The sequence below is a fragment of the Mustela putorius genome, unplaced genomic scaffold, assembly GCF_011764305.1.
Source record: "Mustela putorius furo isolate JIRA1106 unplaced genomic scaffold, ASM1176430v1.1 tig00000145_pilon_pilon_pilon, whole genome shotgun sequence".
In the NCBI taxonomy this organism is placed as follows: domain Eukaryota; kingdom Metazoa; phylum Chordata; class Mammalia; order Carnivora; family Mustelidae; genus Mustela; species Mustela putorius.
In genome coordinates, this window is record NW_025421294.1 from 44,442,661 (window position 1) to 44,586,839 (window position 144,179).

The window sequence follows — 144,179 nt, forward strand, 5'->3', positions numbered from 1 at the left end:
AGGTCATGACTGAACTGAACATATAGTCAATATAATACCTATATAATACCTGCCTTGAAGCCATTAATTTCTTACCTTGACTTATATTTTTTATACCATGAATATTTCTTAGCTCTGTTGCCCACATTTAATACCCCCACATCACCCCCATGCCAAAAAAAGAATACAGTTGACATTTGAACAACATAGGTTTGAATTATGCAGGCCCACTTGTACAGATACTTTTCAGTAAATACAGTACAGTGCTTTAAGTGTATTTTCTTTCTTTCATGATTTTCTTATAACATTGTATTTACTCTACCTTACTTTATTGTAAGGATATAGTATACAATACATATATCATACAAAATATGTATTAACAAACTGTTTATGTTATCAAGTCTTCTGGTCAACAATAGGCTATTAGTAATTACATTTTGGAGGTGTCAAAAGTTATATGCAAAATTTTCAATGGGCACCCAACATAGAGGGCGTCCACTACCCTTAACCATCACATTGTTCAGGAGTCAACTGTAAAAAGACTTTGTCTCATTTTGAATTCAGGAGGCTGTCTGGCAGATACAGTTTAAATGTCCAAGCAATATATGACATTCCATACACTCCTACTGACTTAAGAGATGGCAGTGAGTAGGGGGACTATTTTTAACTTAGAATTACTGGTAATGCATCTGAATATATTTCATACTATTTATACAATGTATTGTTGCCTTTACTACTGGAAAATTTTGAGTGCCAGACATGTGCTATTGACTTTCCACTCTTTTTTTTTTTTTTTTTTTTTTTTTTTTTTTTTTTTTTTTTTTTTTTTAAAGATTTTATTTATTTATTTGACAGAGAGAAACCACAAGTAGTCGGAGAGGCAGGCAGAGAGAGAGAGGGAAGCAGGCTCCCTGCTGAGCAGAGAGCCCGATACGGGACTCGATCCCAGGACCCTGAGATCATGACCTGAGCCGAAGGCAGCGGCTTAACCCACTGAGCCACCCAGGCGCCCTGACTTTCCACTCTTAATTTAACATTTTTATATCTGATTTTTGAATCACCAGCAGAATGTATGATACTGTTGAATATGCTTACAATCTTAATCTTTCTACATTTAAAAAAATCTTTTGGCAAGGGCTTTCCTTAAAATTTTAATACTTAACTATATATTGTTTATTTAATTTTTATCTGAATTTGAATAGCTATGAATTTATCTTTTTGTAGCAACAATTAATTAAAATCTGAGGTAAAGGGCATCTAATGAAAATTCTGGGCTTATGACTTTCCTTAATGATAATAAAAAAGACATGTTTTATAAAATTGAAATTAAGTTTATCACCAAAGATTTGAAATACAGTTATATACAAGATATAATATGTCTGTACTAATTGTTTCTCTCCTTCCTTCACAAGATAAGACAGGGTGTTTTATATACTAAAATATTATATTATAAATATAATATTTAATTTATCTTAAAAGTCAAATATTAATTATCACTGAAGAGTTCTTATCAGAACTTTTAAGAAGTACACCATTTCCTTCAGTTAAAAAGGAACAGGGATGGCAACAAGGAACATTTTTTTTTCCCCATGAAATGATCTTGTAAGTGTGACAAATAATTCATTTGAAATAAGATAGGAATCATTTTTAGCTCCGAAAAGAAAAGTTACATTTTAAATTGATTACAGCAGTCAAAATCTAATGGTTAAAAGCGAGTGGGGTAATAATATTATAGCAGGTTTATATTCAATGAAATTTTAATTTTCTACTCAAACAATATCACCATCATCCTAAAATTTTCTACAGTATTTTTTCAACTACCTAATTTTAGAAAACCTGAATATCATTCTCTTTTTTGTTTAAACCATTTCAAACACACACAGGCAGAGTCATACTTAAAATGTTTTCCCACTGCCAAGGTTTTTCTCAGAAATATCAAAAACTTCTCTGTACCTAAAAACAGTTGGTCCTAGAAGAAAGGTGGGGAAGTGTACAAAATAGACAATTTTAAGGACAACTGTGATACATATTCTCAGTGATTTATTACCTAAAAATTTTCTATATAATTTCATTTTTATCGGACTTACACTTTACCTCTCAGGTTTTGGTTATGCACAATAGGAAGCCCAGGCTCTGTTTATCCTTAATTCCAATGTATATTAGAACTTTGGAGAAAAGTGTAAGTTGGACAAATGGTAAAGCTTTGATGAAATTAAGTCATTCCCTGACAAATGGACTTTTTTTCTCTCTCTCCATGTGTCTATGCACATTTCTCAGTCATTAAGTGCAAGAGTTCTCCAAACAAATTTATATCCTGTCTTACTAGTTATTTGATCTTGTGACAATCACTTGATATTTTTCCTCATTTTCCTCACCTGAATGTGGGAAGCAAGATCAATGCTGAGTCTACCTCACATAATTAATTTAAGGATTAGATCATAGAATTTAATGTTACTTAAAGTTGGAGTTTTTCCCTTTAAAAGGAAACATATGTAATATTTATTTTACATTATACTTATTATATTGAATAATTAAGATCATTTCCAGAGTGAGGTTAAAGTCTGTATGTGTATGTACTCCTTACATAGCCAAAACGTTCACAAACTAAATACAAACAAAACAATAATACCAATGGTATTCACATTAACAAAACTAACTTCTTATTATAGATGCTGTTTTGCTGAAACTCAGTCACCACTTATATAAATCTACCAATGATTGTCAAACCATCATCCTTATAAGTTCAGTTCACTGATGTACCTGGGTATACCATAAAAGACTGTTTACTCTCTGCTTTTTTCCATACAATTTTCCATATTGTATACATGTATTTGACTGCCCATGAGCAATACTGTGTAACTGTTTTAAGTCCAGTTATGCTATTTTAACCAATATCCTGAAACAAGTACAGTGCCTCTATGATCATAAACAGAAGCAAATACAGATGACCAATTAATGAATTAAAAGAATTATTGTTAAAAAGACAGTAAAATCACATGAATCACATAATAATTACACATAAAATAGAAAGGGAAGAAAACTATAATGATATAGTAGCTCTCACAAACTGGAGACAGATATTTCCATGAGCCATAAATATAAGGTAATGAGTAGAATTACAACCTCTGATCTTTTGGGATTAAACTTCAAAATCAGGCAGTGACAAGAGGTCAATTTTTCTGTGGCCATGGTAATTAAAAGTGCTCCCATAAAATGGATAGAGCTAAACCTAATACTTACTATTAAAGAAGACTAAAAAGAAAAAAAGAAAAAAAGAATCTGTTCCCCAGAGCCATGAATTACATGAATTTGTGAAATTATGAAAGCAGGAGGTTACACTTTCGTAAATAAGAAATGAACCAAGTTCCCTACTTGTTTGATGGTCATTTTATGTTCCTTGCTTATGAGTGAGAGCACCAAACTGTTACTCTAAGGCCAGGACCTACATAAGCACTCAAGGGCAAAATAGAGGTAACCAACACACTGATTAATAAGAAAGGGAAAACATACTGAAAGAAAGAAAGAGAAAGAGAGAAAGAAAGAAAGAAAGAAAAAGAGAAAGAGAGGGAGGGAAGGGAAGGGAAAGAAGAAGGAAGTAAGAACATGAGAGAGAAAGAGAGTGAGAGAAAGTCCTACTCAAAACCAAAATTCCAAAACAGATGAATAAACACAATACTAAGAAAAACAGTTCTCAGAATCATCAATCAGAGCCTAAAACTATCCAAAATGAAATGTTTATATGAATAAAACTATAAAGCACATAATAGCTAACCATCCTCAAAGAGACAAATGACAATTGTATCAGTTATTAAACAACAAAATAAGCAGAGATAAAAGAAAGCAAGGGGATAGGAAAAGGACCCATAAGGAATCTTAATAAAGAACAATGTATCACTAAAAATACCCAAACACCTCAGTAAACTCTAAACGGTTGATACAGTTGAGGAAAGACTTACTGAATTTGGAAATGATATTGAAGGGGCACCTGGGTGGCTCAGTCAGCTAAGCAACTGACTCATGGGCTTGGCTAATGTCATAATCTCATAGATCATGATCTCATGGGTTGTAAGATTGAGCCCCATGTGGAGCTCCACACTCAGTGGGGATCTGCTTGAAGATTCTGTCCCAGTTCCCCTCCCCCAACTCATACACACTCTCTCTCAAATAAAAAAAGTCTTAAAAAATAAAAAAGAAAATGAATCAAGAATTTACTTAGAATACCATCCCAAAACACAAGTAGTTAATATTAATTAAAAGATTTTAAGAAATACAAAGCAAACAAAGGAGGCTCCAGCCTATATCTAATCTAATAGTGTTTCAGAAAAAGAAAATAAAGGAAATGGACTGGAAGTTACATTTGAAAAAAGTAAATGGCAATAATATTTCGGAATAAAGGAATGGCATATAGATTCTGATTCAGAAGGCACTACAAGTACTGAACAATATAAATTAAAAAAAAAATGTGTACCTAAACATGATAGAGAATTTGCACACATCAGTGATAAACTGAAAATCTTAAAAGCCAGAAATAAATGGCATTAACTGGGAAGGACGAAAACAAAACAAAACAAACAAGCAAAAATATCCTCTCAATAGAAATAGATTAAATAAATGCCTTTATAATCTTAAAATGAAATAATTATCAATCCAAAATATTATTTTTGGGGTGCCTGGGTGGCTCAGACGTTAAGCATCCACCTTCGGCTCAGGTCATGATCCCAGGGTCCTGGGATCGAGCTCTGCATCAGCCTCTGTGCTTTGCCGGGGAGCCTGCTTCTCCTTCTCCCACTCCTTCTACTGTGTTCCCTCTCTTGCTCTGTCTCTCCTGTCAAATTAATAAATAAAATCTTTTTTAAAAATATTATTTCTAGCTAAACTATTCATACAAAGATGAGGAGTTCACCACATAAATTCTCAGTAAATGAATAATTAAAGAACAGATTTTAACTAAAAGAAAAGTGAGAACAGAGGAAAGGCATTGGGTAAAAAGTACATTGGTGAACGGAAAATTTTAGAATATGTATATGCATTCAATAACTAAAAATCTTTATATGATACTGTGTGTGTGTTTGTGTGTGGTGCTTAAGGAAAAAAGTAAGCAATAAGTTGTTAGAAATAGTTAATTAATAGTTAACACATACTGAAGTCCTTATGAAGAAGAGATAGAAATATTGCATGATCATAAAGTTTGTTAGATGAATATATATCAATATATTAAGCATAAACTTTAACATTTTAAATTAAGCATGGAAATATATAATCTGTACTTTTTAAACCTACAGAGAGAAGAAAATAATATATGTATGGGAGAATAGAGAAATCTTCAATTCAACAAAAGGCAGAAAAGGAAGGGGGGGGAAGATCAAGAAACTAAGAGCGTAACTGGAAAACACAAGGTAAGACTAAAGAAACACACTCAAAATACCTATAAGAAAATAAATGTAAGCAGATTAAACTCACTAATTAAAAGATAAAATGCTACTGGATAAGTTTCAAAATGGAATAATATATTACTTATAAAAAGTACTCCTAAAATAGCACAAAAAGTTTGAAAATAACAGTTTTAAAACATTTACGTTAGGATGTTCATAAAAGAGAATAGTATGCAGTAATTAAGATGAATATAGTAGAGCTTCTCCTAGCCATTTGATCAGGGGTGTTTCTTCAGATGATTCCAACTGCATAAGAGAACCTGGGTTGGAGTCTTAGACTTGACTTACTACGTGTGATGCTGGGGAAACTATTAATTTTTTTGTGCTTCAGTTTTCTTACTTGCAAATTCGGAATAAACACAGTGCTTACCATGTGGGTTAAATAATTTATTATTTATAAAAGACAGAATTGTTTCTGACATACAGCATCATGTAAGTATTTATTAAATAAATACCTTTCAATTTAATGAAAAATTGCCAAATATAACACAAAATTATATATAAGTATAGATGGATATATAATAATTGGAAAATCAAATATTCTCAAGATTGGTGTTTATGAAGATCTCCTTTTAAAAACTGTCATGGCAAGGTTTACACACAGTGTCTGGACCACATTAAGTGCTGGTGAATGTCACCTCAAAAGATGACAGTGGCCAAAAAATTGTTTATCATTCCAATATATTCTGATTCAGTTTCTTTTCTTTAGTGTGGTTTACTCCTAATTTACATATCTGAGATTTATGTACTCTCAGATATGTATCTCATGTAATCTTAAATATGTCTTCAAAACTGAAGTGGAACAGAATTTTCCACCCTAAAATGTGCCTCTTTGGCATAAGGATTATTTTAGGCTGATTGTATTTAAGAAAGCTCTGCAGAAGAAGCTCTGCAAATGAGTACAAATCATCTTTTTGTAAGAGACATGTATTTTTAAAGGCAAAATCTCCATTTATGGGGCTATCTCCCTCTCTGTACCAGGAAGAGGATGACTAAAAATCTCTACAAATTTTTATTAATGAAGAAGGTAAGGACTTAAATTCGCATAGCAACCATACTCTAAATTTACTGTGCTATGCCTGATAACGTTTCATAAATGGCTCTCCACCCCTCAACTTCTTATGTCTCTCCCTGCAAATGGTATTTAAGGTGATGGCTTGGGCTATTAACTGAAGTTACTCAGTTTTCTTGGGCATCTCCCATTTATACAGGAAATATACATGTTATTCTTCTGTTTGTTTTTCTCTTGTTAAACTGTCTTTTTTTACAGAGAGGGGTGTGGTGTCTCAGCCAAGAATCTAGAAGGGTAGAGGGAAAATGAGTTTTCCTCCCCTACAAAACCATGTGCTCTTACTCCTTTTATAATTCATGAACTTACAAGCTTCTATTCTTCCAACACAAGTGGAAATTCCAATGACAAAGAACTTGTGCCAGAAGAGCCCTTTCTATTATCTAACAGAGGTAATCATTAAATAATATTTTCTTTGTTGAAGTAGAACTAATATTTCTGTTACTTCCATCCACCAAGATTAGTTATGTCTTCTGGTGGTGCATACAACATTTCTAATTGTCCTTCCATGGTTTAAAAAAAAAAAAAATACTGTAGCCTATCTAGTGGTTGTCTTCTTACTGAAGATAACTGTTCTGTCATATATAGGATATTTTCCCCTATCCCTACTGGTAGCTTCTCCTCTGGGTACATTATTTAGCTAGATATTTACATGTGATAATCCAAAATAGAGCACTTTATTTTGTAGTTGTCTGCATAGATACAATGGATTAGACAATCTCTTTCCTTACTTGAACATTATAACTCAATAGATACATATGTTCCAGACACTCTATGAGGTATAGAAGGTGCAATGCTGATCACAAAAATAGATATGGCTCTGTCTCCATAGATCTTAAAGTCTAATGGGGGAAATCAAAGAAAGGAGGCAAAACTTCAATGCAGTGTGATCAGGACAGAATTACTAAATACTAAATATGGAGTGCAGCAGGAATCCATAATGACAACAAACTTGATCATGGGGTCTCTAGGGTGAAATCTGAAGTATCAAACCAAGAACGAATTTCTACCACTGAAATAAGAAAGCACATTGCCTTTGAGAAATGAAGCAAAACTTACTATGACTGGATTTCAGAGAGCAAGCTAGATGAATGGTGAAAAATAAAGCTGGGGAAGTAATAAAACCCAAATTATGCAATTCCTATTAAAACCATTTTCTGAGTATAATAGCTCTATTAATGTGAACTACCATTAATTTCTTGGTGGCCAGGTTACACTCTTGACACTGTTGATTCTAGGTTTAGCTCCAATAAAAGGACTCCGTGGTTTTCACTGGTACTTTTATACATGTTTATTTGAAATTTAATGGAAAATTCTTTCAATTCCAATATATTGGATTTTTTCCCATCATCTCCCTCATTCAAAATCTCTCTGGAAGCTGATATGTCTCTATACATGTTATTCTCACCATCCTCTAATTTAAATTTCCCATTTGGTCCACAAAAATATAGCTGAGTTTGTTAATTCCTTTGAGAAACTGAATTTGAGAAACAGCATGTCTGTCTAATAATCAAACTTGGTTCAGAGATATTTAAGAAGATACTTTATGTAGTCTAAATATAACACAGCTTTCAGCTCCTTATAAACATTAGCCTTTGAGGTTCAATGTTTTGGAAATCTAAAGGTAACTTTCTGAAAACAAACAATTTAATTCTATTCCTCTACTCCAGTGTGCTCATCCAAAAATTTATTCAGCCATTATGGGAAAGCACTCTCATCAATACCCTTCAGCATGCATGTTGAGTTACATACCCTCTATACTCAGATACATTTTTAAAATTTCTCTAATTAGTTTTAGTTTTTTGCACTGAAAGATGGCTCATGTTCTGTACCCTATGATGAAGGGTCATCTAGATGAAGACTATGAGAGCAAACGAATAAGTTATTGAATTTCAAAGGAAAATTTCTCTTTCTCCCAGAAGGAGGGCCCATTATTTTAGAGTTATTTCTATGTGTGCTTTATGGCATACCACATTTTTCCCTTCATTGCCTTATATTTACTGTTATTTTTATTCTTAGTAGAAACTCTTTATCATGCAATTTTTGAGATTATTATAGTCCTATGAAATTTTATAATTTATACTCCCAGGAAAGAATATTTTCATATCTAAACCTTACAACAAACTTATAATTTACTGAGGAAAGTAAGTATATTCACATTTTTACTTGAAAGTAAACCATATGTATGAAAACTACATATATGAAAAGGAAGGTAAAACTTGGCAAAAGCATCATACATGGACCCTTTTTAAAGTTTCTTTAATGTATCTGAGTATAATTCAATTTCTAATGGAATAATTCCTAAGAATGTACTGATCATATAACACAGGATACAGTAAAATAATTCAAAACATCATTAGCTCAATGTTAGTGAAATAAAAAAATAAATAAAGTCAACGGAATGAGTTAATTATGGAAAAAATATCTCATGAAAGATCCTTTCATATTTTAATGTAAAAACAAAGGAAAGAAGTTAATTGAATGTCAGGAAAGTGACAAGTTTCTGTCTTAACCTTGAAACTTGTGGGAACGTGGAATGCCAGATTTGTGCCATATGTTACAGCTCCTGACAGTGTTATGTGTCTTTACCACAACACCATCTGTGCTGCTATACCTGAATAGGGACAGTGGCTAGAAATGGAGAAAAATAATGAACTCTTGCAACATGTTTTTTTTTTTTCCCTTGAGCTCACACAGCTGGTGATAGATGCTTACCTCAATCTGAAAAGCACTACTTAAGTCTTGAATGACAACACATCGGAATATTTTTGACCTCTTCTTATTGACTACTTATTTCCTACAAGTGTGAAAATTATTTCCACTTTAAAAAATTAGAAAATAAATTGACATCTAAAATACTGATATCATATCTTCAGAGTTTTTTCACTTTATTTTTGTAATAACCCTTACAGGTGTAAAAAACAGAAATAATGTTTATATAATGATAGAAAAATTAAAAGTAGGTAGTAAAAAGTTGATACCTTTGGCTCTGGATTTATCATAAAATCACCTACATATATAATTTAAATACTCTATTGTTTATTACTATTGAATGTGGATTTAATCCTTGATTTTTTGATGATCATTTTTTTTTTCTCAATAAGATGGATCACATCATCTACCAGCCCAGAGTTGCTGTAAGGTTAGAGTTAATGTATATTAAGGGCTTAACACATTGTCAAGTTCAAAGTAGGCAATTACCAATTATCGCAGTCATCCAAAAATGTCCTGTCATATTTTTCAGTCTTCCAAGAGTAATATCCTATTATTCCTTCTTTAACTTCACTACATATACTATATAGCATATGTGGCCAATGACCTAAGAGATGAGCGAATATTTCCAAATGTTCTCTCTAAAGAACACATATTCACATTTATGGAAGAAAGCTGACTCTATTTTATGAATTGTCCAATATGTCACTTGTTGGTTATATTCTATAATGTACCAAGTATCCCCAGAGAAAATAAGGAAACTTGGGTTCTCAGTCCTAACATTCTTAGACATTAAACAAAGATAAAAGTAAATACTTCCTACAAGAGGACAGGAGCAATCCATCTCCAGAAAGTATGTAGGAAAGAATAAGGGAAGCTAGGTGAGTAGGCAGATAAAGTGAGTAGGATGGAAGAAAGGAATGGGAAGAGAAAGAAAGAAGGGAGTGTATTTATAATATAAACAGGTCATAAATATACACGCCAAGGGATAACATGAACTTGCTTATCATATCATCTTAAAACATACTGAAAAGCATAGAGCTTTGTCACCCTCTAGTTGAATAACAAAAAACTTTGACACCTGATAAAATAATTTTAGGCATTAACAGACAAGTAGGGATAGAATTTTTTCCCCAGTTGATGAAAACCTATGGCCAATGACACTGGAAACATAAGACTTTATCCATTCACCAATGCCTACTTATCAGGATTAGCAGGAAGGTCACTATGTTCTATTAAAGCTGAGTGTGGGCCCATTCTTCCTACATTAAGCCTCTATTCCTCTTTTTAATTCCATGAGCACAAAATTAGGGTACTCTGATAATCACTTTTCTTTTAAATAATCTCCCTTTCCAATTCCTTTAGCCTTAAAGGCATGCATTTTATGTTTTCAGTCAGGTAACACTTCTATCTAGTAATCTGTGATATTTTTATGCCACAATCATAATTTTGTTTCTTGAAACACAACTCTATGTCATGTTTAACTTATTTTTTATGTGAGGTAATAATTATCTGACATACATAGTATCAAGGCACATATTATAATAGAATCTGAAGATTCTGCAATAATCTGATTAACACAAGTGATATTATAAATGCCCCCAAAATGTTCATTTTGCCCAAAGTCAACAGAGAAATTTAAAACTGAAATTAGAACTCCTGTTAAGTGTGTATCACTCCATGTATATGATGATGAAAGAAATAACAGCTATTGGTACTTTATCAACCAACTATTTGCTTAGCGATGTAGCAACAATTGTACACTTGTCATTTCTACTCTGGATAACAATTATAAAATTTGTGGAGATTAATACACCAATTTTATAGATGAGGAAATAGATTCAATTTTAGAGAATTTCCTGATAGTAAGTGGCAGAGCTATCGCTCTAAACAAGGTTTGTATGGCAAGAAATCTTCTTTATAGAAACCTTTAGGCATAGATATCAAGCAAGGTCATGACTGATACACTAATAAACTAATAACAAAAACCTAATACCAACATACCAAGAAAGATATTATGTTAATTTCCCTTAAAATAAGAAAAATCATAATAGAAGGCAGAAAGTCAATAATACTCTTTTCAATTTAAAACAAGAAGTCAATAACAATCTTCTGAATTTTTAAATGAAAGATTTTTGGCATGATTATATAAAAGCCTCTTTAGAAGCATTAAGATTCATCCAATTAAATTCATAATAGGATGCTATCCTCATAAAGTTATTCTAGGTGATACACACATAGATCAGACGCAATAAAAAGCATTTCAGAGCCCCTTTAAGAGCCAAGAATTCATCTGTTAATAATGGTTTTGATTGAAGCTATTACATTTACATGTGTACACATACATTTAAAGATTAAATGTGAATTTTTATATTAGATACTTATTATGTATTAGCAAATGAAAACACTTACATTCAGTGGTTTTTGTAGGCAAGTCTTTTCTGAACTAAGCAGATTTCTGCTTAGTTAAATCCTTCTCTCCCCTTGACTATGAATCCCACTGACTCTTGATAGAAAACAGTATTAGACTGAATCGGTATATGTTCTTGATGTAATTTCTATCCCTGTAAAAAGCAGTTATTGCACATCTGAAATTGCTACTTTTCCTCTCTAATATTACTGTCATTTTATGGTGTGCTGTATAATTAAGTTTACTGAAACACAGAGGTTATTTGGTGGAGTTTCCTTTTCCTACCTATGGCTTATTTTTACTCCATATGATAAATTAACAGGCTGAAAAATATAATTTTAAATCCCACCTATTTTTAGTGAGTCTTTCCCCCTCTGGAGCTTTATTATTCTTTAATAGTAAATGTTAAAGAATATGGTACCTACATGTTACTTTAACCCAGATATTACAATGTAGCTATTCTCTGTTTCTAGTTTTTAAACCTAAAAAAAAAAAAGGCAATTTAAACAAATATTTTAGAAAATTCCACCAGGATAAGAAAATGATCAGAAAAATAATATTGAAATCCTAGGTATAAATTATAATCATCATAGACTGCTACAATACTATGATTATAGAGAACCTGTGATAATACTGCAGGGACTGCAAGGAATTAAAGAAAGCTATTCAGAGAAAGCTAGAATAAAAGAGAATGTACTTGATATAACCTTGCAGTTTAGGACCGAATGATACCATAATGTCACGTTTTGTCTTTTAGCTTTCTTAGATACTTCAATCTTATCAGGTTTTTTATTTATGTGTTTTTTGTTGTTTTTATCATTCTTGTCTGACTAAGAATTTGATTTTGGATGAGATCTGTAGGCATCTTAAATTCCTTCCCATGTATATATCTTCTTTCTCTCCACAAATTTTAAAAAAAAATTCACACTAACACTTGAAGAACTGGAGGTAGAAGTATCTGAAAGATATTCCTTAGTTAGATTTTGTGCAGTTATGGTGATGATAATTCTATTTAGATGCCTGATGCTTCTACTGCTTTATCATAGCCTCCGAAGGAGCCCAATGAGACAAACCACCAAATTCCAGTGGAACTTAGAATGACCTCTTGGCTATAGATGAAAAATCTGTAAGTGAGTGATTTGGCCAAGACTAAAGTGATGTTCAGGATTATGGTAGAATCTTGAAACTAACTTTCTTGATTTTCTGTGCAAGAATAAGATTCCATTGCTCTTTCTAATGGTAATCAATTACAGGTAACATCAGGAATACCTAGTGAATTCATTGAATGATAATGTCTGTTACAGCTGAGGGAACAAGAAACGAGATCAAGCCTGACATTTTTGTATCTCCAACCAAATTGTTTTCCCCTGTGTTTCACAAAATGGTCTTTCATACTTCTAATTTGAAGGGAGAATATGTATATCCCTTAGGAACTGGAGTGTGGTCCAAAAATTCGAAGCTTATTAATGTCTCTTAAAAAAAAAAAGTAAAATTTGGATTTGACTCCAAAAATAACATTGATACTTTATTTGAAAAAAGTTTTGCCTTCTGACTTAAATTAATTGACTGAACTAGGTGAATTACATATGTGCCATTAGGGGAATTAGTAAGAGCTTTTGAAGAGCTGTACAAGTCCATGAGTGTGAATAACTTGTTTGGAACTATTGCCATTATAAAACCATAAATGCTGTTTTTTAAAAAAGTAATTGAGAAAGACATGTAAATTTACACCAATAAATTTAACAATCTAGATTAAATGAATGAAATGAAGTTAACAGATTTTTAAGAATGTATCAGTCACCTAAACTAACTTAGAAAATATGGGTCCGCACCATAAAAGGCATGAAGGCAAGATATAGTAGAGGTGAGAATTTTAATATTTCTGTTATTAAACTGGAATATAAAATAACAGAAAAATCCCTGTATTTGTTTTAGAGAAAAAATTCAGAGGAAATGCATATGAGCATATAACACTCATGTAAAGATGTAAATTCATATACAAGTATCAGTTAGGTTTGTATCACAGAATATTAAATTAATAAGACATAAATATAAATTAGAGATTATTCTAGGAATTAAGGGATGAATCAGTAGCTGGAACTTTATTAATAGAATTTGCTCCATTAAGAGAATAAAAGGGGGAAAATAACCTTACAATGATTTCATTTGATGCATAAAAAACACAAACACATTAATATTTAAGAGCTATTCTTGATTGTTTTGAAATTGAATAAGTTTAAAATAGAAGGGATATTTTTTAATTCGTGTTAAATATCATCTATTGGAAATCTACAGCAATACACAGAATGATTCACTCCTAAGGGAATTTCTATTAAAATCTCATTACAAGGACATTTGTTCCCAATCAAATTTACTTCATATAGCTTTTCTAATGTATTAAATTGAGAATTGAAATTATAAGTACTAGAAAGAAAAAATGTTATTAATTGCTAACAACATTATTATCCACCCAAATTTAAGAGAAAGAAAAAATGAGATTTTTTAAAAATGAGTAAATAGCAGAGTATCTACAAGGTACAAATAAATGAAGGGAAGGTTATATGTATGATGTTTATTATATTATTCACTGCAAGTTCAAAAAAATGGAAAAAATGCTCTATAAGGAAATAATGAAATTATTTTGTTATACCATGCCATGGAATATTATGGAAACTTTAAAAGAATACAATAAATCTGCATATACAACATGAAACTTTGCCCAAATGTATGTGTATGTTTGTGTCTATAATGTGTGTGGGTGAGTAGGTATGTATATAAATACACATGTGTAGGTATGTGTCGATATTGCCTTATATATGCCTTCACTTGCTTTTAGAAAATGGGTTCTTCAGGTTGCAACACCATGATGATTTACTACTTTCCACTATATGTTACCCCCAAAATACCACCCCAAATTTAACTTCAAAGTTACCTAGCCTCTCTGAACATTACCCTTTCTCTGGAAAAGCCCCACATTGAGATCCAGACCAGTGGAATCTACTGCTTAGGCACAAAGAATAAGCATTTTTTCTATTGCCTACCAGAGGTCTAGGTACTGCTATTACTATTTATCCCCTTCTGCTGAATAATCCACTTTTACCTCTTGAGAAGCACAATGCACAATGCAGTACAAAGCTCAGTTGAAATCTGTTTTCCCTTCCAAGTTTTCTATTTTTAATATTTAAGCTCCTTCATGATATATAACATTCAATGATGTTTGTTAATTCCTCTGATAATTTATTCATGATCTTTCTATAGTCTCCTCCCTCAATTTTATTCTCCTTGCCCTTTTTTTCATTTGTTCTAACACTGGTCTTTGCTTAAGGCACATTTCAAGTGAAATCTCTCTGCAGATTTCTGAATCCTCCTCAATTCAGGATAAATGCCACTCTGTCCTCTGTCCAGTCCTGGTAATTTGTTTATATTGGTGGTGAAGCACTTAAAATATTGGATTACATTGTATTAAATGTGCATCTACTTCTCCCTCAAATTGAAAACTTAATTTTATTCCTGATTTTGCTCTGCCCTTAGTAAGTGCCTGAAGCATAGTAGGAGCTAACCTATGATTTTGTAATGTGTCGATACTTGAGCATATAGTTCATGATATATTCCAATATTGACAATAAGGGAGCAAAATTATCACCTGCTTAAGATTTATCATTTACTACTAAATGTAGGTCAAATTGTCACATTTACCAATAAATTATCACATAACTGGCAACACTATAGTGAACTTTAACAGCATCACATTCCACATGGTACTAATATGAAAGCTCACTCTTCACTAAAATAAATCTCAATTATCTAGACTTTTACCTACACATTCTTCAGTGCTCCCCTAACCATTTTATATTATAGCAGCAAAATTGTCACTAATGCACTTAGCTAAAACAGGATCCTAGAAAATAACCCTAACGTGCTATCTTAAAAGGATCATTCACCATTTGCATTCAAACCAGCGTCTCCTTCTGCGTTCCTTTTCTTACTGATTTTTCCCCTTAAAACCATAATTATTTTTGCTATCATCCTCATTCTCTCTCCCTCTCTCTCTCACCCTCCATCCAGTCTGGTATCACCTATCTTTCTCTTTCAAACTTTCTTGCCTATATATCCAGTCTGGGAGAAACCATGTCAAGTTGATCTTGCTTCCATTAAGTTTTTATCTGCATAACTTTCTTTTTATCACCACTGACACACCCCTTTACTTAATCTTCCAGCTATTCTTGATTTTTCTAATCATTGCTGATTTTTATGCCCTCAGTACTTATTTTTACTTTTCATAATGTATGTATAATTTATTATTGTTTGTTAGTTTACTTACTGTATTGTAAACTCCTGGGGGGCAAAGTATAAATTTCAATTCATAGTCTATATTTCCCATAGTAACTAGTGTATTTCTCTGTATGTACTCCATTAAGGTTTGTTTGTTTTTTAAGTGAGCTCTAGGCCTGACTTGGGGCTTGAACTCAGGGCCCAGAGATCAAGAGTCAGAGGCTCCACCAACTGTCCATTAAGGTTTCTGAAGGGAATTTTTGTAGGTCTTCAAAAAACTCCAAACTCAATGTTACAGAAGTAGCTGCTTGGCCTTGCTTCATGTTTCAAGATGGATTTGTCTATTAAGAGATACTTATGACCACCTATTGCATCCTAAGCATTACTGCTAGAACTGAAGATATAGCAATGGACAAGACAAATGCAGTTTCCAAACATAGGTAACTTACAGGATGAAAAAAAAAAAAAAACCATGAAAAATAGACAAATAATTAAATGTCTGTAAAGTGTCTGAAATATTCTTTTAAAGCATTTAAGAAATTAAGTCTAGTACCAGATAGTTACGGTCTTATCCATTCAAATGTATCAATTAGCAACAAAATTGAATCAAAAAAGCAGACTGTACATTTCACTTGTCAATTACAATGACCTTGTACAACATCCTTGTAATATCTCCAAATGACTTTGGTAAATGAGGATGATCATTTTCATAATTGGCTAATTCTATAATATTGGTGGTAGTTAATGTGCTGTTTTAACTCATTCATGCAAATTTAAATTTCAAGTGTTAGTACTTTGATTCACAGATGTTCTTTTGTTAGTCCCTGAATTATTCAAAGGAATACAATAGTACTTGTACCTAATGAAACTACTGTATTCATAAAAATGAGAAAGGAATAGTTATTTTTTTCTTTCTTATTTTTAAAAATGTACCTTTATCAATGCAATAGTTGTCTTGTTAGGAAAGCAAATACCATCCTAGGTTTTTTATTTTATTTTCCTTCTCTCCAAAAAATGATGATCACAGCTGGTAGATAAGAAAATTATTTTATATATCCAATTTAGGTGAAAACAGAAAATTCTATATCCCATGACCTGAAGAGACATTTATACATGTAACTAAAACTCAAATTACTTGCACTTACTCTACTATATGCAGGCAGGCTGTTCCTAAATATTTTTTCCCACAGATCTTAATATAATTATTACATAACATTCATCAAGGATTTGTTATTTCCTAAATAATGTGCTGAATACTTTCAATGAATCACCTCATGCAATCTTTATAATAGTCTTTGGTGTTTAGAAATTATAATCTCTATTTTATAATGCAGTTAGAACAACTAATATTTAGTTAGAAGCAAATTCTACCTAAAGTGTTTTATCATTTAGCCCTCTATTAAGAGGGAATATATTTACTTCTTTAACTGATTCCTTTAGAGATTATTGCCAAAAGTGTTTGGAAATATATAATAGATGGCCTTCTTTGCTGATTTGTTTTGTGAACTCTGAAGTATATATATCTTTCTGGTTAGGATATTTTTTTCCAGTTTGTTTGCCATAAGGTACAGTAGCTGCAGACAAAAAGCACCTGTTGGAAATACACTGAATTGAAACTGGTATAAGGAGTAATTCAGAAAAACAAAAACAAAAACAAAAAAACAAGATAAGGTTAGAGATGAAAGTGTGAATATATGTTTCCCAGGGATTCTAAAATGCCAAATAGTATGGTGGCCCCAATGGATTTCAAACTAAAACATAAAATTAAGTAATATAAGTACCCAATATGGGATGTATAATCATTTTGGTCTGCTACAAGGCTAAAACAAGAGTTCTAGAAAATAAAATACTACTATTTGAATTTTTTTAAATTAAATTTGCAAGAATGCAATGAGGAATTTGGCCAAGACTCTTAGTCAATTACTTTGAAATATTGTTTCTAAGATACAAAATAAAATGCTAACATCAAGGCTGTTTTGTTTTGTTTTGTTATGTTTCATTTCAACTGAAGGACATGTTCCTTCTTGTATAAGGTTAGATTAGGAATCTTTTACATCTTCTCCAAAGTTCCTATTGTTATAATTAATTTTAAACTTATCCCTGAAAGCTTTATTACATAATTTTAGACAAATCAAAAACAAAGTAATAAATTCATAAAGCAGTATTTCAATTCACAGTACATTTAGTTGTGTGACTATTTAAACCAGTTTCTCATCTTGTGGTTTTACTTTATGTATGTAGCTATTGGTGGGAAGAGCTCCCTCTATTAATTATGTCACTTCTTGATGATTAAAGATAGTTGAATGGACACTGGTATCATAATTAGACCTGGAAGAAAAATGTTATTTTTCCTCTTTGTTAGTGAATTGTTCAATGGACTACTGAGACTTGTTGAACATTTACCATATCCCTTAAGGGCTGCAAAAAGATAATGATATTATTCATGTGTATTATTGACTTTTGCTTTCAATATATCCTATGACTTTTAAGAAGAAAACGTATAGCACCCTAGAAAACTATATTCATCTAACAAAACTAGAAAAATAAAAATTCTGATGATTTGAAATACATAAAATATCATTTTGGAATGTTCTTATGCCATAAAAAAGAAAATTATGGAATGTTTGTGCCTTGGTTTTGCTTCACTGAAACAACAAAAAATAAGGTAGAATAAGCTAACAGGACTGGCTTGTTTTATTTCTAGAAAAATTTTTTTAATTGAAGTATAATGAACATGGAGTGTTATATTAGATCCAGGTGTACAATATAATAACTCAACAATTATATACATTACTTAGTGCTCATCACAAGTCTAGTATCTCCTTTATCTATTTCACCCATTCCCCCAGTGACCTCCCCTCTGACAACCACTAGGCTTGTTCTCTCTATTTCCGAATCTATTTTTTTGTTTTTATACCATACACAAAAATAAACTCAAAATGGGTTAAAGACCTAAATGTGAGACCTGAAACCATTAAACTCCTAGAAAAACACATAGGGAGTAATTTATTTGATATGAGTCATAGAAACATTTTTCTAGCTATGTCTCCTTAGGCAAGGGGAATTAAAAAAAAAAAATTGAACTATTGAGACCAAAATAAAAAGTTTTTGCACAGTGAAGAAAACCATCAACAAAATGACAAGGCAACCTATTGCATGGGAAAAGCTATTTGCAAATGATGCATCCAATAAGGGATTAGTATCCAAAATATATAAAGAACTTATGCAACTCTGCACCAAAAAACAAAAAAACAACAAATAATCCAATTTAAAAATGGGCAGGGGACCTGATAACATCTTTTCCAAAGAAGACATGTAAATGACCACAGACACATGAATAAATGCTCAACATCACTAATCATCAGGGAAATGCAAATAGAAACCACAGTGAGATGTCACTATATACCTGTCTGAATGGCTATTATTAAAAAAAAAAAAAAAAAGGCAAGAAATAAAAAGTGTCAGTGAGGATGTGGAAAAAAAGAAACTCTCATGCACTGTTGATGGGAATGAAAACTGATGTAGCCACTGTGGAAAACAGTACAGAGGTTCCTCAAAAAATTAAAAATGGAATTACTAACATATGTCTCAGCAATTCCACTACTATTTACCCAAAGAAAATATGTGTGCAGCATTATTTATAATGGCCAAGATATGAAAACAACCTGAGGATATATCCATAGATGAATGGGTAAAGAAGATGTATTGTGTATTCACAATGTAATATTACACACACAAAAAAAATAAGATTTTGCCATTTAGAACAACATGCATGGACCTAGAGGGTATAATGGTAACTGAAATAAAAACAAAGAAAAACAAATACCATTTGATTTCATTTTTATGTGTAATTTGAGAAACAATACAAATGAATGATAAGGAAAAAAGAAATAAAAAATAATTATAGTAGAATTTTTAAAATGTATATTGTCTTGCTACATTTTCTACTGTATAGTAACTAAGATATAAATTTGCCATACAAATTAAAAGCAAATGACTCAGAAAGAATTTAACTGATACCCTTATGATTTTGGATTAACCTCTAAATTAGACTCAACATTCTGAAAAGATGGCTTCAGAAAAATCTCCTTGCAATGGTCAGCCATTCACACATTTCATTTTTGAGCACACGTGACCTTGTTAGTCACTCAAAATATGGATAAAAATAATGGAAATTTAAAGATGGGGATTGTGAGCTGGGATTTGAATGATCAGTCAGAGTTTACCAGGTAAAGAATACACTGCAGATGGAAGTCATTTCTTGTATGAAATTAGAGAAGAGGAAAAGGGAAGGAACCTTTAAAAAAAACAGTACTTGTGTTGGATTGGCTTAGTTCGTGAAATGTAATTTAGTAGAGATGAATTAGAAAAGGTAAAGTTGTCCACCTCTTACCAGAGTTTCAAAAAAGAGGCATGGATGTTTATCTTATTATTCTCTTTCACATGAGAAATAAATTTTAAAACTACCTGTTTTATGTGGTACAAATATTTAAAGTATTCTTAGCTTTTAAAAATAACTTTATTTTCTAATATCTTTTGGTGTTTTTTTTTTTAAATAGTGTTGGAACATTAGAGGAACTGGAAACTTTAAAATGCTAAAATGATGACCATTGCAAATGAACTCAGCAAAGGAACTCATAAATCTGTTTTTGGGTTGTTGCCATTGTATGAATGGTCTATTTTTGTGTTTTTATTAATACTGTTGACTAGCTACAACAGGTGACATTTTTATCCCCTTAGGCTCTCCATTAGCCAAATGAAGGGCCATCTGGAAAGGGATTATGTTCTTTGAAAAATGTGACAGGGCTGATGGCTTTTTAACTGCTAGTCATCTATGATTGCTAGTAAACACTGGAAATTAGTGTTGATCTCTCAGAATTAAGAAGTTAGTCAAGTACTTAGAGAAAAAGCAGGGGAGACATCTTTTAACCAGATGTGCACATCAATTAATATTTTTTAAAAATCATATATCAATAGTAGTGTGAAAAAATAATGCAATTATTCGTGGTGATTTTAATCAGATGGAAGATAGAATTTTGTGGCAATAAAATACATGGGATATACCTTGAAAAGTTCAAACTCTGACAAATGATACCAAGGGGGTAAAAAGGCATATTCATTATGATACAGTTTGTTGGCGATTTTCCTAAAGGCTGTTCTCTAACATTGATACTCAGATGAACAAAAGAAGATGCTTTTGATGGCAGGCTTCCAAAAGCACTTCATTGAGAGTATTTTCATAATCATAATTTAAAGGGTATCTAAAGGCACCATGTTAGATGATCTTAGTGGCCACTCTAATCAGTACCTTCATTTTGCAGATGAACAGATAGGCTAAGAAACTTGCCTGAGTTTATAATTACTTGGCAGCGGTGATGGCAATTTCTCCTGAAGAAGAGCCCAAAGGACCTGGTATTTCTATTGCAATGGTTCTCCCATTGATTCCTGAATTGGAGGCTATAGATATTAGTGTGTGGTTTTGTTCGTTTGTTTGTTTTGGAGTTACCCAATATTATCAGTCTATGTAACTTAAAAAGATTAAGTAATAATAATTTTAAAAATTGAGTAATAAAACTCGGGCATAAATGTATCACTTTTCTATAATTTCAATTATAAATGCATTCATTTAAACAGGTTATTTTATAACTACTTTTCCATAATGTATTTTTATATCCAATAAGAGTAGAATTACTATCATGTTGGAGTATAAGAATTGTTTTTCCTTGGAAAGAATATTTATACTTAAAATCTATGAATTATCTAATGGACCTTTTTTTGAAAAATCTGTCCTACAATTTCACTGTGCCAATAAATTTGCATCTATTTACTTCTGTGTATTACAATCATATATACATTAGTTTTATTCCTCATTCTTAAAAATAACAACAAAAAAACTAAATGAAAAAGAAAAACAGGGAACATTCTATTCAGAATGTGGTCATAATAAAGATAAGGATGAGGAGCACGACCAGTATTGCCCATCTAGCACTGGGAGCATTTGAAAATGTACACACATTTTTAATCCCAGAACCTTCTTTGTGACTCAGAATGGTCTCTTTTAAAGGATTCCCTTAGGGAAGAAGGGGGGAAAGGACAAAAATCCTTACAATATCCTCCAGAGCTCTGGATGGTCTCCCTTTCTTAAACCTCACTTCCACAATGTTCTTCCTTCTTTATTATACTGTTAGTTCTTCCTCAGGCCTCCATGACATTATATCTTTATATACCAAATCCCTCTGCACAGAATGTTCTTCCCTTCTTTATTTATCTACTTCTTTCCTTCCAACTGCAGCACATCTTTGTCCTCATACAAATCTTTTCTAACTTCCCTAAGTACTTTAAACTGTCCTTAATATAAGCTGTCATGGCAGCTCTTTTTCTTTAAATCCAGTATAATTAGCATACAGTGTCATATTAATTTCTGGTATACAATATAGTGTTTTGAGAATTCCATATATCACTTAGTAGTCATCACAATGAGTGTACTCCCTAATTCCCATCTCTTATTTCACCCATACCTCTAACCACCACCCCTCTGTTAACCATCAGTTTGTGCTCTGTGGTTAAGCGTCTGTTTCTTGGTTTGTCTCTCTCTTTCTCTCTTTTATTCTTTGTTCATTTGTTTTGTTTCTTAAATTACACATATGAATGAAATCATATGGCATTTTTCTTTTTCTGGTTTACTTTGCTTGGCATTATACTATCCAGGTCCATGTATGTTGGTGCAAATCTCAAGAATTCATTCTGTTTTATAGTTCAATAATATTTCATTGTGTGTGTGCACATGCATGTGTGTGTGTGTGTGTGTGTGTGTGTGCGCGCGCGCGCCTATTCATCCATTCACCTCTCGATGGTCACTGCTTTCGTAATTTGGCTATTGTAAATAATGCTGCAGTAGACATAGGAGTGCATGTATGCCTTTGAACTAGTTTTTTGTATTTTTTGTAAATACCCACTTATGCAATCACTGGATTGTGGGATAGTTCCATATTTAACTTTTTCCGGAACCCCATACTGTTTCCCACAGTGACAGCAACAGTTTGCCTAGTGCAAGAGGGTTTCTTTTTCTCTGCATCCTCACCAACACTTGTTTATTGTGTCTTTTATTTTAGCCATTCTGACAGGTATGAGGTGATAGCTCAGCATAGTTTTGATTTGCATTTCCCTTATGATAAGTGATATTGAGCATCTTTTTGTGTATGTGCTGGCCCTCTGGATGTCTTCTTTGGAGAAAGGTCTGTTCATACCTTCTGCTCATTTCTTAATTGGATTTTTTTTTTTTTTTGGTGTTGAGTTTCTTAAATTCTTTATGTATTTTGAAAACCAACCCTTTAGGGTATATATCATTTGCAAATACCTTCTCCTTTTTCATAGGTTGCCTTTTAGTTTTATTGATTATTCCCTTCATTGTACAGAAGCTATTTATTTTGATGCAGTCCCAATAGTTTATTTTTATTTTTGTTTCCCTTGCCTCAGGAGTCTTATATAGAAAGATGTTTTTACAGCTGATGTCAGAGACCTTACTGCCAATGCTCTCTTCTAAGATTTTTATGGTTCCAGATATCACAGTTATATCTTTAATCCATTTGGGGTTTATTTTAGTGTATGGTGAAATAAAGTGATCTGGTTTCATTCTTCTGCACGTAGCTGTCCAGTTTTTCCAATACCATTTGTTGAGGAGATGGTCTTTTTTCCCATTCTTTCCTGCTTTGTTGAAGATTAATTGGCCGTAAAGTGTTCACTTCAGCAGCACATATACTAAAATTGGAACAACCATATAATTGTAAATTTATTTCTGGGTTTTTTTTTTCTGTTCTATTGATCTATTTATCTATTTTTATGCCAGTACCATACTGTTTTGATCATTACAGCTTTGTAATACAACTTGCGTCTGGAATCTTTTATTCAATTTTGTACTGGAACTTGTAGCCACAGCAATCGGACAACAAAAACAAAAGCCATCTAATTTTATAAATATGGGGTAAAATCTTCACTATTTGCAGATGACAGATATTATATGTAGAATACTGGAAAAATTCCACCCCCAAAACTGCATATAGAATATTGGATATTGTATACTGGATATTATATATAGAATAATAAAAAAATTCCACCAAAAAATGCTAGAACAGATAAATGAGTTCAGAAAGTTGCAAGATACAAAATCAATGTGCAGAAATCTGTTCCATTCATTAATAATGAAGCAGCAGAAAGAGAAATTAAGAAATCAATTCCATTTACATTTGCACCAAAAATAATAAGATATCTAGGAATAAATCTAATCAAAGAGGTAAAAAACTCTGTACTCTGAAAACAGCAAAAGACTGATCAAAGAAATTGAAGATGACACAAAGAAATGGGAAGACATTCCATGATCATGGATTGGAAGGACAAAAATTATTAAAATGTCTATACTACCCAAAGCAATCTTAGACTTAATGGAATCCCTACCAAAATACCAACAGCATTCTTCACAGAACTAGAACACAAAAAATTGTATGGAACCACAAAAGACCTCAGATAGCCCAAGCAATCTTGAAAAAGAAAAGCAAAGCTGGAGGTATCAAAATTCTATACCTCTCCTCTTCATAGTACTTAGGATAGTCACAATTTTATATTTATGTGTATATTGACTTGATTATGGTTTTTGATCTCTGGAACAGAATGTAAGCTACCTTAGGTCAGGGAGTGTCGATTTCTGTCAATAAATATCAGTCCAGAAGGGCACCTGAGTGGCTCAGTGGGTTAAGTCTCTGCCTTCAGCTCAAGTCATGATCTCAGGGTCCTGGGATTGAGCCCCACATCTGACTCTCTGCTCAGCAGGGAGCCTGCTTCTTCCTTTCTCTCTGCCTGCTGCTCTGCCTACTTGTGATCTTTCTCTTTGTCAAATAAATAAATAAAAAGAAAGAAAGAACAAAAGAAAGAAAGAAAGAAATATCAGTCCAAAGCCAGTTGATTAGATGTCCAAATTTCATGTAACTATTACTCTATTCTTATTTTACAAATAAGAAAACTGGACTTAAAATGTGTGTGTTGTATAAGGTCACAAAAAGTCCATGGACCTTAAGCTTTGATTTTAAATCTGTTTTTTTGCAAGGATCTGTTGTTTGTTTGTTTGTTTGTTTTTCCAAGCTTATCTTTTAGAAATACCCAGTCCCTTAGCCTATCCTCCTATTTGGAATAAAGTTCTCATTATACTAAATTGATTTTACATTTTCTATGCTTCTCTCTCACAAGTGTAAAAATAATTAGAAGACTTATCATTTAACATTTTTTAATTAAAATATTTTCTCATACTCCTAGAACATAATGGTAAAGATTATTTTGATCATTTTTTCATGGTCTTTCTTTGTGTGATCATTGCAAAATATTATTCAAACAGTACAGAAGTTAATGTCTAGCATTTGGATATAGGTTTATAGGTTTTTGAATAATTTATTTAAAATTTAGCTTTAAACACTCACTTCAGTGATTGTCAGTTTAAAAAGTAATTACCTGTAATTTTGCCATGTGTTGCAGAATGAAAAACATTTTTCCTACTATCCTAACTTTTGTTTTATGTCTACCTCTGGATGGATAGATGAGACAAGACTGAACACATTATACCAGTGTGCTCTGAAATCAGTCTTATTGATGATGAAGCTTTTTAAGGAGTTCAAAAAAAATGAAAGTAATGGGCTTTGTCATGCCACCAGAAACAAAGTGGTTTTAGTTCTTAAAGAACTGCTTAGAACAACATGGCAAGCAGCACAATCAAATTATTTTGTCTGCTTGTCTAACATGAAGGCAACATTATCAACTGACATCCTGCAGCTCTGAGATAAGACTCTGGAGAAAGGCCTGGGAAAACTGTGTTTATCTTACAGAAGACAATGATTAGGTAATTTGGACATTTCATATTTAATAAAAACTATTTAAATCAGAAACCATCAGACCTACACTGATGGGACTTACATTTGTATTGTACCCTCTGCTTGTCTCCAAAAAGTGATTGAATCCTTTTCATTTTTAAGAAGTACTCTTTAAAATGAAGGAAGCGTGTTAAATGCTTGGAATTACTTTTAAATTAAACCATACAGCTGACATGAATAAAAGGGGACCTCCTAAAGTGCCCTGTAATGATAGGGAGAGCAACCAGCTAGCACAACACTTAACTTGTTTTTCCATAGTAGGCTTGATCTGCGCTGCAATGAAAATATTGAAAATGATGTCTGGTCCTCACTGATATCACAAATCATAACTTGCATAAAGCTATAGGAGTAATCAAAGACCCATTTCTGTGGTCATTCATATGTGCATGTGCTCATACAGGAAATGCTCACTGTTTTATAATCAGGCCCCAAAACGTTTTTCATTCATCTCCCATTTTATTAAAGCTGTGGAAAGGAGGAAACGATGGGATCAAATGTTAAAAAAAAATGAGTTTAGAAAGCAAGGCAGTCTCACTTTTTAAACTCAAAATTTACTTGCTATATACACTCAATTTTCAAGTGAACTGTATTTCATAAAGTAATCACAGAAATGGCGTTTTTTTAATAGCAAAGAGCTTTTTGAATCTTCAAATCAAAATGTAAAATGCACAACTTTGAACTCCTATGCTGAATAAATCATAATAATTAAGATCTCATTCTTTAAGAAATCACATTATATAGGTGAATAGGAATGAATAAAACTGTTTTTTACTTTTTCTAATAAGATAGATTCACTTCATCTCTGATTTATTTATACACCGGGATGGAGGGTTTATGTGTGTTTTCAGAGATGGAGGTGTATATATCTGAACTCCAAGACACACATAAGGATAAAACAGTTTATGTGGGTAGCGGGGACATTTGTGAAACACCATTAGAATTTTATACAAAAGAGTCCTGCAAGTTTATTAAGGATTTTAGCTTCATTTTAGTAGTGTTCCATAAGAATTTTTTGGCACAACATTCTAACTGAATGTATGAGAACAACTATTGCTGGACTTCAAACAGGAAAACCAAAACAACATACATGTACAATTCAGTTTCAGCCTTTAACATAATTATGTGTTGGTCCAGGTTTTGTCTGTTGAGGAGGTGTAATATTGTTTAAATCACTTTCTATTATTTTTTCCATCATTGTTTCTTCCCTGTTCTATCAAAAGAAATACTCAAAGTAGGAGGGATGAGCAGAATTATAAAGTCATTGTAAACTAGAACCCTTTTTATAATTAAAAAAGCCACACCAAACAAGCACTTTACCCCATATCAATAGATTGGATGGATGGATGGATGGATGGATAGATAGATAGACAGATAGATAGAGAGGTCAGCTAGGAAAGTAGAAAAGAGAAGTGGTAAGTGAATGAGAAGAGAGAGTTGTGAATTCCCAGTACATTCTCCATTAAGATTTTACAAGTACTTTCTTCTTTAAGGTTTTTAATTCTTACAAATATATATTTAACAATCAATCTTAAATATTTTTATATTTTTTAAATCAATTTCATTGCAATTTTCACCTGCTAATGAGAAATTAACTGTAGTGCTGAATTCGATTGCCCACACACACTGCAATTTGGGGATTTTCCCTAAAGTAGGATTATTTATAGTACAACATTGCAAAACACTACTTAACAATAAAAAAAAAGGGCTTCCAAATGATGAATTCAAGTTAGAACCTAATGAATGAAAATGCATAGTAAAAGGACTGGTGGAACACATGGAATGATTTAATCAGATAATTAAGTCCCTATAAAATGTTTATCATAATTACATAATAGAACAAAAATGAGTGAAACCTTATTAATTATTTATATAATAATAAAAATACAGGTTATAGATAGAGGAGAGCTAATAATGTATGAGTGCCATTATTCTTATCTTTCACTTTAAGGAATCATAAACCTTGTCTATATTGAAAACTTTAGTTAAACATTACTTCTCTTAATATTTCTATAATATTTTTAATCTGAGAATGACCTTTTAAGAATATATCTAATATGAGGGGAAAAAAATACATTTTTCTGCCCCTTAACAGTTTCTTCAACTCCCCCTCAAATTCTTTATCTTGTTTTTGATTTCAGTATCATCCTATATTACTACAATTATTGTTTCCTAGCTATCTCTCCTTTAGTTCTGTATATTCCAAGAGAGATGCTGTAAACAGTGTTCCTGTACCTTAACAACCATTCTCTGTGATTGGATACCATGGGCATTTACTCTCTTCTTGTATTTTTTTTTTTAATTTTGCTGTTTGTATTGCTTTAGTATTTAATCCAAAATATTTACAAGGGAAGAAATTTTTATTTTAAAACAGATTTATCATTTATTTTGAAAAGCTAAAATGACTGATATTTGCATAGATGAAAGGAATGCTCACACATGCAATAGTGGTTAAGTAAATTGTGCTATATCCATATGAAAAATAATATGATTTTGCTTTTTAAAAAGTAGGCAGATCTGTATGCACTAATATGGAATGTGTCCCAAGAGATATGTAAGTGAGAAAAATTAAGGTACAAGACAGTATGTAAAGTTTGATCCATTTTTTTGAAAAAACTTTTAAAATTATAAGTGATTAGAAAGATATACTTAATTTTGGTGCTAAAATACACCTAACTTCCCAATGCAATTCTATCACCTAACAAACCAAAAAATCATTTTCCAAACTACAAACTGAATGTACATTTTAATTATCTTTTTCTTTTCCTTGCTTCAAAGCAGTAATTATCTCTCTGGCAATATAACCCCCCAATACTATAATGGCTTAGATTTTTCATTATTTCTGTTGACCCAGAATCTCTTCTCCCTAGAATCACTAATTTCTTTACTTTTTCCTTTAACAAGCTCTCATAAACATCGATGTTTTATTTATAATGGGCTCATTCTTTCTACTTTCCTTAACCTTTGAAAGAAATTCAGAATCATTTTATACTATAGTAAAATACTGAAAATACTATCTTTGTTTCCTTTTATTTCGGATTTCAAAGGTGGGTCCCCCAAGGAGAAGAGGCTTGCAAATAATAATTTCAGCTTCTATATCTAAAACAAAAGATTTACAGAAATGTTTTCATATAGTTAATTTCTTACGACTATGTCTCTGATTCACATCTTTCTTGGGCATATGTTAATTGGAAGTCAGTATGCATAAAAAAAGGAAGGTTAAGGTAAAATATATCCTCTAGGAAACTTGTTTCATGTATGTAACTCAACATTCCTTGTCCCTTCCCATAGTTAAAAACTACAGGGCACATAGTTACTTGAACTTTCTAAATATGTTCAAAATATAATTGTTTCCAATACTAGTCAAGCTTCTATTGCTGTTAAAAAAGAAAGAGAGAAACTACTGCAGCTTAGATAGAACTCTGACAGTCTGCTAGTTAAAATTGAAACTCACAGAGCATGACCTGTCATCTCTCTCTCTCTGTCATGAATCTTTGCTATTACTAATTTTCTGCAAGCGATATAGTGACCTTAGGGCTGATTAATTAGCTGTTGGTTTATGTATTTTACAGCATTAATTGTGAAAGCCCTCACTGTTACTTCATGGTTTGATTAACCTTGTTACTGTGTAGAATTAGAAATGGAGAAGCCTCGTTAGATTGTCTCTCTGACATTTTGAAAGGATTTTAACTCGTTAACTGGAACACAGCACTTCTATACTGTTTTTAGAAGCTCAGTATACCCTTCATATCAGCAAATACCAGCCTATCTTTTGATGATCACTTTTTCTGATGGTTGTTGCTCCCCTCCCCACTCCCAGGCAATTTCCCTTTGCTTTTTTACCATAAATTGTCCTCCATACTGGCTGTGAATTTTTTAAATCTACTACAGTATGGTTTAAACTGTGAATTGAATTGCCATACTAATTCAAGCTTTAAAAGAGACTAAAGCATGGTCTATATTACCTATTGTTGGAGGAGGTCCTACTTACTTTGAGAATAAAACAGTCCAAAGAGAATAAGCCTGAACATTTCAATGGCTAAATAATTTCCTACCTGTTAAATGTCTTTGGAAACTTCATTAACTGTCTCATGTCACTAAAATGTCTATTTACTTATAAATGTCTCTCTCATTAGGGTGCTAGTGCTTATAAAAGAAAATTTAACTTCCAAAGTATTTTAAAATAATTAAGATGTAACTAGATTACAAAAAGAAAATGATTCAAGAACAGGTTGCTTCAATTTTCTTCTTAACTTCTTCTGGGGTTTGTAAGGCTCATTTATTATTCTTAACTATGATACAGAAAAGAATTTTTTTTTAAGAAAAGTCAAATACTTAATTAAACATAAAAGAGTGGTCTTCTCTATCCAAATTAAAAAAAAAAAAAAAGTATTCCATAAGATCATATACCAAGACACTTGGTGATCAATGGTATACTAGCTCATAAGATCTCACAAATAGAATATATTTGCTTAAAGGTCTAATTAAAAGAATGTAAAAATGTTCTCAGGTCAAAATTAACATTTAAGAATTTAATGAGATTTTTCACTCAATAAATACGTGTTGATTGATCAAGGCTTTTTTTTTTCTTTCTAGACTTAAAAAGAAAGTCAAGATTGATCTCGTCGTTTGTTTTGCAGCCCTCACATTGCTTCCCTTTACTTTGATTTCTATCCCTAACCTGACTCGCAATACATGAAAGTAACATGAGACCTCTGTGTAGTTGAATGGAGATGCTGTGCCCATATTTTATGAGAGAAGTAAGATGCCAGGATAGTGAATTGATTAGGGTATGGCTGGTGCCAATTCCATCTCTGTACCTAAAATCTGGTTATCATGTAATGTAACATTAGCAAGTGCTCATGAATTGTTGTTTCCATTGATATATAGAATGTATATACATGTATGCATGTGGGGTACATGCATGTGTATATATGTGTGTGTTCTCAGTAAGCAAGGCAATTCTTGATGGTCCTAGGTAAGGGCTACTTTGTACCCTGAAGCTCTTTCTTATGCTCTTTCCCTTAACATAAGCCTAACATTTTGTGATATCCTTTCTCCATTGCTTTTTCGATTTTCTTTCTGATCTTGATAGTGAAGAGAAGCTTCTTTTATCTTGTCACCCCTTCACAATAGGATCGCTCTCTTCCCCACTAGTAACCATCTTCAAAAAGACCCCAGAGCACCTTAACTTCTAATCTCTCCCTGCTCATGTCCCAGTCAGGGGTTGGCTTTATGTCTAATTTGTAAAGGTAAGGAAATGACAATGCAGTTTCTCTGCATTAGGCTAATCACTTTAGCCAAAATGGCTGCTTTAGTTTAAACAGAATACTCTATTTTTCTAAAACTTGCATAGTTTGCAACCAGAAATTATTAATGCACTGTGCTTTTACTTTTACCTCTTCACCAAACATTTTTTAACCCCAACAACATGCCAGTTAACACTTTAACATTTTGCCAATTTTGAGGGTCTATGCTGAATTGTATTTGTCACCAGTTCATGATAAGGGGCTTATCATATCAAAAAAGATTTTTATAATTTACAGGCTCGTGTATCCGATTCAGTCCATCTTGAAGACTCATTCATGTGAACTTTCCTCCTACCTTCCTAAGGATTTATCATCCTGTTTTTTTGAATCATTTTGCCAGACTAGATGCTAAAAAGAAAGCCTGACAGTATACAAATTTTATGCACCTTCAATTATTCAGCTGTCTGTCATCTTATATGGAGTCTGGACAACACAGATCAGATGAAATACAAAAAGTATGAGCAAGTAAATCTACTCCCAGGATAGATAGAATAAAAAGGGGTCTTAGGAGCATACTACTTGATAACAGGAGAGCTATCCTAACTTATAATCTTGGGACATAGTGTTTTCAAATGGAGTAGTTGTACTGAGACCTTAGTAACAACTTCTAATTACATATGCACACCTTCTATATCCTCTGCAACAGTGGGTTTTGAAGCCTGAATATATTTCTAGAAATCTTGCAAGTAATTAAATAACACTTAAAATTTATCTGAATCTACAATAAAACCTATGGAATAGCAGGGCCTTGGTGCTGCCATTATTTGGGGGTAGGAAGAGTTCTTTTCCTCTTCTCAAAGTACTTACTTCATGGCCCTCATACCTTTCTCATTCCTCTTTTATAAATTAAATGGCATCTGCAAGGTACAGCTGCCATAATTTATCAAGGCTCTACCTAATCCATTTCTTGTTTTCACTTTATACTTATTCCCTAAGACTTTCATACACACCCATGTCTTTATTTCCTACACACATCTCCCCAGAGCTTTAAATTCATATATTCTAATTACTTCAAGTCCTTTTTAAAGACTTGTATCCCAAGTCTTGGGATAATTGTATCCCAAGTTCAATATTTCTAAAACTGGACCCAACTGAACCCATACACTCCCAAAGAACTTTAATAAATACTGGATTTTTCCCCCCTGAAATTCTCTTTCTTTCCATGTTTTCTAGTTAACTCTTGCACATTCTTTAACCTCATCAGTTTCTGTATCTTTCCAAGACCAAATTCTCTTAAACTTTCATAGAACTCTGAAACTCCTCTTCAGATGCTCTATAAAAGTTATAATTTAAATCAATATCCACACCACAACAAATGTAACATTGGTCTCTACCACTTGAGTGTCACTGCCGAGAGGACTGAAACTATGTCTATAATTGTTCATCACTGTCTCGCCAGTGGCCAACATAGTGCAGGACCAGAAGGAGATACCAAAAAATATTCATTGAATAAATGATGGTAGAAGAATGAATAGACAGAATTATTGTTGAAGTTCAACTAAAAGAAGAGCAACATCTTAATGTGAATATCATTTTAACTAAAAGGTATAATCAGTGTGAAAATCAGGTGTTCTATCAAAAACAGGCTGATTTGGCTCATCATACCACCAGACAGCTCACAAAGTCTAAGGAAGAATTTAAATTAGCCACTTCCTCCTTAGGATGTGGAATAACTTGGAAATTAACAATTCTATCTGAATAGTGGCTTAGCTCTCCTAAGAGACTAAACTTGATAATATTATTTTGTTTTCAAGTTTCCAGTGATGATTTCTGATCTACAAATGTAAAGATGCTAATACAAAACATAATTTGTCTGATGAATTTGGAGATACAAATAAAATAGCTTTAGCTACAAAACAGTAATAATCCAATAATGACGAATGTCATATTTTAATCAAGCAACACACACTTTTGGGGGTTTCTGCCTTTGAAAAAAAGACTAGATGTTATAAGTGCAATCAATTTACATTATGTCTTCAGCATCATTCTCACAGAGACTAGAGCCAATAGATCTGAACTTGTGGAAAACATCTTGAATATATAATAAACTTAGTCTGAAAATAACTGAAATGGTAGTCCACAGCTCAATGATACTATAGTCCTCATTAATCTTGTCCATTATATTGCTCTAGCAAGATTTACAAGAATATGTATCTAAAGAGGTCACATATCCCAGTATTTCTGGAAAATTCTACTTTCAGATATTCAACTACTTATTATTTCACAACACCTGACTTTTCTTTAAGAGAATATGCTCACCCCATTTTTGTACCATACAGAAAAATAAAACCAAAATAGAGAGAAGACCAAATGTGAGACCTGGAACCATAAAAATGCTAGAAAAGAGCACAAGCAGTAATGTCTCTGATTTCAGCTATAACAGTGATTCCACCTGTGTCTCCTGAGAAAAGTGAAACAAAAGCAAAAATAAACTATTGGGACTACATCAAAACAAAAGGCTTCTGAACAGTGAAGGAAACAATCAACAAAACTAAAAAGCAACCTATGCAATAGGAGGAGGTATTTGCAAATGGCATAGTCAGTAAAGGGTTAGTCTCCAAAATATGTAAAGAACTTATAAAACTCAATGCCCAGAAAACAATCCAATTACAGAATGGGCAGAAGACATGAACAGACCTTTCTCCAAAGAACACATCCAGAGGGTCAACAGCCATATGAAAAGTTGCATAACATCACTTATCATAAGGGAAATCCAAATCAAAACTATAATGAGATATCACCTCACACCTGTCAGAATGGCTAAAATAAAAGACACAAGAAACAAGTGTTAGCGAGGATGTGGAGAAAAAGAACCCTCTTGTATTGTTGGTGGGAATTCAAACTTGTACAAACGGTATGGAGGTTTCTCAAAAAGTTAAAACAGTATGGAAGTTCCTCAAAAAGTTAAAAATAGAAGGACCATGTGATCTAGAATTTCCACTACTCTGTATTTACTTAAAGAATATAGAAACACTGAAAAAGATGTTTACACCTGTGTGCTTACTGAAGCATTATTAAAATAGCCAATGTATAGAAGCAGCTTAAGTGCACATCAATAAATGAATGGATAAAGAAGTAGTAGCATGCTTGCACACATGCATCTGTGCACACACACACACACACACACACACACACTGGAATATTATTCAGCCACAAAAATGAATGAAATCTCACCATTTGCAACAATATGCATCAACTTAGACAGTATAATGCTAAATGAAGTAAGTCGGTCAGAGAAATACAAATACCATATGATTTCACTTGTATGTGAAATTTAAGAAACAAGAAATGAACAAAGGAAAAAAGAGAAAAACCAAAATCAGATTCTTAACTATAAAGAACAAGGTGATGGTTACCAGTGCAGAGGTGAGTGGGAGGATGGGTGAAATAGGTGAAGGGAATTAAGAGTACACTTAACACAATGAGCAAGGAATACTGAACAGAATTGTTGAATTACTATACCCGAAACTAATATAACACTGTATGTTAACTACACTAGAATTAACATTTTTTAAAAAGAGGATATGGTCATCTTACATGAAATAATGGTAAAGAAATAATATAAAAAACTAATGCATGGAAAGTAGGCTTTATAACTTAGGTATTTAGCAGAAGTAATAAAGATTAATTCATCCATTAATTAGAACATGATTCAGTTTTAGGATACCTTTCAAATACCAGTATTTCACTTATGTATTACAATGTTAGGCATTCTGTGGAAAAATATTATATTTCTGGTGTCAGAAGCTTGCGGCTATTGGACGCATATGAATCTAATGGAGAGGCAACACAAACAGAACAAGAATAAAATAAAAAAACAGAAAATATTTGAATGTGCCTTTATTCCAATTTATTGACTATAGAAATTATGTTCTCTCTCCAAATTAAATGTTTTAATATTTTCATAAGGACTTCCCTGTCATTTCTTGTGATTCCATGTAACTACTTTTGTTGCAAAATTCTTGACAACGTTTGATCCATTTATAGCCTTTTTGGACAAAGGTGAAGGTAAGAAAATGTGGGGAAGATAGGTTACCCTTCTCTTTGAAATAAAATCAGTATCTAAGAGATTTTATGGACCCTTAGACATCTGGTGATGGCATGCTTGGTAGTGATGATACCTCTAAGATGCCAAAGAATAAGGATCATGAACAAGATCTATAACATGGGGTTTCTTCTTGTCCTTTCATCATGGTTTGTTGCCATAACCAAAAGTTACTAAGGAGAAATATGTTAACATTTGTTGGGTAGCTTCTGTGTGCCTCCATCTATATCTCAGTCCCATGGAGCTAGGACAATTGGAATTGTATTTTAACTAAATCTCTATTACAACATGCCACATCTCACCTTTTCTATCTTACTTTTAAGGTCATTATATGAAAATGACTAAAGCCTTCATATAACAAGAAATTATCTTTCTGAATTATTCATAAAAACAACAGAACAGGGAACTTTATGAAGTTAAAAGAAAAGGTCTCCTGAACTTCATTGTAACAATTATACAGACTAGAGTAGTGTAACAGTGAAAACTGAAATGGCTATGTAGGGATGCCTGGGTGGCTTAGTCAGTTAAGTCTCTGCCTTTGGCCCAGGTCATGATCCCAGGGTCCTGGGATCCATGTTGGCCTCCTTGCTGGGGCAAGGAAGAGGCCTGCTTCTCCTCTGCCTGCTTGTCCCTCTGCCTGTCCTTCCCCTGCTCATGCACGCTCTCTCTTTCTCTGACAAATAAATAAGTAAATAGAATCTTTAAAAAAAGATTTTCTGTTTGTTTGTTTTTGTTTCAGTGTTGCAAGAGTCATTGTTTATGCACCTTACCCAGTGCTCCATGTAATATGCGCCCTCCTTAATAACCACCACCAGGCTTATCCAACCCCACTCTCCTCTTCTCCAAAGCCCTCAGTCTGTTTCTCAGAGGAGAAATAGCTATCTAGATAACAGTAGATTTGACTATTAGCAGTACCCTTGATTTTAGCAATAAAATGACTTATCATCTGTTTAAACCAAAAATATGAAAGAAAATGTCACCTGCTTAAACTAAGAAGTATTGTGACCCAGTATAAAACATGGGACTCTAAAACACATTATCGATGCCAGAGTTAGAAAGAACTTGGGAATAATTAGATGGATGCTTTGAATCTTGCTTCCACCCTCACTGCATGTAAGATATTAGGTAACCTTACTTATGTTTTTCTTAAAACCATCTGTAAAATAAAGGCAATAATAATGCCTAGTTGTGTTACTATGAAAATTAAATAAGGTTTTTTTTGTTTGTTTGTTTTTAAGATTTTATTTAGTTGACAGAGAGAGACACAGCAAGAGAGGGAACACAGGCAGGGGGAGAGGGAGAGGGAGAAGCAGGCTTCCTGCTGAGCTGGGAGCCTGATGTGGGGCTCCATCCCAGGACTCCAGAATCATGACCTGAGCGGAAGGCAGATGCTTAATGACTGAGCCACCCAGGCACCCCTAAATGAGATAATCTGACACACTGCCTAGCTCAATAGCTAGCATATATAAAAACTCAAGAACTAGTTTTACTATTAACCTTAATATTACAGAGGATTCTGAGACAATAATGGATCCGGAATCTCCATTTAAAAGCACACAGAGCTACTAATGGTCAATCCAAAACCCATGGCCAACATTTACAATATATTAGGGTACAAACTACAGGCATAGGAAAAAATATAAGAAAACCTGTATGTCAAGGACTGCTGAGAGAGTGGAGGAAAACAATGAGACTTCAGTTTGACCTGGAATGGGAGAAACCAGAATAGACTGCAGATTTTCAATGGAACTCACCCTAGGGTAATTCGAGAACAAAGAGCACAAGAGGTCCTTAATAAATTCTGTAGCTTCATTACCTAAGGGCTTCCATCCTTCCAGAAGAATAGTAACAGCAAACATCTGAGAACCATCAAAATGCAAGAGAAGAGGGATAATAGAAATGCAGAAAAGAGAAGACTTCGATTAAAAAAAAAAAGACATCTTAGACTTATCTAAAAGAAGGCTTTAGATAAAAAGAAGAGGAAAGAGTCGAAAGAATCTCAGAAAGGAAGTTGCCCTACTTTTGAACCCTTCACAGAACAACACAAAAACAACTGATGTATGAAAACTATATTGATTCATACATTCTAAAATTTCCGGAAAACTAATTTTAATTTAATAGGAAATTTATAGCAAAGTTAGCAAGATCACATTGAATATGAAGCTAATATAGGAAAAAAGACAATGTTGAATAGAAGAACACCTATACCAAAAATGAGATAACCAGAAAAAATGCCCATAAAACAAATTACAACTCAAACCTATTCCAAAATACACTAATGGCTTAAAGAAAACATTATAAAACATGAAATAGCCAAATAAATCATCTTTAGAAAAACTCAGGCATGTTGAGACAGAATTCAGGAAGAATTCAAGATAAAAGATTATTTCAGAAATGAAGACAAAAACAGGCGGCTGGAACAACAAAATCAAAAAGCAAATTAAGTAAAAGTTGAAAAGGAGGGAAGGTATAAAAGTGAAATGAAATTAATAAAGAGATACAAATTTGGGAGAAAATGGCAAATACTGAAAACAGACAAAATGAAGTTCCAACATATAGGATAAAAGGAATCCTTGAGGAATAAAACTAAATCCACCAAATAGAATGAATGCTATAAACTGTAATTTGAGGGGGAAAAATTACTGAAATTTAAAAAAAAATGAAACTGCATATTGAAAAACATGCCATCTGCCTGTTAATTTGAATGCATGGCAATAAACGCTAAGACACATTCTAATAAAATTAGTAAACTTTAAACTTATAAAAAAGCTTAAGAGTATCAGGCAAAAAAGAGCAAATGAAAAGAGATTACAAGACTTTTGACAGTGACTTTTTCTATGATACATGAAAATGATGCAACATTTTGAAGATACTCAAAGAATGTGAATAAAGGATTTTATATCAAAACTCAACTTCTCAGAAATTTACTACAGAATGAGTTCCAGATAAGCAGCATGACCAGAAATTCTTCTATGTAAAGACTGGTTGTGACCATTAAATATATATAATTACTTTGGAGACAAAACTAAATGAGAGTTTAACTTTAGCAAGTACAATATATAGTGGCTATATGCTCTAACAATGTGGATATGAGAAAAGAATGTGCATAAAAATATAACATTTCCTTCATCTTATTGGTGGTTATATTAGTATAGTAAAATCAATATTATAATTCCAATGGTTGGTTTCTTCAACAGATAAATGAAATGGGAGAAAAAGAGGATGGAAGTGAAAACTAAATTTTTTTAAATTTTCATTTTTAAAAAAATAGGCAAGACTATATATTAGTGTCTAGAGATGTACACTTTGATGATAAATAATACAAATACTATACAAACTATAATTTTTTTAACTTCTGACTATGTCCAAAGAAATATATTACAATTAAAAAGCAAGTATCTTAAACATATAAGAAAATACCATCTAGATATAAGCTTTTTTTTCCTTTTCCTCTTTAAAACTTCAAGTAACATTGGAAAATAACTATGTTTTCTTGCAACTGCTTGCCCTAGAACTGCTATGTACCTTTTTCTTTACTGTAGGAAGGAGTTAGCATGAACCACAGGCTTTCACTGTTACAGTGATCTTCAAGTGGGACCTAAGGATTAAAAATTAAATAAATTCCATTTTAACAGCTTAATGAGATGTTGCCTTGATGGGTTATTCCTTGAGTCACCAAGATCACAGTATTTTATTTGTATTAACTTATTTGGATTGATACCCTACAATTCTTTGGATGAATTCCACCTGTACATTTCATTTTCTATTATGTGGGGCTGACCTTCCAACTTAATTCTCAGAGTTGGGAGTTTTTCCATTTTTCGATATGTTGTTCCTTCTATCTTTTTTAATAAACAGAGAAATGTATGTAATTGCCAAAACATGTAATTGCCAATGTTTACCTTTTTAATTATCTGAAACATTCCTGAATTTTCTGTGGGGCAAGCAATGCCTTTACTTGGTCACTAATCCCATTTCTCAGCTCATTATTTGCTTTAACTCTGACTTAACTTCCTTGAAAACTTTCTTTTTCTCCTCACAGAAAATAGCCATGTTTAGTCTCATAATTCAGATGTTTTCAAACACTAAGATCCTTTTTAATACTCATTATATTTCTCAATTTTTGCTTCTAAAATGTTACATTATTTATTGAAAATGGTTTTAGAATAAATTTCTAAAATTGGTCTGAAGCCACAGTGCATGTATTTATATATATGTTATATAAATATAAATATATACATACACATATATATATGTGTGTGTGTGTGTGTGTGTGTAGATAGATAGATATATAGATATGCTATATTGAGCACAGGAAAGCCACGAGTCTTTAAGTTATTGGTATACTTCGTCATCAAAGACAAAAATGAATGTTGTGGGGCGCCTGGGTAGCTCAGTGGGTTAAGCCGCTGTCTTCGGCTCGAGTCATGATCTCAGGATCCTGGGATGGAGTCCCGCATCGGGCTCTCTGCTCAGCGGGGAGCCTGCTTCCCCCTCTCTCTCTGTCTGCCTCTCTGCCTACTGTGATCTCTGTCAAATAAATAAAAAATCTTAAAAAAAAAAAAAGAAATGAATGTTATGCTGCTCCACTCTGCCTCTCTAGCAAATAGATGTCCTTTCTTTGCAGAAGACATTGTAGTCAAGCCCTGGAGAAAGGAAGGAAATTTCTGTTTCTCCTTGTATTTCCCGTTTTTGTTTATAAAGTGGAATTTTGTTTATAAAGTTAAAAAGTTCAAAACTTCAAGGTTTAAACAGTGTGACCTCTCTCCCCACCCTAAGCCCTGACCATTGCCTTAAATTACTCTGACCTTCAATATGATTTAAGACATCTGCTCTGAAAGGGCAGCTGTGCTCTACCATGTAAGACTGATCCTCCAGGAATTTACAGTGAAAACTCATGCATCACAATTATTGTGTAACTTACATAAATTTATTATTCATCAAAACAAATCACACTTATACCTCTCAGCTGACCCTCATTATGTGGGGCATTCCGCATTTTAGAAAGCCATCTATCTTACCCTTACCCGAGTTGCCATCTGGTCAGTTTATTGATGGAGACTTATTTTTATAGGAAATCCAATCGATGCATAAAAGAAGCCAGTTGTTTTACATGCCTTCAATTAAAACTAAAATTAGATAACACTCAGATGTGAGATTTAAAAACTGCTTTAACTCTCTGTAGATAGACAATGAAAAGCCAAATCTCAGCTGTAGGGAATATTTACATTGTCTCCATATGCATAACAAGAATATAGTAAAATAATAGGATGAGTTTGGCTTTTGTTAACTTAAATTGTTCCCTTTCCCTATTAGAATTCAAGACCAAGTGTCATGTCACTTTGGAGAATGGAGGAAATTAATGTAATATTAACATAGCCCAGTATCATGTTACTACCCACACAGGAGCCAATGTCAGTCTCTACCAATGAGATCTGGTCACTAAGCATAATAATATAATACATGTTGGCTAAATGAATAAGAGAGAGTCAATGGAACACAGCAATTTTTTTTAGAAAAAAGATTATACAGGTTTTTTGAGACTAAAGTTAACATGTTTGCGTATACTGTTATGTTTGATAAAATAATTTTATTTTTAGATGCTTGACTGTTACAAATGAAAAACAAAAGGCACAGTAGGTGAATAATAGTGCATAGTAATTAGTGAGTTCCTTGGCTTTGGAATTCAACAGAACCTGATAGAATATTAGCTATTATCATGTAAATCTAAATCTAAATCTGTTAGCTATTAACCTTAATCTTCCTAAGTCTCAATTGCTTCATCTATATTATGTACCTAATGTTTATCTGGTAAATTTCTGGCTAAATTTAGTTAGATGATATGACACTGAAATGATATTATATGTAAACAATATTACATTGAATATCATTGAAATGACTGAAATGATATTACATGTAAAGCTACTTAGTTTGTTGCTTGGAACATAGTAAACATGGAAAGGAAGATTTTTAGTTGAAAAACCTGCTCACAGAACATTTGCTCATTGTTCAATAAAAGATTTTGGTGAGGAATCAGAAAAAGTAGGGACTTCAAGTTAAGAAAAAAAAAAAAAAAGAGGGGGCGCCTGGGTGGCTCAGTGGGTGAAGCTGCTGCCTTCGGCTTGGGTCATGATCTCAGGGTCCTGGGATCGAGTCCCGCATCGGGCTCTCTGCTCAGCAGGGAGCCTGCTTCCTCCTCTCTCTCTGCCTGCCTCTCTATCTACTTGTGATTTCTCTCTGTCAAATAAATAAATAAAATCTTAAAAAAAAAAAAAAAAGAGGATTCATTCCTTTGTCCTAAAAGTTTTTTTCAACTGTAGTAAGTGCTTCATAATGGAAATAATCTCATATTCCAGGTAGCATATGCCATATTCTTCTGAAATATGTTCATAGTGATCACATTTTCCTTTATTGTTAAGTTTCAATGATTACTTGAAGTGGAAGCTTCCAGTATGTGAACAGTGTGAAATACATATTTACATGTGACTATATGCACTTACTATATGCACGAAGGTAAATGTGTTGTATTACACAAAGATCAAGTGTGACATATTTTTCTTAGGAACATATTTACATTGCATAATAGACCTGGTATCTCTGCCCTCACATTTTGCTGCCTAAAACCTGTAATTCTGTCATTGGGCATTTTCTTTCTTTCTTTTAAACGAACTTCACAAGCTTTCAGTGCATTGTTTTTCTTCCTTGTATTTGTTCTACTTGCATTCAAATATTTTAATTTCAACACACGAATTCACTCTGAGATATTTTTTCTTAAAAGCATTGATAAAAGAGTCTACTCTTGACTTTTCCATTTGATTAATAGAAAATAATCATCTTTCTCTCTCATGTGGTTTGGTTAATTAACTGATATAGGCAGCACAAATAATTTCTACAGTAGTGTACTTATTGTTTTAAGAATTATGTGAAAATTAGTCTCTTACTACATGATTAGATTTTCAGATCTGGTAATGAACAAAAATAGTCTTTCTGTGCCATCTTTTAATGTGTTTTTAATCACCAGCTAAATAACAAAGAATTGTCTTTTAAAATAATTAAGACTACATATCGAGTCTCCATAGGATGTCAACAATAAAGGGGTTAATGAAGCATCCAATCATCATGGAAACAATCAAAAAATGTCTTGCTTTAAACAACCCAAAGCAATTTCTGCAATCTAAATGCATCTGTGCTGGAATAATTTCCATAGCATCAGAACATTTTTCATCCTGCAGAGATTACAAGACGAAAAAGAGGAAAGCTTACAAATGATGGCAACCTCCTATGTAAGGGGAGCCAAATATTTAAATGAAAAATCTGTCAAAAAAGCCAAGCTATTACAGTTTCACAAACCATGCTAACATCATGGCATGACCTCAGTCATGGCACCATTTAGAACCATGAAAGAATGCTACAATGAGAGATTTCCATTTACATATTATACATAGCTTCTCAGCATATGAATAAATTTTCCGTTATGTGTTAAAGCAACATATGCTTTTTTTCACTCTTTATACTCCAACATCAATTCAAGACTCAAATCAATACCAATTCATTGCATCTTTGTGAACACCTCACTCATAGCGATGATCAGAAATAGCATATATCTTACATCAAATAAAATTAATGTGTATTTAAATGGCTTAATGATAGAAACAGCAAGAATAAAAATCATGATAACATACAGACTTTTTTTGTAGGTTTTCTTTAACATGTTCCATTCATCCACAAGATACAGTATAAAAGTATAGTACTTGGAAGCCGAGTTCAAGCACTTACCAGCTGCTTATTGAACATATTATTTTTTTTTTTTTTTTTTTTTTTTTTTTTTTTTAAAGATTTTATTTATTTATTTGACAGAGAGAAATCACAAGCAGGCAGAGAGGCAGGCAGAGAGAGAGAGAAGGAAGCAGGCTCCCGGCTGAGCAGAGAGCCCGATGCGGGGCTCGATCCCAGGACCCTGGGATCATGACCTGAGCCGAAGGCAGCGGCTTAACCCACTGAGCCACCCAGGCGCCCCTGAACATATTATTTACCCAACTGTCAATAGCATCAGAGAGATCAGGGATTGCAACAAACTTATTTGCTTTTTTATCCCTAATTTATTTGCTAGCAAATTACATTAGCATAATTATGTTCAATGTGTACTTGTTACCTTTATGAATATATAAAGAATCTGTGATTTTCAGTTTTCCTATCGTTAAACAGGAGCAATGATGCATATGTTATTGTGTGAATTAATGCAAGTGTTTGTGTTGCAAAGGTAAGAATAATAGACATATAATAGATGTTCATTAAATGGAAACTGTTATCATGTACCAAAAAGGCTTAAATGACTATATTACATGGTTTCTTAAGGGTATGTGTTCTGTACTATGGACAAGAAATGATATACTTGCCATGAATATTATCTTGAAGTGTAAATTTACATCTGTATATTGCAACCATTTAAATAAAGATATAAGGTATCTAAATATAAACTTACAAACTTATTCTTTTGGCTTTTCTGGTGGTGTATACTGGAGACACTTAAACTCTTTAATAATTTCTTAAAAGGCTATTTTACTCTCTCCACTTTATAGAAAATGTACCTTAGCTCTGGTCTCATTTATTTTCTTGCTATTTGAATAAGGATTGGTATAATTTCCACTATTATCAGGAGAAAAGTACAGAACAATTAAATATGGAGATTGAAGCTGTTTCTATTTAATGTGACTATAATCAACACAGGAAACCAATTCACAGACCCAAATGATTGTTTTTTTCCTTATGAGTAAGTGAATTGTTTTGGCTAAGTATACTGTATAAATGTTCTACTTCATAGACTTGGTGCCAGTCAGTTTGCATTTATACTGGGAATGGAATCCAGATTTCTCACAAAAGCCATTTCCATAGAGCCAAGAATGAAATGAAGAGGGGCTGTTTCCTTGTAAATAGTTAGAGAAACAGAGTAATTGTTATAAAACTATTGTTAACAATGTAGGAAATGTACAGTACACACAGTTTAGATACATGATATCATTTCAAAATTAGTCCAAATTATGTACTTTTTAACTGATAGTACTCTTAAGCTTTGGTAATACTCAGAACTCACGGGGAGTGTTGGCATTTGGTAAAATGTACCAAATTGATTCATTTCAAAGACTCTGTGAAAACCAAAGAATTATTACACAAATATATGACTTTCATAAACTTATGACAAAAAAATCTGGGTTCAGATTTGAATTTGGGGGAACATATTTTATGTTCCTGGCTTTTATATGAACATTTTCCCATATTCTAATGTTTCTAAAATCAAGATACACACTTCTAGTACATCACCTCTTCCCTCAAACCAGTTATCAATTAAACAATTTCATAAGAGAAGAAATAAGGTAGATTGTGATTTTACAGGTATAAATTATGTACTAGTTATCAAATTTATATGCAATATAAATATATGTATTTCACATATTATATTAATGTATGATATATACTATAAAAATATAATTGCCTATACATAGAATATAATAATATACATTAATATATGGGCTGTATATTGTATGTAACTTGTAAATTGGGTGAAAAATCATTTTTTCAGGCGACTTGAAGGTCTATATACTTTGATGTGATAATAATTTGATTAAAGAAACAGGTGATAATGAACTCTGGGGTTTAGACTTTCTATCACTACTTACATTCATATTCTCAGAGTTGGTATTCAACTTGTTAACAGCAATAAATTCCCATCAATAATGTCTGAAGAGTTTAATTATTTACCTTTCAGGTCATTCTCTTTATATGCTCTATTTTAATATGTGATTTTTTTAAATTAAATTATTTTTAAGCCCACTACAAATATAAAATGGAATCGTTAATAATAAAACAAGCTATGAAATAAATGCTTAAAATACAGCTTCAACAATTCACATTTCATAAGGCTTAAGAAGAATTAAAGTAATTGTTATGAATAGAATTTAGGATTAAAATATTACTTCCTTACATCCCATTACCTTCATTTAAACCACTCTAATCATTCCCCAATACATCCTGAAGAATACGTTGCATTATATTTTCAACATATTTAAATGCTTAAATATATCTGACATTTTTTAGTCTTTCCATGGCTTAGACTTCAGTTAAACCAACACAAAAATAATTCACTTGATATATCTATAGTTTGCTAAGTTATAAGGTCTGAATATAATTCACTGCAGAGTTAACTGTGGGTGTTCAGTATTAACTGAGTAATACCTAATGTTACAGGTATTCCACCCAAGACTCTTTTAACAATTTCTCTTTTAATGAATTACTGAAGAATCCCAATAAATAATTATAATGTTTATAGGCTCTAATCAGTAATTAGAGCATACATAAGACTTAATGGTGGTTATTATATGGAATTGTGAATATGCTATAATTACCAGAGATTTGTGAACAATTTTAGAAAATTCTTAGTTTGTGCATGTTCTATAATATAGAATAAGTATTTTATGTATAATATAGTCCATATCCATATATATACGCATTTATATTTCTGATTTACAAACAAAAAGGTCTAAAAAAGAAATATTGCCTAAATGTTTTCATTAAATAGTTAACAAATAGAAAGCATTTATTTAATTTTAAGTAATGAAATCATTGTTTCATTATAGCCATGTTTAAATCTTTATAAAACCAGTGTACATACACCTTCCACTCAAAATTCAATAATGAAATTTTGAATTATTGACTAGATTGTTGCCAGCTATAGGATGAATTCATCCTCAGTACAAAAAAGTAAAGTATCACTGAGGAAGCTTTTAAAATCTAAAATTATCATAAAATATTTAATACTAATGAAGATATATTACACCATATGGAAAAGCACAATAGTTAGAAATATAAGTTCTGATAATCATCTGCCATTGGACTTCAGACAATTTATCTACTCTTCAGTTTCTTTATCTGTAGAATCATGTTAATAACTGACTGTATTTCAGAAGACAGTTCTGAAAACTTGTTAGAATACTGCTAAGTACTTTGTAAGTGCTTAATAAATGCTAGCCATTGTTCTTATTTTTATAATCTATCCATCATTGCTAAATTGTAACACTCCTATTACTAACATTTCTTGTCTCTGCCCAATGAAGATGATGATGATGATGGTGATGGTGATGATAATGATGATGGATGGTAATATCACATATTCTAGTATTCTGATTTGTTTTTGTAAGAACCAATAGATAAAATTTATTTGTATTTAGTATCAGAAATATTAATTGAACAATTTACATTTAATTACATTTCTATTTTTTCTGTTCATTATCTGGTTGCCTAACACACACACACACAAATGATTAAAAACAAATAGCAGGGGGTGCCTGGGCACCTCAGTGGGTTAAAGCTTCTACCTTTGACCCAGGTCATGATCCCAGAGTCCTGGGATTGAACCCTGCATTGGGCTCTCTGCTCAGTGAGAGCCTGCTTCCTCCTCTCTCTCTGGCTGTCTCTGTGCCTGCTTGTGATCTCCGTCTGTCAAATAAATAAATAAAATATTTTTTAAAAATGCAAAGATATTACTGGGGTACCTGGGTGGCTCAGTAGGTTAAGCTTCTGCCTTCAACTCAGTTCATGATCTCAGGGTCCTGGGATTGAGCCCCACATTGGACTCTCTGCTCAGCAGGGAGCCTGCTTCCTCCTCCTCTCTCTCTCTCTCTGCCTGCCTCTCTGCCTACTTGAGATCTCTTTCTCTCTGTCAAATAAATAAATAAAATCTTTAAAAAAATAATAGCAGAAAGAAACAAAGATTTGCGGAAGTCCTGCATCATGAAGTAAATGAATAGAGAAATTGAGTTATTTCTAGAACAGTAGTCCAAGATTACAATGTAGTAAGAGTCTGCACTTATCTCCTCCCACAAACATGCCAAATCTATAGCTACATATGGAACAATTCACTCTGATAAAAACCCTGAAAATAAGTTGAACAGCTCCTTCCAACAAACAATAAAAGAGCCACCTGCAGACAGGTAGAACAGACAGAGACATGGTCTCACCAAAACTACATCCTCAGTGTGAAAATGTGCAATTAAGAGGGACCTCACAATTCTGAGGCTTCCCCCTTAGGAGTAAGGAGTTCATGCCCCACATAGTTACTCCAAATCCTGGGACTGGCAATGGGGAAATGAGGCCCCAAATTGTCCAGCTTGAAAACCAATGGGGCTTACATCCATGAAACCCAAAAAACTGCAGACAATGGAGATACTTTTCTTAAACAGCTCCTAGTTGTTTAAGACCCACTCACCTCAGGGGCCAGCACAAAAACAGCAGTTTGAAAGGTACCCAGGCCACAATATATGAAGAAAATTCATTTGCAAATCTTAAAACTTGTGCCCGAGGAACAGGTCCTGGGACCTGGGCACAGGACCTGGGACTCTTTCCCAGGACTAAGGCATGGGCAGGCAACATTTTGGTACTCTCTCTCTACTTTGATAGTGCCAGTGGGTGCCCCCCAGCCCTGCACTATCCCTCAGCTCCACAAAAGCTGGTGGGTATGCCATGGCTCTGCCCTCTCCCATAGCCCTACTAAAGCCAGTGGATGTACCCAGTCTACACAGAGGATGCTCCTTGAACACCTGCAGTGGACAGAAGGGCTTTTGTTCTGGAGTCCCACAGGGCTATAACAATTGGAGAGAGAGGTCTACCCACCCCAGGACACTACAGACAGCAGACTGAAACACACCTGGTCTTTTCATTAAAAAAAGGACTATTTACTTGTGGAGCTCTTCTGGTAAATGGTCAGGCTTCAGGTTTGTTTAGATGTAGAGACTTTGGAGTTGTTCTCAGGTAACACAGGTTAGGGATACCAACTCTGTGCTTTCCTTTGGCTGTGCTACAGCTCATTGGTACCTCACAGAAAGAAGTTTATACACTTGTCTGAAGCCCTTATTTTTCTGTCACCCAGGGGATGACCCCAGATATCCTGGTCTGGAGGCCATCAAAGTTTAAGACTGTGTCACACAGGACTGTATATATTTGCATACTTTAAAAGCTGCTGCCTCAGGGTCTGGCTTACAATCAACCTGAAACTAGGTGCTGAGATCCCTTGCTTTGGAATATTGACAGGACTTGGCCTACCTGAATGATTGGGACCTAAAAAGAAAAATTAGGATGCTTGGACAATCACAAAGATTTGAGACACAACAAAGAGTAGGGCAAGGTGGAATGATAAGGCTTATCTCCTTATCACAGATCACTTCCTCAAGATGGGGAAAGGTAGCTCTTTTGCCTAATACATAGAAACACACGCAGAAAGTCAAGCAAGATGAGAAAACAGAGGAATATGTTCCAAATGAAAGAACAAGATAAAACCTCAGAATAAAACCTTAATAAGACAGAAAGTAATTTACCTGCTAAAAAGTTCAAAGTAATGGCCACAAAGATGATCACCAAACTTAGGGGGAAAAAATAGACGAACACAGTAAGAACCTAAAAAAAGAGAAAATATCAAAGGTACCAAACAGAAGTCATGGAGCTGAAGACTATAAAAATGAACTTAAAAATTACACAGAAGAGTTAAACAGTGGAACAGATGAAACAAAAGGAAGAATCAGTGATCTAGAAGAGAGGAGTGGGACTCACACAGAAAAGAAAAAAAAAAATACTAAAGTGAAGCTAGCTTAAGGGACCTATAGGGCAACAACAAAAGGAATAACATTCTCTTATTCATTTTAGGGGTACAACAAGGAGAAGAGAAAAAGAAAGGGAAAGAAAAATATTTAAGGTAATAATGACCAAAAGTGTCTCTACATTGGAGAAGGAAACAGAAATCCAAATCCAAGAGGCCCAAAAAATTCCAAATAAATTCCATACCAAAAAATGCAATCATTAAAATGTCAAACCTTAAAAATAAAGAGAAAATCTTTGCATATAAGCAAATGCCCCCATAAGACTGTCAGCAGATTTTTTAGCAGAAACTTTGCAGGCTGGAAGAAAGTGGCACAATATAGATAGAGGACTAAAATGGAAAAACAAAAACAAAACAAAAAAAACTTCCAACAAAGAATACTTTTCCATGGAAAGATTATAATTCAGAATTGTAGGAAAGATAAAGAGTTTTCCAGACAAGCAAAAGCTAAACAAATTCACCAACAGTAAACCAGGTTTACAAGAAATGTTAAAGGCACTTCTTTAAGCGGAAAAGAAAGGACCTTAATTAGTAATAAGAAAACCTATGAAAGTATAAATCTTCTTGGTAAATGTAAACATATAGTAAAGGTAAGTAGATTAATCATTATAAAGCTAGTATGAAGGTTAAAAAGACAAACATAGTAAAAATAACTATAACTACAATAATTGGTGAGACAGGAATCCATCAAAATCCTATAGGAGAACACAAGCAGTAACTTCTTTGATCTTGGCTGCAACAACTTCTTACCAGACACGTCTCCAAAGGCAAGAGAAACAAAAGCAAAAATGAACTATTTGGATTTCAAGATAAAAAGTTTTTGCATAGCAAAGGAAACAGTCACAAAATTAAAAGGTAGCCTATGTAATGGGAGAAGATATTTGCAAATGACATATCAGATAAAGGACTGGCATTCAAGATTTATAAAGAACTTACCAAACTCAACACCCAACAAACAAGTAATCCAGTCAAGAAATGGGCAGAAAACATGAACAGACATTTCTCCAAAGAAGACATCCAAATGGCCAACAGACACATGAAAAAATACTCAATATTACTCATCACCAGGGAAATACAAATCAAAACCACAGTGAGATACCATTTCACACCAGTCAGAATGGCTAAAATTAACAACACAAGAAACAATAGATTTTGGCGAGGATGTGGAGAAAGGGGAGCCCTTTTACACTGTGGTGGGCATGCAAGTTGGTACAGCCACTCTGAAAAAGAGTATGGAGGTTCTTCAAGAAGTTAAAAATAAAGTTACCCTATGGCCCAGCAATTGCACTACTAGATATTTACCCCCAAAGATACAAAGGTAGTGATTTGAAGGGGCACCTTCACCCCAATATTTATAGCAGCAATGTCCACAATACCCAACATATGGAAATAGCTGAGATGTCCATTGACAAATGAAAGGATAAAGAAGATGTCATACACACACACACACACACACACAATCAGAGAAAGACAATTATCATATGGTTTCACTCATATGTGTAATATAAGAAACAATGCAGAGCATCATAGTGGAAGAGAGGGGAAATACAATGGGAAGAAATCAGAGAGGGAGAAAAACCATGAGACTCTTAACTATAAGAAACAAACTGAGGGTTGCTGGAGGGGAGGGAGGGAAAGGGATGGGGTAACTGGGTAATGAGCATTAAGAAAGGCACATGATGTGATAGGCACTGGGTCTTATATGCAACTGATGATTTACTGAAATCTACATCTGAAACCAATGATGTACTATATGTTGGCTAATTGAATTTAAAAAGGCAAACATAGTAAAAATAACTATAAGGACAATAATTGGTTAAAGGATACAGAAAATCAAACGATGTAAAATGTGACATCAAAAACATAAGAAGTTGGAGGAAAGTAAAAATGTAGAGTTTTAGAATACATTTGCATTTAAGATATCAATTTAAAATAGATTGCTTTGGGGCACCTGGGTGGCTCAGTGGGTTAAGGCCTCTGCCTTTGGCTCGGGTCATGATCACAGGGTCCTGGGATCGAGCCCCACATGGTGCTCTCTGCTCAGCAGGGAGCCTGCTTCCCTTCCTCTCTCTGCCTACTTGTGATTTCTCTCTCTCTCTCTCTCTCTCTCTGTCAAATAAATAAATAAAATCTTTTAAAAAAATAGATTGCTTTATATATAAGCCCTTATATGTAAGTGTCACGGTAACCACAAAGCAAAAACCTATAATATATACACAAAAGGTAGTAAGAAATATCAAGAAAGTCATCAAATCACAAAGCAAGAGAGCAAGAGAAGAAGAAAGGAACAGAGAGACCTACAAAACAGCTAGGGAACAATTAACAAATTATAAATAAGTACATATCTATCAATAACTACTTTAAATGTAAATGGACTAAATTCTCCAGTTAAAAGACATAAAGTGGCTGAGTGGATTAAAAAAACAGAAAGAAAGAAAAGGAAAAGGAAGGAAAGGAAGGAAGGAAGGAAGGAGGGAAGGAAGGGGAGAAAGAAAGAAGAAAAGGAAAGGAAAGGAAAGGAAAGAAAAGGAAAGAACAAGAAAAACCAAGACACATCTACATGCCTACAAGACTCTCACTTTGGAAGCACAGCCACACACAGACCAAAAGTGAAAAAAGAGAAAGACATTCCACACAAATTAACACCAAAAGGAAGCTGGGGTATTTATACTCTTATTAGACAAAATAAACTATAAAATAAGACTATAATAAAAAATAAAAGGCATTACATAATGACAAAAAGGTCAATCCAACAAGAAGGTATAACATCTATAAATGTTTATGTACCCAATCATCTGAAAAGATGCTCAACATTACTATCATCAGGAAAACTACAAAGAGACATCACCTCACACTTCTAAGAATGGCTAGTATCAAAAAGATAAGTGATAACAAGCATGGGTGAGGATGTAAAGAAAGAGAACCCTCATGTACTGTTTGTGTGAATGTAAATTGATGCAGCCACTGGGGAATACAATATGAAAGTTCCTCAAAAATTTAAAAATATAACACTATATGATCAAGCAATTCCACTTTTGGGTATTTATCCAAAGGAAACAAAAACACAAATTTAAAAAGTTATATGCACCCCTATGTTTACTGCAGCATTATTCACAATAGCCAAGCTATGGAAACAACCTAAGTGCCAATCAATGGGTGAATCGATAAAGATGTAGTGTGTGCAATTATAAATTATAATTATAATATATATGTATATATACATATATATGTATACCTAGGTTATATGTATAATAGATAAGTTATATAGATATAATGGAATACTCTTTAACCATAAAAATATAAAATCTTGTCTTTTTGACAGCCTGGATGACCTTTAAGTTATTATGCTTAGTGAAATAAGTCAGACAGAAAAAAGACAAAATCTGTATGTTCTCACTTAAATGTGAAATCTAAAACACAAAACAAATGAACAAATAAAACTCATGGATACAGAGAACAAAGTGGTGGCTGCCAGCACAGGGAAGAGGTGAGGAGTTCAGTGAAATAGGTGAAGGGGATCAAGAAATATAGACTTCCAGTTGTGAAATGAATAGGTCATTGGGATGTGGTATGAAGCAAGGCAATGACAGTCAATGGTAATTAATGCATATTTGAAGTTTGCTGGAAAAATGGACCTTGAAAGTTCTCATCACAAAATGAAGAAGTTTTTGCAACTTTTTATGGTTACAGATGGGGACTATATTTACTGTGGTTATCATTCTCAGTATGTGTAAGTATTAAATCATTACATTGTCTATCTTAAACTAATATAATACATGTCAATTATATCTCATAAATAAAAAATTATTTATATTTATCTAGAATATTTTCTATTATGGTATCTGACATATAAGATCAGAAACTGGCAGATTTACAAGCCATTATTGCTTTTTTCAAATACCTATTGAATTCAGTTCTTGACTTTTAAATTTTCCATCACTTGAAGAGTTTTATATCTGGCAAAAATAAAATTTGACATGTTACTAAACAGTAACTTAAAAATCATCTTTTCTATTTTTAAAGTAAGTACTTAATTGAACAAAATAGCAAAGTGATTAAGGAATAGCCACATAAGAACCCTTGTTTTTGAATAAAACTAATAAAATCTGGGTGCAACTAGTAACCTTACTTTCTAAGTGTGTAACAGTGGTTCGTTTCTTATAATAATATGGCTCATGAGTATTCAAAAGACTTCAAAATGTGGAGCCCAAAGCATGTGTTGTAGAATGGTCCTTTCATGCCTTTGATGTACAAAGTAAATCAGCCTGAAATCAACAGAGAATTGACATGACAGAGGTTGGACAAATCTCAGCATGATCAAAGCATTCCAAGCCAATGACATTTGAAAGGAAATTAAAGCTCTCTGCACCAAGATTCAGCCATCTTCTAAACAGAATAAATGCAAGAATGCTAAGATGGATGGATATGTTAAGCACAGATAGCACTCCTCCAAACCATCACAATGGTGCTTCATTTATTAAAGCAGTGCGAACCATGTCAATTTGCATACTATGAAACTGTATGAGGAAAGCTTTTATTGCTATTTTTTGGTCCTCACAATATAGTCCAATATGAGAAGTTACTCATGAAAAATACTGTTTGATTTATTTGTCCTATTGTAGATAAGTGATCATTATGCAGTTTAAAGGACAAAGTTATTGAAAATTGATCTTGTATTTCTACTGATACAAAAAGTCTGATAACAAATTAATGTAACTCTCTAATAAGAACTGCTATAATGAAATTTAATGCCTTAACATGTTTTAATGATTCCTGTGGCAGGTATTACTTATCTGGGAGGATAAATGACATACTAAAATATATTGTTATCCCTGACATGATCAAAGGTTAAAAGGACAGACTGTAAATTCAAACTGGCATTTGCTCTGCAAAGCACATCTTCAAGTATTCGCTAATATTCTGAAATACCATTCATTCTAAGAGAAATCAACCATTGAAATATTCTTAGCATAGAACCATGTTGATTATTTTGAGATACTTAATGGTACAAGTAGTATTCTATAAAATGGCTCTGAAAACTAATTGATTTTACAGATCTAAGAATAATTATATAAGAAGCTTGTTCTAATTTAGTTTTGCACATGATCAGTCACCAAAGGCAAGTATATTTTGTCTAGAATATGTATATATAAGAACTCTGTTTTGATATACTTAAGTAATTCTGTGCCTCTTGGAGAAGAGTTAAACATTTACATGGCTTTATATTGTTCATTGTTCTTTTAGTATTAGTATTTTAGTATTGTTTCTTTTAGTAAATATATTGTTCAGGATTCACTACAAAAAACATTATGGGCTTTGTAAAATGAATGATATAAGGTTCATACTTCAAAGAGCTTGTATTTGGGTAAGAAAGATGGGCTAGATGGGCCTATAATCAGAAACCATGGTATGGTGTTACAGAGGACTACAGAATTATCTGGCTTGAATATATTCACATACAAGTGAATACCAAAAAATCTGTATGATCTCATATATATATATATATATATATATATATATATAGCAATGAATATATATATTCATATATATATTTATATATTATATTAAAATATATTCTTTTATTGAATATATTCTTTTATTTAAAGTATAAAGCATAAAAGGAAAAAAATATTATCAGTGCCAAAAATATATAAAGTCCTCCCATTACCAAGTACTTCTACTCTAAAACACTGCAATTGATAAAGTCACACATAATCCACCCCCCCTTAAAACACATACGTGGTTTTGAATCATGGTAAAAAAAAAAAAAAAAGAAGAAGAAGAAGGAACTATAGACTTATGTGTCTTTCAACTGTCTTCCAAATTTTTTTCAAATATTTTAACAGATACTGTGCTTACAATAAATATTCTGACTCTTTTGTAACAGACAGAAACATATGACATCTATAGTTCTGTATCTGTCAGACTTGACTTATCTTCTTGGTAAAGATATTTGTCAGGGCTTTATCTATATATATCCTAATGTGTGATTGGTTTTTGGCTTGTCATACAAAAATGTAGAAAGTTTGCCAACTCTACATATCATATACTATAAATTATGTTTGTTATATCTTTTTACATTTCCTATCCTTTCATCTTTATTTTAAAAATCTCACCATGGTATTTTTTAGTTAAACTCAAGAATATAATATTTACAGGAAGAAAATCCTCCTTTGATAGGAGGCAAATAAATCTAGATAAATCCTTCACTCTAGGCTCAATTTCCTCTTGAGTACAGTGGGGGTAATCAAGTGGTATTAGCACCTCTATACTATTCACTCTTAATGATAGCCAATCATTACAATATTATATTTTTGTCCCTCTGCTAAATATACTTAGAAAACTCAGCCTCTTTGGGCCATGGGAATTTCTTGACTATTTGCCATATTAAATTCTTTGTTTCATCTGGAAAAGGATGAACTAGATAAATTATCTCTAGAAGAACACAGTACTATAAGATTTTAACCATTTTATTTCTGAGAGATTATTTTAATACTTACATCATAACAAGATAAGAGAAGGAAAGCACAATATTATACATTTCACTCTAGGTCATGGAAAATGTTTCATGAATGTTACATGTAGTGTATTTATTTAAAAATAAGGAAAAGATCCCTAAAGAGGAAACATTTTATATAGATAGTATTTTGTTAACTATCTTGGGCATACAGAAGTTGTCAGGTGACCTTTCCAAAGGAACCAGTTTACAGATTGTGCCCACAGAGCTTGACAGTTGAAATACTTCACTGTTGATATCACATCTCAGATGAAAGTGGCAGGTGGTAGTAAAACAAAATCAGTATCATTTGGACTTTCACATATTTTATTAACAAATGTGGGATAGTGGGTATAAAGAATTTTTTTTTCTTTTTTCCCTGTGTTCTTTTTTTTTTTTTTTTTAATTCAACTTAGCTCACATGAAGTGTATCAGTTTCGGTGGTGGAATTCAGCGATAAATCAGTTGCGTATATCACCCAGTGCTCTTTACATCAAGTGCCCTCCTTAATGCCCATCACCCAATTACACCATTCTCTCGCCACCTCCTCTCCAGCAATCCTTAGTTTGCTCCCTATATTTAAGTGTCTCTTACGGTTTGCCTCCCTGTCTTTATCTTGTTTTTCTTCCCTTCCCCTGTATTCATCTGTTTTGTTTCTTGAACTCCACATACAAGTGAAATCATATGGTATTTGTCTTTGACTTTATTTCACTTAGCATAATACAGTCTATTTATAATAGTATTAGATCTGATGATTCTAAAAATTAAAAAATTGATATTCACACCAAAAGAAATACTTGTTTATCTATTTGTTTATCTGTTGAAACAACAGCTCCTTGAATTTTACATGAATCATAGCTTCATAGCTACAAACTTATAAAATATATATGTATATACACACAGGTCTTTATTAAACAGCTTACCAATTTCCATCACCAATTAAAAAGTTTTATTAAGGAGCCAAAAACTACATAATGTCATATTGTGCTAAACATTTTTTCTAATAACTTATTCTAGAAGATATAAAGATATTCAGGAAGTAAAAATAAAGGATATGTAGAAAACATTACTGCTTGAAACAGATTCTCTGGAGTTGGTGACTTTTATTAAAAGAAACATTAGTTAAGGAACATTGTTGTTTATAATCAGCCAACTTAAACTCTATCAAAGTCATCATTCATAATTTTGTGACTATGGAATAATCCAGCTTGTTATAATTACATAATAAACAATATAAAAGGTACATCTAACTATTTGGGTAGATCATAATTTAGTAATTAGATGAGTCACCAAATAATGTATGATTAAAACTGCTGAAAATGTTAACAGAAATGCCTATAAACATATACATGATGTCACCCTTGGATTTAAACATGTTCATATCTGATTCCAAGAGATTAGTTTGATGTCCTTTAAATATTCATCCACTGGCTATAAATATATTATCTCTTATCCAATTTGAAATAGTAGCACTCTTTCTGGTAGCTTTAGGTTTTTGCCTTTCAGCATTTATTCTTAATCAACCTCACTTTTTGCTTTTAAAGAGTTGTCCCTATCATTGTAGGTAGGTAATTCACGTCTTACTGTGTGTACTTCTGCATAATATAAATTCATACAAAATGCTAAAAATAAACAGCTGTACTTTTAAATGAACAATTTACACCGCTTTACAAAAATATTCTGAAATGATTTTATCAACTTTAATTTTAATGATTTTTAGGCATCTCAACAATTTGAATCAAATCAAAAATCATTGCCACTTCTGACTAAGCTGTAAAATTCTTAAAACAGGACCTATAACTGTTGCCTCAGTGGCAGAGTGCTCTAGACATCAAGTGGTCCATAAATGCTGCTGGCTAGGGCACACTGCAAGGCAATATTACTATGTACCTTTGGGCTGTGTCCTCTAAGTAAGTATATTATTAGTCTGTTTGTAGGAGAGTTCCAGCATTATTTAACTTCTCCGATCAACACACCTTTTTCAAATGTCAAGTGCCTTATTCAGAATAAAATACTAATTTTATTCTGGTTTATCACACTGTTCCTATGAGGAAATGTGTTTCAGGATTCATCTTGGAATATCTGCAATCCATTTCTCCACTCGGCACACTCTCACCTTGATTACCATTTGGGTAGAAGGAATCTGAATTTAGTGCTCTTTAATTCTGGCATGAAGTGCTCTCTTTAAAAGGACAGCCGCTGAATTAAGTTGAATTACAGTTAGGACATAAAGAGGCATGATGGGGAAAAGAACAAAACTCATGATTTTAAATTTATCACCAATTTCATAAATCTTGATATACACGATCCTTAATATGTGATAATATGTGGAATCACAGTATGAATATCTGGAAACAATAAGTAAACACTGTAATTTTTTAAAATAAGACAAAATATTATAAATTAAATGCTATACTTAGAAGCAACTAACAGGAGGAATCTTACATGGAAAAAAAAAAGGAGAAAAGATATGATTACTACTGGTATGTGTATTTGAAAGGTGTTTTTTTTTTTCCTTTTCTTTCATGAGTAAAGATTAAAACAACAACCCTGGAAGTTGAATAGCATAGAGCAGAGAACTAGGCTCTGGTTTCAAATACGACTGGGTTAAAATTCTGGCTGTTCTATTTCCTCATTTCACGGCCTTTCACAAGCAACTTTCAAATATTCTAATGTTCAAATATAAAATATACCCACCTAACAGATTTCATGAAATTCTATATATTAAGAAGTAGCATCCTGCTTCATATATGAGTATAATTTCAATAAATGTTACCTGTAATTATAATGGATATTTAGGATCTGGGAAGTGATTTGCATTTAACCATTTAGGTTGATATTTGAAGCACATGTAACAAAAAGTTTAGTTTCACGCCCTTCTCTTGGCCTCAAGACAATCCTCCCTCATAGAATTTGTCTGAAGACTTGCTACATTTGAAATGTTATTTTTTATTAATTTCCCCAGAAACTACCAGTTATTATATAGGAACAAACTTTAGCTGATTGTTGCCTGGCCGCATTTCAAATGTGGTCCCAAATGGAAAGAATGTGCTCTCATTCTTTGAAGTTTACATTTTCATATGTATGTATAATGCACTTATCACAGAGAAGTTAAAACAGACCAAGAAACAACTCTGGCACTGAGCCATCAGCATTTGAATATGCACATCCCATGAAATTAAGCATTGGTGAACTAACAGTGGAGTAGAAAATTTCTGGGCATCTGCCCAGCCCAATTACAACTTTTAGGAAATTTTTGCTCCTCCCACTTTCCTCTACACATTTGGACTACACATCTGGAGCTCACTTCCTTGGTCAAAACCAATTGAGCAGAGCAGATACCTCACCCAGGGTGAACCAGACAATTTTATTTATTTATTTATTTTAAAGATTTTATTTATTTATTTGACAGACAGAGATCACAAGCAGAGAGAGAGGCAGACGGAGGCGGGAGGTGCAGGGTGGGGGGGTGTGTGGACAGGGTGGGGGTGGGAGTAGGCTCCCTGCTGAGCAGAGAGCTAACATGGTGGCAGGGCTTGATCCCAGGACCCTGAGATCATGACTGGAGCGAAAGGCAGAGGCTTAATCCACTGAGCCACCAAGGCACTCCCCAAACTTGCTTTTAAGATTTTACTTATGTATTTGAGAGAGAGTGAGTGTACATGAGCAAGGAAGAGGGGCAGAGGGATAGAGAGAAGAAAGGAGCCGGCAATAGAGCTTGATCCCAGGGTCCTGCTCTGAACCCAAGGCAGACACTTAACTGACTGAGCCACCCACCTTTTTAAAGACATTTTTCAGTTGGATCCCTGAGGGCTCAAGTCAGTGGGTTGATGATACTAACAACAAGATTCCTGCTCTTGACAAATTCATGTGAGAAAAACAAAACTCAAAACTCAGATTAAAACAAAACAAATCAACAATAAAAACAAGGGAAAACCACTCTAGTGGGAAAAATACAAAAACAGAAATGAAATTCAGAGAGAGATAGCAAACCACAGATTTGGAAAGTTACTAATGACTTTCCAGTTTCTCACTGCAATCTTTCTAACCCTAAACTATATTTACATTTAGGTACAGTGAAATGTTCCTGTATCTATAAAACAAATTACTTTTATTAACATTAAACAATTGAGTCATGTCAAATCCATCCTTTCTCACAACTGCCATCAAATTTTTATGTAATTCTAGTGCCTTTTCAATAGTATGTTTTTGTTACTAGAAGTTAAATGCACAAAATCAACAAAAAGAATGTGTGGGTCTGAAGATTGTTCATGGGGCCAAGGTCTATGAAGCACATCTTATACAACTTAAATTTGTTTTCATGATAAAATTTTTGATAAGCTTCCTATTCTAAGCCAGTTTTTAACTATGAAAGCTTTCAAAGTAATGTATATGGAGACATATACTATTATATGACCAGAAATACTTAGGTAAGTTTCTGAATGACATATATGAGAGTTTAAAAATATGTGTTAAAAATTGGCAGACTTTATTAATTTCTACTCTCTAAGAAGTAAACAACTTTATGGGATTGTTTATAATTTTGTATAATTAAAACATCTGTAATTGAGTTGTGTAAAAACAGATCACAACAGCTTTTTTGACTTAATTTTTTTTTTAAGATTTTATTTATTTGACAGAGAGATCATCAGTAGGCATAGAGGCAGGCAGAGAGAGAGAGAGGAGGAAGCAGGCTCCCCGCTGAGCAGAGAGCCCAAAGCGGGATTTGATCCCAAGACCCTGAGATCATGACCTGAGCCCAAGGCAGAGGCTTTAACCCACTGAGCCACCCAGGCGCCCCTTGACTTAAGTTTCTAAAAAAAAAAAATGGTCAGCAATTTTTTTCCATGACATTTGGGTTCTGTTTTGTTGTTGTTGTTGTTGTTTTTAAGATTTTATTTATTTGACAGAGGGAGACAGAGACAGCGAGAGACAGAACACAAACAGGGGGAATTGAAGAGGGAGAAGCAGGTTCCTGCAGAGAAGGAAGCCGATGAGGGCTCAATCCCAGGACCCTGGGATCATGACTTGAGCCAAAGGCAGACACTTAACAACTAAGGCACCCAGGCACCCCATGGGTTCTGCTTTAAAAAGAAATTTAAAGCAAAACATTTCCTGATGTTTGGAATCACCTCTGCTTTTATTTGTTGTTGTTAGCTGTACTCCTAAAATAAAGATCTCTCTGTTTAAGCCAGCTCATGTTGCATATCAGCCCAGTAGTTCACATATATGTGCCAAGAACATACATTTTGCCTTTTTTAAAGATTTTATTTATTTATTTGCCAGAGAGAGAGAGAGAGAAAGAGATAGCAAGAGTGCACACCAGCAGGGGGAGCAGCAGGCTGTGGGAGAAGCAGTCTCCTTGTTGAGCAAGGAGCCTGATGTGGGAATCGATCCCAGGACTCTGGGACCATGACCTGAGCCAAGGACAGTTGCTTAACTGACTGAGCCACGCAAGCATCCCTTTTTTGTCTTTTTTTAAAGTTGGATAACTCTATAATATAAACATACTTATGTTATTAGCTATGAGGAAAAAAATCAATAAATCCAGTACAATCTGGACAGAATTGGAGTTTATCAAAATATAGACACTATAATTTCATGAAAACTTTTTTATTATTACCACATTTGGGAATGTTCTCATGGATGAAACTATTTCATAAATTAAGGCAATTTGAAGTGAGACTTGAATAAGATTACTTTGACCTTGTGATATTGAGCCTTAGGTTTTCCTAATTTGAATGTGATGCATTTAAGAAAACAGTTTATTTTTCCAATCCTTTTGGTTTATTTAGTGTCTTTAATTTTATATTATGTAAATTGCAGTTATTGGTTGAGGCCATTTAAAAGCCAAGTGGCTCACCTACCTGAATCCTTAGCACTTAAAACCATTCTGCAAGTAATAATAATATTGCCTTGCATATTCAAACCATTCTGCAAGTAATAATAATATTGCCTTGCATATTTTCCTTTCCAACTCTTTCACACCTATTATCTGCTTTTTCTTTGTATACTCTTGGAAGAGAGATGAGTCATATTATTTCATTACAGATAACACTGATCTCCAACAAGTAAAAGACATTAGAAGGGTCCCACACCTAGTCATAAAAGAGTTGTATAATATTGCAGTCCTCTAAGTGAAAACCTCACCTGCTCCACAGAATCAGTGTAAATTCAATAGAAGGTATTTAGCCTGGCATATATTGTTTTGTAGAACCTTTGGGTCTCTCCCCAACATATATCACGGATCTATCCACTGTCCATGTCCATTGTCATCTTGACTTATGCTCTCCATGCTCAAAGTTCCTCTCACCTTTTTCCAAGCTCTTACTCTCCTAATCTATTATCCCAAATGAATTTCCTTATATGTTAACCACATGCCAAAACCTAACTGACTTTTTCGTGTTCACAACTAATCAAAGGCAGAGCTTGGAGAAAAACTATCTTTTATGACTATTAGATTCCAGAATGGAAATACAAACTCCTTGAAGGTAAGATGTTATCATGATCACTTGCAGCATCTAGCAAAACCCTAAGCATAACAGGTCATCAGAAGTACCTTGATTAAATATCACCACAAGATTCTGATTAAATCAAAGTCAATACCGAGAATAGCATCTTCTTAAATCACCAATACCTCCAGTGAAATTGTGATTGTTATGGGACCAGCAAATATTAAAATACCTACAGGCAACATGTTGAGTTACTCTCAGGGTTGCAGTTTCAAACTTGCAGTAGGAAGGGCAGCTTCTTAATTTTCTATATGCATTGTTTCCCAGTATATTTAGGCAAACCTCTTCAAGCAGAGACATTGCAAACATATGGACGTAAAAGCAGGTGTTTAGCTTTAACCTTAATTCATGCTCTCAGGCCAAAAAAAAAAAAAAAAAACCCTAAGGGTCCTCAGCTAGACAAACCACTGTGTCATAGAAGGCCCCCAAACTGTATTCCTTCTGATCTTTCTCCATACCAGCCAGCTGCTGCCTGGCAGTTCAAGAAGACAGTGCTTAAAAGGACTTGCAAGTTTGACAAAAAAAGTTGGAGAAATTGATTGGTATTTAGAGTTTAGTGGTCTCCTATGGGTATTCCTGGGTTTCTGTGACTGATTTTGATGAAGTGCTTTTATTTGTCTCTCTACCCAGAGACTGCAGATGAATTTGCAATAGAGCAGCATGCCTCCTGTTTAGCTTTGTCAGGCACCACTTAGACATGTTATAATTTATTTTCCAGGAAAAATATTTCTCATGAGGGCTTCTGGCTAACACAGTTATAAAGCAGCTGGCGACCGTTCAGCCTGTTGTCTGCTAGCAGCTGGGCTTCCCTGTATCGTCTGAAAAGAAACGCAACTGGCGAGGAAAGTTGTGGAAGATGGGGGCAGGGACCAAACCTCCTCCTTACTCAGGCCCGAATGTCCTTTTCCTGGCTGTTTTGGGAGGCTTCACATGTGGCAAACATCCTATTCAGTCTGATAGGGAGTGCTATTATTTCTTTCGTGTGTGCATGTGTGTGTGGCTTGTATAGTGGCGTCACATATTAAACAGGCATTGGCTTGTGCTAGACATTGGGTAGGCTCGAAAGAGCCCTTGAAATGTCACTAAATAACCCAGAATTTTTTTTTCTAACATGGAACATTCTAGATAAAGCTTCAGATAATTACTTTGCTTATTTTAAAATAAGCAAATTCTGAATTCTGAATTCACACACTTTGTAAGAAAATGTTTAACTTATGACAGGTACAGAGGAACTGAGATTAACTGATATTAATGTGCTTTATTATACCCTTACTCTAGGGAGTGTGCTACCTAGTGGATTAGCCAGCACAATTACCAAAGAATTTCACTTACTTTTTCCTTTTGCCTAATGTCTATATCATATATCAAATCTCAGACATTATCAATTATGATACATTTTCAAGTTGTATATGATGAGCACTTATACGATAGCCCTGAGTAATCTATAGAATTATTGAATCACTATATTTTATGCCTGAAACTAATATACACTGTATGTTAATTACATGGGAATTTAAAAAAATACATTTTCATATATCACTGAGAAATAAAAAATCCTGTAAATAAAGAATAACGTACTTCTATCACTTTAAATGTCATTTTTAATTTAAAGAACTGTTTTCGATTTATCTACACTTAGATTTTTATCATAGTGTTCTTGTACATAAGAAAAAAACTGAGGTAAATAATTTTTCTAATAAATTCTTAAAACTTCTTTACTTTGTATACAGTTATTCCAAATCATTCTTCAATTCAGAGTGATCAATGCCTGAGTTTTCCCACAGAGTATCACTCTATTTTGCCATCAAATTCACCAATTATGAAATACTTCTTAAAAGAACCTCCTACTAAAATTTTTTCAAATTTTTTTCAAAATTTTTTTAAATTCAAATGAGGTGACACTCATTATGAAAAATTTGATGCTTCCATTTTTTTGCTTCTCAAGGTGTCAACAGAAAATCCTCAGACAACTATATTTCATACTCTTTCTTTTTTTGATCCTCAAGCAGTTTGTTGACTAAAAATCAACATTTATGGGCTTCAGTTCAGTCATACTTCCAGGAATGAACCAAGTCAGTGAATGCACAGGCAGTTAAAACTATGTCCTGATTTTAATGCCATCAGTTCTGAGATGTATCTGGGTTTTTAAGATGTTAAAAGGGGAAAATATGCTTCCTGACTTTGAAAAAAAAAAATGGAGGATATATAAGGTTAAGTGTGCATATACCAATTCCAGTGTGAAATGCAAATTTAGAGGGTTTCAAAGGGAAGTGGCCCACACTAGTCTTAGCTGATTACTGTCATTATTTAGAACCACCTAAAGACCTAAAACTATGAACAATCTAACCATCCTGGGAGTAAGGCCAGGGTACCAGCATTTTTAACAAGTAACCCAGGCATTCTGAGGTAGTCAGATTAGGGGAGCACTTCTGTGGAAATCCTGGGGTTCACTGGTTGTGTCTTGCTGGCCATCATACATTTTACATAGAGTGATCAGAAATCCGGGCTAGTCTGAGACAGTTTTGGCCTTTCCCTTTTGTCCCATCCTGGTTGCTAGTTGCAATGTTTTTACTCTTAAAAGTGCCCAGTTTGGGGGCATTTTATGAGGTCACTATAATTTTATGTGAAGGGATAAAAGGTACATACTCACAGTAGAAGAAATCCATTTAAATGTCCTTGCCGTGAAATGTAAATAAGCCGTTTGTTTTTTGATCGAAGTATAGTTGACACACGTTATGTTAGTTTCAAGTGTACAACATAGTGATTCGATAATTCTATATGTTACACTATGCTCACCACGGGTGTACCTACACCTGTCACCATACAATAATATTATAATTACATTGAATATATTACCTATGCTGTACCTTGCATCCCCATGACTTATTTATTCCATAAGTGGAAGCCCATACCTCCCACTTCCCTCTACCCAAATTGCCTATCCATCCATTTCCCTTCCCTCTGGCAACCACAAGTTTGTCCTCTGTATTTACAAAGCAGGCTCTGTTCTTAAAATGGCTATTAAAAGCCCATTGGAGGGGTGCCTGGGTGGCTCAGTGGGTTGGAGCCTCTGCCTCTGACTCGGGTCGTGATCCCGGGGTCCTGGGAACGAGCCCCACATCGGGCTCTCTGCTCCACAGGGAGCCTGCTTCCTCCTCTCTCTCTTCTGCCTGCCTCTCTGCCTACTTGTGATTTCTGTCTGTCAAATAAATAAATATATATTATAAAAGCCCATTGGAGTTCACTCTTAGGCCACCCAAGGAGAATCCACTGTGTTGAGAATCTGTCTTCAATAAAAATACAAAACCCTGAAGATAAAATGTGCTGTGCTTGAGAGGTCTATAAGGCCCAAACAAACCCTTAATAAGGACAATCACTAACACTGCTAACTCTAAGATTATAACGTTTGCTGGATGTGTGGTATTTTTTACTGTGTACCTTTCACTCTTCTTATATTTATTATTCTGAGGCTAAAATCACATCACCAGATGCATTGAGCTCTTGTCAAGTTGTATCCATCATTACATTACAATTTGGGGAGTTCTCAGATAATATGTTAAGGTGTCCCCTTTTGTGTGGCATTCACAATGCAAACCTCAAAGTGACCCTCTTCCCTGATTTCAGTTTAACATTAAAATTGTAAGACTGAACCTTCATCTCAAAGATCACATCAGCTCTTGCCATTGAAATGAAGAAACAATTTTTAGTAAAGGCATCATCCATAGAGAAAGTGAGTTCTTTCCAAGTGAGCCAAAAGAGCTAACGAGATGCAAGTTTCAGAATATTTATGGGTCAGTTCAGAATAACTATCCTGGAGAATTTCCAGCTTTTTCTGCTGGTAAACCAGGTAATGAAATAGTTCATGATCAAAGTTATTTAATACTACCATATTACTTAAAATATATTAGACAATTATATTGGAAATATGTGAAAGACATCTCTGTATAGATGAGGCTGATAACGGTTTTAGCCATACAAATCATTTGGCAACCCAAATGATGTACATTAAATAATAAATAATAAAATATTTAAGGGATTCTCATTCTGGGTCTTCCACCTTTGGCTGACCTAGGAATAATGGGTTAAATGAGTGAGAAAATAGATTTGAATCAGTATGAGAATGGAATTTCCTATAGTTATAACTGTCAGAGTTAATAGAATAATTTTCTTATTTGGAGGTAAATTCCCCATCTCTGCAGGAGTTTGATCTAGAACAAAATTCTTAGGAATATGGTGTGTATATAACAGGTGCTATGGTCTGAATGTTATGTTCCCCCATATTCATATGTCGAATTCCTAACCTAACAATTAGTATTAGGTGGTAGAGCTTTGAGAAGTGTTTAGTTCACCAGCGTGGAGCCTTCGTGAATGGATTATTTTTTAATTATTTTTTCTTAAATTTCTTTTTTCTCAGGGGACCTCAGTCTTTTTTTTTTTTTTTTAAGATTTTATTTATTTATTTGACAGGCAGAGATCACAAGCAGGCAGAAAGGCAGGCAGAGAGAGAGGGGGAAGCAGGCCCCCTGTTGAGGCCCCCTGTTGAGCGGACCCTGGGATCATGACCTGAGCTGAAGGCAGAGACTTTAACCCACTGAGCCACTCAGGTGCACCATGGATTAATGTTTTTATAAGTGAGACCCCACAGAGATCCCCAGCCCTTCCACCATGTGAGGATTCAGAGAAAAGGTGCTGACTATGAACCAGGAAGAGGGTCTTTGCCAGAAAATGACCATGTGGTACCTTAATCTTAGACTTCCCAGCTTCCAAAACTGTGAGAAATAAATTTCTGCCGTTTATAAGTCACCTAGTCTGTGATATTTCGTTATAGATGCCTAAAGGACTAAGACACCGAGACATGTGGGGACATATGCTGGTGAGCACAGAGGAAATATTAGAGAATATAATCCAAAGATAAGAAAAAAGCCTTTAAAGATATCGAATATATAGAATGACTCTGGTCCCTCATCGGGTCCATAAGACAGTATGATTTACTGTTAAATTATTCTCATGGAAGTTTAAAGTTCTACAGGAGAGTCGTTGAAACAATCTCACTGTTTGTTCAAATTTCAGCTTACTGAAATACAAAGTATATATGGATTTATGGATTATGCTCTAAAATTTAAACAAACTAACTTCAGTAAACTGATGATGTAATTTAAAAAAAGATTACTGCAGATAAGCCATAAATTTAAGATAATGTTAATAATGGAAACCCAAGTATAAGAACAAAGCCAAGCAAACACTTTGTCTACTCTTCATTAAATAGAAACTTTTCCTTAACCACAGCATTATGTTAAAAACAAACGAACAAACAAAAAACAACAACAACAAAAAAACCATCAACACTCATAAGAAACTGGTGAAAACTGTGAAGTTATCTAGTGGTAATTTGAAATACAGATGAAATTTGCTTTACGTATTTGTGTTGCCTTGAGATATGAGTACTAATGTTAAAATAAAGCCATCACAATTAGCAAGATACTTTTAAAGTAGCATTCAGAGTCTCTTTTGAAGTCTTTTCCTTATGAAAGACAAAAAATTTCCCCTTTGAGAAAACAGTAATTATTCCTGACACAGTAAAAATGACTGAGACAATATGTGGCAAATGATTTGGTAACAAATTAAAATGCATTATTTTGTTTGCAAATAGGGCTGTCAGAGGCATTGAAAATATTGCTGAAATTATGAAGAAATACATATTAGAACAAATTAAGTCATTTTTCTTATACAGTTGAATAAATAAAATCATCCAACCTTTTTTAGCTTTTTCTTAGCTTTTTTTTCTTTTGGAAATATGCACTTGCTATCATAGTATTTCATACATAAAAATAAAAGCTAAAGGAGCTTTTAAATAAAAAACGCTTTCAAGAAAAGCATGTCTTCAACAGATTGTTGAAGAAAAACAACAGCTTTAAGTGGGAATTTCTTTTCTTTTCTTTTCTTTTTTTTTAACTACAAAGACAACCCCTAATGGAGCAGTTTATCAGATTAGAACTGGTGGGAAGGAGAGTCTAGAGTAAGGCTGAAAAGCTATTGCTACATTTAGAAGTTCATTCAGTGAGTTTAATAACAATTTAATTGCTTATTAAACCCAATAAGTTAAAATTAGAATTATATATGTACTACAGACAGTTCAAAAAGGATGACAATAATAATTACAAAAATATGTTTTCAATGACAGAGAGGCTGTTATTTGCATCACATGAGGTTAGTTAACAAGTCATCTCACTATAAAAATAAATGAGTAAATAAGATGACATGTAAAAATTACCCAACTTTCTTTTTTTTTTTTTAAAAAAAAGAGCTCTTAAAAGAAATAAATACTTAATATTTCTCATGGTAGCTAGCTGTCAAAACTATGCAACTTAGAAAATAATTTTCAAAAATGAGCACTGAATCTTTCCCTTCAAATAAAATTGTTTGCTTTAACAAGGAGTGAAAAAAAATCACTATTTGGGGTGAAAAAAAAAAACTTACGCAAAGAGAAAGTATTTAGAAAATGGATGTTTAGAAGTGTTTTGATCAGTTTGTGATTTGGTTTACCAAATAAACTCTCATATGTTCACATTAAAAAGGGAAACAACTTTCTAATCTGTTCTCAAGAAAACGTTTCCTTGTATCTTGAATGCATTTGTTAAAATACACTAAATTTTAAACCTTTCTAATTTGTTTATGAGAAAACTGATCTATATAAGAAAGATAGAACTTCCACAGATTAAAACCTCAATAAAAATTATTGCATAATTACTAGATGTGATTGAAAAGTATGTGCCATGATTTAGTACTATAGTAACCAAAACTAACCATGTACTCCTCTTTATATCTATGTACTTTTGAGAGTTATTGTCTTTCAGTCATAAAAGTCATTAAGATCAAGAATAAAAATAAATTGAATTTAGGGAGTGGAAGTATAGGGTTTCGGTTATGAAATGAATACGTTACAGGGATGAGAGGTATAGTGTAGGGACTACAGTCAATGGTATTGTAATAGTGTTGTATGGTGACAGGTAGTAGCTACACTTGTGGTAAGCATAGTGTAATAGTGTTGTATGGTGACAGGTAGTAGCTACACTTGTGGTAAGCATAGTGTAATAGTGCTGTATGGTGACTGGTAGTAGCTACACTTGTGGTAAGCATAACATAACATATAGAGTTGTTGAATCACTATATAGTACAAGTGACACTAATGTAACATTGATTTACAACTATACTTCAATACATTTTTTAATAAAAAATAAAAAAATAAGTTAAATTAAAATCCCAACATTTAATCACTGTATCATGGAGACTATACCCAAGATTTTGAAAAGATTAAAAAAATTCAATCACCTTATATTCAGTATGAAATATTAGTATTTTTACTGAGATAAAATAGTGTTTTTGCCATTAATAAGAAATTTTTAAATATATTTCAAAGTGTTTTTCAAAAAAATTTTTTCATCTTTTCCTGATTCTTAAACACACATTAGTTTTTGTTTATTATTTAAGTTCCATAGTCAGTATATGAATGTATTAATAAATATGATAATAAATATATTAGAATATTAGTGCAAATTTTCTTATTGTTTTATAAGTTTTTAGGCTTAGACTCAAAAAGCTAAAAAAAATAGATTCTAGATCAGATAGCTATGCAAAATATGCTAAGACAAAGAAATAAGTCCACTAGTGATGAGCTGATTACCTAGGTGAAGAATGTGTGAGGGGAAGGTAAGAAATCGATCCAAGAGGGTATAGAAAGGATTTCTTTAAGGAAAGAAAGATTGATAAACTGAGATACCTTCTCTGCCTTGCTCCATGTCCTTCTCCAATCAGCTGGAAAGACTTCAAAGAACTGCACTGAGATTGTTAGATACATCACATAGTTTGAGGAACACTGTAGCTCAGGTCAGAAAAACTCTACGAGGTTGAGACTGACTATAGTGATCTGTGATAGCCCATTAAAGAAAGCATCCTACAGTAGGAATGAGTCACATTTCCACCATGGTAGACCAGATTATTTTCCTTCATACCTTTGTTAGGAGCATCAAAAAGAAGACATTACCCAAATGGTCTTCCATATGTAGTTGGAAGACAATTTGAAAGAAGGCCCTGTGGGTAAGTCTAAGTAAATGATCAAAAGAGCATTACTTGTACCAGTAAAATGCACTCAGCCAGCCATAGAAGGAGGAAGCTCCAGAGAACCCACGAAAGATTCCAGGATGTAGAAAGATATTTAACCCAGAAAAGCCTTATAAAAGTTACAATTCCCCCATTTGAGGCTTTGTCTGCCCTGATCTTCCCTTGCTCTGTGTCCACCCGTGGAGGACCAAAAAGCAAGAAAGGAGAGGAAGATGTAAAGAAGAAAGGGATAAAGGAAAGGTAAGCTAACCACACCAGCCCCCTTTCCCATTCTCACTACAAGCTCACCTCAGCATACCGCCGGCTTTCTTGTTTATGCTTGGGCTCAAGGTGGTGTGCAGAAAATTCAGACTGGATGAGATATGAAATAATGGTCTGGACTAGACATTTCCACGGTTAAAACCGTGGAAATTACTGGGAAAGTTAGACAACCAGCCTGATATTTCAGATCAGAGCAGAGTAGGAAAGAAGCAGCTACCTTCTTTTGTACCCTATCAAGTCCAGCTCATTCTTATGCTTGCATTATTTAATTTTAACATTAATTTTTATCTAAAATCCAGTGTTTGGTGACCACTGGTCTAGGGTAAGCATTTTTACACAAAGTCTCATTATCTTCATAAATCCTTTATGTATCCTTCATATATCCTTTAAAATTAACTTTTATCACTTATTCCATCTTCATGCCCAATAATAAACCCCAAACATGACAGGGGTGTTCTCTACCTGTTTCAGATCTAACAACTAACTAATCCCCTAGGAGACAAGTCTGCCTTTCTCCTTTTTTCCGTTCCTTATATCAAGCCAATCAGTAAGTGTCTGGTTAGATTTGTAACAGTCTGTACTTTCACCTCATTCCTATTACAATTTGCTGTCTCAAACTTTCTTCCTTGGATCTTTACAATCACCCTTAAAAAATTCTCAGTCAGCATGGGATTTTGTATGGAACTACTGGATCACTATATTGAACATATGAAACTAATGTTACACTGTATGTTAACTAACTGGAATTTGAATAAAACTTCAAAAAGAAAAAAATCTTAATCAATTTTGCTCTTTCCAGGGCCATGCAAATCATCTCTCTAAATCACAAATCAAAAATTTCTTTCTTATTTTTAAAAATAACCCATTATGATGATACCTATTCGTAGAGAGATTGCACCATTTTTCTGGTTCCACATAAAACCAGAACGTTTGTGAGTGAAAAAGGCACATTAATAATTACTCTGGAACAGTAGGCATAAAGCAGGATATCTGAGACAAACTGCCCTATTTGGGTTCTATACCTATTAACTAGATCATAATAATCAACACCCATCATATCACAAATAAATTCCTTCATTTTTTGGTAAAGATTTTATTTATTTATTTATTTGAGAGAGAGGGCATATGCAAAATGCACAAGCAGGGAGAAGGACAGAGGGAGAAGGAGAAGCAAGCTCCCTGCTGAGCAGGAGCTCAATGTGGGGGGGTGGGGGGGTTGCTCAAACCCAGAACCCTGGGAACATGACCTGAACAGAAGGCGGATGGCTTAACTGCCTGAGCTACCCAGGCACCTAAATTCCTCATTGTTTTAACTCTTGCCTACTTCTCCTGTAATGCCTCTCACTACTTCATTAAATTATACTCTCAAACCAGTGCTCAATTTTATTGAGAGATATTGGGGAAAAAATCATGAGAATAAGAAAAACTAAAGCTCAAAAGAAATTCTTATCTTCTTTTCAATGACTTTCACATGGATACTATAGAATTTGATTAGCATACATTTTCAAAAAAAGAAATCCTGCATTAAGTTCCCTCAGTGAAACTGTGTGGACACTTTAAAACATGTCCATTAATTTCTTGACATTCTTCCCATTTAAGAGTGAGGCTTGTTATCTTCTCCTCTTAAATATGGATTGGTTTGGATCCACTTCAGTCAAGATGGTACTGTGACAGTCATGCTATGTGACTTCTGAGGCTCTGTGACAAAAGTCCATGAAGCTTCTGTTTTCTTTGCGAGAACATTCACTTTTGTTACAAGTAGTAAGTTTGATTACCTCAAGGTAGCTATATTGAGAGAACACTAAGCCATATATAGAGACCATGTGAAGGACAGCAACAGATCCAGCTGTACCCAGCTTATCAATCTTTTCAGCCCAGGCCTCGGACATGTGAGTCTCCACATAATTTCAGCCTGCCAGCCGTTTGAATCTTTCCAACTTAGGTCTCAGACATCATAGAGCAGAGATAAGCCATTGTCACTGAATCCTATCCAAACTCCTGGCCCACAGAATCCATGAGCATAATTAAATTGATTATTGTTTTATGACACTAAATTTTGGGTTGGTTTGTCACAACTGGGACTGTCTTCAAATGAATTTGATAACTGAATTCTATCCTTTAACAATCCTTTAACAGGATTTTCTTCTCTTACAAGGATATTGTCTGCTTTTCCAGTAAAGCAAAACCAGAAATTCCTTTCCAGTTTACTATTATAGTACAGTGACAGTCAATCAGCTATATATTGGTGAGAGTGCCTATACTGCTAAATCTAAAACTCAAATTCATGAGATTTTTGATTTAAAAAAATTCCAATGTCTTATGGAACTATAAAGTATCAGTTCTAATCACATAGCTCTTAGTGTATTATAGTTTATAATACATTACCATGTTTCCCCTATTTAATCATTTTGTTCTTATTACCTTGAATTATAATATTTATTTCACCAAAGAAGACATTGGGAATCTCAGCAAATAAATAATGGACTCAAGGGATATGGAACCACTGGATATGGAACCAAGGGACATGGAAGCCATTGATAGGATCTGAACTCAGAATAGCTTCTAAATCTCTTTTCTTTCAATCCTGACTTTTATAATTGAGAAATTATCAAAAATAACTGAAATTTTCTAGCTTCCTAAGTAATCTCTTTATTTTTAATTTTCCATCTTCTGGTTCCACAAAATAGCTAGAGAGATCATTCTTAAAGTTAACTTCCTCATATCCTGCCCCTGCTTAAAATCTTCAGTTGTCCTCCTTTTACACTTAGTAGAAAAGGCCCTGCACAATCTTTCCTCCACTTCCCTTTTTTCAAATATATTTTTAAAGGTTTTTAAAATTTATTTCTTTGAGAGAGTGAAAGCCAGAGGGGGGGGGGGGGAGCACAAGCAGGGGTGGGGGGGGAGGCAGATTCCCTGCTGAACAGGGAGCCAGAGGCCCATGTGTTACTGATCCCAGGACCCTGAGACCTTGACCTGAGCTGAAACCAAAAGTCAGCCACTCAACCAACGGAGTCACCCAGGAGCCCCTCTCCTACCTCCCTTCTAATCCCAACATTACTGTTATTCATTTGTAGTTAATCTTATATTTGATCAATTCAAAGAAAGCCTCTTTGCTCACTTAGAAATTTCATTTTTTTAAATTCACCTGTCCATTTATTCCTCCTACATTTCTTGCTTGTTTTCTATTTATGCCAGGCCCTGGGGATACCAAGATAAAATTGTCATATTTCCTGATCTCAAAACTAGAAAAACTAACACAAAGTTACTATCCCCTATAGGTCTTCATTCTTGTAATACAAAAAGAAGAGGTGATTGAAATACTGACAAGGACACCCAACATAGCCTACATTGTTGGGGAAGGGGCAATCCTGAGAAGGTTTCCTGATAGAGATGATGAAGGCAGTATGCAGCAATATATCATGTCCCAGGGCAAGGAGATGAAAGAGCCTTGTTGTACATGATGGAGAGCTCCATGACTGAGTTAGGGGAAAGACAGATTCAGGGTAGGAATCTGATGATCCATTAGACCAACAGACAGAAGGCCAGAGAAGTAGATAGAAACTAAATCATTAAGGAAGTAGGAGACCCAAGTTCAAATCATAGTAGCATTAAACATGTCATGGTGTTTAATCTATCTGGGAAAACAATGTTGACTCAGTGGTAGCACCAAACACTGTGATAGAAGAGAATTGACAGGACAATTTCAATTGTCCTTTTCTACCTGCAACCACTCTAAAATGTACTGGTTGAAGCACAAATAATTAGTTAATTCTCTTAATTCTATCAGTCAACTGGAGAGTTCATCTGCATATTTCATCTGGTCTTACTCAGTTGGCTGGAGTCAGCTAGGGGTCAGCAAACCTAGAAGACCCAAGAAGCCTCACTCACAGGTCTGACAGTTGATGTCAACTGTCATAGGGCGCCTCAGTGCTACACCTGTCTCTCCTCCTCCATAGACTAGTTAGATCCCTTACATGGAAGTGTCAAGGCCACATCCCAAGGTCTCTTAAAACAAAGTCTTGGTAGTCAAATAAAATCACGTCCACTATAGTAGTCAAAGCTAGTCACAAGGCCAGCCCAATTCAAGAAGTGGGGATCAAGACTCAAATTCTTTATGGAGGGAGTAGGAAAGTCACATCAAAAAGGGGCATATAGAGGTATATATGTATGCATACATGTGTGTATATATATATACATATGTCTATAGAATCTACCACATAGGCAATATGTCAACAGTTCCTAGAAAGTGATCACCCTACTTTCTGATCTCAAGATAACACTGGAACCCTCATACTTTGAAAATTTCACTAGCCCATTATAATAGAGCTGTCCTCTCTGATTCGTATATTGGAACATAGTATACAACTGCATGTATTTGCAGAAAAATGCTTGTTGAGACAACTCAAGGGAATCTTCTGAATTGAGGGAAAACATTTACATTGGAACAAATTACATTTTACTGAAAACCTAATTGTTACACTGAGAGCTGTACACTGTTGTAATTGCATACTCCTAATTACACACACTGCATTATTTAAAAAAGAATGGCATTGTTTATTTGTGATATTCTCTGCTTATTTACACTTGCCTATTTGAGCAAGGAGCAAGGAGTTATTTCTACCACGTGGCAGAGATTGCTATCTGTTCACAAACACAAAATTAATTCAGGAGAGAGAAGCAGCTCTCAAACAGGAAGAGAGAAATTTCTCTTGAGGCAAGACATTCTACAATTGTTTCTAAATTTCTGTATAATTAACAAAGCACTTACCATCTGCGATGATTGACCTGTCAGAGCTACTCCTCTGAGATAATTTTTGGTGACATTAAAAAAATTAAATATCCAAAAGCTACATTTGACATAAATGAATTAGGCTATTCTTTTAAATAGAAATAATACTCAAGATAGAATGTTCTATAAGATGCCGCTTAACATGGGTAACCTTAACCATATTAACTCCCCTTGGGCACTTGTCTGAGTCTCTCAGTGCCACGGTAATGGTAACCTTGTTCTCTGTGTCTCATGATTTTGATTTTGTAAATGCTACTTGAACCTCAAAGCCAACAGCCCAGTCAAACCTCTTACTTAAGTATATAGTTAAGTATATAATTCTTTCTGAATTACAATCACATTTCCTGATTGATGTCAGAAAAAAAAGGAAGGGGACTCAGAAATCCTTTAAAAGCTGAAATGGAAAAGTTTCATTCTTTTTCCTACGTTTCTCATTCTTTGCTAACAATTAATATGTATAAGGTAACAATGTGCTCTATCACAAAGGAAGAATTTTACTTTCTCCTGTAACAGAATCAGAGTTGTGTATAATGGGCACTTCAAGTATCCCAATTGTTTCCTTAAATATCATGAACATTAAGAACATAATTGATCATTGATGTGGTTTTCAGGAAAAAAAGAAACACAAAACAGAACATTCCTGCTTAGTTATTACAAATAATAACTCTTCTCACACTTCTTGCCACAACTACTTCATCTAAAGACACATCCTTTAGTATGCTCTGTCCTTTTTATCTTGGGGGTAATACAAACATTTTTTTATGGCTTAATGTGCGAATGCATTCAGTTTTTAAGAAACTAAAAGTTCAAAGTGGCCAGGCCCACTGGTATAGGAATGTTTAAATTTCAGTGACCGGTGGGGAATAGTCACTTACTACATAGTTCACTAAAATTGTTCCTTTACCTTAATACATGAAAGAAAGAAGAGTCTAACATTTCATCCTATTTCAGAGGAGATTCCCCCTACAGACCAGTAATAAAGTATCCCTACAAGTCCAGTCTGTGCACCTAGCAGAGAAACTTCTAAGTGTGTAAGCTTGTGACTGATCTTTTCTATTTGATGTATTTGAAGTTCATTACTGTAGTAACAAGAACTTAAAAACATGAGAGTTAGGCTTACATATGTCTAAAGTGTCTTACCGTGACTTTGTATGTGTATCCCAAGGATTAAAGTAGAGTGTCAATATATCTTACAGTAAATGAAAAGGATCTTTCAGTCAGGTAGCTTCACCATTATATATTACTATCATTAATAGATCTTCCTTACTTTCATTGGCTTAGATTCCGTTTTCTGGAACCAGGAAACTGGAAGTCATTTTTCCCTTAGGGCTTAAAGACATAAAGAATTATCAAAGCCTTTATACATGGCAAAGGTTAAAAAACCTTCAAACAAGATTCATTTGTTTGCTTTTTTTTTTTTTTTTGAGAATACAGAGTTTTCGAGGATTTATCATGATGTGAAATTTACTTCTGTGTGGTAAACCAACAAAAATTGTTCAAAAACGAAAAATAATAAAATATTCTATTGTATCACACTGGTGAAGCCAAGCAAGCCGTGTTTTCCCAGCCACAGCCTCAACCAGTGGAGACTTCGATGGCGTTCTTTAGCAAGGGCACCAAAAAGAGAGCAAGGGCCCTTGTTTAAAGACATGGCATATTTATGTATGAATCAATTTTGCATCATGTCTTTTTATATTAATCAGATTGTACTGAAGGACTACATTTTAAAAACCAGTGCAGGGAAGTTACCTACCTGCTTAGTTTTAGTTGAACAAGAAAATCAGTTCACTTAAATTCTACTTTTGCTTTTCTTCCTCCTTTTTTTAAAGATTGTATTTATTTATTTGAGAGAGGGAGAGTGAGTGAGAGAGAGAGAGAGAGAGAGAGTACACACACATCAGTGAGGGAGAGGGGCAGAGGGAGAAGTCCAATCCCCACCAAGCAGGGAACGTAATGCCGGCTGGATCCCAGGACCCCAGGATCATGGCCTGAGCTAAAGGCAGACACTTAACTAACTGAACTACCCAGGAGCCCCTTTTCCTTCTCTTCTTAAAAGCCAAGGATCTTAAGTTATTTTCTTCCATGTCCAATTCAATTTTTTAAGAAGTGGGTGGAGCCCTTATTCCAAAATTTCTTAGGAAACCTCAGACTTTCTCATGCCCACCTTCTCCTTCTCTGCCTCTGAGGGAAGGGAGGTCATAGCTCTTCACTTTTAGGAAGTTCCTAGACAATTCAAAATTCTGACTATATTTCTGTGCCTCACTCTTTCTCTGCCATACCCAAATCTTCTTTTATAAAAACAAGTAGGCTATCATATTCATTTGATCAGAAAAATTATACTACTTAATCAGACTAAAGAGGAATTGTGTTACAGCCTGAGCAGGAAGCAATGGCTATTGTGATTTTAAACCGAATACTCTTTCCTTGTACTACTCTTATAGTTAACTCAGGGAAACATTCTGTGTATAATTTGATGAACATATTCATTTAGAAATCTTTGGATACATTAGGAAAAAATATCAGGGAAATAGAGTAAAAGTGTATTTTTTTTACTTAAAATTTGATTACTATGAAAAATTAACTTATACTTACTAGAAACAGACATTTAAAAAAGTATAAAGTTGATTTAAAAAAAACCATCATGTTAGCTTAGTACCTCGAGAAACTAAATATGTCATTTGCTATATATTATTCTGGACTTTTTTCCTACCAATATACCTAGGTCATTTTTTTTTTCAAAACAAGCAGAATTTTGGTTGTAGAGACTAAAGTGGAAAAGAACTGTTGATTTAACTAACAAGTTTATATTGGTGGAACTGGCCCAAGGAAAAGGAGTGTGGAAAATTAAGATCCCAAGTATAATTTAAGAATATCCAAAGAATGTATGTCATCTCTCTGAGCTCCTTGTGACAACTCATTTAGGGATAAGGCAAACCCTGTAACTACTTTTATCCCTGATATACATTTATACACATTGTCCAAAACTGAACAAGAAAGGGGAAAAACAAGGGATTTAGCTGATCCCCACTCTGAGCCCTCAGCCTGATCCTAGAAGCATCTGTATTCTGTGTCCAGACAACACACATTTACTTTCACGCTGTTGGCTTCTTCCCAGCTCACATTTTTGCAAGTAAAGCAGTATCTCAGAGAGGCGAGAAGTGTCTCAGAATAAAATTAAAGATGGCTGGTCCAGGTTATATGAAAATGGCTTTATAAATCCACATGAAATGCCCCAGAAGAGAATCCAATATGTGATCTGCTTTTGAAAGACATGAGGGAATGAAGAAATGAGGATTATTTTAAGGTATTTTGAAAGAATTCTTTCTTTCAACATTTCCATGGAAAAGCCAAAGGAGGAAGAGAGAATACATAAAAATATGATTGTCATAACCTATTGGTTCACTGTCTATTAGGATGGAACCTACTGACTTATCTGACAAGGAAACTGCCAATTCTGCTCTTAATGTTATTAATATAAATTGAGTGCTAACTGTAATAAACATGATTAAAAATATATAAAATTAGACATTGTCCCTGCTCATTAATTTTACTTCCTGGTGGCTAGTACTCTGCCCATCTTTCATGTTCACAGCTTGCCAGGTGAATATGGACAGAGTTAAAAATGTTTCATGAAGTTGATCATTATCATTATTTCTAATTAATACTTTGAATGCATATGGGGTGCATGGTGCCATGCCGGGTCTCTTAAGAAGTGTCATAGAAATTAATTAAAGGTCTTAAAAGGACATCAGATATAAAGGGCAAGTAACACCTCAAGAAAGGAAAGACATCATAAATAAATGATTTTAAGAATTTTTGTTCATGTGGGGCTATTTTCATAATTTTACTTAAACTGTGGAGTAACAAAGAGAGAGGGAAATGGTACATGAAGGAAAAGAGAAAAAAAACAGAATGGAAGAGAAAAGGAGTTAGAAATCACAATTCACAAAAGAAAAATAGAGATAAGGAAGTATTAGTTAAGAATGTTTATATCATGTTATAGAAATCCAAATAAAATTGGCTTAAAGAAAAACAAAAAGAAATTTATGTGCTTACATAAGTATGTGAAATGGCAGCCTTATGTACAGCTTGATTCAGAACTTTAAGCAATGTCATTGGGGTTGAATCTTTCTTCCTTTCTTTCATTTTGTGTCCTCTGTCTTCATTCCATAAGAGTAAAGTTGACAGCTCGACTCCCACCTCCCAAAACCTCAAGTTGGACAACATGAATAAAGCATTATGCTAAGGAAAAGACCTACTCAACAGGTTTCCTTCTTTTTTCTCAGAAGTACAACAGGTGTATTTGCTCTTCTTGGATGAGATGTTATCCCTAAATCAAGTAGTATGACTCCTTATAATGTAATTGTCAGAGTGGTTTGATCTAGAGAACACCAGTCTTGGTGACACAGGTGAAATTTACATTCCCCAAATTATATGGGCCAAGTGCAGGGGGACTTTGATGAAAATAAGTAGAATAAATAATAACACCACCACCAACAACAAAAACCCAAACTAAGGAAAAGAATGGATGTCCAGTGTAACAAGTGTTATGAGTGAACAAAAGAAAAGAAAAGACAGGATGGGTTCTTGGTGTTAAATTTTATCTTGTATTTTATAACTAATGGGATAAGTTATAACATATCAAAACTACTAATTTTGCCATCGCCACATGTCCAACATCCTCTGCTGAATTATTAGTGAATTATAGTCACTTAACTCAATGGATTAAGAATGTCAAATACTTTTAACAAATGTCAACTTCATTGTGCTATGGCTTTTAAACATTTGCCTGGCTCCTCAGGGTATCAAATAGCTTTTTCACATTTGTGTTGGAGTGCTGTATGCAGTCAACACTCAGTGAAACTTCATGGTCTGTGCATGAAATACGTAGTTTACTGAGACCACAGAAAGTGACAAAAAGAAGCACAGCAAACTTCTCAAGAAGGATAAGAAACCAGAGTCCTCAGGATATAAAGAAGTCTGCATGCTACAGTTTCAGCAGGGGAAGAAATTAACTTTTATTGGAGGGCTACTATAATTGCAATATTGTACCTACCCCATCTCATTTAATCTTCACAGCAATCTTATGAGGAAGAGATTAAGTTACACGCTTACAACTTTAATAAGAGAGAGATTGAGAGAGAGACTCACATCTACTAAATACTTTTCAAATGCATTACTGCTAGTAAGTTTCAAGACAGGCCTTTGAGCTGATATTCATATAATCATAAGGATCAATTTATAGAGTTTCCAACTCTCTCTCTCTGTAGAAGTAAATTCATTGGGTATATGAAGTGGAGAGTTTCTTTCACCAGCTATCCCCTGTCCCTGCACCCACCCTCTACACTAACTATGGAGATGGGAAGTAGGATATAAAATGGTTTGAAGGGAAAAAAACAAAACAAAAAACCTCCGGGTGGTGAGTGGATAGTATAAAGTTTCAAAGAGGATTTTATGAAGTTTGCCACATGGCTATATCTCACTCTGATATTTCAGTATAAATGCTCATTTCCTTTGAACACATTGTAGAACTGAATCAAGTCTGTAGTTGTTTTCGAGACCTCCTTCCAATGAAGGTGAGAACGGCTACTCATGGGAAGGTAATCACAACTGGGCTAGGTTTAAAAGAGGAAGTGGTTCTAAGGGGGCCTGGAGGGCTCAGTTGTTTGAAGGTCTGCCTTCAGCTCAGGTCATGATCCCAGTGTCCCGGGATTGAGCCCTGTGTCCAGCTCCCTGCTCAGTGCACAGTCTGCTTCTCCCTCTCCTCCAGCTTGTGTTCTCTCTCACTCACTCTCTCTCTCAAATAAATAAACAAAATCTTAAAAATAAATAAATAAATAAATAAAAGAGAAAGTGGTTCTAGTTCTTAGAACAATTTTTCAGAATAATTTATTTTGAAGCCATAATAATGAATATTTAAATTAATGTCATTATAGCTTCACAAAGATATATCAGGGGTAAATATAAGAAATGACAGTTGATATTTATACAATAATAGTATAAGAAAAAACAGTTAAAATTTATAATAATAAAAAGCATAAATATTGTCCATAACAATAGAGAAACTGTTGGCCATATAGCCAGACTGCTTTCTGATTGAAATATTGTGTTCAGATAAGCAGAAGGAATATAACCAGTTATGTTCCTATAATTTTACAAGAAGGATTTTTTTCTTATAATCTACATTTACCTACAAGGGTATTTCTATTTTGTTTTATTAATCTTATACAAATAAGGTTTTCAAAAACAATAACCTAAAGATAATGATGAAAAATGAAAGGTATTTATCATGGCTCAGGACAGTCTTGGTGCTAATACTATCCAGCACTTAGTAGGTATTCAAAAGATGGCAACTATTCTTCACCAATACTAGGAGAATAGCTAGAAGTCATCCAATAAACCTTTCAAAAGTCAGAGCATCATTTACAAGTAAAATTAGGACAGAAAGACAGGTATCTTAAAAGTTGTAATACCACTACTTGTTTTTCAGATGGTGTCTCTCTTCCCACCCACAACAATCTCTGAGCAGCTTATCTTAATTCATTATAATGTGGGGTTTTCCCCCTTTCATTTCTTGGTGAATTTTTATAAATAACAGCTATGAGAACCAGTGAAGTATTTACTTAAAACTGTCATTCAATGAAAATGAGATAAGGAACATTATATGGAACTATTATGTAATAGTTCATTGAATGTAGCGCTGTCTCAAATTATACTCAGAGGGAATGTGGTTTTTCTCTTATATGGTGGATGACGTACCATGAACAGTTCCAACATTACATGAATAATATATTATGGCTCAATCAGACATTACATGTCTTACACGCTTCCTGCTAATGTTTAAAAGCTTTTGATAAAGGTGGAATTTAATTTGTTAGCTCTGCTATTAGAAGAAAACAAAGCATCAAAGCATACTTCTTTTTGTTGTTGTTGTTATTCCTTGTTTTGTTTTAAGCATGATATAGTGCAGTGCTGGTTGGAACGAAAATGAAGTCCTTATCACCTTACCAGTGTTTTGATACAGAGCACATTCTGTAACATCTTTAGGGATGGGAGTCTAAAATGTCAAATCTTAAAAGAAGGAAATGAAAGCCAAGTGACTCTATCTCCAAGATCTAGTAAAGAAATTATAAGCTGAATGTTTGTTTACAACCTCAACATTGTTATATCACTTTTGTCATCTGTAATGTGCTTACTGGAAATATTTCATAATTTTTATACCTAGGATATCAGAAATAATTGCAAGCATATGAATAAAATAGAAACAATGAGGGGCAGCAAATTACTGAACTGAGAAATTGTCACTTGTATTAAAAATATACTTATTTTAACTTTCTTAGAGAATGCACATTGAGATATAAAATATGTCACTGTAAATACTAAGCAACTAACTCATATTCCTCTTCATTGCTAGTTGTCTTTGATTACAAATTCTAAGAGATCAAAATTCTGTTGCCTACATATAATAGAGTGACTGCAAAGATAAATAGCTATTGTTTTCTGATGATAACTGGTTATATTAGCCACACATAAAAATGCTCATTTTGAGTCTTTCCTATTCAAAGAATGTTGACTTGGTATTTTTTTCTCTCTTCTCCCATAAACTATTCTATTAAGATGCTTGAAATTTTAAAAAGTATTTCCTGATACTTATGGATTTCAAACTTTAATATGCAATTAAAATTGTATTGCCATGGATGTGAGAAGTGTTCAATATTTTTACAATTTGATTTGCTGCTTCAAGAACTTTAATATATAGTACAACTTTATATGAACTCATACTTTTCTCAAACATCTCAATTTATTTTCAGTTGTTTAGTAAGACAAAACTTCCTAATGTCAAAGTAGCATGAAAGTATTAAGTGGAAATAGATTTCCAAAATAAATCTCCATCTTTTCTTTCTTATTTGTAATTTATTTTCATTGAGCTTAATAATAAGCATGTTGCTTGAGAAGTTGTTCGTGTGTCAAGAGAAAATAACTGAATGGCATCTTAATCTCACTTAGTATAAATTAGACTCTTTTAAAATCTCTAGGTAAGAACCATCTAATACTTGGTTTCCCCCCCCCCTTTTTTTTTTAAGAGAAAACATCTATTTGTAAATGATTATCATTAATCTATATTCTGGGCTGGTGATCAGGAAATCTCTCAGGTGGGAAAATAACTGATAGATTTATAAATTTAAATAATCAAACTTTTCCTGAGGGTCTAATTTTTCCTTAAACATTTCAGTTCCAAAAGATAATACTATTTGCCCATTTTCATAAAACACTGGGCAGACTCAATCCCAGGCATTGTATCAGGACAATGGCCAGAGCTGTCCTTCAAAGGTTAGAACTGAACACTTACTGCTTTTATTTTGAAAGTTGTTACAGAACTGAGTCCACTCACCTTCCTGTAATCAGCAACAATTTAACTGTTCCAAAATGATTGCTTAAGGGGAAAAGACAATGGATAATGTACAGAGGCTAGAATGCTGGCAAATATTTACGTACAACAGTAAGCATAAGATAAGGAACTATCAACGGGGTGAGGTGAAGGGTCCAGAGAGCAGCTGAGAATTCAAGGGATATTAAGCCAACCAAAACCCCATACTGTTACCAGCAGATGATGACTGAGGATTAACATTGTGTTAAGTATGCAAATGTTGGTTATTCTTTCAAAAGGCTGGAAGTTGTAAAACCATGATTTTCCCGCTAAGTATCAATGTTCCTTATTTTGGTAATAGACTCCCAAAATTACTTTTGAGGAGACAACCCATCCTCATTTTAAGCCTGGTAGCCCAGGTTCAGCTGACCCCACACATTGGCCGAAGGGAAAATACATCCCTGGACAACAGCTGTGAATCCTGGAATTTATCTTACAACAACTGGAAGAACAGAATGTTACAATACATAGTAGGTGCTCAGTAGATGGAAGCTGGTGTTTTATTAGCAGTAACATTTTTTTTCTATTCACTCAAATAATGATTTGCTGATATACTTTACACTTTTTTTTAGCTTAGTGAATTGAAGTTTTGAACACTTGCTTTTGTTTATCAATAAAAGAGTAAAGAAATAGATAAAATATTGTATGAGAAATTTTGTGAAATACTTTATATATGCTAAATCATTTTGTAGAGAAGTATGTCTTGATTAGCTTTACATGATAAATAAAATTAGGATAAAATGATAAAATTGATTCTGTTTTTCTTACACTCATTCATTTATTTATTATCAAAATGAATGGAACCCACTTTTTTTTCTCTTTCAGAGACCATTTTTATTAGTCTAGAATTTAACCAAACATAATGATGAGCCTCATTTGAGAAAGACTTATTCTCAACTTTTGTAAGGTAGCAAACGAGTCCATGTTCCCGACCATTTTATACTTGACAAATGGTTCAATTCCAAAGCAATTCATGAAGTAAAAATAAATACTGTACATTCAAATATATGTATTTGGTTCCAATAGCAATGTGTTTATATTTTAAGTAGATTTGCTGCCAGTTGGCTCTTTCTCTTCTCAGTTATTATCAGCAAAGGGGTAAAACCATCTCTATTCAACAAACACTGCTAGAAGAATAACTACCAAATAGAAATGGTTCAAAAGATTTAAAGGAATATTTGATGCTGTATATATTTTGTGAAAATATGAATATTTTCTAATGCTGATGAACAGAATGGATTTAAATAACTAAACTCGGGCTCAGCTGTGAGTTTTTTCTTGAAGCTAATATGAACTTGAAGGGTAAGAAAAAGCTCTATTTAAAATGAAGCAAAAAGTATCAAGCATTTTGAAATAAAGCAAGCATAAAAGGATAATTTTGTTCACAAAGATAGATGTAAATTTTGTACAACAGTGATGATTAGCATTCCTTCCAAGATAACTTTGGGGTCTTACCACTCACTACTAGCTGTTTGCCTCTAGATAGATCTTAAGGAGAAAATTATTGGTGCTCTAAAATACTAATATCAAAAAATAAGTTAAAGGGCACTTGGGTGGCTCAGTGGGTTAAGCCTCTGCCTTCAGCTCAGGTCCTGGGATTGAGCCCCATATCTAGCTCTCTGCTCAGCGGGGAGCCTGCTTCCCCCTCTTTCTCTCTGCCTGCCTCTCTGCCTATTTGTGATCTCTGTCTGTCAAATAAATAAAATAAAATAAATTTAATTAAAAATTTAAAAAAATAAGTTAAAAATGGACTTATCCAAATATAGAAATTACTGGGCTTTCCTTGCCTCTTTTAAAAATATGTCTCAGCTTGAGTTTTCCCAGAACATGCTGCAGTTGATCACCCCAATTTTAATAATTTCATATACTGCACACTGTTAGGATTAAAACATTTCCCAAACTGAATGCCGCTGAATACTAGTACAAGAAGACATAAATAGGTCCACTGTTCAGAATTAGGCTCCTTGAAGAAATTCATTTGGGAAACTAGGTATCTTATCTCTCTTTGGCATGCATTGTGAATACTGGTATCTTATCAAGGTTCAGAATTCCTGAACTACTGTTGAACTTCATTTCACGCATCTTTCCCAAACTTATTTTTACATGAAACGTTTTCCCCCCTGCCTTCTCTATTAATATCCTAAGGACTATTCCATGGAACATCAGTGGAGGAAATGTTGACATAATAATGATGTGAGCACATTTAGACAAGAATAAACTCTGTTAGGGCAACATTCTGGGACAGGTAAGATTTTCCTAGATTGTATTACACTCGGATCCAGAATGTTGGCAATAATTATTGGGTGAGGTTTGCTGAATCTAATAACATGTTAAAGAATTACTTAATTACTTAACTTGTGAAAAACTGAGAATAACTAAATTTCCAGTAGTAAATGTGTGTGTGTGTGTAGTGTAGTGTATAGTATATAGTATTAAAATAAAACAGGCAAAATATATATAAACCCAATAGACTGATACATTTAAAATTCTTATTTAATGAGGAGTTTGACACCTAATCAAGTACATGGAAAATAAATTATTTCAATCTTTGTCTTGATGCTCCCTCTGTCTTATCTTCTTTATAGCATTTTTTAAATATAATTTGAGAGCAAAAACAACAGAACTTGCATTCTCCATTTATAACAACTGAAAGTACACATCAAGACCTTGCTTTAAAAATTGCACTCCTTTATGGAACATGCTGTGTAAAAAAAGCCTGCACCCAGATATTTGTCATCCCAGAGAGATTCCTCATTTTAGTTATTTGTCAGGGTAGTTTCTCCTCCTTCACACCCTTTGCATTTCTGTGCTTTATGATTTCTCTTTCTTCTTTGGTCATTTGGGCCCTGTGGTTACAACTGTCTACTGCTGGAGCTTAACATGCTTGCTGTTCAAAAAGAACCATAGTTTTCACATCTGGTTCTAACTGAAAGCAGGTCCTACCTATATAGGGTATCCAGGAAACACTATATTACAAGCTTTTTGAGAGCCAACAGCTCCAGGTTTACTATTTTATCAGTCAAGGCCTACAGTTCTTGAAAACTACATCAGCATCATGCTTTGCTCAAAGGAGATGAGCCACAAAGGTTGCTAATAAATATATATTAATCAATTTTTAAAACGTTTATTTGTAGAGTACAATTTGGAAATTAAATATTTCATATATGACTTCCTTTGTGGTTTGTTGACTTCCAGAATATCTAATACACTTTTTAAAATCTGGTAACATACTTATTATACCTGCCCCAAGAACTTTGTAGGATATTTTACAAAGGTAATGCCTGCTGTTTGAGAAAATGTAAACACAACAAACTAAATATTCTGTTGAAAGCTAATGATTGAAATCATAATTTTCTTTGACTTCATTTTGAATGTGTCCTAGGATTAATCTAAAAAGGAAGGATATTGACCATGTTTCAGGGCCTATAGTACTCACACACACATTAATTCTTTCAACTACATAAAATTCATCAGATGACTTCTATCTTGATGCTCAAATAGCAAGAGAACCACTTACAATGTTTGTCTTCCAGTAGTATCTAATCCAGTAAGCAAGGTATATAGAGAAGTTTACAATTAGAAATACCACGTCACACCTTCAATTTGGTCTTCCTTAAAAGAAGTTAGTTAGCCTTCTATCCATTCTTATCAAAGTGTATACATACTTCTTATCCCCTGTGTAACAGATTATTTTAACTTAGGAAAATGTCCTCAGGGTCTAGATCTTACTTTATCAGAATTATGCAATTGCCCATAACTCATGCTCTAAGCACCTCACAGAATATACCTCAAGTCATAAATTAAAACTACACACACACACACACACACACACACACATTAATTTGTCCAAGATGACAGAATTACGGCTCAGAGCAAGAAAACTCCATTTCATGCAAAAAATGAAGCAAAGACTATATACTAGCTTTCCTAAATGGTCATAAAAAGAAAATACTTTATATTAATGGCCACAAAAGCCAGTGGTAATGTAGCCTCCTTTATTTTGACAGAGCATTAATTTGGAAAGGGGAAAAATTTGCAAGTGTTTCAAGGTAACTCTCTGTATATTTCTAAAACTTTAGCAACATTTTTTGCTTCTATGTACTTTTCATTTGTTTCCGATAGATTTAGCTATTGTCTAAGTGTGCAGAGAGGTTAGTGTGAGTGGTCTACGCAAGTAGAAACTGCATTTCAGAGGAAGGAGGTCAAGGATCAAAGGTGCTCTCGCAGAGTAGTTGAAATGATCTTAAGAAAAGCAGACTCATTTTAGGGACTGCCTGCATGTAAAAGATGATATTAACACAAGAATCATAAAAAAACAGATTTTCGAATTGCCTTTGGGCTGCTAACTAGCACAGAAAGGTGAGATGAAGAATTCCAAAGCAAACAGAAACCTAGATCTCAGAAACAAGTCAGGGGAGGGCAGAATACTAGGGAAGAAAAAGGATTTTGCCAGAGGCAGCTGGCAATATGAATTGGAACAGCAGGGGGAGCTATGGTATTGCAGTTGTCAAATCCCAGTTTTTATAAGAACTTTCAGATTTATGCTTCTAGCAAAGAAGACGTGTTAGTGATTTTTGCTTTTGTAATAAGCAACCCAGCTACAGACACTGGGATGAAGATTTAATGATCTGTATCTTCCGAAGCCAAAAGTGTGATCAGCACATCACCCACTTCGGACAGACTTGGTCTGTATCACATACGGGTTTGAATGAATTCACTTCCCAGCCAATGTTTTTCCTCCCAAATTTATGGGTCTGGATTTTGGAAGAAGTCATCCTTGTCTTTGGTTAATTGCGAGAAAAACCTTCAGTCATAGATAGGAGACATTGTGCAATGTGGAAAAGGAAGAAGGGGACCTTTTTCTAAATACCAGAGATGATTTTTGTAATCTTTTATAAAAATGTGCAGTTTGTTTTTGTTGTTGCTGTTGTTTTACTGTTACAGCTTGCAATGATTTGAATGACAAGTGGCTGAGTGTGAATGTGTGCACACCAACTCTTCCATAGTAACCTGCCCCACTTTTCCCTCCTCTTGCCCATAAACAACTAGTTTCTTAGTCATTTAGACTGCCTCTTGAAAACAACTCAGTGATTTATTACTATCTATATTCTTACCTAAAATAGATGGCCAGGTTTAAACATAGCGAATTGCACTTTTGTCTCCAACATCCATCATGGTTTAAAGTTTGTGGACACCAAGAAACCTATCCATCTTCTTTTAAAGCTACTAACACATTACTAATGAATCAGTTACCCATATGCTTTGGAAAACTTGGTAGAGGTGGGAGCTCATAGGAACATCATATCTAAGAGGTTTCTCTCAACTGAACTCTTCCCTAAAGTGAAAAGTATTATTGTAGTTCTGTTCTCTGTGTTAGTTTGCTAGGGTTGCCATACAAATGACCACAGGGTGCTCCATAAAATAGAAACTGTACTCTCTAACAGTTCTGGAGGCTAAAAGACTAAGGGTGAGAGGGCTAAGCTCCCTCTCAGTGCTCTAGGGAAGAATCCGTCTTTGTTTGTTTCCAATTTTGATGGTTGCTGGCAATCCTTGCCATTCCTTGGTATGTAGACACATTTATTCCAACTTTTGCCTCCACTTTCATACAATCCTCTTTGTTGTGTCTCTATATTCTTTCCTCTTTTTATAAGAGGAAAGTCATTGGATTTAGGGCCCACCTAAATCCATTATGGTATCATCTAGTTATATCTGCAGAGGCCTTATTTCCAAATAAGATCCCATTCTGAGTTTCTAGGTGGACACGAATTTTGAAAAGACACTACTCAACCACCTATCAAAGGTCAATAAAGATTGCTTTTACTGGTTTTAATTGGGGGGAAAAAAGAAATATTAAGCAAATAGAATTCTCTTGAAGATGCTGAAAGTGAGAAATAAGTACTTGAAAAAAACAGAGAGAAATATGCTCCCAGCAAGGACTGACTTACCATTTTTAAAGAAGTTAAAGTTGAAATGAAAATAGTTGTTACGCATATAAGCTGACAAACTTGACTGCCAGGGAGCAAACAGTTTTGTTTGGGTAAATGAAATCTAATTGTAACATTTAAACTGTACGTGTGTAAGGTATAAATAAATGTTCTATGGATGCCAAAAGTTATAGATTTGCATTCTGATATTACCACACATTGATAATCAACATAAGCTAATTATTTACTCTTTCTGGCACTTACTACCCAATTTTTAAAAATGAATAGATAATAATATCTTTAGAATTATCAGAAAGTGTGTAGAGGAAAGGTCAGAAGAGGGGACACTTGATAAATGTTAACTTACTTGCCTTCTTTTCTTTCACTTCTTCAAGTACTCGGGTTCTCTCTCACCTCATAAACTAATTCATACTTGAAGAGTACACAAATATCTGCTAATTTGTTATTTCATAAGATGACAATAACAGGTATTTTTCAGGCATTGTCATCATAATGATTTACCCCCAAAACTTGTATAGGAATCATGGTAATAGGTTTTTTAAGGAAATAAAAAACTTCAATATATAGGGTTTTTTCCATGTTACCAAACATCCAGCTTACTGAATAGTTCATTTATCTGACAAATATTTATTGAACAACTAAAGCTCCTAGCAGAGTACTCTTTAAAAACAGGGCTCTTTAAAAAAGTGACGAGAGCAGGAAAAGCAAAGAGGAGTGTGGTATATAACATGAAGCTAGAGGGGTACATAGGAGCTAAACTATGCAGAGTACTGTAGATGAAGTTAATTCATTTTATTTGAAACCTAAGAGAAATAGGAAAACATTAAAAGTTTTAAGCAAGGGGCACACCTGTGTGGTCCAGTCCATTAAGCCTCTGACTCTTGGTTTCGGCTCAGGTCAAGATCTCAGGGTCCTTGGATCCAGCCCCTGTCAGACTCTGCACTCAGAGGGCATCCCCTTAGGATTCTTGCTCTCCTTCTGCCCCTCCCCCACTTTCAGGCACTCACTCACATGCGCTCTCTCTCTCTCTCTCTCTCTCTCAAATAAATAAATCTTTAACAAAGTTTTTAAACAAGAAGGTGAAATGCTCATATCTGGCAGTGGAGAGATGATTCCGCTTCAATGGAGTTGGAACAGGAGAATAATAGATTCAAGTAAACCAACTGGGGGTAAGTCAAGTAAGTTGCTTAGACTAGAAAGGTGTATATTTTAAGGTGGGATTTATAACATTAGATATGAGCAATTAAGTAAAGAGATGTAACCTGAATGGTTCTAAGATTTCTGATTTGCCCAGTTGAATGGATGATACTGCCATTCAATGAGAAAAAAACACTGGAGGAGACTAGGTGTTTGCAGGGGTTGGGGGAATGATCCTGAGCTGGGCCATATGGAAAATGTGTTACCTTTGAGATATCTCAAAGAAGATATTATATAGGCAACTGGGTAAAAGGATAAGAGGCTCGAAAGAGAGGTATGGACTATAGTTATTAATTTGGGAGTTATCAATATGATTAAGATAGTTTCTAGATATGGAGGGAGAAGTCAACTTCAATGATCTAAATATATGCCAATATGAAACATAATAAATATCAAATACTAAACAGCTAATATGTGTTTTCTTAAATGTCATTTGCCAAAAATATGATTTAATGTTCTGAGGTGATATATTATAGATTATCAAAACCAGTTGTTTTATAAAGTCAGTTGTTTAAGTAAATCAACAAATGGACTAAAATTTCACTTTATATTTATGACCTTTCCAAGTTGGACTAAATTTTTTATTCTATACATATGTATCAAAGCCTACTCCGCCAAGCATTATGCTAGACACTGACAACACAAGAATGAATAAGACAGGTTCCAGCTGGTTCCTAGAGGCTATAGCAAGAGATTCTACAAGTAAAAGTGTCACCACAGAGTGGGGGATGTGCTAGACTACATGTGTTAAGGAACCTATAGTTATATATAATATGGATATTTTGTGTGATATTTTAATGGGATTTGGCATAGAGGACCATGGAAGACTTGTACAGGAAGCAATTTTTAAGCTCTCTCCTGAAGAATGAATAGAAGGAAGCCAAGCTCACAGGGGAGAGGAAGGATTCCAAGAACACAGAAGAGTATATTCAACAGCCCAGAGTCAAAAGCATGATGCTTTCTGGGAAGTAAAAGTACTTTCATATGACTAGAGTGGGTGGAGGGCTTCATTTCAACAAGTGGGTAGAATTAAATCATAAATGTTCAAATGCAGCCTTGTTTTGCTTCTGTTAAATAGTTGGCAGGGAGATTCTTGCCAAGTCTATAATTGGAGGGGATGCATTAGATGAAAATATAAACACCTTCATAATGATAGAATATTCTTGGAAGCTTTGTACATTGACATAGGGGAAAACATTCCTCTAACTGAGGAATTTGCTTTTAATATTTATGTAGTATCTAAATAGCACTCTATATATAGAACTTGGTATATCAAAAAAACCTCTACCACGTGAGAATTTGCTTTTCTTCTTTTGAGCTGCAATTCCATTAAATTGTTGATTCATACTTTTAAAATAAAGCACTTTTTCCTCAAAGTGAGGGTTTACAGTGATGACGACCAGCATATGATACGACATCCTAATATAATATTAACCTAATATAAGAAGCATGCTTCTTGCTTAAAGTTTTGCACTCATTCTATCTCAACGGCACAGTTCCCTGAACAACCCCAGCCCATTCGTTATCTGATGTGAAGAGAACTTAGTCTGGAAGATGCCCAGCTACCTGAAGTGTAAACAGTCCTTGAAAATGATTGTGTTTAAATTAATTCTTTCTTATATATTGATTAGGCATAGTTGAAACCAGATTTTCCAAAACATATTACTTTTTTTTCCTTCCAAGCAAAAATCAGAAAAATTTCCTCAACCTGAGGCTATTAGCATTGATAAGTAAATAACCCTATTATTTATGAAAGCGTTATGATAAATACTCTTAAAGAAAAGGAAATGGTTGGAAACACCCACACAGACAAATATATTATATATATATATATATATATATATATATAGGCTAGCTCCATTGCTGACTTTCCCCTTCCCTAAAATTAAATGAATTCTTCATTCGCTATTATAAACTAAATATTTCCTTTGAGTCCAATTAGCATTGCTGAAAGAAAAAGCAAATCAAGGCTCTGTTCAGCATGCATCAATGTAATGGAAAATCAGGTCTTTTATTCTAGCTTTAATAACTGCAGCTTGATTAGAGGCAAAGAAAAGGCTATGAAGGGAGAAGGGGGAAAGGAGAAGGACTGCCAAATTAGTTCTATAAGAATTCTCAACCTGTCTGCTCTCTGGCTCACTATTCAAATGCTAATTGAGCCTTTTGGTAAACAGAATGGGTAATCGTGGAAGACAAAAACAGACACAGAAAACAAATGAAATATCATACCTTATCCAAAGCAGCATGGCATTTTTCTGATAAGCTTTGGAAGACTAAAAATTTTAAGTCCTTGAGTCTTATTTTTTTCCCGGATAGATTATAATTAATATAATAAAACAAATATTACATAATCAAATAAAAAATGACAAAGAACTGTTTTGTTTCAACAATGAAACCAGTCATGTTATAATTAGATAAGAGGATTTATATTCACAGCTATAAACATGAAAGTAGACCATGAGGCTGGATAAAGGCAAGTTTTTAATTCTTAAAAATTAATTACATGGCATTATTCTTATCAGTACACAGAATGCATTAATTATACAATTAATAAAAAGATGAAAGGGTTTTGGGTTGGTTTTTTTTTTTTTTTTTTTTTTTTTTTGGCAATTGTAATGCACATGGGGGCATTTGGTTTTATACCCAGAATTGTCCTTCAGGCATTTCTATAATCTTCTTACTAGGCAATGTCAAGACCCTAAACCAGTTAGTAGGAATATTGAATGGAGTGGGTCTTCATGTTAGTGCTTAGACATATTTCAGAAAGGTTATGGATTTCCATGTAATTGGGATCTAAGGTGTAATAGGTTTAATTTGAGGTCCTCTTTAAAAGAACAGCAGGAAGAGCCATTGTCAGCAATTTGTAATAGCCAGTAAGAAGTGGCAGCTTGCTCCTTCACAATGGGCTTCCTTACGGATGAAAAAGTGATTATCTTACTACAACAGTTATTTCTCTGAGTGCTTCCATCATCGGCATAGCACGGAAAATGCCTTGTGTGTGCTACCGCTTTATCCTTGAAAACATTTTAAAGCTATAAATAACATTCACAGAAGAAGAAATGTAGTAGTGAAAAGACAGCTGGCTATCAGGAGCAGAGCCACAGGCCAAATCCATTTCAGCAAACTCCAAGGGACTGTCCAAATTCTCTTGCTGTCTTGCAATTGTGTTTTATCAACTATTACTGGAGTAAATGGGCTATCAGCCAGGGCCTGGAAATCTGTTTTTGTTATATACAAATTGTTGATGTAATGTACAGGAGGACAACACAGTTATATTGTGATAATATTTGACTTGACTGACATGCCAGTAATACCGTATGTGGTAACAAACCTACTACAACTTCTCAGCCAAAAAGAGATCACTCAGCTCTTTTTTTTTTTTTAAAGATTTTATTTATTTATTTGACAGAGAGAAATCACAAGTAGATAGAGAAGCAGGCAGAGAGAGGGAGAGAGAGGGAAGCAGGGTCCCTGCTGAGCAGAGAGCCCGATGCGGGACTCGATCCCAGGACCCTGAGATCATGACCTGAGCCGAAGGCAGTGGCTTAACCCACTGAGCCACCCAGGCGCCCCCACTCAGCTCTTTTAAAAGCATGTTATGAACACTTGCAAATAATGCAGAAATAGTCTTTAAATAACCCCAGATGTTTACAATTTTAGAACAAAAGTGGTATCTAGAATGTAATGCCAATTACTACTTTGTTGTTTGGGGTAGGGAAAAAGAAAGTCTTAAAAATAGAAAATACAGTATCACCATTGGTGTCTCAGGATTGACTACGAGTTGCTTATACCTCCCCCTTTACCTCCACCTATCCTCATTCTTTGATTCAGGTAACAGTATAAAATGATAAGAAAATGCAGCTTCCAGGCTCTCCCATTGCACATGCTATGATCCCAGTATAACACAGAAATTCTGGAGCTACCACTCATCTCCATTACTAAATATCCCCATTCTGCCTCCCCCCACCAAACTGTTTCTCCCTCCTTTCTCTCTCTCTGCCTCTCTCTCTCTCTCTCTCTCTCTCACACACACACACACACACACACACACACATGCACACCACACCACAAATCACAAATATTCTTTGTCTGTTCCCTAGCCTGTCATCTTGTTGTTTTCTGCTTTTCTGATCCTGGGCATATCAACATTCCAAGGTTAATGAGGCACCTTGGAAAAGTGGTGTTTGTTTAGCTTAAGGTAATGTTTTAAATGTCTTTCTCTGGGTGGCAGTCTCATTGCTTCTAAAACAAAACCCATCTGCAATCTGAACCTGCATTCCATATTAACACCTCAGACACATTGCTGCAGGGTTGGGTTTTCTTTTCTTTCTTTCTCTTCTTCTTCTTTTTTTTTTTTTTTCTTTTTTTTGGTCATCCTGTCCTAGTTGAAAAATTATATGTGAGACTAGAGCTGGCAAATACTAGAATCAGTTTGATTGGTCTGAGCTTTGAAAATCACAGTTCTCCAAGCCTTATTATCAAATTGACGTGCTATGGCATCTTGTCCTTACCAAGTCTCTTGAATTCCTGGCAAATGGAGCAAAGTAACTGGATATTTACCCAGAGTTTGTTTATGATTCCTTTGGAGTTATAAATATAGATTCCAGACATATTCATTTATGAGGAAGTTTTCAATTCTAATGAGAGTAACTAGCAAGAATTCCCCCTAAACTTTAGGTAATTCCTACTTAGCGGAGATGTATTTGTTCACAATATCTAACAAGGAAAACCCTTTAATTTTTCATTACCCATCTCACAGTTAATCTAAAAGGAGATGCCCATGGTAGATTTGTATCCTCTACCCTACGTGAGGGAAGATGAATGGCCAGTGACATGGGACTAAAAGAGTCGTGCTGCTTTCTTATTGAAGATTTAAGATCCAATGATTCATTCACCATATTCCATTCTCTTTGCCAAGAAGATTCTGACTCACAGAGTGCCCTCCAGCTTACATCTTGATGTCACCATGGTTAGTGGAGCCCCTATTGGCCCTCACTGAGAATGAGAAAGAGATATACTTTGGAGGTGTTAAACCACTGCGATTTGAGAATTGTTTGTTTTTATGGCATAACGCAGAATATCCTTACTGATATACCATCAAAGACAGACCTTATATCAGAATAACCCCCAAACTCTTAGTAATCTTTTAGAGTAGTTCTATAGACTAGAAAAACAACCCCTACCCTCAAATGTTCATGTAGGCTGATAAAAAATGAAACTTCACTAGTACCAAGCATTGGGTTAAGAGTCTTATCTGAATCATCATATTTAATCCTCATAGCAGAGGCAGTGTTGAAATTAGAACTCCTTGGGGCACCTGGGTGGCTCAGTGGGTTAAAGCCTCTGCCTTCGGCTCGGGTCATGATCCCAGGGTCCTGGGATCGAGCTCCGCATCGGGCTCTCTGCTCAGCAGGGAGGCTGCTTCCTCCTCTCTCTGCCTGCCTCTCTGCCTACTTGTGATCTCTCTCTGTCAAATAAATAAAATTTTTAAAAAATTTTTGAAATTAGAACTCCTTAATGTCTAACTTCTGAGTCTCATATATTGGTTGCCTGGTATTTAGTTAAGAGTTAAAAAGAAAATAATCTGAATTTTTCTTTTAAGAACAAAGAAACATATACATTAGTGCAAAACCACTTAATATTGTCATTTGTTTCTGACAGTCCTGAAGACAGAATTTTAAACTATCACTATTTGGTAAAATGTATGTCTAAAAGGACTATTAGGAGGGAGAAAAATCAAGACTTCTTAGGTTTTCAGTAATAGCATTCTGAAAAGACAAAGCAATTGTTCTCACAAATATGCTTATTTAAGATCATTACAGAAATTTGTTTCCCTTCCTTCAAAGAATATGTTTTGAGAGCTAAAAATCATCCTATCGTATTTGAATACATAGAAGTAGTTACTGCTTAAGAATCAAGTGGTTATTTCTTTTGAAAGTTTTGTATGCTATATTTGCTAATCATAGTTTCTAATCCTCAAAATCGGCTCTTGCTTTGACATATCTTTTAGATTTGAATTGGCCTCATGGATGTGTGTATCCATATATTCAAGTGTGTGTGTGTGTCTGCGTGCACACAAAATAGAGAAGCTTATTCCTGTGCTTCAAGGAAATTTGCATAGGAAATTCTAAACTTTCAAACAATCAAATTAGAAGCCAATTATCCTGAAAATTATTAAGAATATGTGTCATTGCCATAATATTGGATGTATCCTGTGAGTATAAACAATTGAAAAAAACAGTTAACCCTCTCTTTCTTTTATAAACACACATACATATATGGATAGCTCAAGGGCAAAATGCTTGAAGATTGATTTCCCAGATTCATTCTGTGTATTGGAGAAGTGCCCTTCCCAGTAACTCAGAACAAATTGAGGAAGCATTTCATCATGAGAAGATAGGCTGGTGTGGGAGAAGTTTAATATAAAGTATTTCATCCAGATTGCTGATCTAATCCAGATAAAGCTGACTAACTTTGATTTTTGCTATTCAAACTGTGGAAAATTTTAGATTTATATAAGATCCATTTAGACTTCTTCCATTCTTCTGAATAAAAGTTTTATGAGTGTTGGTGGTGAATTTACTGTAGCCTACAGTAAATATACAGCCTATAAATTACCTATATAAATATTTCCATCTATAATTTTTTGCCAGAATGTGATTACAGGCTCTGTCCATGTGCCGAAGAGATTGAAAGAAGTCCTAGGAAAATATGAAGGACATACAAGGCCTCTTATGTTCTGCTGCCTTCTTTTCTCTCTAAACTTACTCAAGACCATTCTGCCACATGCAACTAACCCTCCATGCAATCCAGACAGTTAGCAACATTCACAACCTGCCATTTTCTTTTGCATATATGGTTCCTTTTACATGAAATGTCCTAATCCTATAGGCACAAGTATTTGCTACTCAGCTTTGGAAGCCCATGTGCTCCATTAATACCACTTTTTCCAGGAATATTTCTTATACTCTCCCAACGTGTGTTAGGAATATTATGGCATTCTGGGCTTTTCTGCATCTATCATATTATTTTGTAATCCTTAGTCTACATGTTTTCAAGCATCTTAGAAGAAGAATCTTGTGTGTGTATGTGTGTGTGTGTGTGTTTATTTCTTTACTCCTAGTACCTGCACATACAAACATTTGTGGAGTGAATGAATAAATGAACGAGTGCTATTATATCGGGGAGTTATTTTAACTGGCATTTCATTAGCTAGGGTGAGACCATTCCTTCATTTCAATGAAGGAAAAGAGTGCTCATACTACCTAAGGCTAAAAGTCAATATAATAATAAAGAATAAAGAAAAAATAAAAGTCATCTATTAAATATACATGCCACAAACTCCTAGGTACATTGCTTGAAATTATTCATTAAATACAATGTTTTTATCACCTTTTTTTTAAAAGAGAATTTTGAAGGGAAAAAAAAAGAAAACTGAAAGTTACAGAGAATAACTTAACCCCTTGTGTCAACAATCATAATTAATAATTGGTCATATTCTGTCATGTTTGTTTTGTCTTCTTTTAAGTAAAAGAATATTAAAACTTTACCTTATTGGCAAAATAAATGGATTTAGATGTGATCATTGTCACTTGCTTCTTTGTCATGTCCTGTAATAAGAGGTTTTCCAACTATTCAGGAAATCTAAAGTTCAATCCCCTTCCCTAGTCTTTAGCACAGGACCAGCGACATAATTTGCTGAGCTCAGGAAAAAATGAAAATATGAGACTGCTCCAGGGAGAAGAGAAGTCAATCTCCCCTTCTCATTAAACTGCTGCCCTGACCCAAGGCTGAGAGACACCCTTCAAGGGCCTGTAATTTCCATGATAGAAGTCCAATGCGCTATCCATTGCACACGACAGAGCCTGTAATTTCCATGATAGAACACGATTGGTACCTAACTCCACAATGAGTGGGAGATCCCCAGCATGACTCCCATTAAATGGACTGTTGTACTACTAGCCCAGAACATTCTACATTATTTACAATGTCCATAAAGAGAGGGAGGAAGGTAATTAATGAGTCCATATGCCAGAGCAAGGCAGGCTTCATGGTATATCTGGGTATACCAGAGCAAGGCAGCTGTGTTGGTCCCTATACTCAGAAAGGTTCCATGCCTGGGATTTAATGCTCTGTGATGGCTATTTACTCTACAAAATCAGCCTAACTGATCTTAGGACAGTAGCCACAGGTTTTTTTGTTTTTTGTTTATTTGTTTGTTTGTTTGTTTTTAGTAACCACTCTCTTACTTGAAGTGCCCCACAGGCTTTAGATTCAACACTCAATTCTGTTAAAATTCTTGATTCTATGCCCAACAAGTGTTGACTACTTGTGACCAGCTGGCTACAATCCACGTCCTTTCCCTCAACCATCGCTTTTTCTTCCACCTGGTTGAGTTGTTGGCTTATCACATCAGTTGAGTTTATTTCCATGAATGCATGTTTACATTTGTCAGTCTTTAATGATAAATATCTTTGAATTGTTGATTCAACTAACTTTAAGTGTGCCTTATCTTTGAAGTTTATTTATTTATTTATTTTTAAAGATTTTATTTATTTGACAGACAAAGATCACAAGTAGGCAGAGAGAGAAAGAGAGGGAAGCAGGCTCCCTGCGGAGCAGAGAGCTTGATGCGGGGCTCGATTCCAGGACCCTGAGATTATGACCTGAGCTGAAGGCAGAGGCTTTAACCCACTGAGGCACCCAGGCGCCCCTCTGAAGTTTATTTTATGAGAAATTATGAATTTCCTTATTTTATCTGTTATTTTTAGCTGTGTATATGTATGTCTGTTACATACTGGTTCAGAGTTCCCTTTTTATCTGTGTTTCCTACTGTTTGGCCATTAACTCCTAGAGCAGGAACTAAAATGTTAGAAATCTTCATATCTCTAATGCCTACAGTTCAGTGTATTACATATTAGATGTTCAATAGCATTTATTCACTAAGCAAAGAAATTAGAACATTTTTTTCTTAAATGTAAGAAAAAATATAAATGTACAATTTTTAGAATCAAGTTTGTAAGATAGCTAAATTCATAACTTAATACTTTTAAACTTTAAAAATGTATCTTTAGGGGTACCTGGGTGGCTCAGTGGGTTAAGCCTCTGCCTTCGGCTTGGGTCATGATCCCAGGGTCCTGGGATTGAGCCCCATATCTGGCTCTCTGCTCGTTGGGGAGCCTGCATCCCCCTCTATCTCTGCCTGCAGCTCTACCTACTTGTGACCTCTCTCTATGTGTCAAATAAATAAATAAAATCTCTAAAAAATATGTATCTTTAGAAAAAGAAGAAATCATAGTAAGAAAGTATAGTTTTTGGGTGTTTTGTTTTGTTTTGTTTTGTTTTATAAATTGCAACCTATAGTGGTTTTAGCACATGATTTAAGATCAGAATGGAGCATTGAACCCTTAAGGTAAGTCAGCTATTACTAAAAAATGGATCTTATCGACCAAAAGGAAAAGCTAGCAAATTAAGAGAAATGACTCTCATGGTTAAGGAAGAATTTCAGTAATTCTTACTATTGTAACTTAGATAAAATGTGGCAAGACGTGCCAGCCAGATTCATCAAACAAAATTGTAAATAGAGTTCTTTCTTACAGTTTCTCTTGTTTGTTTGTTTTTATCTCCTTGGCTGAGTTTCCAGTCTTCTTGGTGACCCTTGATTATACAGTTCCTACTGCTTTCTTAGTTCAACTGTCTCTTATTCAGGTCTTTGTACAGCCTGTCTAAACACTGTTCTTTGTTTGCCTCCTCAGAGGACACTGTGCTGACATGAAAAGAGACAGTAACTTTGGAGTTCGAAAAGTAAACTGTAGATATTCTCTCTGTTAGTTTTGCTACCACCATAAATTACTTTATAAATCTTGTTTTCTCATCTTAAAATATAAATCATAATACGTCTACTTATGAGGACTGTTGGGTGAGTAAATAGAGGAACTAAAACAACAGAGAGCACAGAGTAAGCACTCAAGTATTGCTATTATTATGTCTGGGGGTGTGACCTTGGGAACACTGGTCATCTGTAAAATGGAATCAACATACCCCCCCATCAGGACTGCATTGATATCAAATAAAATAACCTATGTTTCCTGCTTTGTATAGAGTCTGACATATGATAATTTGGAAAATAAATACTTGTCTGGACATAAGTTTCTGCAGTATTCCAAAATGTTACATATTAAATGATGAATGTCTTCTAATAAACAATACAAGTTCATTAAGTGATAATACTGAACATACATTTCTGGAATCATGGTGGAACAAAGGGCAGAAACTAGAATACTTAACATTAATATGAGAGGCTTGAAATTAAGGAAACAAGTGTGGATTATAAGAGAAAAGATGGGAGGACTGAATGCTGGGAACTCCAACCTTTAGAAGTTGGGGGAATGAGGAATAACTAACAAGGGAGATGAAGAAAAAAATGCCAGTGAAGTGTGGGAGATAATGATGCCTCACAAGACAAGTGAAGAAGGTATTTAAGGAGAGAGTGATGAACTGTATCAAGTTTTGTAGCTTGGTCAAAATGTGGGCTATATTAATTTACTTTCTGGTATCTGAAAGCTTTGCTTTCATTATGTTGTATGAATATAACATAGTGAAATACATACTCTCCTTTTTGGGGTCTGGCACATTAGATACTAACACAAGTCATATAAGGCAGGTTTGTGAGCAGTCTGAATTTGTCTACATGTCCACCTGTCTGTTACTTTTAAGCCTAATTTCTGACATTTCCCTCCAGATAAGATACCATCAAACTGTTCCACTTTAGCCAATTATAATTTATGGGGAAGGTAGGTTTTAAGCCAGTTCTTCATCCCATCATTTGTTGTAAGTGAAAGTTTTACACCAAAATTGCAGGTTTGGATAAACACTAAAGAGCAGTCTATCTTATTGGGCTGCTCATAAATAGAAACCTTGTCAACCAGAATGGAAACATTTCATTTTAAAACTTCAAGGTATTGATAAACATCATCAAAACCATGTAAACTTCAATCTTTATCTAAGTAAGCTCCAAATTGTTAGGCAGAAAATAGTTAATCCAGAGATGCTTCTAACACATTTCACTACTTAACACTCTAATTTTAGGCTCTTAAAGCATAAATCGCTGAGCCTTCTTAACAATGTGGACAAAGCTTTCTAATACATGGACAGTAGATAAAGGCAAAAAAAAAAAAAAAAAAAAAAAAAAGCCAGGTCTTCCTGGTTTTCCTATTTATATAAACATGAGAGATTAAATTTGCCAGAAAAGTGTATTTTGTGTCTATCCTAAATTTGCATTAAATTTTTATAACTGATTTCATGGCTTCCTAAAGAAGGTAGAAAAAGAATGCTTTGTACAGTAAGGGCTAATCAGTTTATGACATCCATCTAGTTTATTACACTCATAAAACTTAGAACTAAAAGGAACCTTAATTTTGTTTTTAACTTTGATTTCCACCAACTTATCTTTATAAATTTTCGTTCCTCTGATAGAATTATCCTGTGATTGTGGGTCACCAGACCATTCATATTCATGTGGTTTTATATATTCTGCACCATCCCTGTTCGTACAGATTATGATATTTGTTCCTAAGCAAAATTACTCCAATTTCTTTGAGGTTTCTTCCTTTCTTCCCAGTTTTCAGTTCCTTTAACCATTTAGGCAATCTCTCTGCTGAAATTTTTTAAAAACGTACTTTTAAAATATCAAGATTAGATATTTACACTACTGCTGTATTCTCCTAAACCCAATTTTTGAGATAGAAAAGAACTGTTAAATTGTTCAATTGAGGTTTTATATTTGAAAACATGCAGGGAGGCAGCTTCTTGGCTGAGTGCCTAAATTCTAAAGCCCGAGGGCCTGGTTTTGAGTCTCTTCTCTGCTCCTGAATAGTGAAACCCTGGATAAGTCACTTAACATCTTTGTTTCTTGGTTTTCTCATCAATAAAATGGGGTTAGGCGAATTACATTGGTCATCTCTATCAAGTTTGGGGAAAAGCAAAGCACAGAAAAACTACTATATATATGCTAGAAAATAAAGGTATTTATTTAATTAATTTAATAAACAGTAGATGTATGGCATCATTTTACTGCATTTCCATCTTGGAGATATTTATGTCCAGCTCAATCTCAAAACTTAGGGAAAAGTCACATTTCCTTATTGGTGCTATCTATAGTTGTAATAGTAAAGCATAAATATTCATGATTAAATTCGGACAGTCCCTATAACTTATGTATGTCTCTCTCTAATTGATACTAAAGTTTACTAAACTGAAAAAAAGTCTAAGAACATGGTTAATATGAAAAGAAGACCAAGGAACATATCAATTATTGATTTTTTAAGAGAATAATAACCCAAAAAGCACATTAAAAATTAACAATTCCAAATGGATTGTCTAGACTACCCTATATAAGGACATTGAGAATTCTGGTTTTTTAATAATGAATTACTATAGTAAGTTTAAAATCTCTAAAAAAACAAAATTATGAAAAGAAAGCCAATTTTTACTTATTAAATATCACAACACAATTTTAAAAAACACTTAAAATTGGTTACCTGATTTATGATGTAACAGTATTAATGTAAAAAACACATTTTTAATCAAATTATGAATATGTTTGATAAAATAGCTAACCCAATTTCTCTCTTGTCAAGAACTGCCAAATTATTTGTTTTTTTCTCTTGTTATTTTTGACTGTATCATTAGTTGACAAAATAGAAAAAAAAAAGAGTTAACTAGAGACTTTAATTTTAAAGCATTGTGTAATTTTTAAAATTTTTTATCTCAAAATAAACATGATTCTACCACACTTAAGTTGAAGGTAGGATTTAGATGTTAAATAAGGTCGTGAGGGTAGATTCCTAGGACAGGACTGCCCACAGCATGGGTGTGAAGGAGGGAGAAAGAAATCGGATCAAGGTGATAAAGAGATTTACCTTCTCCTTCCTTACTCATCTGAATCAACTTCCTAAATATTGCGGTTCTCAGATCATTAATTCTCCTGGTGATCCCCATTAATACACCTTCATTTAAAATCATTATCATTTAAACTCAGTTGACTTTATATTTAAATTAAGTTTACATACCTATTTCCTTCAGAGTTCCATTTATAGGACGTCTCCACCAAAAAATCTACAAAGACATTTACCATGTTGTCATTTCTAGTTCTGGATGTTTATAGACAGATGATGAAATAAAACATAGTCCATTCATATTATAGAATAGTGTGAAATCACTGAGAAGAATGAGGTACTGGCATGGAAGTTTGCTCAAGATACACTGAAGGAAAAACTGCAAATCACAAGAAAGTTAAATAATTTTGTTATTTTCTATAAAACAAAAATGCAAATGGTTTTGTATTCATACAAACACAAATTTGGGTTCAGAAAAAGCTACCAAACTGTAAACATCTGTTCTTCCTCAGGAAGAAAGTGAGATGGGTAGGGAAATTTTACTTTGTAAATTTCTTTATTTTCAAACAAGTCAATACAATTTTTTCCAATAAAATCGGTGTATATATTTAATTATATGTTCCAATCTGTAAGTAGCAAATAATTCTTGAAAAGAGTGTATAGACATATGGACTGTATCTGTTTATATACATACATATGCATTTATGTACATATATGGCCATAGAAGTTCTTCTCTTAGAGAATTTTAAAATTCCTTTTCCAGACCTATTGAATATATCAGAATTATTAGGGTCATCCCAGGTAATTCTGATGAGGAGGACAGTTATGAATAGCCAAATTCGAGAACAGCTATTCTAGCTTATAGAATACGGGCTATCCATGCATTTAGTTTTATTCATTCATGCCTACATTTATACTTTTATAAAAGTCCTGCTCTATTTATTTTTTTCCTTTTTTTAAAACAATTTTATTTATCCATTTCACAGAGACATAGCAAGAGAGGGAACACAAGCAGCGGGAGTGGGAGAGGGAGAAACAGGCCTCCTGTGGAACAGGGAGCCAGATGCAGGACTCGATCCCTGGACCTTGGGATCATGACCTGAGCCAAAGGCAGACACTCAATAACTGAGCTACTCAGGCACCCCTAGTTCTGCTCTATTAAATCTCTAAGATTTTTTTGCTATATTAAACAGCACCCACTTTTCAGAACTTTCAGAACATGTCTTGAGGAATAGTTTACTAATTAAACAAGAATCTGTTGTGTGTGCTCTATAATGCCTAGTTCTCTCCATGTGGTAGGAATGCAAAGGCGAACAAAATAGAAAAGGTCCCATCATATGAAGATAATCCTCTCATAAGTAACTCATCCGCGGCTTCTATCGTATGACTAGTTTTGTAGTGCAGTGGTTCTCAGATATGAGTAGGCATCAGGTTCACCTGTAGATCTTGTTAAACTAGACTATCTCCCTAGATTCTGATTCACTAAGTCTAGGATGGGTCCCAAGAATTTGCATTTCTTTTTTCTTTTTTTTTTTTTTTTTAAAGATTTTATTTATTTGACAGAGAGCAGAAGAGCACAAGCAGGAGGAGAAGGAGAGGGAGAAGCAGGCTTCTGGCTGAGCAGGGAGCCTGATGTAGGGCTCGATCCCAGGACCCTGGGATCATGACCTGAGCTAAAGGCAGACACATAACACATTTAGCCAACCAGGCACCTGAAGAATTTGCATTTCTAACAAGTTTCCATGTGATACTCCTACTATTAGTTGAGGATCATACTTTTTGAGAATCATTGCTAAAATGCCATCTATTTCTTTTCTACCATTGGCTGATATAAAGGTGAGATCTGGGGACTTCCTTTAGCAAGAGTATATATAAGGCTTTGGTATGTTGGTATGTTGTGTACTAATTTCATAACTGGCACTTTTACTTTTACTTTACTTTCCAATCCTGATATCTAAAGCACATTTTATCCAAAATTGTATATATTATTTAAGCTCCTAAAATACTTTTTAGAAAATTGTATGTTTACATATCAGAAAAAGATAGAGAAACAAAGAGCCTGAAGTTTTTCAACCCATGGAACAGGAGAGCTAAAGTGAGTTTGGGTCATTCAGCTGTACTTTGCTTTCTCTGGGAATTATGTGTACTCTCCCTAGTTACCAGAGTGATTGAGATCAAAAGAATTAATATACATGGAAACTTTCTGCATAATATAAAGGGCTATAAAATGTAGGTTACTTGTAGAATTCCTCATCTCACCTCTGATAACTAGAAGAAAAATATGAAACATCTTTCCCTTGGCCAACCCAAAGAAAATGGCTTCCTGTTGCATTGAGTACATTGAATTTGATCTACTTCTCAGATTGGTGCATGTGCTTGGCCTGGGACATGCTACACAGATCACTTATCGAATGCCACTCAGGTGAGTCTCCCCTTGTGAACACACCTCTGAACTCTTATACCATGGAGAGAAGACAGACACAGGCCTTACACCTTGAGATTTCTGAAGAACATGTGCCATGTGTTTGTCATCTTTTCAGAAAAGCACTTCTGAAGAGCCCTTTAATGAGTTTCCTAGAGAAAATCTGAAGGAATCGTAATGCAACTAATCATTTCCTACCTTCCCACTGAACCTCTTATTAATTAACATGTTAATGCTCTGTTTGATTTCTTAAATTTAGTTTGAGAGACAGTAAAACAGCTATTTTCAAATTAAATTAAATTGAGTTGTGAGAAGATTTTCAACCAATATAGGGCTTTTTGTACTCTACTAATTCCAGGGCTCATTAAGGTAAAAAAAAAAAAAAAAAAAAATCAATGAGCTTGAAATGAAAGTGTTGATATTATTGTAGGCTAAATCTACTTCTGAATAACTTACTCCCTCCATGACAATGTTTTAGCATGTATGTGACATTAGAAAATGCAAATTCCAGTGCTTAAAGGGAGAGAAAATTTTCCTCAGTTGCCATAAATGTCTCCCAAGTATCTGTTTGGGGAATTAGCATTGTCATAAACTGTAAAAATTAAGATTTTTTTTCTAGTACAGTAGACATCTTTACTGTTAATAGGCTGCAATAATCCTTTGGTTTTTAATGGTGTATTGCTCTCAGTTCATTGTGCAAATTTCAGGTATAATTAATTATCTTTTGTCTTCCTCTAAGGCTTTTCTTTTCACAAAAGGGATTTGTTTAGACTTCTGTTCTAATGGATTCTAATGGGCAATGTTATATAAGGTAGCCCTTGACACCAGAGCTACTGCACCATTATGGACAAAATGGTTATCATTTACTCTTCTTCAATAAACAATTTTTCAAACACCTTTATTTAAATTGATTTGGGTCTTCTAAATCTTCTATGTTGAACTTCAGCAATGTCTTTTATTGCTAGCGTTTGCAATTATCTTTCTTTTCTTCCTCATTTATCTTTTTTTAGATTAACATTGATTAACATTGCAATAACAGGTTAGGTTGATAGTGTTGATACCACAACTATATCACCTATAGAAATTAAGTATGGCTGTACCAGAAAACTTTCTAGTCAATGTCTTCCCCTTGGATAAGGCAAATGTTTCAGTGCTTCTCAAACTTTAATGGCTATGTGAATCGCCTGGAGATAGTGTTAATGTGAAAATCCTGATTGAGTATGTCTGGGTAGGATCTAAAAGTCTGCATTTCTAACAAGCTCCCAAATGGTGATGAAGCTACTTTGAGTAGCAAGGGTTTAGTTAACACTTACAAGTCAAAAACAAATTTGATAAGATGTCTTTAATAATTATTAATCTCACAGCTTTTCTGGAAAGCAATAAGATAGTACCTTTGGCAGGAACAAAGTTCTGTAGTCAAACAAAATGGAAATGTTACTTTTTCTACCTTTTTCTATTTTCTTCTTTCTTGTAAAGCACACTACATTGTTGATATGAAAGTTATCTCCAAAAGTTTTCACTATTTAGAACTATAAATTGTAAAATATTTGTAATATTTTTCATCTTAATTTGCCCTTTGAACTAAGCAGTTGGGGAGCCCAGTTCAGGACACAGAGGTGATTCCTTACATTCCGCTGTGACAGTTTCTTAAAATGGGTTTTCTTCACCTTTTTTGAGGATGTTATGGAAGTGTGCACACACAAATAGACTTTAGGTGGGGGAAAAAACCCACTCCTAACAATTTAGAATATCTTGCCATCAAAACCCTTTTCACTGGACGCCTGGATGGCTCAGTCGGTTAAGCCTCTGCCTTAGGCTTAGGTTATGATCCCATTCCTGAGATCCAGTCCTGCATCATCGGGCTCTCTACTCAGCAGGGAGCCTGCTTCCCCCCCTCTCTCTGCCTGCCTCTTTGCCTACTTGTGATCTTTCTCTCTGTCAAATAAATAAATAAAATCTTTAAAAAAACAAAAACAAAAACGCTCTTCACCTTGTAAGTGCTCACTAAGAAATTTAGTTTAATCTCTAAGTTATTTTTTGTCACTGGAAAAAGGACCTCTTTATGAGGAGTTTTCCCCTTTATTTAAAAACCCCTTCTGTTCTAAAATGTGTACTTTACTTCAGGGTAGTGTTCTCAAACCTTAGTGTACGTCAGAATCACCAGGGTCTGCTTGCTGAAGCATAGCTTGCTAGGCTCTGCTAAATCCATTTAGTAGGTGTGATGCAGGAATTTGCAAGAATCCAAGAATGTGCATTTCTAACAGTTTTCTAAGTGAGAAAACTGTTAGAAAAGCGATTGACTGGGGTAGGGTCCAGACTATGAGAATGAGTAATTTAAGAAAGTATGTTTGTGTCTGTTTATCAAAGATAAACTGTGACAAAGTTAGGTTAAGAAGGAGAAATGTGGTGATGCAACATGGGGGCTTAAGTGGGTACGAGAAGAATCAATGAAACAAGATGGGATTGGGAGGGAGACAAACCATAAGTGACTCTTAATCTCACAAAACAAACTGAGGGTTGCTGGGGGGAGGGGGTTTGGGAGAAGGGGGTGGGATTATGGACATTGGGGAGGGTATGTGCTTTGGTGAGTGCTGTGAAGTGTGTAAACCTGGTGATTCACAGACCTGTACCCCTGGGGATAAAAATATATGTTTATAAAAAATTAAAAATTTAAAATTAAAAAAAAAAAAGAAGGAGAAATGTAAGGATCTCAGCCACCCTTTATCTAAGCTATCCACACAGAAGTTAAAGGAGCCTCATAAAATCATTCGATACATGTCAAGGAGCACTGGCTTTTCTATGTCCTATATAGGAAGAGGGATTCTTCAGGTAACAGTCTAAGATCATTTGGTCAGCAAAGTCTTATCCAACTCTCATATCAGAATAGGCTTCCTTCACAATCATACAGCACCCTATAATTACCCATAATGGGAGCGGCCATAACTGGAATTATACAATTATTGGTGAAAATATTTGTTTAGTGAGTATATTTTCCATGTGACTGTAATTTTTTTAAGGTGTCATAATTGTCTTTCTTGGCTATGATATAGATATTTCAATATCTGGTTTGGAGTGTGGCACATAGTTGATGCCCAATATCTGCCATTATAAATGGCAGAAAATGTCACTATTGTCATATCTATATAGAGATGTAGGCTTTAAGTGCCTTAATTCAGAGAGGTTGTTCTTTTGAGTCCATGGCAGCTATTTTTTTTTTTATTGATTATGATATTCTTACATGCTGAACTCAGACTCAGACCAGGGATTATTTTCAATACAGGTGGCCTCTACCAGTTGTCATATATGGCATATGAGAGAAAATCTAATTGCCATTCCTACAATGAACTCGATTCAGAATGGCCTTTGCTTTGTTCACTCAATATTCCCTGAGTTTTTGCCTCTACCTTTGTTCACGCTGTTTCATTTATCTGAAATAGCTACTCTCCTCCAAACACACTCCATTTGTTGAAAACCTATTAATTCCTTAAGTCCTATCTTGAGCACCATCTTTTCTGTGAAGCCTTTTGAAATCCCCTTAATTAGATGAAATCTCTGATGACTCTAACCTTACTCTCCTTTACAACATAGTAATTTGTATGCTCACTTTTACTTTACTAAAATGGTCTTCCTTAAAGACAAAGAACACTGATTCAACTTCTTTTACCATAACTTTAGTCATTAAACAAATATGCATTAATCTGTCATGTGCTAGGCCCTGAGCTACATATGCAGTACACAGAGATTAATGAGACCCAGCATCTGTGGTTAAGGGGGACATCATTTTCTAGGGCATAAAACAAACATTTAAAAACATAATTATGGAATAATACAGCACAGTACAAGGTGCTATAAAGGCATGAGGAAAGAAATGGTCATCTCCATGTGGGCTGGGTGTGGTGACCGACCTTACTATCTACCATGGTTAAAGACTAGTTAGAAGCTTAAGAGACGAGTAGGAGATTTTCCAGCTGTGCATTATGTGTGGTAGATGTTCAGCTTCTAATTATCCCACTTATTTGAATTGATCTAAATATAGATCATAACATAGAAATGGGTTAAATAAATCATATTTTATTTTCTTATGCCTCTTTAGTTTCCTAAATGTCTGCTGTATGAAGTTTTCATGAACCCCATACTTTAATCCTCCTACCACCAGCTACTTCAGTCCATGCCTCTCTTGGCCTTACTTAGTAACTGTTCCATGGGCCTACCCTAGTTGCCCTGCCCTGAAGCAATAACACGATTTCCAATAGGAGGTACCATTAACAAGACACATCAAACAGATATTTGGGCCCTACTAAAGTAGTCACCCTCTTTACCAATGTATATAATAGCACAAGTTGAAGAAACTTGCCAGGAACCGGAATCCAGTTTGCTGCTACAGAAGCAAGGGCTGCTGAAGCCAATTTTCAGCGAGGACACTGGCAGGAACATGTTATCAGAATCACCAGGAGAGATCACAGCAAGGGGCACTGAGGCCAGACTTGCCTCTCTCCACCCTATCACCATTGAAACCTCTTCCTGTGTATGAAAAACACGAGATTGTTGGGTTCCACACCTAGAGATTCGTTTCAGAAAGCCTAGTTCTTACTCTAGGATGTCACAGTTTGAACCAGTACCACAGTGGGTGATGTTACAGGGGCCCACAGCCCATACTTTATTCCAAGTAGATTAACCCTGATCTGGTGGTATGAATTTTGAAACAAAGGAAACTGCATTATGTTTTTCCTACCACAACTTCTATATGCTAATGTGGGAAAATGGAAAAGGATTAAAACTTCTACCTTTTTTTAAGTGAAACTCCCTTCTCTGGTGTCCTTGATTAACTCTTTCTACCAAAGAGGGGTGGTGATGGTTATGTTCTTCCCCTCCTTCCCATAAGTACTATAGGAGCATAGGAGCAATTTTAGAATTTTATTTCTCTTATTGATCCCTCACATCATTATGATTTACGTAGGCAGAAAGAACTGAAGCCAGTTCCTGCCATTCTCCCAACAAATTGTTAAAGTTTTAGGGTTAATCAGGATCAAGGTTTCCTGATCTCACTTCTCTCACTTCTCATAAATAGTGTTATGAAGAAGGCGCAACTCTTCTCACTTTACAGAGGAGGGATATGGTGAATGGTTAGGGAACTTGCAATGATCACATAGCAAATGAAAGCCAGCTTCAATTCAAACTCAGATATTTGATTCTATAACCCATTTTTTAGACCACATCAAACAGTTGGTATTTTACTTCATTTTGTTGGGATGACAGGATTGAGTGAGTGGTCCATGTATACATGATGTAACTTACCAGGTTAATTACAAATGTGAAACTCCATCCTGCCCATATATCCTTCAGACTCATTCTCTTCCTGGGGTTGGGATATGTAATAATGTTCTCTGACCCTAGGCTTCTAGCTTCTGTGGTTTTCTTTCTCTTTGACAACCATTTTTTTTTTCCTCTTCGTTCAAGATTCTGTATCATCTATCTTTGATCTAGGCACTTTTCCTTTATTCTCCAGAGTGTTTCTTCTCAGAAGTCCTCTGTTTTATTATTCGGAATTTTAGACCTAACTTTCTCTTTTAGCTTTAAGCTTTGGGCTTTTCTCTTCTGCTTCATCTGAGGCGGTCGCATGCCTAGGCTGTTTCATTCATTTATTTATTTTTTTTCAGTCATATATTCTTTCCCATCCCCTATTATTCTAGATTTCATCATACTACCTTAATCCTTATTAGCATGCTGGAAAGATTCTTCCCTCTCCAGCATTTCTGATAACAGCCTTCTAACAGTGAGAAAGAACTACTGACACACTCATTATTGACTTTATTTATCACATAGCTATTTCTCCAGGTTTTTGTATGGTTGCATTTACTACTCAGTGCATGAGTACCTCATTTGTAGCCTAACTAAAATGAATGGGCATGTTTTGATAAAATGGCCACCAATGATCAAATCCACAGTGAAAGGAGACTGTAGCATGAGATGGTTAATATAGTCACACCTGGAACTACCAGTGCCTCATTAGTGACCAAAAAAAAAAAAAAAAAAATTCAGAGAATAGCTTCCAGAAAACAGGCTAGTTTCCAGCCGTTGCAAATCACAGATTTTCTATTTTAAGGCATTTTCATAATAGTTACTCAATCTAATTTTAAATATCAAAGCGTTCTAAGATTCACAGTCCATTACAAGATAATGTAATGGATTATGTCAAACACCAATCCTTAGAATGATTTACCTGTTACTAACATATAATTTGTAAATAAGGCAGAGAATAGCCCAACTTTTTTTTTAATACCACAAATTATATCCTTGCATTGCAGTGATTGTAGTGCATTTCTTTTTTGTTGAGTAAAAGAACTAAAAGCAGAAGAGTATCCAGAACAGAGGAATCATGACAGAACTAGAAATGCAATGCGTCAAAGCAACACAAGATGTCACTTTTACATCAGCCTGCACTTCCAGGGTAAAGCCACATCTGCAGTCTGCATAAAATAGCACAGGGAGAGGAGAAGCGCCAAGGAGATTTACACATGCTTCAGAAGCACGAACAAAAGCCAAATTCTTGGTCTGTTATCAGTATTTTTATAACAATATCTTGAGAAGTATCCCCAAGCTGCAATTATTCTCCTTTACTTATATAAACCCATACACTGCCTTCAAAACACAATGCTGTTGCTCCTCCAACATCATATCTGAGGCCTAATCTATTCAAATAGGCCCGTGATTTTCTTTGTCTGGTTTTGCCCAATTAATGCATTTTACACACTGCTCCCAGGTTGATGCTCTGTGCAAATTCTGATCCAATGCTCCTCTTTCTCTAAGGTCAGGCTTAACAAGGAGTATTAATATCCTATTGCTGCTATGGTACATTAGCACAAGTACAGTAACTTAAAAAAACAGAAATTTATTTTCTGTAGATCCAAAGTCTGACACAGATTTTACTGAGCTAAGGTCATGGTGTTGATAGGGCCATTTCCTTTTCTTCTCCAATTTCTAAGGGCCACCTGCCAGTGTCCTTGGTTTAGGGCTCCTCCTTCTGTCATCAAAGCTGGCACTATAGGGCCCAGTGCTCTTCTGTTACCATTTCTCTGATTTTTTAATAATCACATCTTCCTCTACGTCTTGTAAGGATCATTGTGGTTACATTGGGCCTACCTAGGTAATCCAGGGTAATCTCCCAATTTTGAGGTCTGCTGGTTAGCAATCTTAATTCCGCATTCAACCTTAATTCTGCTTTGTAACCTAATATATTTACTGGTTCTAGGGATTAGGATGTAGACAACTTGGGTGGGGGGGGGTATTATTCTGCCTACCACACATGGAATTGAAAGTCCTTAAAGATCTGGTCTGGTCTAACTGTTCTTCCTAATCCTCTTCCAGGGTCAACCTCATTTCTTTTATTTCAAGTGCTTCAGCCAAACTGAACTTCCTATGAACGGGCCATTATCCATTCAAGACTTCCTCAACCTTGTTCATGTTGTGCTCACTTCCTAGACAGTTGTTCTCCAACTTGTTTAAAAATTTAATCTTCATCCTACAACTCTGAAAAACTTCATAAAGCTCCCTCAGGCAAACAAAATAACTCCCTCATTTGCACACTCATTGAGACTATCTCTTCCATATCACCAGTGTATTTTATAATTTTTTTCTTTCTTTTTCTTTCTTTCTCCCCCCCCCCCCACCCCAGGTTCCTTAGGACAACTTTTCCCCCATCATCTCAGGTGCAAAATCATGAAACATAGTAGATGTATTTTGTTAAATGTTTAAAAGAGCACATTATAAACCACGTTAAACTGCTATTGCAAACTCACACTCCCCTCCCCCCCAAATATCAGTGGTTTAACGTAATAGAAAATCATTTCTTTACAGCACAAGTCAGGTGATCTTGGTCTCTGATAACTCTTATCCACATTGACTCAAGAATCATGCTCCTTCTATTTCCTAGCTCTGTCGTCCCAACGCCCATCTTGTTGTTTGAATCCAGACATTATAAGGAAAAACAGAACATTCAAGAAAACTACTTTTTTTTTTAAAGATTTATCTACTTATTTCAGAGAGAGAGAAAGGAGAAGGGCAAAAGGGAGAGGGAGAGAGAAACCCAAGCAAATTCTGTGCCCAACAAGGGGCTGGACATGGGGCTGAATCTTAGAACCCTGAGATCACAACCTGAGCTGAAACTGAAAGTCAGTCACTTAACCAACTGTACCACCCAGGTGCCCCAAGAATTACTTGCTTTTAAAAATCATAGTCTGGGAGCACCTGGGTGGCTCAGTACTTAAGCATCTGCCTTCAGCTTAGGTCATGATCCCAGGGTCCTGGTATGGGGCCCGGCAATGGGGTCCCTGCTGGGGGTGGGGGGAGGGAAGCCAACTTCTCCCTCTTCCACTCCCCCTGCTTGTGTTCCTCTCTTGCTGTGTCTCTCTCTATCAAATAAATAAATAAAATATTTTAAAAATAATAAGAAAAAAATCATGGCCTAGAGGCCATCTCATTTCTATTTACACTCCCTTGGAGAGAAATTCATCACATGGTCAAAATAACCTGCAAGGGAGACTGGGAATTACGTAGTTAACCATATTCAGCAAAACCCTATTAACACGTGGAAAGAAGATATTGGATTTGGGTAGAAAACTGTGATCTCTGCTGCAAAGAGTTAACAAGAATGCCAGTTCCTTCACAATGATTACAGTTCTCCAGTTGGAAGTCACACATCCCTCCTACCAACTGATATGAATATGACTATTTGAATATGTATCTCTTTATCCTTATAGCCTATTTCTTTATGATTCATGCCTGACATCTACCAAAGTATAAGAATCAGGTCAATTTTGTGGGGAATGTTAAAAATGAGTGCAAAATTTACATTTAACATGAATTTTCCTCTAAGAATATTTATTAAATATCAATATGGTAAAACAAACAGAAAACTATTGCATCACTCCACAGATGACAAATATAACCTGGTTAAATAAGGAATATATGATCTTCAAAAATATGTTTTAAAGTAGAGAGGAGAAGTAGGCATTATTCTGTGGCATAAGAGGTCTAGCAAAGCGGTAAAAAAGGTATAACAGGGCTTGATAGGTGAAATTTTGTAAAAAATGTTAAGAGCATGAGTTTGGGGTTAGATGGATTAGTTCTGCTTTTTAATGAGTGTATAACCTAAGCAAATTAAAATGTCAGTTTCTGCATCTGTCAAATAGGAGTAATAGCTTACAATTTTTGGAATGTTTAGAATGTCTAATCTATACGTACTCTAAAATGCTAGGTCTTCTTGTTCTTTAACATTATAGAACAAGGAGATCTGTATTAACCCCATATTTTTAAAGTACATGTACAAAGTATTTAAAAATGGAAGTTTTTGATGTGTTGTATCACATTGACTGATTTGCGGATGTTGAACCAACCTTGCAGCCCTGGAATAAATCCCACTTGGTCGTGGTGAATAATCTTTTTAATGTACTGTTGAATCCTATTGGCTAGTATTTTGTTGAGTATTTTCGCATCTGTGTTCATCAAGGATATCGGTCTATAGCTCTCTTTTTTGGTGGGATCCTTGTCTGGTTTTGGGATCAAGGTGATGCTGGCCTCATAAAATGAGTTTGGAAGTTTTCCTTCCATTTCTATTTTTTGGAACAGTTTCAGGAGAATAGGAATTAGTTCTTCTTTAAATGTTTGGTAGAATTCCCCCGGGAAGCCGTCTGGCCCTGGGCTTTTGTTTGTTTGGAGATTTTTAATGACTGTTTCAATCTCCTTACTGGTTATGGGTCTGTTCAGGCTTTCTATTTCTTCCTGGTTCAGTTGTGGTAGTTTATATGTTTCTAGGAATGCATCCATTTCTTCCAGATTGTCAAATTTATTGCCGTAGAGTTGCTCATAGTATGTTCTTATAATAGTTTGTATTTCTTTGGTGTTAGTTGTGATCTCTCCTCTTTCATTCATGATTTTATTTATTTGGGTCCTTTCTCTTTTCTTTTTGATAAGTCGGGCCAGGGGTTTATCAATTTTATTAATTCTTTCAAAGAACCAGCTCCTAGTTTCGTTGATTTGTTCTATTGTTTTTTTGGTTTCTATTTCATTGATTTCTGCTCTGATCTTTATGATTTCTCTTCTCCTGCTGGGCTTAGGGTTTCTTTCTTGTTCTTTCTCCAGCTCCTTTAGGTGTAGGGTTAGGTTGTGTACCTGAGACCTTTCTTGTTTCTTGAGAAAGGCTTGTACCGCTATATATTTTCCTCTCAGGACTGCCTTTGTTGTGTCCCACAGATTTTGAACCGTTGTGTTTTCATTATCATTTGTTTCCATGATTTTTTTCAATTCTTCTTTAATTTCCCGGTTGACCCATTCATTCTTTAGAAGGATACTGTTTAGTCTCCATGTATTTGGGTTCTTTCCAAACTTCCTTTTGTGGTTGAGTTCTAGCTTTAGAGCATTGTGGTCTGAAAATATGCAGGGAATGATCCCAATCTTTTGATACCGGTTGAGTCCTGATTTAGGACCGAGGATGTGATCTATTCTGGAGAATGTTCCATGTGCACTAGAGAAGAATGTGTATTCTGTTGCTTTGGGATGAAATATTCTGAATATATCTGTGATGTCCATCTGGTCCAGTGTGTCATTTAAGGCCTTTATATCCTTGCTGATCTTTTGCTTGGATGACCTGTCCATTTCAGTGAGGGGAGTGTTAAAGTCCCCTACTATCATTGTATTATTGTTGATGTGTTTCTTTGATTTTGTTATTAATTGGTTTATATAGTTGGCTGCTCCCACATTGGGGGCATAGATATTTAAAATTGTTAAATCTTCTTGTTGGACAGACCCTTTGAGTATGATATAGTGTCCTTCCTCATCTCTTATTATAGTCTTTGGCTTAAAATCTAATTGATCTGATATAAGGATTGCCACTCCTGCTTTCTTCTGATGTCCATTAGCATGGTAAATTCTTTTCCACCCCCTCACTTTAAATCTGGAGGTGTCTTCGGGCTTAAAATGTGTTTCTTGGAGGCAACATATAGATGGGTTTTGTTTTTTTTATCCATTCTGATACCCTGTGTCTTTTGACAGGGGCATTTAGCCCATTCACATTCAGGGTAACTATTGAGAGATATGAATTTAGTGCCATTGTATTGCCTGTAAGGTGACTGTTACTGTATATGGTCTCTGTTCCTTTCTGATCTACCACTTGTAGGCTCTCTCTTTGCTTAGAGGACCCCTTTCAAGATTTCCTGTAGAGCTGGTTTGGTATTTGCAAATTCTTTCAGTTGTTGTTTGTCCTGGAAGCTTTTAATCTCTCCTTCTATTTTCAATGATAGCCTAGCTGGATATAGTATTCTTGGCTGCATGTTTTTCTCGTTTAGTGCTCTGAAAATATCATGCCAGCTCTTTCTGGCCTGCCAGGTCTCTGTGGATAAGTCAGCTGCCAATCTAATATTTTTACCATTGTATGTTACAGACTTCTTTTCCCGGGCTGCTTTCAGGATTTTCTCTTTGTCATTGAGACTTGTAAATTTTACTATTAGGTGACGGGGTGTGGGCCTATTCTTATTGATTTTGAGGGGCATTCTCTGAACCTCCTGAATTTTGATGCTCGTTCCCTTTGCCATATTGGGGAAATTCTCCCCAATAATTCTCTCCAGTATACCTTCTGCTCCCCTCTCACTTTCTTCTTCTTCTGGAATCCCAATTATTCTAATGTTGTTTCGTCTTATGGTGTCACTTATCTCTCGAATTCTCCCCTCGTGGTCCAGTAAGAACAAGAACCATATGATACTCTCAATAGATGCTGAAAAAGCATTTGACAAAGTACAACATCCCTTCCTGATCAAAACTCTTCAAAGTGTAGGGATAGAGGGCACATACCTCAATATCATCAAAGCCATCTATGAAAAACCCACCGCAAATATCATTCTCAATGGAGAAAAACTGAAAGCTTTTCCGCTAAGGTCAGGAACACGGCAGGGATGTCCATTATCACCACTGCTATTCAACATCGTACTAGAGGTCCTAGCCTCAGCAATCAGACAACAAAAGGAAATTAAAGGCATCCAAATCGGCAAAGAAGAAGTCAAATTATCACTCTTCGCAGATGATATGATACTATATGTGGAAAACCCAAAAGACTGCACTCCAAAACTGCTAGAACTTATACAGGAATTCAGTAAAGTGTCAGGATATAAAATCAATGCACAGAAATCAGTTGCATTTCTCTACACAACAGCAGCAAGACAGAAGAAAGAGATATTAAGGAGTCAATCCCATTTACAATTGCATCCAAAACCATAAGATACCTAGGAATAAACCTAACCAAAGAGACACAGAATCTATACTCAGAAAACTATAAAGTACTCATGAAAGAAATTGAGGAAGACACAAAGAAATGGAAAAATGTTCCATGCTCCTGGATTGGAAGAATAAATATTGTGAAAATGTCTATGCTACCTAAAGCAATCTACACATTTAATGCAATTCCTATCAAAGTACCGTCCATCTTTTTCAAAGAAATGGAACAAATAATTCTAAAATTTATATGGAACCAGAAAAGACCTCGAATAGCCAAAGGGATATTGAAAAAGAAAGCCAACGTTGGTGGCATCACAATTCCGGACTTCAGGCTCTATTACAAAGCTGTCATCATCAAGACAGCATGGTACTGGCACAAAAACAGACACATAGATCAATGGAACAGAATAGAGAGCCCAGAAATAGACCCTCAAATCTATGGTCAACTAATCTTCGACAAAGCAGGAAAGAATGTCCAATGGAAAAAAGACAGCCTTTTCAATAAATGGTGCTGGGAAAATTGGACAGCCACATGCAGAAAAATGAAATTGGACCATTTCCTTACACCACACACAAAAATAGACTCAAAATGGATGAAGGACCTCAATGTACGAAAGGAATCCATCAAAATCCTTGAGGAGAACACGGGCAGCAACCTCTTCGACCTCTGCCGCAGCAACATCTTCCTAGGAACAACGCAAAAGGCAAGGGAAGCAAGGGCAAAAATGAACTATTGGGATTTCATCAAGATCAAAAGCTTTTGCACAGCAAAGGAAACAGTTAACAAAATCAAAAGACAACTGACAGAATGGGAGAAGATATTTGCAAACGACATATCAGATAAAGGACTAGTGTCCAGAATCTATAAAGAACTTAGCAAACTCAACACCCAAAGAACAAATAATCCAATCAAGAAATGGGCAGAAGACATGAACAGACATTTCTGCAAAGAAGACATCCAGATGGCCAACAGACACATGAAAAAGTGCTCCATATCACTCGGCATCAGGGAAATACAAATCAAAACCACAATGAGATATCACCTCACACCAGTCAGAATGGCTAAAATCAACAAGTCAGGAAATGACAGATGCTGGCGAGGATGCGGAGAAAGGGGAACCCTCCTACACTGTTGGTGGGAATGCAAGCTGGTGCAGCCACTCTGGAAAAACAGCATGGAGGTTCCTCAAAATGTTGAAAATAGAACTGCCCTATGACCCAGCAATTGCACTATTGGGTATTTACCCTAAAGATACAAATGTAGTGATCCAAAGGGACACTTGCACCCGAATGTTTATAGCAGCAATGTCCACAATAGCCAAACTATGGAAAGAACCTAGATGTCCATCAACAGATGAATGGATCAAGAAGATGTGGTATATATACACAATGGAATACTATGCAGCCATCAAAAGAAATGAAATCTTGCCATTTGCAACAACATGGATGGAACTAGAGCGTATCATGCTTAGCGAAATAAGTCAAGCAGAGAAAGACAACTATCATATGATCTCCCTGATATGAGGAAGTGGTGATACAACATGGAGGCTTAAGTGGGTAGAAGAATAAATGAAACAAGATGGGATTGGGAGGGAGACAAACCATAAGTGACTCTTAATCTCACAACAAACTGAGGGTTGCTGGGGGGAGGGGGTTTGGGAGAAGGGGGTGGGATTATGGACATTGGGGAGGGTATGTGATTTGGTGAGTGCTGTGAAGTGTGTAAACCTGGTGATTCACAGACCTGTACCCCTGGGGATAAAAATATATGTTTATAAAAAATAAAAAATTTAAAAAATAAAAAAAAAAAAAAAAAAAAATAAATAAAAATGGAAGTTTTTGAGTTAAAAATGAGGTCAGGAATGCCAAAATCTGAAGAGCTGATGTTTACAAGAACGAAAGGACAAACAGAAGATCTGTCAAGGTTTTTATATTCATAAAAACAAAACAAGGAAGTGCCTCAGGTTAATATGACCATTTTTTTTTTAAAGTACAGCATTCCAAGAGTAAAACAAACACTTGAGAAAGATGGTTGAAGGGATCACACAAGTACTGAGGAACACCATCTTGTCCTAAATGACTTTGTGGTCTGGCTTATGGCTACTACATTCCAAATGGACAAAGTTACAAATGGGATTGAAAACTCAGTGTGGAGTTAATCACATAGAATAAAGAGCCAAGAAGAGAGATGCAGGAAAATTGAGAAGGAAAATACAACTCCCATTTTCAAAAGAAGAAAGAGATTAATATTGATGACTCAGACTGAAATATGACTTTCTGCATTCAGAAGATTCTAGGACAGTTTACCCTACTTGCTCAATGAGACATCTTGTTGTAATTCCATCCTTAGAAAATCTACCTCATTAAATGTATACATCCATCTTCAGATGCAATTTGATTTCAAAATGTGACAATGTGAGTGCAAAAGTAGGATAATCATATAAGGATATGATTATATCCTTATATGGATAAGGATAATCAATCATATAGGATAATCATATAAGTTGACTAGAACAAGGTTGGAAACTCTAAATAGAGATAAATGCTATACTGAAGTCCAGATAGGCTTATTGAATCCTCTAATTTTACCTTTCTGGGTAAGATTTTTTAAATTAGAGTGGGTGAATTTCCTAATTATAAATTTAATTGGTTACCTTACATAAACAAAAGTGTAAATGTGTGTCATGCAGGAAAAACTTTCTTATTGCTCTAGGACCTTGACACAAGACTTACTGTACATTTTACTGATGGATGGAATTACTAGGAATTATTTCCAAATTTCAAATAAACAAAATTATAATGGTTAAGAAAGTGGACTTTGAGGGACGTCTGGGTGGCTCAGTGGGTTAAGCACCTGCCTTCGTCTCAGGTCATGATCCCGGCGTCCTGGAATCGAGTCCCACATCGGGCTCCTTGCTTGGCAGGGAGCCTGCTTCTCCCTCTGCCTCTGCCTGCCACTCTGTCTGCCTGTGCTTGCTCTCACTTCTCTCTCTATGACAAATAAATAAATAAATAAATCTTAAAAAAAAAAAAGAATGTGGACTTTGAAATTGGTAGACTTAGTTTAGTTAGGGCCCTAGTTCTCTCACTTACTAGTTGTGTGGCTTTAGGCAAGTAAGTTAACCATTCTGAATCTGTTTCCTCATCTGTAAAACTATTATAAAGGAAGAGCATCTACACCTTGCATCAATTACATGGGATAACTAACATAAATATTATTAGTATCTGATATGCATCCATCATGGTGGAGATAATTACAATATTGTTGCCTATGGACAATAGAATTTCCATATAGTCAAAGAGCTTGCAGAAATCTATGAACAAATTTAATAAAATTAAAATGAATTGTGTTATGCCATTTGGGCAAAAACAGAGCAAAACCAAAAATGTTTTTGTAGAGGGTTAGAATAAAAAAGAAAAAAAACCCTTTTCTATCAGGAATAGATTTAGAAGTTTTTGAACCACTTCAGAAACTATGTTCAATATGAATCAATGGAAAAATATAACTACCAATACACCTAGCATCCTCTTTAAGTATATCTATAAAATTACAGACAGTAACATAAAGCAAAGATCAGATCCTTTGTGCTCTTCATTGTCAAAGAACACCGAATCTTGCAGTTGATTCAAGGTACATTCTAACTTGAATGCAGACAAAATTGAAACATATTTAGAGGACAATAGTCAGGAGAGTAATGAAATGTGTCATTTGAACAATGACTTGAAGAGCAGTGGTGGGACTGCTTCCGGTTTGGGACTATGAAAAAGAAGCTGCTGTATTTTTTACATAAATCTTGTAGATACACGTTTTCATTTATTTAGGGTAAACACCGATGGGTAGAATTGTTGGGTATATATTTACATTTATTAGAAACTGGCAGTTTTGCAATGTGGTTGTACCATTTTATACTAATTTTTAACTGTTTGTATAGTTATTTATATGTCATCAAATGCTCATTTCGTGCTAAACTTAAAAACCCGAACTTCTGGCTTTCTGGGGGAAAAAAATTGGACAATATTGAGACAAAATAAAGACCTGACAATATTGGATTTACATGGCCAAAAATAGCTGGAATTGAAGAGTCACTGACTTTTTAGGTGGCACATGAACAGTGCAATTCCTTATAGATCTCACCCATCATGTCAACTCAATGCACCAATTTGGTAGCAGCTGACATCCTATGTGTGTGTGAGTTTGCACATCTGGATGTAATGGAAGACTGGCACAATGGCAGCCACTTTTAACTGCATCTAGTAAACCACTGTTGACTCATATTTGCATCTGCAAAAGAACATGAGCTTCAAGGTGTGTGTGTGTGTATGCTTTGCTGTTATTGTTAAGTACCGTCTCAGAGATATTTTTGATTTTCCTCCTGGCTGCCTTCTCCTTCAGTTGCAACTAGAAATGGGTAACAGAAACAGCAGCAGGGCTACTGCTAGAGAAGCCAGTGCAGGAGATCCCATGTCATGATTAGTGTAACAGGATATGTTATCAGTTTAGTATTCTGTTATTTACTTAATTTAAACCTAATGATATGAAACATTATTCCAACGCTGAAGTTACCTTATCCCTTCAAGGTGCCTCAATCCCCTGGGGAAAGAACCAAGCAGATGGAATCTTTCAGGCTGCAAATATAAAAGAGCTAGCTGCAAGTATGCTCTCTGTCCTTGATGTGAAAATTCTGTCACTTTTAATTCTCCAGCTTGTTTACTTTTCCACTACATAAGAACTGGGGCTTGTTGTTAGCAGCATTGATTAAGTTGTCATTGATTTTTGAGATAGGAAATAGAACTTTCATATTTCCCACATGAATTTAAAGCAAGTCAGATATTAACATCAAGATAAAACATTTACTATAACAATGACAGAACAGCCAAGTATCATTCAAAACCTCTCACAGCTCCCAAAGAGCACATAGATTCCAGATGTCAATACATACAAGAGTAGGTATCAATTTTACTATCCAATCTACAAGATGTACCAACATGCTTCTAGCCCAAACAATGGACAGATCCTTTACTTTCATACATGTTTGTGTTCAAATTTGTATAACTCTTTATTTTCTACCAGTCAACAGGAATCAGTCTCATTATTAACCGGTTATATAATTGGTCTTATTATTGGGCAGGCCTCTTGCCAGACCTTTCAGCAAAGTGTGAATTAGTCCTCCCACAAACCTTTAAGTCAGTGTCTCAAATTCGGCACTATCAACAAATTGGGCTGGATGGTCACTTGGGGAGAGGTTGGGGCTGTCCTGTGCATTGTAGGGTACTGAGCAGCATCTCTGGCCACTACTCATTAGATGCCAGCAGCAACCCCTTCCCTGCCAAGTTGTGACAATCAAAAATGTCATTGCAAATGCTCCCTCCCCCTGGGACAAAGCTGTCCTTTGGTTGATGACCACTGCTTGAAGGTGAATATTAGTACTTCTGTCCTATAGCAGAACTTACCCAGGGACACAAAGACAGCACGATGAACATCTGAACAGGGAAGGAGACATGTTTGGATTGAAAACACGGGATCTTTGCACTAATTGATACTGTCTCCAACTGACTTTAAAGATCCGTGAGCAAGATTCTATCTAAGTTGTTATGAGGCTTTTATACTTTTTACTCTCTGTATATACGAATTGAACATCTACTGCTTGTAAAGTATTATGCCAGGGTAAAAGGGGATGATAAATTTGACTTATCCACCATCAGTGAAGAACATAAATTTTGTCTTTCGTAAACAGCTATTCGCAACTGCGATTAGAAATTACACATATTCAAATGTGCTTAAAGGTGGAATTATGCATTAATAATTCTTAAAGTTACCTTTTAAGCATTCTAGCTCCATTAAAATTCTGGCATCATTGCATAAATGTGTTATACAAATGTTAAATAATTATTACCTGTGGTAGAATTATACATTGAGACATACATATATCTAGCTAGCACAAGGGTTGGCAAAACTGACCCACCATCTGTTTTTGTAAATAAAGTTTTATTGGGACATAGCCAGGTTAATTTATGTTTTTTTGGTCTGTGGCTGCATTCATGATACAAATATAAAACTGAATAGCGCTGACAGAAACAATACAGTTTCAGAACCTAAAGATAGTCCCTATTTGGACTTTTATGAGGAAAATTTCCCAGCCCCGATATAGTATCTCAAGGTGGCTTGGTTTTTATTAGATGTATAAAAAGGTATTCTATATGTCTGTGCATGGGTTTTATAGGTTACACTTTTATTTATTTATTTTTTAGGATTTTATTTATTTGATAGAGAGCCTGAAGAGAGGAGAGGCAGAGGGAGAGAGAGTTTTCAGCAGACTTTGAGCTGAGTGTGGAACCCGACACAGGGCTGGATCTCAGATCCCTGAGATCCCAACCTGAGCCAAAAGCAAGAGCTGGATACTTAAACTGACTGTGCCATCCAGGCCCCCAGACATATGTTACATTTTTAAGGGTATAATCAGCTGGAATATGTGATTGTTTTTACAACTGTGAAGCACAATAAATAATATTTTGTCTTTTTGCCTCTTAAAATGCTTTAATAATAATTGATTAGAGCTTACTGAAGACTCATTCTGTGCCAGCTAATCTGCCAGGAGTTTTACATGCATTACACTGCTTAATTCTCACAACACTGTGAGGTATTTAGTCATATTTTCACTTTTTATGATGTTACTGAGGCTTATTAAAGCAAGGTAACCGTTTCAAGGTCATGCACAACCAGAACTCCAACATGTCTGATTGCAAGCTCAAGACTTGGATCCAACCACTCTGCTATACTCTGTGCACAGAGTAAAATGTTAATTAAACTTTTTACTTGATTTTACCTATGTTTTAAAGATCTAAGCAACTTTTTTCAGAGTTTATACAAATTTTCTTAATCTTCTTACAAAGTAAAAAAAATCTTATGCCTGCCTAAATGAAAGATCATTAATTTATTCATTTTGCATATACATATTGAGCCCCTATTCTCCACTACACACTGGACTGGGTCCTAAGGATAAGCCAGTAATAAAAGACATGATTCCTGACCTTACCAAGCTTTGTCCTGGTAGGGCGATAAAGAGAAAGAAGAAAAAAAATGGCAACGTATCCTGATAAACAGGGAATTACACAAGCGTATGCCAGGTACTAAGGGAAGACGGAGGCTTCACAAAGGCATCTAGGGCTGAAACTTGATGAATGAGTAGCGACTGACTTGGATGGCAATTTGGACCCCAGCAGTGATGTATTTAGAACTCCTTTAGGATACAGAAGTGGCTTTTCCCAATTCCTGACTCTGTAAACTTGTGTTTTTGTTGGGGAATACAAGATAAAACATGTCCAACAGTCACTAACAACACAGGACATTATGTAAGCAAGTGCTAAATTGCACAGAACAGCACAAAAGTAGGTATTAGGAGTACAAGGGAATGGACAGAGTCTAGGGTTTGTGAGCAAGAAGATGAGATGGAAGGGAATATTTAAGGATAAGTAGAGCCTAGCTAAACAGACAAGAGGGTATGCTGGGTAGGCCGAGATCTTCAGTGGCTAACTGCAGCAGGGATAGTGTCTGTGAATTTTTGGCTCTTAAACAGTTGGTTCTCCACAAAAAGTGTTAAGAATAGAGCGGAGCAAAAGTCCTATTGCTAGGTTGGGGCAAAACTGTAGTTAGTTTTCAGAAGTAGATGGAAGGATTAAGAATGCAGAATATTTAACCAATAATAAGTGGCTTGTGAAGAGTATAACATAATTCATTGTTGGAGATAAATTAAAAATATTGATCAACACTGAATCTGATACCAAAGTAACTGGGAACTTCCATGGAACATCTTCCACATCAAAATGAAAAGGCTGCAGTATCTCAAAATAAATCACTTTGATTCATTATTCAGTAAAGGTAGCTACCTAACTCCACATCTGACACTGTGAATCAAGATACCCGATTCCTCATCCCCTCCTTACCTTCCAATCTACCTGGAGGGGCAAGGTCTAAATGAAATGATCACGCAAGCGACTCCCATATTTAGCAAGAAGACAAGGGACCCAAATGAAAGAAGGGCTCATCTGTGAGAGTTTATTGTAAAGGAAAGAGATCTCAGAGGAAACTAAGGGAAGTTTTGCTGATAAAATGATACTTGAAAGGGATCTGAAAAACAAATTAATGTTAAGTAGGCAAAAGGGAGGTGAGGGGTGGTAAACCTGGCAAGAAGTAACCAGGCTGAAGTGGTACCATGTGCAAATCTCTGCCACAGGAAGAAAACAGCATATTCTAGCTGTGAGTGTGAATTTATTTGAAATGCACTGATATGCCCCGAGTAATTATTAACCCTCTCAGTTCCTACTGTTGAAGTAAAATGTCAAGTTTTCAAAGAACACATGGTTTTCTTTATATTCAGATGTAAAATCTGGGCATCTGGCACAAAACAATGTAAGGTATAACTTATTTGGAAATGCTAGTCCATTTTAAAAACTGTTTTTTCCTCTGCCTGAAAATAGCACTTGCAGAACTTTTATTTTCTTTCCACCTAAAGTTGAAAGGAAAAATTCTAAATCAGGAGTTAGAGTGAGTCTTCAATCGAACACATATAGTCCAGATTCTTTGATCTAGGTCATATAATCATTTCTGTGTAGATCACTACGGTTCTTAAGTCAAAATGTTCTCCTTTTCCTTCCTCTTGCTGTTGTGTGAAGTTCGTTTTGGATGTAATTTAGACACCAATTTTAATAACGATGACAATTACCAAAACTGCTCTTGATTCAAAAACAACATTTTTTCTGTTTTTCTTAAACTCATGGGGTCAAGGTCAGTGGTTTTAGTCTTCTCTCTTGAGCCTAAACAACTATATTAACCAATCTAGAAATCAGACATTTATTAAGCATAAACTTTGTCTAAGGTTTTAATGTCAGCCACCATGGGGATATCACTTTATTTCCATTAAAGAGTGCACAGTCTGGTTGGGAAGCCCACATTTAAACTGCATATATAATTCAATTCAGTTCAATATGTATATTACCTCTAAAGATCAATATCATATATAAAGTAAAATGAGTTGAGAATAAGTGCTTAGGACTTCAGAGAGGTGATCTGTAGTATTCTGTATTGAAGACTTTGTGGGTAAGGAAGCACTTAGAGCTGGATCTTGAATTGGATTAAGATAGGGAGACAACAGACCTATTAAATGAGTCCTCAGGATTTTTAATCCTCGACCTTTAGATCTCGGAGTCCATATTTCTGCCTATGTGCTGTATTTTCTCCCTAATGGCACTTTTTAATATTATGATCATATTTGATCCAATTCTTTTTTGTAAACAGAGTAGCTTTTTCTTGTTAGTTTTTTCAGGAAAAAAACCTCACACAGAAAATAATAATGAGAAATTGAACACTAAGGGATTAATGAGAGATCAGGTAAAAGTTAAATTAACATGCATTCAATGCTCTTTTCGCTTGGTTATTGTCAATCTTCCTTGTCTTATTTTCATAAACCGTCTCTTCCAAAGGGCATTAAAATTTGATCCTCATAATAGATCATATATAGCTTACCTGCTTTAATGTGAGGTTTTTAGTGAAAAGTGAATTAAAATTATAGGAAAGCACACTCCTGCTTGAACTGTATGAATGGTTTAGGCTTTGATTCAACAAAGACTATCTCACAAGAGACAGTGGTAATTTTTAAACTACCCTGATTATCTACGTATTTGACCATAAGTGAATAGATCACAAACCTCCCAAACTTATCATTTTCTTGTGAAAACACCTATATTTGTGTAGTTTCATGGAGGGTTCATTTAAGGAATTGGGGAACTAAATTGGTTTAGAAAAGCAAACTGAGGCCTACTTATATGTATGCTTATTATTTGACAGATTAATGCTTGGGGGGGCAGGACAAGGAGAAAGCGAGGAAGAATCTGTGCTTCCAGTCATAAAGTGGCTATGGTTTTAGGAACTTGCGAAAGGACATTAGGAAAATAATGTTTTATCATGTCGGTGTGAGAAAGGATACCAATAAAAAATACAATACTTTGCAAAATAATGTCTTTGTACAGTGACAATGATAATCATCAATAAAACACAATTTATTTTTAATCCAATAAATTAACTAATATATCTTGAAAGTGTTATTTTCTTCTTCATTATATATTAAGTATGGACTTAATAGATAACAAGTGTAACAAGTCTCTTGTATTTTCATGAAGCATCTTTCCCCAGTAACGGTGAGGTGTTAACACAAGGTTCAGGTAAGAAGGATGAAGTAAAGGAGAAAAGAAAAAAGAGGAGATCCAATTATATAAAAATTAAATCATCAATTGTCACACTTTAACACTGTGGTCAGAGAATGCCAAGAATGATTAAACATGTGAACTAAAATGCTATTGTGATAATCTCTCAATTGTCCACATCAACAAAAGACAGCTATAACAATCAAAATTTCATCTATTCTTAATACTAGGGTATTATTAGTACTCAGATTTGTTACATGTTGAATGTATTAAAAATGTACTTCATCTGAAATAGTGACAAAATTATTCCTGAAAGAATGACATCTGATTAAAGGAAGCTTCCTAATCTGTTCCTACCCTTGAACTGCAACTCAATCAATATGTCAACCTGAGAATGACCATTATCTTCATATTTATATGATGATAATTTTAAAAATATCTAATAGAAATTAAACAAATGTTCTCTAGGGACTTTTTAAAAAATTTTTTTAAAGATTTTATTTATTTATTGGGCAGAGTGAGAGCAAGAGAGTGAGCACAAGCAGGAGGAGAGGGAGAGGAGAAGAGAAGCAAGCAGGGAGCCTGAAGAGGGACTCAATCCCAGAACCCTGGAATCATGACCTGAGCCAATGGAAGATGCTCAATGACTGAGCCACCCAAGCGCCCCTAGGGGCTATTTTAAAGTTACACACTACTTCTCTAATTCTCATAATATTGTTGGGTCTATTATCAAAGGAACAAGACTGAGACAAAGTGAAAGTTATGCAAAGCCTTATTCTATGCCAAGCAGTAGAAGTTAGACTGACCGGCCAAGGGAACAAGGCTGACACAAAGTGAAAGTTATGTAAAGCTTTATTCTATGCCAAGCATTAGAAGTCAGACTGACCGGCCAGGGCCGCCTCCAAAGAGAGCAACCATCCCTTGGTCTTACAGGCTAGTTTTATAGGGCACAACTGCAGACATCTACATTTGTGGCTTTGGCTGATTGGATGTCTCCTACCTGTGTGTTTTAGTAATGGTTACCCAGAACCGATACTAGTAACTGCTGAGGCATTTACTAAACAACAAAATGGCTACCTAGGCAACATGGAGTCACTATGGCTAAGTAGGCCCAGGCAGGCTTTAGGGATTTAACCGGTTTTAACGTTAAATTGGCCCTAACAAATATTATTACAACATCTCTACTGTAGTTAGGGTAACCATAACTTTATAAATGAGAAACATGAGGCTTAGGGAATTTATTTTTGTCAAAATAACCAAGCAGGTGAGTCACGAAGTCAGAATATGAACCCAAATCCTCCTGATTACAAGTTAAAAATCAACCACCAAGTTATAATGCCATCCATAGGAAGAATCATGAATGCTGGACAGCTGTAGAAAGTCCAGTAGCTGGAACCCTGGAGAACCACTTACTAGCTAAGCTATTCTCTCTAAGCTTCACATCATTTATCTGTATTATAGGGTTAATAGTAGTACCTACAGTATCTTATAAAGGTAATAATCCAATAACATGATGCACAGAAGTAGTTTAACAGTTTAATTTCTATTATACATGGCCCTGAGTAAATGCGTATTAAAAGATAGCTTTCATTATTATTCTTAGATTCACATATCTGCATCTGTAAAATTGAATATCTTAGATTCGTGTAGCACAGCAGAGCTTTCAAAGTGTTTTCATACATAATGTATTCATACATATGTTATTTAACATTTCATGTTTTATTTAATTATTATAGGCTTAACATGGGTAATTTTACATCTCAGGAATGACATAGAAATTTTAGGTGCTGCAACTCAGTTTTGCTGTTGGAAAAAAAAATTGCAGAATACTCTCTCTCTCTCTCTCTCTCTCTCTCTCTCTCTTTTTCTAGGCTGGATAGGTTTGAGATTCAGTTCTAAGAGTTTTGCTACTTAGTTTGAGTTACTGCATGTACTTACTTGAAATGCTTGGCTTTCTTTCTGTATTTCTGTAGAATCAGCAACCTGTTTTTCTTCTTCTAACAACTGAATATATTTAGGACCTGATATCATATGCACTTCACCCATCAAGAATTTTTAGCTATCTACTTTCTTATCTCATTTGAAGAAAAATGTCTCTATTTTATCAAAAACAGGAAACATCACCTGATTATGTTTCTTGGAGTTACAAAAGTGTTCTATGGGTGTTCCTTCAATATTAGGAATATTGTTTTGTCCACAGTAAGTTCTCAATGATTTTTTGCCAAAATGGTAGAACAATATCTCAGTATCTACAAGTATGGACCTAAATGAGTAATATATTGTTCATGTATTCAATATATGCTGAGAAATATATTCTTGTACACACCTCCTAGTCCATATAGGTAAAACTATCTCTAAGATAGATAAACTTCATACGAGATTGCCAGATTGTGGGGTATGTTTTCAGCTGTTCTGATGGCACATACTCCCTTGCTCACAGTCCATATTTGAAGAGTCAGAATAGCCTAACAGCTGTACCTTTGAAGGCAGTCCAGAAGGTGACATCTTTTCACCACCATCACTGATGTCCCTTTGGTCCAGACTTCCTCTCTTGATAAGACACTGCAATGGCCTTTAACTGGCCTTGCTGGATCTACACTTCCCCCTATAGATTGTCCCCTACCCAGGAGCCTCTGAGGTACTTTTGAATTTAATTCAGATCCTATTACTTTTCTGCTCAGAACCCTCGAAGGGCCCCATTTCATCCAGAATAAAATACAAAGACTTACAAATTGCAGACACAATACAGAGTGGTTTTGTTTCTTCCCTTTTCTGTTTTTTCCTTGCTCTAGTTAGGTAATGGAGACTTAGCCTACACCTCCACCACTATTCCTGAAAACAAGAGTCAGGATTACTTTCTCTCTTTGTAGGATGGAGTAAGTATTCTGTGGTCCCCCTTAAAGGGGGGTTTGGTCTCCCCATGGACCATTAACTTGGGGGACACAGGCATTGACTTTGACTTCCTCTCCCTGCTTAGCAGGGCAACAAAACCGAATTTACTTAGATAAGCAAATGCCTCAGAGAAGACTGTTAAATGCTCCTGGGATCTCTTGATTGTTCTGGGTTCCTATTCTCCTTTAAGATTATAGTCCATTTTTCCCACCAGTCCTATCATGGCTCAGGCTGGTGAAGTGGTGTTTTGTTTCCTTTTGTTTTAATTCAAGAGTATTAGTGTCCTTGATGACGAACTCACGTAAGTATCTCTATTGTGAAATTAATATAACATGCAATACTTTTAAACAATCATAAACTGTTTCTCCAGAAAAGCAAGAGCTCTCCTTAGCCTATTTTTAATCTAATCAGCATTTTATTATTTTTTAAATTATTATCATTAGCCTCCTTTTAAGAGAGAGTGTGAATCTATTTTGAACACAATTACTGAATGAGATGTCCTACTTATTAAATTATTATCCTTTAATTGTGATTTTAGGGGTTTCTAGTCCTTCCAAACGTAGTCAAAACTGAAGATGTTATGGACGTAGTTATACATGGTAGAAATAAATGAGAAATGCAAAGTCTTAACACTGTTTGGACTATGTGAATTGGCTGGAACACTCATGGCATTTGCTTGAATTTCTGATAGACTTGGAAATACAGTTAAGAAAGCAGTACAGTGACAAATATGTATGGTAGCAACATAAAGCTAAATGAATGAAGTAAATGATGAGAAATGAATTATCTAACTTTTAGATTCTTGGTTTAGTTTTAAAGCTATAAACACAAAAATGTAAAGACTTCCTTAATTCTTCACTACTAAAAAACAATACACAAAATAAAAATTACAGTTTTTTTCCTTGCCCTTCTAATCTTATTACCTAGAGGAAACACTTGTTAGGAACTTGGTACCTATTTCTGGATTCCTCTATGTATGTTTACGTATTATTTTTTACAAAACTGAGATCACGGTACATATCTAACCCGCATATTGTGCTTTTGGTTTTTTTTTCCATCTTAAGTGATTATCATGGCAAATATAAAATTTAAATAATGTTAAAAACTGAATAGTAGCATAGCCATACATTTGTGTTCTACAATTAGAGTAAGATATATATTGGCACCAAGGAAAATTAATACCCACAGATATTATTATTTAAAAGCTGCTTTATAATTTCATTTATGATAACACTGTTTTTCTTTACTTTTCAAAAAATATTTATGTAGAAAATATAGAATTTATACTTTTCCATTAATAGCACAAGAACTGCATTTGTGTAGTTTTCTTCCATAAACAATTTAGCAATGTGCATTCATTGAAAGATTTGCATATATCTTTATCTAACTGATAATATTACTGTGTATGAAATGATCATTGTAAAGTTTTGCTACAATGCTTTTATTGATCATGATGAAATCAACACCACTCCCTTGCTTCAATTTAGAAGTGAGAAGTTAGAGCTATCCAAGGTGGATGTGACTTTTGGACATTTGAAATGGGGCTAGTTCAAACTGAGAACTGTTGCTAAGAGTAAAACACACACTGGATTGCAAAGACTTAGCGTGAAAACAGAAATGAGAAATAATCATACCAATAATGTTATACTGCTTACTTATATGTTGAAATTAAAACATTTTGATTCATTAGGCAAATGAAATATATTACTAAGATTAATCTGTTTCTTTTTACTTTTGTAATCTGACTACTAGAAAATTGGCAAGTACTTTTGCAATCCACATGATACTACTATTGAACAGCGCTAGTCTATAGTCTTGGTTTTGGTTTTATTTCTTTGTATTAAAACACTTCCTCTTCGAGAAATGCAAAATTAACAAAGAAGGGAGTCACTTATTAAACAAACTTACTTAGATGCAGCCAAGGATTTTTCCAAGTGCTCAGAGAACCCACTGTAGGATCCCAGAATCAGAAAAGTAGAAGCCTGCATGGCTGATGGAAAAAATTTCCATCTTCCTTCACTTTATACCTATGTGATACCGAGGAACCAGCCAGTGAAACAGATATACAACGGCTATGCAATTGGGAATTTCTGCACTTTATGCAAAAAAGATGAATTTTTTTTAATAAGAAACACCAGTGCAATGGGCTAAATGTTTGTGTCCCCATCAGATTCATATGCTGAAATCCTAACTTCCAAAGATGATGGTATCGGAAGATGGGACTTATTAATCTTCTTTTAGAAGAGACCCAGATATTCCCTTACCCCTTTCATCATGTGAGGACACAACAAGAAAGGACAGACTATGAACAAGGAAGAGGGGACTCACCAGAATATGATCACGCTGGCACCTTGATCTTGGACTTCCGGGCCTCCAGAACTGTGAGAAATAAATTTCTGTTGTTTATAAGCTACCCAGTCTCTGGTATTTTGTTATAGCAACACAACCAGACTACACTAGTCAGCATTCATTAAAACCAAAATCTGTTTTTGGGTTATGCATAAATTGAATACAGTTTTCTAAATATTTGAATTCAAACACAGCACTGGAATTCCTTCTGAATTAAAGAAAGATCCCAAATAAGTATGATTCAGTTTTCATTACAGCATAGCTTACACTTTTCTAAATACTGAAAATTAATAATCCCAAGGAGTTGATGTACAAAATTTCTTCAGAAAACAGAATATTCAGTTAATTAGTTTATCTTATTTCTAAACATGCTGAATAATAGGTATATTTCTGTCAGTCAGACTATTTCAAAATTTAGCTTTGGTAGGAGCAGTGTGGGTTAAGGTGCACTAACAAATATGATAATCAAGGCATTTGAATTCTTAGCTGTAACTGGTTAGATGGGCTTTTACAAACTGATTACCTTCTGGATCTTTCCACGTCTCAATGTAAAAGTTAAGTTTGTATTAGGGCAGCTAAAATGTTGCAGTTTTATTTTATTTCATATTTTATTTTATTTTATGATTTTATTTATTTATTTGAGAGAGAGAGAGAGAGTACAAGAGGGGGGAGGGTCACAGGGAGAAGCAGACTTCCCGCTGAGGTGGGAGCCTGACGTGGGGCTCAATCCCAGGACCCCGAGATTAAGACCTGAGCCAAAGGCAGATGCCTAACTGACCAGCCACCCAGGTACTACTGTGGTTTCATTTAAAAATGTTCTCCAATTCTTTTTTTTTTTAATGTTATGTTAGTCACCATACGTCACATCATTAGTTTTTGATGCAGTGTTCCAAGATTCATTGTTTACATATAACACCAGTGCTCCATGCAATATGTCCCTTCCTTAATACCTATAACCAGGCCAACACATCCCCCCAACCCCCTCCCCTCTAAAACCCCAAGTTCGTTTCTCAGAGTTCAGTCTCTCAGTTTCTTACATTTCTCACAGTTCTTCGACGCCCCCTCCGATTTCCCCCTTCATTTTTTCCTCCCTTCTCCTAATTTCCTCCATGCTATTCTTAAAGAATTCCTAAAGAAATTCAACTAAGAATGTAAATTGTAGAGAAGGAAAAACATATAGGTAACAATCAAGTTTTCTCATCCAGAGATGCTCCCAAGTGCATCCCAGGAATTCCAAATAATTCTGTTTTGAGAGGTGTTTTGTTGTTGTGTTGTCTTGTTTGTTTGGTTTCGTATTGAATTTGTCTCTGTTGACAGTGTGAGCTTTCTGAGTATCCAGTGAAAGTTGAGCACTGAATGAATGTTTATTTACCATTCCTATCGGTAACAGGTCTTTGAATAAAATTTGTCACTTTAAATTATGACAAACCTGACTACTTTAAGTTTTGTCATTACATCAAGAAAGGTATGCACCCTCATCTCCCCATCCTACTGTCATATGCCTGCTGCTTGTTCTAGGTCTCCATGCCCATCCCATAGACCTGCTGAAGGGACAGCTTTTAGGCAACAGTATTTGGCACATGACCCTTCATATTCAGCTTAAGCTGAGTGGATCTGGAATATGAACAGATATGATGAAAAGACAGGAAGATTCCATTGGAAAAAAAAAAAAAAACACACTAAACTCAGCTGTGGTCAATTTTATTTTGAGTAACTTTTTTGTTGTTGTTCTATTACACTTACTACTAAAAATTCTTAACTAAATTAAGCATCATCAATTCTGTTATTCATTAATGATTACACTTTTATAAAATACTGTATATACACTGGATTTGACACTGCCCTTTACTGTTGCATATGAGCTTGTTGGCATTTCTGTAAACTGGGGATAGTAAAAACTATCATGGGATTCCACTGGGAATCAAATAAAGTAATATAGGCAAAGAATCTTTTGACTGGTGGGTAAAGGGCTTTTAGAATATATTAACACTTAGTTCTCAACCGGCCATCTTGCTAAATACCTAGCTTTTCACTAGGACACATTGTGTCACTGCCCTTTGACTTGACAAGGAAGATAAGTTCTGAGTCTATAAAATATGTAAAATAACCTGCATAGACAGACTACTATATTTTAAAAGATCATGAATTTTTAAAGAAATCAGGTATTGGCTAAAATTGTTTTTTTCCCCTTCTTTATGACATGACAGCTGGAAATCCTCTAATGCAAATGAACTGCAACTGCAACAAAATAAGTTCCATTACACTAAGCAGGATAGCAATGCCTCTGTATGTCACCACATTCATCAGTTAACTTCGTACCAAAAATATCAGCATGTGATAGTCACAGAATATAACCAGAAATACAGCTTATACTAGACAAAAAGCTACTTTGCAGGTTTTAGTGGTTCTACTGGTAAAAAGAAATACATTAATAAATTATTTAAATTAAGCTTTTATTGGTGCCCCAAATCCTTTTGGACTGAAGGAATGGTGCTGAGGTTGAGTCCTGCTTACTACAGCCATTATAAGCATCCTTAAAACATTTATATGAGAGACCACCAGAGAAGTCAGGTGTAATACAAAGAGTTAAACTATGACTGGTCACATCGTAATGTAAAGCAGGCAGGGCCTTTCAGGGTGATGCTTTAGTGAATAGCCTGGGGACCAAAACAGTTTAGATGTGGCTGTGGATGCTAATATCCTTTATGTTCACAAAGTCAGAAGAGAAATGATTCCTTCCCTATATGAACTAGGGATTTCTTTTTTCTTTAATTTTTTTTTTAAGTTGGCACAAGAAAATGCAAGGGAGGGAAATTGGAATTGGTGCAGGTCTATAAAAAGTGACATTATTAGGTCTTTACCTTCTCTTAATTTATCATTGGACTAGGGGTGATTCATAAACACACTCTTGAGACACCCATTTCCTTACATAAGATGAATTTGGACTAAATGTGATTTGGGTGATAAAATAGTATTGAAATTAGAATCACGCTTAGACTTATGTATTATTTCCAAGATGCCAAATAGTCCAGATAGATCGGAGAGAAAAGGGAAATGAGTTCATCCTTAAATATGTTATGGGATAAACTTTCAATAAATTACACTCAATAAGAGTAGAGAAACATGAGAATAATATAATAGGGCATACCAAAAATGCATCCAATTCCAAAAAGTAGAAGAGGAACATTTTCAAACTGCCTAAACGGTACATGTGCATGTTGCTTATTCTATGATCATGAAATGAATAAAATAACACAAACACATGCCTTTCTATATCACTGTGTGCTTAATAAGCAGTGATCTGTCAGCATCACTTTAAAAGTCTAGCTGAACAGACTGGATCCTTATTCTCCAAAGGCTTACAAATAGAGGAAGACAATCACTGACATGCTTTAAGCTCCACTGTATCCATCTTTCAAATGGATGTCACCTGGGAACAGTCTGTAAGGGACGGGGGAGAACGCTTCTCTTAGGTGCCCATACCTCAGGTCATTTGCAAAAGAGCTCAGAGTACAGTTAATGGTTGATTCATATTTAAAATATGTTTTATTACAAAACAGTCCCTGGAGAATCAAAAAACCAAATTCCAAATAAATACCAAATTCAACACCAGATCAGTGAAGGTATAATCAAAGACTGAAATCACCTTAGAAGAAAGAGCAAAGGTAACCATAGCATATGGGATCTAATGTACTTCTTTTTTATAAACATGTTTGTCCTCCAACCTTATTAATTTAATCATTGCTCTGGCATCCAGCCCAATCTAAAGCATAATCTTTGAACAGTTCTCTGCAGCTGTTTGAGAGCTGCAGGCTGAAGGCAACATGGGTATCACTAGGTGTTGGAATTCACAAACCAATTAAGCTTAGTACAAGTTCACATCTCCCTCTCACCAAGGGTGCATTCTTTCTCATTTTGAAAGAACATCCGTCTGTATTATTTAACATCCTTAATATTAAAACAAAACCAACAAACACTGTACTTCTAATAGGAGAGAAATATTAGATTGTGGTGTTGAAGTAATATTTTTTATTCCCCAGTTACATGGCAATTGGGGGGGCTGGGTATGTAAGTAATTTTCTCTTTTGGTAATTCTTTAAAAGACAGTTAAAAAAATTAAGGTATGAACTCAATATTAGATTTGAAGCTGGCATAAAGCCCTTAAACTCAATGGTCACTTAAAATAAGATGGATTCCAAAAGTTATCCATGGACCTTGTCCAGATTATTTCACTCCTTGGATAAATGTGTTACTAGGGGCACCTGGGTGGCTCAGTGGGTTAAGCCTCTGCCTTTGGCTCAGGTCATGATCTCAGGGTCCTATGACTAAGCTCAGCAGAGAGCCTGCTTCCCCCTCTCTCTCTGCCTGCCTCTCTGCCTACTTGTGATCTCTCTTTCTCTCTCTGTCAAATAAATAAATACAATCTTTTAGGTTGCTGGGGGGAGGGGGTTTGGGAGAAGGGGGTGGTATTATGGACATTGGGGAGGGTATGTGCTTTGGTGAGTGCTGTGAAGTGTGTAAACCTGGTGATTCACAGACCTGTACCCCTGGGGATAAAAATATATGTTTATAAAAAATAAAAAATTATATTAAATGTGTTATTAGTAACAAACTTCCTAACTCTTGGGCTGGAGCATTAATGTACTGATTCCTTTTTCTTATTGCCTATCCAGTTGTCCAGTTCACATGCATTATGAAGAATAATGAAAGCTTCATTTTTTTTTAATCTGGGAAGATGTATATTACTTTACATTACATTTGATTTCTCAAATGAATTACTGTAACCCTTTGAAAAAATGATGAAAATACATCACTGGGGTTCACTATGTTAGTCCTATCTTTTGGTGTTCTTTACTTTTATTTTTCAACAATAACAAAATTACCTAATGTCATTTCAAGTTCATCCTATTCCATTTACACATGTACACAGAGCTGGGGTAATTCACTTACGTAGTTCAATATCCCCTTTGTTGCAGATGGTAAATGTGCAGATTTCTCCCTCAAGGAAAGAAACTCTTTCATAAAATAATTGCATATTCTGCTCATTTTTTCTCTTTGCTGATACTTTAGTATTGTTATTACACCCTGTCAGATTAGTAATTAGCATGCAGCCTCCATAGGACATAAATGCATCTTTTCTGCTTTTGTAAAAGCCCCTTTAGCGACTCATAGCATATAATAACTCTAGATGGCAGAGAAAGAGAAAATAAATAATATAACAGAAATAACAGCAAAAGCGAGTGCAGCATTAGGTTGGTGCATTTGGATCAAGGAATTGAGTTGCAATTGCCTCCTGAAGAATGCTCTGGAATCTACAACAGGTGACTGGATGTGGACCTTTGCAATTAATTTTTTCTCATTCCTATTTGATTAAGTAATTGAATTAACAGCCTTGGTCATAATCTAAGGACAAAACTGAGTAAGAAAGGAGAATATCCTATTGAAAATATTCTGAAAAGGAAAAAAAAATAATGAAAGGTTAATTCATGAGTGTACCTAAAGTGGGACCTAAGGACTGACAAGTCTTAAACAGAGATGTTTTTGCCTACTAGCATCAGATTGAGATTGCATCCATTGAAAATGAAATGACAGGAGGCTGACTAACACAGATTCATATTTGGGAGAAAGTTTAGTCTGCTTGGATATCTTTTTCAAAAGGAAAATAATTCAATAAGCAATAACCAAGGTGAAATGATTCTGTGAAATTCCTGTACTAAAACAGTGGGACAGGATTGGTTACTTCGTTTGTAGAGCCAACTGTAAAATGAAAACACAGGGCCTCTTGTTCAAAATTCTATTTTCAAAATAGCAGTCACTGAGCTTTAAACCAAGTAGGGGACCCATCTAAGTATGGTGACCTACACTATATGTGTCACATGCCTATGAAGCTGGCCTTGCTTCTGAAAGCTGAACCCACCGGCCTGACGTGAGGCTACTCTCAAAGGAGGTCAGCACTGAAAGCAAGAACTCAAAACACAGTTGAGTCGCATCTTGATTCTGATCCTGGCTCCACTGTCCAAGTGTGACCTTCAGCAAGTTATTCACCTAAACCTCAGTTTCTTCACCCCCAAAGCAGAGATCACAATGCATAAAGAGCACCTTTCATAGTATGCACTATATAGTAAGTACTCAGTAAACGCTGTTTGAATAACACAGCATCAAACATCTATCATCTAACTATCAAACATCACAACTCATTGATTTTGGGTCAAGAAAGAAAAACAGTTTGCACCTGGATATTTGTGTGTCTTTTATTTGTCATCCTTTCTGATGTTTTTCCTAAAATTTAGTGTGGTAACATAAAAGACACTACAGTTTAGTTACCATTTGTATAGGGTTTTTTTGATCGAAATATTGATTCACAAATTTAAATTATACTGTACATCTTAAACTTAATGTAGCATTGTCTGTAAATTATATCTCAATAAAACTGGAAAAAATAAATCCATAAAGGCTAATAAAAGTTGCTTGTTCTGTTCTATCTAATTAACATCATCTAGTAACAACTACCTTCTAGAACTGTGTTACGTAGCAAAATATACTAAATACCTAAAAGAGCTATCTGAATTTTGAGAGGCGTTCAGAAAGTAAATACCTCCCTTGGACATGATACTTATTTCATATTTCTAGTGTTAGTGGTGCTGACCATTATAATTACTAATAATCACAGTTATAGCTAAAATTGTGACATAATATTGACCGTCAATACAAAGCCAATGACCACATTCCTTCAATTCTAATAAAGCATCAATTGTAACACACAAAGCACAGATTGACTAACAGCCTTCTGATGGAAAGAAAAGTAATTAAAACACTACCACATTGTATGTACATGTGAGTTTTAAGATTAGTCTGGTTTCTAAAATATTGAAATATTTTATATACATACTAGTACTAAACATTTGATTCACATTATGACCTTAGCACTAAGGTTTGTTCATTTATTTGCTCACTTAAGGGGATATGTGTATGTGTGTGTATCCTTATATAATGTATCTTATCACTACAAAGACAGAAATTATTCATTCCTTCATTAATTCATTCCACAAATATTTACTGAGCACTTATATGTGTCAGGCACTATTTTTGTCATTAGGATTTTAAAAAGTGAACAAACTAGACAAAAACTTCTATTCCCATGGTGCTTACATTCTATAGGGAATGATTTACATTAAGCAAAATGAATAAGTAAAATATAAACTAAACAAGATCATGCTAAGCATTATGGAGAAATGTATTTTTTAAAGGAAGATTTGGAATTTTGAAATTGATGATTTAAAATAGGTGGCCAAAGATTATGTAACTTAAAATTTTTCCTTTGATATTCTAACACAAATGGTGACTCATATGTACTAAGACCTAGATTAAACATAATCGTGATTTTTTTTTGTTTGATTATTATCTACTACCTTAAGGCTAGGCATTTGGAAAATGTTAACTACTAATAAATACTGGTTCTACATTTTACAATGTGGATTATCTAGTTTTAGAATAAAGAAAAATATATCTGAGAACATTATACAAGATATTTCATATTTTAAGTGCTAAATTATATGGTAGATACCTAAGCACAGACCATGTTGAGAGAAAAAGATGGATAATTCATATTAGGTTCTGGAAGACTCATATTTTCTTAAAGTTAGGGAGACATGTTGCAATTAGGTATGTGTGAAAGAGTGTGTGAGTCCCATCTAGTAAATATTGAGGAGAATCACCAGAAATTGCTTGCCTTTTACTTCCAACACCTTTTCTGGGATGTGGGAATATATAGCGTAATCAATAAAAGGCTTTAAGATGAACAGTGCTTTCTCGGTCCTTCAACCCATCTCTCAAAGGGAGGGTTTTATAAGGAAATGGTTCTTATTTTTAAGCAGATTGTAATTATATCTGAAAATTTTGTTATTTCTATAAAACTTTGTTGATACACAGATAAATCCATACCTACCTTCCTCCAAATTGTTGGGTGTATTCAAAATCTTTAATGAAAGGAGCCTTTCTATTAAGGTTTTGCTAGAGATTACATTGCTTCTTATTGAAATGTACTGTAATGAATAGGTTATAAAGGGACAGGCCCGTAATTTAACCTTGGAGGAAAATAACTTCTAGAAAGAATACTAAATTATTGTACATTTCAGGATGGTAGCCTAAGCAGGACAGTAGAGAGTAATCACTCTAATATCCATAGGTTAAAATTGGAAGTTTTATATGAATTCTATTTTGTTTTATTGGCTTGTTCTCAAACTACTTTAAGTTCACTTATATGAAATCTTCAAAGTTGGATAATATGATCTAATTATCTGTATCATCGCTGACTGTGTTGAACCAGAGACAAATTATTTTTTTTACCTCACATAACTCCAAGTTCTAATTAAAATTAGGCCACGCTAATAAGATATCATAGTCACAATAGTTCACATTCTTACAATTGTATTTTTAAAACTCAGGTAGAGTAAAAATGCTGTTTCAGTGAGAGGAATCTCATTAACTTTTAATGAAATAGTAGGTCAGATTTTTAGTATTATATAGGTGAATAATATAACCTTGGAAATACTGAAATGATTTAAATAGTTCATAGCTATTAATTATCATCCTGCAGATTTTTAAAGGATTTCATGAGAAAACACATTTTTAATAATAGGCTTATTCATTAAATAGTATTTGCATGATTAAATAGATAAATTACAATAAATGGAGAGGATGGCATTCTCATGAAAAAAAGCAAGCTAACTATAAGACACTATTTCTGTGTTTGAAATTATAAATGTTCAAGTTCCTACCTTTGAGTGAATACATGATAGGTTCTTTTATAGTTCATTCATATACTAACCCACTTTCTCTCAGCCAGTCACTGTTTTAGGCTCTGGGCTATTGGGACACACCATTAACAAAATGGTAAAAAATTTGTTTTCCTACAGCTTATATTCTAGTAGGAGAGACAGATTATAAATAAATAAATACATAAATTACTAAAACTTCAAATAATGATAAGTACTGCAAAGACAAACAGAATAAGAGGACAGGAGTGATAAAAGAGAAGGACTATTGTAGGGAGAGCAGTCAATGAAGGCATTTCAATGGAGATGATGTACTGGCAGAAACCTTAAAGATACAACTTTGGAAACTATTTGAAGATCTGAGAAAAAAGCCTCTAGAAGAAAAAACTAGTACAAAATTCCCAGGTCAGGAATGAACCTGGTGCCTTTGAAAAGCATCATCATTAAGGTGATGAACCTCGTGTCCAAGGAAGGAAAAGCAGGAGACTGGGTCAGAGAAGAAGGCAGGAGTCAACTCAGGGAAGGCCATGTGCTGGGGAGTTTGGATTTCCTCCAAGTATGATAGCAAGAGCTGGTCAGTGACGAATAGTATTCTGATGTGGTTTATATATAGAGAGTTTAAAAATGAGCACTTAGTTTCTGCAGGGCAAGGACTGAAGAAGCAAAACAAGGTTGTTGCTGGACTATAGGAAAATGATGAAATGGCAATAATTATGGTACTTAGGGTACTAACAGTCTAGGGTAAGATATAGTACATTATTGTACTGCTCAGAAATCCCAGTGTGTGCTTCCCTATCACAGGGAGGGAGATAAATTTGTTTGATGATGCCGGTTATGTCCAAAGAAACTGACTTAAATGATATGAATGGAAAGAAACAATCATATTTCAAGGTTAATCACTGGCCTACTTTCAGACAGTTAGAAAACTCAGTTATTTGAGCATAATCTTTACATCAGGTACGAAGAAGGAAAAAAATGTTCAAGAAGGAATATTTTGAACGGTGGTCATTTATTTATGTTGCGTGAGGAAAAGTAGATACACTATATAAATAGATAAGCAGAGATTAAGCTCCTAGATACCTCATTAAAAAAGGAAAAAGAAGAAAGAGAAGCTTGCAATCACTGCCCTAGACTATGTATTTATGATCTCCTAAACAGCATCTATGTGAAATAATAATGGCATCAAAGTGATGGCTACATTTTTGAATATCGGTGCTTAGACCTTCTGTTAGGTGATTTGCTTTACCTCAATTACACCTCTCCTCACTCTGTGATGTGGATGTTATTATTACCCACGTTTCTAAAGTGGAGGACATTCAAGCGCAGAATGTTTAAGCAAGCTGCCTACGCAGAGTCATAGAGCCAGTAACTGGTAAAGTTGGGGATCAAGGCTAGATGTGTTTGCTCTTTGCCACCGTGTTCTACTATCGGTTAATTTAGCAAACCTACTTTCTCTTGAAAAGGTAGAAATAACCAGCTGAAATGAAGACTTTGCCTGTTCCACCGGTTCCTTTCAAATACAGACACAGTGCCTGTGTGGTAGTGGTATGCAGCAGGGAGACAGCTTCCAGAACAAATACATCCCGCTGCAGGACGTGTACTGACCATTTTCAAGTCAGTGAGTCAATACAACCACCAAGGACGTAAATACACCGAGTGACAGCATAATTAATCCTTTGTACACAATCAATGAGGAATAGTAATGTTTCTTAGGAAATGGAATATAGTAGAATGAGTTTGAATTTACTCTGAGCACAGATGTCGAGTCGCCATTCAATGAATCCTCCCTGGAGGAGACTGTAACAAATACACAAAACCTCTCAAGGACAGCCAGGGTTGTAAATTGTGGGCTATAAAAAAAATA